General features: G+C 38.1%; 1 protein-coding gene across 3 annotated transcripts; it reads right to left on the bottom strand.

Annotated features, from left to right (window-relative positions):
• Positions 1-40041: 40041 nt before the first annotated feature.
• Positions 40042-131873, bottom strand: LOC145993963 (methionine-R-sulfoxide reductase B1-like). 3 transcript variants are annotated; one of them, XM_083129965.1, is made up of 5 exons: positions 131729-131873; positions 72194-72291; positions 61261-61354; positions 56971-57143; positions 40042-44868 (listed from the first exon to the last, which is right to left on the bottom strand). In XM_083129965.1, exons 3-5 carry the CDS (start codon positions 61350-61352, stop codon positions 44618-44620), a joined length of 516 nt encoding a protein of 171 aa, XP_082986091.1. In that variant the 5' UTR covers positions 61353-61354; positions 72194-72291; positions 131729-131873; the 3' UTR covers positions 40042-44617. The 3 variants fall into 3 exon arrangements, with proteins under 3 accessions (XP_082986091.1, XP_082986090.1, XP_082986089.1); XM_083129964.1 differs by lacking the exons at positions 72194-72291; positions 131729-131873 and adding an exon at positions 66811-67145 and having other exon boundaries at positions 40042-44832; XM_083129963.1 differs by lacking the exons at positions 72194-72291; positions 131729-131873 and adding an exon at positions 66811-67144.
• Positions 131874-132302: the final 429 nt, after the last annotated feature.

The following is a 132302-nucleotide window of genomic DNA, read 5'->3' as shown; positions in this document are numbered from 1 at the left end:
AGGTGCAAGACCGTACTTGAAGCGAGCATCCTCCGAGTATGGTCTTGGAGTGCGGTCTTCAAGTCGTGGACTGGAAGTGTTGTCTTTCGAATTGCACTTCGACTGCAGCGCCAAATACGATCAGGAAATAAAACTGAGTACTCGTTGTTCTCCTCGCCATTTAAACACTTGCTTTTCACAATAGTCCGTGTTAAAAATGTAAACATAAACATTAATGAGGTCTTGCCCGGTCCCCCCGGAACTTCCGGTTTAGGCCAGTCCCCGTTGTTACCAATGCAGATTCACCGGTATACGAAGTAAGATATGGGCGCTTGTTTTCATCAGTTGTGCGACGATAATCAAGAAAGGTATTTGCTAAAGTTCTACTATGAAGGAGTGGACGTCTACAATCCGTCGGATGATCAACTGCAGAGCAGATTATTAAAATATGACGTGTCTTTCTGGCCGCCAGTTGTATAGCATACATACAAGTATCTCATGATACACACACGACGAACTCAAAACGTACGAAAGTTTAGATATATTCAATTATTTTGTAAATGGAAAACTGAGGGAAAGATAATTCTATAAAACTAGTGATATTATTATATTATAAAGTATGCTTAAGTGAATCTTTGCCAACAAATCTGCAGAACAAATGAAATGACACATAACAAATGCTAGTAACTATATGTGCTTTCAACGTCGCCTTTCCGCCTGAGGGATTTAAGGAAAACCTATGATATGGCATGCCACTTTCACTTGCACGAATTTACTTCAAACAACAAGGGAGTTTTCAGATTGAAGCGACAAGCGATATCGAGATTTCGCACAGAAGCATTCAATCTAAAGCAAACCATTCACCAGTCACGCTTGCGCAAATAACAGGCCGGAGCAACACAATGCACGGTATTGATAAAACGGCTCAGTCCGAGCCACTAGCGACTCCTGCAATTTGTCGTGTCTCTTTAATTCGGAAGGTGTTGTTTATTTTTGAATGTTGGTTTCCAAGAGACACGTATCTTTGCAGTCTAAAAGCTTCCATTCAAACCAATTCATCGCTAGAAAATGCACGTGTCGCTTGGACTGGACTGTTGTTTTCTCAGTACAATGCATCGTGTCGCCTCAGTCTGTTGTACTCGTATGCAAGGCGAATTGTTTCCTTTAGAGTAAAGGGGCTGTTGATTGTCGCTTGGGGGTGTAATCTCCGTGCCACTTAAAAGTGAATCCTCAGTGATCAATGAAATTTTTTAACCGAAGCGACACGACAAGCTGCACGTATCGCTCAGATTTCCAATGGCGTGTATTGTGCCGCTTGAGACTTGATTTCCCATGAGCTGTAAATTCTTATTTATAGACTAAATGGGCCTGTGTCGCTTGTCACTTCGGTACGAACCACTGCTGTCGCGTGTCGCTTCGGTTTGAAACCTCACTAAGAGGTGTGCTTTTCACCTCAACACAATACGCAGATAAACCATCAACATGCTTGTAACAAAATGCAAGTCGTACAAATCCTTCCGGGTACCAATCCTTTCTTCGTTCTGCTTGTATCAACAGGTTTTGTCTCTCTACGTCCTTCGGAAACCTACGAAGTGATACGTGACTCAATAAATTTGTTCCCGATCGAACTGTGCAACCATATGCTACACAGTTGACACCATATTTCCTTGTAAAAGAATCTCCACTTTGCCCTTTCATATTAACGTCCATAGCACCGTAAGCGTAACCGGATGTTCGAGGGGGACCTGACGAGTGCGCATGTTCCGCAGTAGCTCCGCCTTTAACACCGTCTATAGAAATCACATAGCATTTTCAAATGCTCGTACACATACATTTCCACACATTAGAAGAACTATAACCAACAACTCGCTTTCTACCTCCGTGATTTAGAAAACAAATGAAAAACGAGTGTGGAAACCACGTGACCTAGTCACGAACCATCTGTACTGCACGCTGTGTACTTGCGTCCTTCCGTTCTTGGCGCTTTCGAACTGAACTAGGTGACGTCACTTTCGCCAAGACCATACTTCCAGTCTGCACTTTGTACCTTTCGGACAGAACCTAAACTTGACGTCATTTAATTCGTCTCTAGCTGCCATGGGACGAAAATACAAAATTTTAAATTTTTACACTATGCTTTGCTTTTTTCTGGTTGCGAGCGTGTAATTCAACGGCGGATAGAAATCGAAGACACACCCAAAATTATAAAGAAAAATGTATAAAGTGCGTAAACGCATGATATTATTTATTATACACTGAGTGACATTATGCCCTATCCGATAATTTAATATTAACGTATATTTTCATTGCAGTGACGTGCACTGAGGAGTAGTTAGTCTAGCAGAGATAGATCAATCAATCTCACATCTCGAATAATATTCAAATCACAATATGTATTGCAGTGGCGTAGCGTTATAGTACGCCCGTACGCCCGGCGTTCCCCGATTTAAAATTTAAAAAATGCGTAAATGCTGTAAATATAAAGTAAAACTTGACTAATTTCATATATGTTTGACCTTCATGGCATTATAATAGCTATTTTTCGCGATCCGCTTGAAACGCTCCTCTAACAACACTCGTTCTAGCATTTTTTTCAATCCCTTTCCTGGACGGACGCCGGCCGGGCGTAAACGTCTCTATATGCCTTGCTGCCCTTCTGGAGGGAAAGCTTGTATCTCTACAGCACGCGCGCAAATGCTCTCTCGTACGCCAGCGTACGGAGCAGAGGGCTACGCTACGTGATTGGTTCATGTGACCCTTCCTGTCTTCTGAAGCAGACGACAGCGGTAGAATTAATATTAGGTTCTTCGCGCTCGTGCCACTCGTGCTATGTGATGCTACAAAACGCAATATTGACTGACGTAACTTTACCAAACTCAAATATACCACTTCTTAATGGCCACTGCATTGTATAATTTATCGCACGAACAGCGATGTGCATTAAAAACTAAAAGATCAACACAGTTTTGGTCAAATAAGTTGGTGAAGTCCTCGTGGTAGAAGTTCAGCCTGTGCCTGCTCTACCACTTAACCCGCAAAACCATTATTTTTTAATTATTATTATTATTTCGTTATTATCTAACTGCTTAATATTGTGTCAATAGAAATGTTCAGCATTCATTTGAAATCTCTTAACATCGAATGATCTCTGGACAATATTATTTTAAAATGTTGATCAACATTCTCAAGATGTAATAAACAGTGGTCTGAATTACTAATCGGCACTGTTACGTCAGTAGAGTGTACGATAATTGGATCATCCGCCCACATCCGTGTCAGAGTGTTTTGCACAGCGCGCCAAGACGACAGAGGCCCCTGATTCGAATTCCGGTGTGAGCACGGGTGTTCTTTGTGAGTGTCCCTTCATCAATATCATCAATCATATTCATATTCGCGATTAACCAAAAGTGGTAAAAAGCGAAGTAAAATAAACCAAATCAATCAGTAGCTAGTTGGATCATCCACAACAATGACGTCTACTGTTGTACAGGCGCTTGTGATTCAGGTAGGTTTTATAATGATTTGCGTCATACCGAAAGGTTTAAAACACCAGAGTTCAAAACATTTGTTGCAAAGTGAGGCATCTTATTTTCTAGCTAAAACATGCATGGATGATGTTTTATTGAAAACCCAGCTGACTTCAGGCAAATAAACAATACCTGTGACGACTAATACCATAAGTAAATTATTAAGCAAAAAAGGGCTGACCCTTCCTTCGGACTTGGCGTTCCCACCCGAAATGCCCATGCTACGCCACTGATGTATTGTCTTGTTAAAGCCACAGTTCATATGCAACACTTTCTTTTCCAAGCGCTTCTCGTCCATGGGTGCGATCCGCGGGCAAAGCTGGCTGGATACCCTAGCTCGCTCTTCTTCCGCCTGACCAGTTTCCAGGTAGAAACGGCCGCTTTCTGCAGTGCTTATGTTCTCTGTATTTACACAACCTTTTACACGTTGTACAATATGTATGTATAATATGGGATCTGGTTTTATTATTTATGAAATGGGAACGTGTTATGTGCAGACAATAATGTTATGCTTTCTTTTCTTTTTTTTCAAATATGGAATATATAATGATTAAATTACAAATATGTGATCAGGCTCTCTCTCACTCTCGTTTTAGTAGTGTTTTATTTAAATATACTACTCTTGGCCTCTAACAGTCATAAATACGGATGTATTTATTTGGGCAAGAGAACGCATGTTCATATTGTTGTTGGTTTGATTTATTTTACTTCGCTTTTCTGCCAAATTTTGGTTATCGCGAAAATGAGGATGAGTGATGATATGATGAAATTGATGAAGGGACCTCATATGAACAATCCAGGCCAGGATTCGAACCCGTGATGAGTGCGCATTCTTGTCCTATTTGTTGTACTCTGCAGTTTATAATGAAATAATTTGTAATGAAAAATGTATCTCAGAACTCAAAAAAACCAAATGAATATTATTGAAGAAACTACAAAAAAGTGTGTTTCTGTGCATAAAGTGTACTTAAAACACCAAATCAACCAACCGTGGGGGAATGGTTGTCACAGCGCACTACGACACCAGCAGGTCGGTAGCTAGAGGGGGAGGAGGGACTGCCCCTCCTGTGAACACAATCTTATCTGGAATTCTCACTATTCTTATATCCTGTATTGCTCTAGCAACACAACAAAGACGGTGTGTTTGATTCCGTACTGTCATACCAGAATTGGGGAAAATATTCCTTTCCAGATTTCTGAAAATGATTTCCACATTTTCAGTGTCTAGAACAGTTGGGAAATTCTGAATGGTCTTGTATTATTAAAGGTGCGTAATGTGTTTCCTTGGATTACTCTGAAGTTTGAAATGCTCATTTCTTTTTGTTTGCGTGTGATAGAGAGAGGGGGAGAGAGAGTGCATATTTGATTTTTGTTAGTTAACGTTGCTTTTCTGCCACTTCTAGCTAATCGCGACAATGATAACGAGTGATGACATGAAATTGATTTAGGGACACACAAACAACACCCATGCCCAGGCTGGGGTTTGCACAGCGACCTCTGTCGTCTCAGTGCGTTGTGTAACCACTCCACCACGGAGGTCGGCTAGTGAAAAATGTAGGACAGATTACTGGGCCATTTATCAAACATGATTAAAATGTGATAGTGTTTCTCATTTATTATTTCTGTTAGAAAGCAATGAAAATTGTGGTGTGATACGGGTTGCACTAGGCATCTTTTGGAGTGTAAATAGAAAAGGTACTAGGAAAGTTTGGCAATACACCTTTCATTTTCACTGTCTTACAATATAATTTCCACCACACGTTTCTTCATCCTTCGAAATCAGGCATCGAACCTGCTCTTCCATATTTCCTCAGGGAGCTGGGCACACTCGTCATCCCACGCCCTTAAAAGGGCCTCTTCGTTGGAAAACCTATTAATTTTAGCCTGTTCTTGACATGAGGGAATAGTGCAAAGTCGCATGGACCGAGGTCTTTACTCTAGGAAGGATGCTCTAGTACTTTCAGCCCAGTATGTACAAGTGCTTGGTGCAAACTTTGTAGCAGTAAGCCAGAAGCGTTGTCATGGTGCAAAAACTAAATGTCTACCCTTAAGCATGGAAGAACGTTTTTGAGAGCTAGAACTACTGGACAGGCACTCCTCAGTGCAGTGGCGTACGTAAGGGGAGGTTACGGGGGTTTAACCCCCCTTGAGCTTTTGAAATATTATTAAACAGTCAAAGATCTGCGACAATACTACTACTACTACTAATAATAATAATAATAATTCCATGCAACATAGAGAAAAGCGCAGCATTCCAAACACACGCGTCTTTCAGAGTGAATGCCTTGAAAATAAAATATGAGGGTACGTATGATTTAAAAGAGAAAATAAGTTGTTTTGTATCTCAGCTGCATCAATGTTCAATGTTTTTTTTTGTGTGTGAGCAATGAGCATTAACTAAAGAAAGTTATTGGTTCGTTGTAAACGCGTAATGTATAGAGTATAGACAAAAGCTAGGCGGACAAGAAAACACAGCCACCAGTGCGCCTTCCCATTGTTTACACCGGTACGTTTGAATTTCTGAATTCAAACTACAATAAGCTTAACTATTGTAAAATGGTTTGTTGGCAAGAACATCGAGACAATCCAGATATAAATTATCGGGGGCATTTATGCGGGGACAAGAGCTGAAAAATTCCAACCAATTCCGGGAATCGAACCGCGTGGTTGTGAGACGCCCTACAGACCAGACCACCGCAGCTCCTTGGATGAGTTCCATACTTTGATTATTTCAATTTTTTAAAATATATTTTTCTTCACACTTAAAACGTCTCACCTCGTTGAGTAGACAATTATTTCGTAGCAAAGAAAAAAAATGCTCCTAGAATTTGTGAAAATCGAATGACTAGAAAGTAATTTCGTTCTATTGCTGTGTAGATCTCTACTACTTAATAGTATTAGTGGTATTATATGTATTATTAGTAGTAATTCAACTAATTAAATTATAAGTATTATTAATTGATTATTATTATTATTATTTAATTAAAGTATAATAAAACAATGGTAATGTGAATTTGGAGAAATGTGAATAACCCCCCCTTGATGAAATCCTGCGTACGCTACTGCCTCAAGTACCACTTCGCGCTGTCTTCTGTGTTTCCAGCACCACGCGCTCCACAGTCCACAACTCGCCTCACAGTAAAGAAGCCAATCGGGATTTTGGCACAGACACGGGCGTGTTTTCATCTTCGGACACCCAGACCTTTTTGTGGGCTTTCGTGGGCATGCCATAATAGTAAAGCCAGGTTTCATAATCTGTTAAGATGCTGTTGACGTAGCGAGGTGTTCCATTTTACTCAACATGCTTCAACTTGTCACAACGTGACATAACTTTTTTTCTTTACTTCAACTGCATCTACAGATTCTGTTGACATTTTCGGCTGATTCATGTGACAAAATTTATGTGTGGAACGAGGATTTCTAAATAGGATAAGCCACTCATTACCAATTGAATAATTCTATAACTTTTTCTATATATAACTGATTTATTAAAATTTATTCACTTCGGTATTATTGTAGTGATTGTTGTGATTCATTTTTATTAGTAGAACGAATATAAAGTTGATATTTCGTATACCATATTGATATTTGAAGATGACAGGTAAATAAAAATTGTAATGAAAAAAAGGGGGCACTTCTGGAATTTCAATGCAGAGCTAATTAAAATTATATTATACTCTATAGCAGGCATGTCCAACTTCAATGAAGCAGTGATCTACATTTTATTGTCACAACAGGCAGTGAGCTACTATTAATCGTTCATCTTTGCAAAAATTTGTACCTACTCAGCCATTTTGAATTCAAATAACGTATATTCTTATAATAACAATAGATAACTGCGATCGACCAACAAACGCCCCGCGATCGACGTGTTGGACATGCCTGCCCTATAGCATACTTAAACCCGAAGGTTTATGGCTGCAGCAACACAAGCCTTCCATATGTCCCTATCCTGGGCAAGATCAATCCAATCTTTCCCATCCTTACCGATTTATTTTAGTTCCATCTCAACGTTATCCCTCCATCCTCGTCTTAGCTTTCCTACTGGTCTCTTACCATCAGGTTTCCCAACAAGAATCCTGCAAACTATTCTTTCCTCTGCCATTCGTGTCACATGGCCTGCCCATCTAAGTCTTCTTGATTAAATTATTCTAATATTAATTAAAAAGTCGAAATAATTTATTGTGTTGCTGGAGGAAGTAACACTAAGATGATGTTTAGATTTGTTTATTTGGAGATTATTTTAACCATAGCCAGGCCGGAATATATATATACGTAGTGGAGGCCCGGAGCTGCAGTCCTCAAGTTCACCCTCAATTCTGATCTAATCTTGATCATATCCTGCATAATTTTGAGCCTCCTAAGCCTACCAGCTACTTTTAAACATGGAAGTATTCATTTGATCACAGTTTTTGTTTCAACAATGACAAAAGTGGCGTTTTATGGGTTGATAATATGTGAACATTTCCAGCATAGATAATATTCACAAGTAAAATATACATGTTATGAACACCAGGTTACACTTAAATATTTAATCATTCAAATATCCCCGAGTGTATGTACTTATTGAATTTGATTGGGTGGGCAATAGGGTGGGCACAGGAATTTTTGGGTGGGCGCTTGCCCACCCGTGCTCACCCCTGTCGCCGTCCCGATTAGCCTTACTGTGCACAAAGTGGACTTAAAACACTAACTCAATCAATCAATCCAGATGCCAAAGCATCGCTAGTCTGCCAAAAACAGTCCAGGATGCATTAATAGATAAAGCAGATCTAATTCTCTTTTTAAATAGTTACAGCTTCAGTTTTCATCTAGGAGTTTTCATTAAATAAATATTTATTTTCTTAATTACGAATTTCCAACTTTACCTAAGTAGGGATCGATTAAATAAACGTTAAGAAAAACGGAAAAAGTCTAGAAGAGTCCAGAAAATGTCAAGAATTCTGGATGTGTTATTTTGGTAGACACCCTGTTATTGAACTAAAAACTACCCAAGATGAAACCATTTTAAATTACAGTAATTGCTGAATATTTGTTTGCCGTTACAGGTCATAATTCAAATGTTGAGAGAGTACTTTCATTACCATCAGCACAACAGACTCACAAGAGAAATGCTTTCTTTCATAAAGTCTGTAAAACGTTTGGTACTGCTCGAGCTGGGCATGACTGTTCCTTTGTGTATGTCCTTTCACTGAAGTGGAAGTTGTTTGGTGGAGGAGGGGAGGGGGTTGCTCGAGACTTTGGGGACAGTAGGCCTAAGGGGATACTTCTATTGTTAACATTAGTGTTGCTCACGAGACGAGACATTTCCCGTCTCATCTCATAAAAGGAGACGGGAAAAGCGAATGTTTCGAAATGAGACGGGACAGACCAAAGTTTCGTCTCGTCTTGTGCTGGTTGGTGTTGGTGGCAGTGGGGGTGGGGGAGTTTCTCCTGTACTCCGACTTCGAAGACTGCTCGTAGTCATTGTCGCGATTACCCAAAAGTGGGAAGAAATGTGACATTAGAGAATATACATACTAACCATTAAACAATATGACGGAAAAGCGACGTAAAAGTAGGATAAATACATAAATTTGCCATATATATTTAGCTGAAGAAAACTGTCGTTTACTGCAGGAAATGTAAAAAATCCGCGTACTTTTTTTGTTTTTGTTTTTTTACCATATCACCTCTTATATTGAAGAAATTGGCGTGTAAACCCGAGTGTTCTAAACGCAGGGTGCGAAATCCAGGGGGAATTTCCCCCCACCAATGATCTTGTCCTGAAATTTCCGCCAACCAATCTTTTCCGGGAGGAGAGTTTTTGTTTTAACAAGAAACATAAACAATTAATTTGGAATTCGAATATATGTGACTGGAATAATATCGAAAACGTACAAGAAGAAAGGACAACAAAGAACCTCATCTCTAAGGACACTGAACACAGCTATCCCCAGAACACAGAAATAAGATCGACTTGTTATTTCTACTCCATTTCTCATCGGATTTCGTTAGCAACCGCGAAGTATATAAATATATTAATGAAACACGTATTAGCATTTATATGTGGATTTTATACAGGAAACTATTATCTTCTCTTAATGTCTTTTAATTTTTGTCCCTCCCTCCTTAGGCAAATCATTGTTCATAGCGTCAGTAGTAGCTACATTAAAATCTTCAATTTGCAATTATATTTTGAATGAAGAACTTTCGATATAATATATTGTATATTTTATAATTTAATTTCCTTATTTAATAATTGACACATATTTAATTACATTATATATACGTGTGTGTGTATATATATACCTAGGTATATAGTTTGTGTGTGTGTGTGACTGTCTGCTGCTTCCCCCCACCAATCTGCAGTGATTTCGCACCCTGTCTAAACGTATTGTTATTTTAAAAATTGCGAAGAAAATATAACGAAAATAATTTTAATTCCAGAAAATACATTTTTGTAACAATAATTTCTTGCCAGTCAGAACCTATGTATTGGCAATGAACAAAGCTGTTCACGTGTTCAGCCATTGACTGTTACCATGTTACCTTACCAGTAAGGCTTTGTCAGCCTAATGAAAACCCTCTACCGAGTGGCTGAATTATAGTAAATACTGTTATACTGTTAAGGCATAATCCATATCCAAGAAATGGAGCACACATTATTTTTCCACTGGAAGTTATAACAAGATACTTGTTTTACGCAGTAAGAAATGACTGTTTACGGGACGAGCAGAAGACCTGCCTGCACGCATTTCTGAAGGATGACGTCAGGCCTGTCTAGTCTGTGCAGAGGACGTTTTCAAATCTGTGACGTAGGAGGTGAATTTCAGCAGTGTTTGAAGGCGTGTATCTCGAGAACCAAAACAAATATCGCCGAGATATTTTGCACATTTCAGTTTGGTGTCATTATCAGCAAAATGAATAGATTTAAAACGTTTTTCATGTCATAGTGAAAATGTCCATTGGCCGTCAAGTAGCCGAGCGATCACGTTGCTCGCTGAGCACTCAGATACTTCCCACACAGATCAAACAAATTACAGAAACTCACAAGAAACTGAAAGCAATTAAACAGTATTTAACAGATATACCTCTATATAATCTCAATGATTTTCAATAGTTAAACTGGATTAGTAAATTGAAGCATTTAAATTCTCTTGATATTGTATGTCTCCTATATTTGGATTTTCTCTTTTACAAGTTTAGTATGTGACACTTATAACTGTTTATGTTTAACCCATATGATTTATTTGTATTTTTGTGTTTGCATTTTGTTCTTTTCATTGTAATCCTACTCTATATGTAATATTTAGTATTGTATGACGTTTTCCGCATCCATGGATATGGGTCTACGGAAATAAAGAATTTATTATTATTATTATTGACGCGCCCCAGGGCTCAACCATCACCCCCTGAAACTAGTTCCAGGGGGTGATCGCTCAACCAGCCTCAAATCAATGGGTGCCAGGGAGTAAAGAGTAGATATAAGTATATGTTCTGGAACATTTATTTTGTATTTATTCATCTTACCCCGATTTCAGCTAATTTTCCAAGAGGAAAATATCCAAAAAATCCAAATTTTACCATTTTTATAGCATAAAAAATAATTGTTTTTTTATCAAAGTTCAATCACTCATTTCTATAGGGCAAAATTCACCCCTCGAGCCTAAATCAGTATATTTTTAAGTATACATTTACAATTATCCAAAATTTGCTTCATACAAAAGTTTAACATTCAATTTTTATAGAGTAAAATCGCAAGATTTAGATAAATTCCCCTTATTTTTTAAAATTTCGCTTTAATTATTAAAAAGCGAAATTTATTTGTTTTTCTAAGTGTAAAAAAATAATTGAACCCAAGTTTATTTTAAAATTTTTTTGCAAAATACCCCAGTATCAATTCTGTCCATTTATCTGAACCGAAGATACTGCACTTGCATATTTCTATATTACCATATGTACTAATTAATCTTTTACACTGTTTGTGCTTGAAACTAATCAGTAACATAATGGCGGTATGAGAAATATACAAATAGAAAGGTATTTTAGCAATATGCGACGTCTAGCAATTAGCTATGTCAACTCAAGAGCGCTCTGTCATATGTCTTCTGCTAATCGTATTGCTACCCGAAGATATATAAAAGCATTGAGTAATGAATATTATCCCAACAAGTACATTTCTTTGCAACTAAATGGCAGCATCTAGTGATACTTACTGCTTTCATGTTCTCCAAATACATTTATTTGCAACTAGATGGCAGTGGGGATATATATAGCACTGTGTAGGAAGTATCTTCGGGAACCTAACTTGCGTGACATGCAAAGAGTTCGAAGATAACTCGGAACATGGGGAATATGTAAACATGAAAAGATTATTATCTGCTCTTGCATGCTACGAAGAGAAGCATTATTCGTTGGATTGCCGTATCTTCTTTTTTGATCTTTTAAATTATTAAAACACTTATATCTCGAGAACCAAGTAACGTAGAAAGGTGCTGTTTTTTGCATTGGTTTTGTTTTGATGTTCTCTATAATTAGATACCAAACTCGATAGATAAATAACCAAAAAGAAATAATGCCAATGAATGTGTTTGATTTCAAAAAGCATATTCAACAAATAGAGAGAATTCCAGTAAACATGGATATCATTAGGGATATTCATCGTAAACTAAGAGGTCTGGTTATCATTCATCTAAATAGTATCTGGTACCAAGTTGATGAGGATACGGGTAAACAATTACATGTATTCAATAATAACCAACCATCATATAAAATTCCTGTTAGTGGAAAAATTCAAATAAGTATCTCTCCATCGAATGCAGCAGTTGTACACATAGGTCGAAATTTGTATAGAATTAAACACAATAATATGATTCCCAACACAATATACGAGGTGGAAGCAGGTGATTTCCTCTATGCTGAAATAATTGGGGAGTATGATAAGTTAATTCCTCTCTTTATCGAAATAAGAATAATCTATCCTCTCATGAATATATAAAAATACCAAACAACAAAAAATATAAAATAAATAAATAAAATAATAGATATATTTGGAAATAGAAGGCGACAAGAGATACCAGATAATTCCAGCGACATTGCTAGATTAGACGAGCGTCTTAAAAAAACCAAAAGCTGATTTATTAATTTTACAAAATTCACTAAATTTAATTATACATGCTGAGATTACAATTCTCCAAACTGAATTAATTAATTCCATAGTGAAAATTGATGGCGAACTTAAATCCCTACTCCAAAAATATACCAATTTAGCTTCAATAGACAATGTTCAAAATTTGGAAGAGAGCATAGCTAAGTTGAAAAATGAACATAATAAATGCCGACAAATTCAATCAAGCACTTCGGAGCAATTAAAACAAGAATTAAACAATGAAGCAAATACTATTCGTACCGAACTGCTTTCTATTATTCAAAATATCAAGACGCAAGAGCAATAAGAACAGGTGAATGCTAGTATTCTCGAATTACGAGAGCACTTTCTATCTTTCGAAATTCCTACACTAGAAAATATTAAAACTGAACTGCAAACAGATAAGTTACACAGGGCCATAACAGAAGTTCAAGATATACTCCAAATGTTGGAAGATTTTATCAATAATTTACCTTCATCTTCCGAATTAAATTCCATCGCACGCAGTGTTGCCAGTTGCCATGTTAATACGTCACGACTTAGGGAGAGCTCGTTTGTCGTCTGCTTCGAGCGTCCAGTTTACTGCGGGTAACCCATGGTGAGCGAACTTGTGCAGCAGTTTTACAAATCTATACAGATTTAAATAATGGAAGAAGGAGCGATAGTGGAAAGGAAAGCTATGCTTTGTAATGATCATTCTTCCATGAAATATCCCTGCTGCTCACGTGCAAGATAAATGAAAGGGCTCTGCTGCGTGTGTGTTCTCAGGTCATGCGAGAAACATTGCTTGTAAAATTGGTTGCTGACCAAACTTTCAAAAATATATACAGGGTGATTCTAAAGGTATAGTACAAACGAAAACCACAGATACCTCCCATGAAATAGAGACGAAAGTTCCCCTTCCACTTTGCCGAGAGATGCCTCCGTGAGGAGCTAGACAACGCCGAACACGTGTAAAAATGAACTTCACACCTCTGTACAGCCAGTACCAGTGAAGATAGAAAGGCGGAACAAACGAAGTCAAAAGGAACACCAAAGTCGCCCATCCGAAAAACACTAGGCGGCAGCTGCGCAACGCATGCGCATGGGGTTCCACAAAGGAAATAGGAGTGTCCCGCAAAACAAGTGAAGGGAAAGGGTAGCGATCGACAACGGTAGGGCCAAAAGAAGCAATGAAGCATGAAGTAACAATTGCACAGCGGGAAACAAACACATGCAGCGCGTGGGGAGTCCCCAAACATAGTGGGGATACACCGCAGCAAGAACAAAGCACGGTTCAACAAAAGAGAAAGAGGACCGGACGGGGAATGGTACCTGTCAAGGAGACAACAAATGCGGGACGAGGGATTCCCCGTAGCAGCACCGAGGGGATGTCACACAGAGGTCGTGCGCCAGCAGGACAAACACAGCAACTACGGGCACAGCAGGTTTATTGCCACGCAAAGGTGCACTTACAGATAGGAATAGTACGTAGTACGTAGTCGTACCCCGGACTGACGTTGTTACAAAAGTTGCTCAAATTGACGACCACCACATTCAATGCAGGCATTGCAGCGTCGCAGGAAATTCTGGCGAACCCTATCAAAAATCCCTGGCATGGTACACACCTCGGGCGATGCTGCAAGTATCCGCGCTATCAATGTTTCCTTGTCAGGCACCGGGGTCTCGTAGACGAGTGTTTTCACATGGCCCCACAAGAAGAAATCCATTGGTGTGAGGTCAGGCGAACGGGCAGGCCAGGGGACGAGGCCCTCTCTGCCGATCCAGCGCTGTGGGTAGGTATGGTGCAAAAGGGTTCGCACTGTGCCATCAAAATGTGCAGGCGCTCCATCCAATTGAAACCACATACGATGTCGCACGTTGAGGGGTACATCTTCTAGCAGCTCTGGAAGGACTGATGCAAGAAAGGTGCGATAGAGGCGGCCATTTAAACGTGGTGGCAGCAGGTATGGACCGATAATCTGTTCATCGATGATACCTGCCCAGATATTCACTGCAAACTGGGTCTGATGGTGCACCTCGACTGCTGCATGTGGATTTTCATAATCCCACACATGGCTGTTTTGGCAATTGAAGATGCCCTCACGGGTGAATGTTGCCTCGTCCGTGAAAAGCACATGGCGCAAAAACCGGGGATCGTCGGTACAAAACTGCAACAGTCGTTGACAGAATTCCACACGTCGTGGGTAATCCCCAGCCTGCAACGCGTGGATTCGCTGTGGATGATAGGGATACAGCAGATCATCATGAAGGACACGCCACACTGTCGACTGTGATACTCCCACTGCACGTGCAATGCTACGGGTGCTAGTGGACGGTGTGTCGTCCACGCGAGCAAGTACGTCCTCCTCGACCGCCGCGGTGCGCACATGTCTTGGGTGACCGACATGATGGCCTGCACGTAACACACCCGATTCACCAAGGGTACGGTGCACGTTCGAAAACAACCTGCTGACGGGTTGTCGCCTCTCCGGATACCGTCCGCGATAAAGGCGTGCAGCTGCTCGGCCATTGCCATCTGCAAGGCCGTAGACAAAATGCATGTCCCTCAGTTCTACAAATATGTAGCGTTCCATAATACGGTGAGGATAGTGCCAATTATGGAATACTGTACTGCAGTGCACAGGTGGCACACACACACACACTGGTCACAATGGCTTCGAAACAACGTACTCAATTGTCGTACGTCCAGCACACCACCACCGCACCGGCTCTTTCACTGACACGCTCCCTGACGCTGCACTTCCAATCAGCCCACACGTCCGCACGGCGCTGTGGTACAATCAGCTGACGTTCCTGAGCCACCCGTGCCTGTGCTCTTCACTACCTGACCACTGCCGTCAGGTGGGGCCATGTACTCTGGGGCCTTGTCATCGTGGAACACATGTAGCGTCCTTCATCCTTGCCCCATTCACCCACAACACGTACTTCGTCCGTCTTGCTCGAGCCGACGGGGAGCACTACGTACGATCGTGTGGTGTTTGTGTACACCAATGTGGGGTAACCCAGCAGTTGAACAGACGTGCATACCCCCACGTAGCTTCATTACACGATTGTCCCACGCAGTTTATCTGTCCAGCCTTACTCGGCCCGGTCTCACACCCACGCGGCAGTGTGCGGCTACGGTGGTGTGAGGCCACGCTTGGTTTCGGAGCGGAAGGCTGCGGCCGAGGAGGGACTCGAGTTGTTCGGCTGGGGTTGCGCTCGGAAGCAAGCAGCCGCGTCAGGTCTGGGAACGGTGGACCTGGTGATCGGGATGGAAACATTCCGACCTCGTCCATTAGTGTCGTCCACCGTACGGAGTGGTTGGGTCCGTACGACACTCCAGCAGCCTTTCGCCCGCTCCCACCCAGCGATGTGCCTCCGGCTTCATTTCTAAGAGGATGATTGGGCCCCATCACGACGTTTGTTACAACGTCAGTACGGGGTACGTGGTCCTATCTGTATGTGCACCTTTCAATAACCTCCTGTACCCGTAGTTGCTGTGTTTGTCCTACTGGCGCACGACCTCTGTGTGACATCCCCTCGGTGCTGCTACGGGGAATCCCTCGTCCCGCATTTGTTGTCTCCTTGGCAGGTACCATTCCCCGTCCGGTCCTCTTTCTCTTTTGTTGCACCGTGCTTTGTTCTTGCTGCGGTGTCTCCCCACTGTGTTTGGGGACTCCCCTTGCGCTGCACCGCCAGCGCCGCCATTTCTGCCCCGAACCATGTACGCGTCTGTTGCCTGTCGAGTGTCACGGACCACTTTGCTTGCATTCTCGGTGTGTTTTTACATCCTACGTCGTCCTCCCGTGGTTCTGCAACCCCGCACTACTTTTCTCGACTGCACTGCTTCAGTCATGGTGTTTGTTTCCCGCTGTGCAATTGTTACTTCATGCTTCATTGCTTCTTTTGGCCCTACCGTTGTCGATCGCTACCCTTTCCCTTCACTTGTCTTGCGGGACACTCCTATTTCCTTTGTGGAACCCCATGCGCATGCGTTGCGCAGCTGCCGCCTAGTGTTTTTCGGATGGGCGACTTTGGTGTTCCTTTTGACTTCGTTTGTTCCGCCTTCTATCTTCACTGGTACTGGCTGTACAGAGGTGTGAAGTTCATTTTCACACGTTTTCGGCGTTGTCTAGCTCCTCACGGAGGCATCTCTCGGCAAAGTGGAAGGGGAACTTTCGTCTCTATTTCATGGGAGGTATCTGTGGTTTTCGTTTGTACTATACCTTTAGAATCACCCTGTATATTTTAAACTTATATTTATCGAAATTTACCGGAACCTATGTAGTGCAAAATAAGAATTTTCACATTCTTCACTTTATTTATAAAGCCTATTTTACTTTATTTTCCATAAAGTAATTTCAGTTTAAGTTTCATTTCTGTTGCGCAAGTTATGATCAAATATTTTTGGGAAATTAAGAGAAAATACACTGAGAAGATTACATCAGTTGCACAGTACATGTTAATACTTAGTTTATGTATAACTAATACAAGGAAACAATGAGTATAACCAAGGGCGTATTTAAGGGGCCTTTCAACGAATTCCCCCTTCTTTGGTTCAATAAAATTACCAGAGATACCTGTTCATCCGCTTGTTCATAAAAGTTTCTTCGGACTTATTTTATTCTCTTAAATTAGAGACGTAGGACGGAATACGGATGGGAAGGAAACTATGTAATTCCACACACCAGATGACTGCAGACCAAATGTCTGCAATTTCCCGATAGTTTCGGAATTTCTGCGATAAGAAACTGCATTAAGACTGTCAAATCAGTTATTTTTCCCCCTTGAGTCATCTTATAGATATTTGGTTTTTTAAAACGCAGTGACACAAGATGAACAGAAAACTATCAATTCTAGCGTAACTTCGTGACTACGTACACACAACTTTGTCGGTTCAGCACCCCCTGCTCCCCAACAAGTTTCCGGCCAACAGTGTCCTGGATTTTCACTTACGAAATAAAGCAACCCTAATCATACCAAAAGTTGATCCACCCCCCACCCCCTACGTGAACTATATATACGCCCATGTGTATAACAATATCCCATAGTGAAATGATACGATATATTTTGAATTTTGTACTGCGAAAAAAGCCGCCTCATCTCGTTACCCCGAACGCATTAATTGGTCGGTTCACAACTTCACCACTAAGGATCCTATCGAGACGAGACATGGCAGCCTTGGTCTCGTTCTCGTTGAGAGTTGTAAAAGTCTGTCTCGTGTTTATTTGTAAATGTCTTATTGACAGTCTCGTATCTATTTATAAACATCCGTCTCGGTTTGGGAGGGCAATTCTCGTTTTCGTCTCAAGTCTCGAAAAATATAGAATTAACAACGTGTGCAAAGGCTTATCATTATGTATAAAAAAAACCCACATCTTTCTTAATATTTTTTTTGACTCCTCGTTTCGACGGTACGAGCCCTCGAAAACTGAATATTATCCTGCTTATATATACAAACCAAACCGCAGATTCAGAATTACCAGGAATGAACTGGCGATATAATTATTATACGCAAAATTCATGATTTATCTGCGGAAGTCGCATGTTCCAGGTTTGACTCTCAACCTGGGCATTACTGTTTCCTTGTGAGTGACATTTCATTGAACTCGAAATTGTTACATGGGAGGATGTTTGCTCGAGACTTTGGGGACAGCTAGGGGGATGCTTCTATTGTTAATGTTAGTATTGATCACGAAACGAGACATTTTGCGTCTCGTCTCATAAAAGGAGATGGGACAAGTGAATGTTTTCAAAATGAAATGGGACAGAAGAAAAAGTTCGTCTCGTATCGTAGCAGGTTGGGTGATACTTAGATTGTGCTTGTTGGTAGTGTGTGTGTGGGGGGGGAGGGTGTTCTCCTGCACCCCGACTTCGAATACTGCTTGTAGTTATTCATCTTCGTTGTAGCGATTAGCCAAAAGTTGGAAGAAATGTGATGTTAGAGAAGATACATACTAAATTAACCATGCGTTCTCATCGTTGCGGCAGTAGCGGCTCGTGCCTAAAATAACAGGTGAAGAAGTATATTTATAGGCAATGAAAACAAATAGTAAGTGCCAGTGCCCCCCCCCCCAATTTAAAACGTCTTTTTTGTCTTCATCCGTCCATCTGGAAAATGGTGTCTGCAACAAATTACACACTAAGTCATTTACTGGGTTCATTGTAGAAACCACAGCTCAACACATGAACACAACACACGATAGGAAACGCGAAACACACACGCGGAACAAGATCTCGCGAGAACGCGAAGATTTTGCCACAAGCACTGGATGCGATGTTTTCTCCGACGAGAGAACTGATTCACGTAGAGGGCGACACCATGTTCAAGGCCAACGCTAGGTGACGTCACCGTTGCCATGACAACCGGCTAAGTCTTCCGCACCCTGGCGAGGTTTGCTCTTCGACGAACTCACGTGCGTAGAGCAGAGCGGCGTAATTTGAGTATTATCGCGTACGTTCTGCTGAGAAATAGTTTAATTTAACAAGCAAATGAAAAATGTCAATATTAATTTGAAAATTAGGTGAAAACATCTGCACTTGTTGCACTTGGCCAGCCGCCACTGCGTTGCGGTTAAACAAAGTGACGAAAAAGCGACGTAAAAGTAGGCTAAATACAAAAATTTGCAATATATATATATATATATATTAACTGAAGAAAACTGTCATTTACTGCAGGAAATTTAAAAACTCCCCGTACCTTTTTATACTGTATCACCTCTTATATTGCAGAAATTGGTGTGTAAACCAGTGTTCTAAACGTATTATCTTATAATTTGAGAAGAAAATATTAGGACGAAAATAATTGTAATTCCAGAAAAGTAATTCGTATAACATCAAGTTCTTGCCAGTCAGAACCAACCTATGTATTCGCATTGAACAAGGCTATTCACGTGTTCAGCCATTGACTGTTACAAGTTTTGGTTTGTCACCCTAATGGGAAAACCCTATACCGAGTTGCTGAATTATAGTAAGTACTGCTATACTGCTAGGGCATAATTCATATCCAAGAAATGGACCACAGATTTTTGCACTGAAAGTTACAAGATACTTGTTTTACACAGTAACAAGTGAATTTTCTGTCGCTTCCGCGGCTCATGCTAAGTTGACGGGACGAGCAAAAGCCTTGCCTGCACGCATTTCTATGTGATGACGTCAGAGAACCTCCCCAGATAACACAAAAACTTGGGGCAAGCTTGCGATAGCTTCCTTTTAGCTTGTCAAAGCAAGCTTGACATGGCAAACTAGACGTAAGCCTGATGCATGTGATAAGGATGCATTAAAAAAAAATAAAAACAATATACACACCCCTTTAATATAACAATAGAGATACCTATTAAACATAGACAATAGTGACAAAATGAAATAAAACTGAAATACAGTGGAATGACTTCCTGTGTGAATAAAGCACCAAAGCTCTTATTTCATGCGGCATACACTAGATGGCAGTGCAACTCAAATGTAAAAATAAACATAAATATGGATAACTTTGATTGTAATTAGTGAGAAAATGTGTTTTATTATCCTTCGAAAGATGTGTGAATATTGAAGTTGCAGCGAAAATCAGAAAATAAAATGTGGTGAATAAAAGTGAAACTTCCATGATAAATATTTTTATCCCACACTATATAATCAGAAGCTTAGTACTGAAAAGAAAAATAAATTACCAGTGTTTAGTTAGAGATTGATTAGTTCGTCGAACTCTTCAGCCTAACTATTGCCTATTTTGGGGAGCACGATAAGTTTTTATAAGCTGCAAAGAGAAACTGTGATGTTACAAACATGGGTGTTTGTTAATAATAACCCCCAATTGTTTCTAGTTTTGCTGTTATGCATATATATGTATACAATGTACATTACAGCCATGTTTATATAGAGATATATCTAATTTAGCTTAAAGATACACATTATGGTTTACTTCGAGCATTGCATTCTGTAAGCTTACAGCTAGTTATGAAAAGCTTGATGCAAGCATACCTTGGCAAGCTTGCTGCAACTTCCACTTCTGGTAACTAGATTGCTTAATGCAAGCTTGCATCCAGCTAATAGCTTGCCATGGCAAGCTTGCTGCTAGCTACTAAGTTTGCCATGGTAAGCTTTCTTCATGCTTGCACCAAGCTGTCTGTGCTATCTGGGTCGTGTCTGTGGAAAGGACGTTTTCAAATCCGTGACGTAGGAGGTGAATTTCAGCGGTGTTTGAAGGCGTGTTTCTCGAGAACCAAAACAAATATCGCCGAGATATTTTGCACATTTCATGTTTGTGTCATTATCTGTAAAATGAATGGATTTAAAACGTTTTTCAAGTCAAAGTGGAAATGTCGATTATTTGAAGTTATATGAAGCATATAGTGCATTTAAACGAGTAACTGAAGGAAATATCAATATGTATTATAATCCAGACGAGTTTATAATTCACAGACCAATGTTTTTAATAAATGCATCAAAAAGAAAATTGGTAGTTATTAAAGATCGAACAAATATTAAGTTAATATGTGAGTTTCATGAAACTTTACCTGAAAATACAATATGCAATGCAATTTTAATTGTAGAAAAGTCGTACATATATGATGTAAAGAATGAAAGAGTGATAGAACAATTTTAATTTTTATGCCATTTATTACTAATATATATTTTTAATAGATAATAGAACAATTTTTTAATACTATTTATTACTATTTAATATAATATAATAAAAATAGAACAATTTTAAAAAATAATTTTTAAGTCATTAACATTTATTACATTGTTTACTTGTATTATAGTATCCATATTCTCTAGTATGGACATTGCAATTAAATATTTGCAATTTATTATCATTGCTATCAAGAGCTACTTTATTTTTTTCTGTAGTATAGACACCATCCAAATTGCTAGTCAGTTGACATGCAGACATCTTTATTGTTTTCTTTTCAAATAAACATTCTTTAAAATCTTTCATTTTAAGTTTTCTTGTACATGCTCGATTTACACTCTTAGCTTTTTAAATTTCTTCTTTGCCTTTAATATTTAGACAATACATTTTTGGTCTTAGACCAGCAAATTCTGTTATTATAGACCCTGCTGCCTCATCTTTTATTTTCCCACGGACCATGTGGTTTTTGACATTGTGTAATCGATATTTTTTGGATAATTACTAAAATGAAAATATTCTTTCATAGAAAGCAAATCACTGTATAAATCAGGTGTTTCTATTACATATATAAAACTATCAGTATCCATGTATGCTATTTCAATTTTATCTTTGTATCTAAGTTTCATAATATAATTATATTTATACATTTCTAATTTAGCCAATTCAAGAATTGCATTACCCACAACTATCGGCATATTAAACTTTACATTAGTGTTTCTTCTTTCAATAAGAGCTAGATTGCTATTAGAGACCTGCACAAGACCCGGAAAAAACCCGTCTGCGAGGAGGCGCGCCTACAATATTATGCAACACGCACGTCAAGCCCAGGTGTTCGATATCGTGCAAGCGAGCTTCACGTCACAGTTGTGCACAGGCCTCGATGCCTGCCAGGCTTTTCTATTACCCGGGTCTTAAGAAGACCCGTGAGACTCGATGTAGTTCTTGCAAGTAGACGCAAGCACTGCTGTCAGTGTTGCCAACGGCCATTATATTTCACTACGCATGGAAATATTTGAATTTCTGCTAGGCGCAGGTGCCTTGAGGTTGTATAACCATTGGCGTAGCAAGGGGTGGGTGAAGTGGCGACCACCCTGGGCCTCGCGCATGTAGGGGCCTCGCCTCCCATGAGGTTGATACGAAAAACGTAATAAATGGAAGTGAGAAAGATAGAAAAGGCTAATTTTTGTGGGCAATAAAATTAAAACTTTTTTTATCTGGCTTTATATTCTAGTTTAACGTTATAATTTGAATGAATACGTCAAATCAGAGGCGGGCGGGAGCTCTAAGCCTAAGGGGCCCCAAAAAGTCAAAACAATTCTCATTTCTCGTGTGAAACATTAACGCAAAAATTGCTTGGACAATTTTATCGAATTATTATTTTCTTGAATAGAAAGCGCTTTGTTTTGGCTTTTCTTCTGTCTCGTGACCTTGCATAGCCTACACGATTTTAATATGTTAATGATAAAGCACCTCAAACTGCCACGGAGCAAAGTATGGGGCATTTAAATGCTTCCGTTGTGTTAAACTGAAGAAGGGCGTGGATAATATTAGCAGTTCTTCCTTCGTTCCTACAACTTCAGATGCAGCTATTGCCCTCTGTAACGGGCACGAAGATGATTTATCTTCAGAATGTCCTGATAAAGTTTTACGTTTCAGGAATGTGCTTAAATCTGAAATCAAGTGCTTTGGCAAAGTTTCTTCTCCTTGATAGCTCTACACTAGCTTCCAGTGTTCTCTGAATCCTGTACTGCTTTCTGTTTGTTTCCTACTCTTCAAGTAACAACCACGAAAAAAGAACTATCTTTCTCAAAATTGAAACTTAGGAGAAACTTCTGGAAGGTAGTGTCGAATGGTATGATTCAGCAAAAATTTACCGGACTCAGTAATCTCACTCTTTAACGAGAAAGGGCAAGATCTAATGTAAAAGTGTCATTCACTGCCCAGAAGCCAGCTTTCTGTTAAGCAAGGTGGTTTGATTTAAATCAAAATTTAAATTGGGGAATTCTATTTTAAAAAATCACTTATTGAAATCACTTTAAATAAAATTACAGAATAATGTACACAAGAAATTTGTAGATATCAGAATCAGTTTTTGTGAAAGTATATTAATCTCGTATTAATTTAATGGTGTTTATTATGCTCTAAGAAAGGAAATAAAGGAAACAAAATATATGTCCTGATGGGGTGAAGCTCATACGAAAATAAATGTAATATGTCATCTTAAAAAAAAAAAACACCTAAATTTCCCTTGATTTAAAATTCAATAATTTTTATAAGCAAAAATAGCACATTTGTTAAATAGAATAATATACAAAATACTAATCATGTTAAACCGTAAATAGTGTCATTTTCATTAAACTGTAAATAAATATGGCAGCTGATATTTGGCTAACTATCATTAAAACCTCAAAATTCGGCTACAAACACTGTAAATATTATTTTAAGTTAAAATTATAAAGTACATCCAGAATTTATATTTGCACTGTAAGAAACATTACTGAAATGATAATAGTTTCATTAACAAACTTAACAAACATTTTCATATTAGGTTCATTATGTTCAGTTCCAGAAACAGAGAAATGCATATTTACATGTAATTTGTTACTTTCTTTAATCAAACTGTTCAAATATTTTACAGGGCCGTTTATCAGAAAAAGCCTTTCTATTTAAAAAAAATATGTCTATGTGTACGATGCCATAGAAAAGATCGATTTAAATAAAAATATTAAAAAATAATAAAAAAAACATTATGTTTATCCACCCAGCTGTTAAGAGGGGCGGGGAAGGGGATAAGTAAGTATTTGTATTTTCTTCTTTTGAATACATAAATATCAAAGAAAGATATGTTGTAATATGTGAAAATTCAGAGATAGAGCATCGATTTGTATAATTATTAATGTAAGTGTAGCCACAACCAGCCATTCTAAGTAATTACATACATTTCCTGGAAGAATCTGACTGTACTTGAGGGACCCAAATTTGTTTCTTGCGGACGCGTACTTTACGATTTTGTTACGCCACTGCGTCAAATATTTAATATTACAAGAACATTAAGACGTAACAACAAAATGAGATTCACAATTATTATTATCATCTAAGCCCTAAAATTCAAAGTAAACTGGTACAATTAATGTGCAACAAAGGCAAAATTGCTAATTAAAAAAGTCAAATTAGCTGTATCAATTGATTACACCAAAGATTTTACACTTATGGTGCAAATGACTATCGTTTTAAGATTTGTTGATGTTGAAACCGATTGTGTCGAAGACCTTAAAGACCTTTGGTCCCCTAGACAGGATTGTGGTTTAGCGCAGCCCCTCCCCCCCGCTCTATCAAGCACAGACATTTTATGAAAAACTAAATATGCTGACCAAGGCAGTAATTTATTTTATTAAAAACATAAACTAAACGTAACGTTTCAACCTTCTAGCAAGGTCTTCTTCAGACTCTTTATCAAGTACAAAAGTAACAAGATACAAAAACAGGGCATTATATATACACAAACATTACTCCCTCCAGACTATTTAGAAAGTTGTTTGGAACTTTCTAGCAGGTGACTTTCACATGCCAACTTTACTTTCACCTAAAAGGCTAAACACAATTACTTCCATATAGAATGTGGTTGGACTTTTAATCTCACGCTCTTTTCCCTTCATTTTTCTTCCTTCTCCTCTCCTCTTTCTCTCTTGTCCTTTCCACTCTTTCTAACATCTTCTTCCATTCTTTGTTTAACTTCAGTCCCCCATTCCAGTTCATTGTGTCTTCTTCACCTTTCTTCTCTATTTCCTTGGCTTCCTTCCATTTTCTCACTAGCATTCTCTTCTCCCTTCCTATCTGCTTAGCCTCATCCCACTCTATGTCATGTCTTGTTTCTCTCGTGTGTTTAAATATTGCATTTCTCTCTCTCTCTTAAGTCGTACATAATCCCTATGTTGTTTCAACCTGTCTTTCAGCCTTTTTTTCGTTTCTCCTATGTACACACTCTGACATTCTTTGCATTTCACTTCGTAGATAATCCCTTCCTCTTCCTCTTCCTCTTCTCTGTTTTCCTTGTTAGCATTCCTCGCTATTCCTAAGATGCTTCTCCCTCCCTTCCTGTAAGTTTTAATTCCCGCTTTCCTAAGCACTTTGCATATCTTTTCTGTGGTCTTCCCCATACTCCTTATTCCAAACCTTCTCTCTTTTTCTTTCTCTTCCTCTTTTTCTTTCTCTTCCAATTCTTCCCTGCCCGTTTTCTTCCTTCTTCTGTTTATGTCCAGTCTATCCTGCTTCTCATAGCCATTCTTTTCCAGCTGTTTCCATAGGCTATTTATTTTGCCTTCTTTTTCACATTCTTTCATGCATATTTTCTTGATTCTGTCCTCGATATTCTTTATAAAATTTCTTTTTGTCACCTCACTTACATCACTTCTTTTGTGGCAGAATACCCCTGCACATTTTATATGCGCCCTTCGATATTTTCTACTTAAGCCATGATTTGTGACATTTACATCCTACAAATTTTGAAATGAGGAAACAAAGAACGACTCATTAAATAATATATAGGTTATATTTAAAGGTTCTTATTTAAGGATATTTCAGTTGTCTTACTGTCTAAAGAACATCTTAAAAACGTACTATTACTACTGCCTTGGTTAATGAAAATTCCAGAAGCGTGTTAATGTAGCTCTGCCAAGTGTAAATTTCTCTGTCGCGTACTATTAAATATAATTTTCGTCAGAAATTAATTATTATTATTATAGGCTATTATATAAATATAATAATTTTCTGACGTTTCCTTGATGACTGTATATCGATTCACATTGATATTTCAAACTTAAAGAACGGATGGAGCCTTGCATTCTAATCTCGCCCAGGGCCTCGCGATATGTTGCTACGCCACTGTACCTAAGATTTTTGAAACTTCTCAAATTAGTTTCATTATTATGTCAAACCAACTAACACACATTTTCCAAATTTGTTTCGAAGGTCTTCAAATTGGTTTGTGTGTCTTGTTCATTTTATGTCACTTTTCTGGTCTTGAAATCGTAAATCTTCTCTCGGTTTCATTTTTACGTTGTTCGTTTGTTGGAATGTGTCAGTAGCATTGCCTGCTATTTGCACCCATATGAAGATACAAGCTAACAATAATTATATTTTGCATCGTATTTATTATCAATGCGGTCTGTAGAACTAGATAACGAGCAACAACATTTTTTTTTGTACTGGGTACAGAGTCTGAAGAAAACCTTGCTAGAAGGTTGAAACGTTACGTTTAGTTTATGTTTTAAAATAAAATAAATTTCTGCGTTGGTCAGCATATTGAGTTTTTCATTTCATGGAAACAAGGCTAACTGGTGTTACAACAACATGAGCGAACGACGATTTGTTGAAAGAGATGACAATATTCAAAAACCTTTTATCATGCAAATTCTGATTTCATGTTCCATTTTATGGACCATCGTGCCTTAGTGTTCAGGGGGGAGGATCTTGAGCAACTAATTCGGATATTGAATTGGCAAAATTACACCAGATAGAAAATCTGTTTGGTTGATTGATTCATTTATTTGGTCAATTTATGCACAATAAGGCTAATCGGGACTGGACTATAGTTTAAAGTGGGATCCGAACCACCATGAGCCTCCACCGCATATCGAACCCGGTACCCCTTGATTACAAGGCGACGACACTACCACTGCGCCATAGGGGAGCACCCCCCAGAAAAGTGACATAAAATGAACAAGACACACAAACCAATTTGAAGACCTTCGAAACAAATTTGGAAAATGTGTGTTAGTTGGTTTGACATAATAATGAAACTAATTTGAGAAGTTTCAAAAATCTTAGGTACAGTGGCGTAGCAACATATCGCGAGGCCCTGGGCGAGATTAGAATGCAAGGCTCCATCCGTTCTTTAAGTTTGAAATATCAATGTGAATCGATATACAGTCATCAAGGAAACGTCAGAAAATTATTATATTTATATAATAGCCTATAATAATAATAATTAATTTCTGACGAAAATTATATTTAATAGTACGCGACAGAGAAATTTACACTTGGCAGAGCTACATTAACACGCTTCTGGAATTTTCATTAACCAAGGCAGTAGTAATAGTACGTTTTTAAGATGTTCTTTAGACAGTAAGACAACTGAAATATCCTTAAATAAGAACCTTTAAATATAACCTATATATTATTTAATGAGTCGTTCTTTGTTTCCTCATTTCAAAATTTGTAGGATGTAAATGTCACAAATCATGGCTTAAGTAGAAAATATCGAAGGGCGCATATAAAATGTGCAGGGGTATTCTGCCACAAAAGAAGTGATGTAAGTGAGGTGACAAAAAGAAATTTTATAAAGAATATCGAGGACAGAATCAAGAAAATATGCATGAAAGAATGTGAAAAAGAAGGCAAAATAAATAGCCTATGGAAACAGCTGGAAAAGAATGGCTATGAGAAGCAGGATAGACTGGACATAAACAGAAGAAGGAAGAAAACGGGCAGGGAAGAATTGGAAGAGAAAGAAAAAGAGGAAGAGAAAGAAAAAGAGAGAAGGTTTGGAATAAGGAGTATGGGGAAGACCACAGAAAAGATATGCAAAGTGCTTAGGAAAGCGGGAATTAAAACTTACAGGAAGGGAGGGAGAAGCATCTTAGGAATAGCGAGGAATGCTAACAAGGAAAACAGAGAAGAGGAAGAGGAAGAGGAAGGGATTATCTACGAAGTGAAATGCAAAGAATGTCAGAGTGTGTACATAGGAGAAACGAAAAAAAGGCTGAAAGACAGGTTGAAACAACATAGGGATTATGTACGACTTAAGAGAGAGAGAGAAATGCAATATTTAAACACACGAGAGAAACAAGACATGACATAGAGTGGGATGAGGCTAAGCAGATAGGAAGGGAGAAGAGAATGCTAGTGAGAAAATGGAAGGAAGCCAAGGAAATAGAGAAGAAAGGTGAAGAAGACACAATGAACTGGAATGGGGGACTGAAGTTAAACAAAGAATGGAAGAAGATGTTAGAAAGAGTGGAAAGGACAAGAGAGAAAGAGGAGAGGAGAAGGAAGAAAAATGAAGGGAAAAGAGCGTGAGATTAAAAGTCCAACCACATTCTATATGGAAGTAATTGTGTTTAGCCTTTTAGGTGAAAGTAAAGTTGGCATGTGAAAGTCACCTGCTAGAAAGTTCCAAACAACTTTCTAAATAGTCTGGAGGGAGTAATGTTTGTGTATATATAATGCCCTGTTTTTGTATCTTGTTACTTTTGTACTTGATAAAGAGTCTGAAGAAGACCTTGCTAGAAGGTTGAAACGTTACGTTTAGTTTATGTTTTTAATAAAATAAATTACTGCCTTGGTCAGCATATTTAGTTTTTCATAAAATGTCTGTGCTTGATAGAGCGGGGGGGAGGGGCTGCGCTAAACCACAATCCTGTCTAGGGGACCAAAGGTCTTCAAGGTCTTCGACACAATCGGTTTCAACATCAACAAATCTTAAAACGATAGTCATTTGCACCATAAGTGTAAAATCTTTGGTGTAATCAATTGATACAGCTAATTTGACTTTTTTAATTAGCAATTTTGCCTTTGTTGCACATTAATTGTACCAGTTTACTTTGAATTTTAGGGCTTAGATGATAATAATAATTGTGAATCTCATTTTGTTGTTACGTCTTAATGTTCTTGTAATATTAAATATTTGACGCAGTGGCGTAACAAAATCGTAAAGTACGCGTCCGCAAGAAACAAATTTGGGTCCCTCAAGTACAGTCAGATTCTTCCAGGAAATGTATGTAATTACTTAGAATGGCTGGTTGTGGCTACACTTACATTAATAATTATACAAATCGATGCTCTATCTCTGAATTTTCACATATTACAACATATCTTTCTTTGATATTTATGTATTCAAAAGAAGAAAATACAAATACTTACTTATCCCCTTCCCCGCCCCTCTTAACAGCTGGGTGGATAAACATAATGTTTTTTTTATTATTTTTTAATATTTTTATTTAAATCGATCTTTTCTATGGCATCGTACACATAGACATATTTTTTTTAAAATAGAAAGGCTTTTTCTGATAAACGGCCCTGTAAAATATTTGAACAGTTTGATTAAAGAAAGTAACAAATTACATGTAAATATGCATTTCTCTGTTTCTGGAACTGAACATAATGAACCTAATATGAAAATGTTTGTTAAGTTTGTTAATGAAACTATTATCATTTCAGTAATGTTTCTTACAGTGCAAATATAAATTCTGGATGTACTTTATAATTTTAACTTAAAATAATATTTACAGTCTTTGTAGCCGAATTTTGAGGTTTTAATGATAGTTAGCCAAATATCAGCTGCCATATTTATTTACAGTTTAATGAAAATGACACTATTTACGGTTTAACATGATTAGTATTTTGTATATTATTCTATTTAACAAATGTGCTATTTTTGCTTATAAAAATTATTGAATTTTAAATCAAGGGAAATTTAGGTGTTTTTTTTTTTAAGATGACATATTACATTTATTTTCGTATGAGCTTCACCCCATCAGGACATATATTTTGTTTCCTTTATTTCCTTTCTTAGAGCATAATAAACACCATTAAATTAATACGAGATTAATATACTTTCACAAAAACTGATTCTGATATCTACAAATTTCTTGTGTACATTATTCTGTAATTTTATTTAAAGTGATTTCAATAAGTGATTTTTTAAAATAGAATTCCCCAATTTAAATTTTGATTTAAATCAAACCACCTTGCTTAACAGAAAGCTGGCTTCTGGGCAGTGAATGACACTTTTACATTAGATCTTGCCCTTTCTCGTTAAAGAGTGAGATTACTGAGTCCGGTAAATTTTTGCTGAATCATACCATTCGACACTACCTTCCAGAAGTTTCTCCTAAGTTTCAATTTTGAGAAAGATAGTTCTTTTTTCGTGGTTGTTACTTGAAGAGTAGGAAACAAACAGAAAGCAGTACAGGATTCAGAGAACACTGGAAGCTAGTGTAGAGCTATCAAGGAGAAGAAACTTTGCCAAAGCACTTGATTTCAGATTTAAGCACATTCCTGAAACGTAAAACTTTATCAGGACATTCTGAAGATAAATCATCTTCGTGCCCGTTACAGAGGGCAATAGCTGCATCTGAAGTTGTAAGAACGAAGGAAGAACTGCTAATATTATCCACGCCCTTCTTCAGTTTAAAACAACGGAAGCATTTAAATGCCCCATACTTTGCTCCGTGGCAGTTTGAGGTGCTTTATCATTAACATATTAAAATCGTGTAGGCTATGCAAGGTCACGAGACAGAAGAAAAGCCAAAACAAAGCGCTTTCTATTCAAGAAAATAATAATTCGATAAAATTGTCCAAGCAATTTTTGCGTTAATGTTTCACATGAGAAATGAGAATTGTTTTGACTTTTTGGGGCCCCTTAGGCTTAGAGCTCCCGCCCGCCTCTGATTTGACGTATTCATTCAAATTATAACGTTAAACTAGAATATAAAGCCAGATAAAAAAAGTTTTAATTTTATTGCCCACAAAAATTAGCCTTTTCTATCTTTCTCACTTCCATTTATTACGTTTTTCGTATCAACCTCATGGGAGGCGAGGCCCCTACATGCGCGAGGCCCAGGGTGGTCGCCACTTCACCCACCCCTTGCTACGCCAATGGTTATACAACCTCAAGGCACCTGCGCCTAGCAGAAATTCAAATATTTCCATGCGTAGTGAAATATAATGGCCGTTGGCAACACTGACAGCAGTGCTTGCGTCTACTTGCAAGAACTACATCGAGTCTCACGGGTCTTCTTAAGACCCGGGTAATAGAAAAGCCTGGCAGGCATCGAGGCCTGTGCACAACTGTGACGTGAAGCTCGCTTGCACGATATCGAACACCTGGGCTTGACGTGCGTGTTGCATATTATTGTAGGCGCGCCTCCTCGCAGACGGGTTTTTTCCGGGTCTTGTGCAGGTCTCTAACTACACCCGATGAGGTGAAGGATCTATTGTCGTCTCTTTCAGTTCACCGTGCCCTAGGACCGGACGATATCAACACCATGTTCCTCAGGAAAACTGTGCAATCCCTGTGCTATCCCCTCTCCATTCTCTTGAACAGATGTTTTTCGGAAGGCATCTTTCCTCACGCTTGGAAACAAGCTAACATCACACCGATTCACAAAAGTGGTAACAAAAATTTTGTTTCATCTTACAGATCAATCTCCTTACTCTCTCCTCTGTCCATCATCTGTGAAAAAGTAATCAAAGACAGACTGTACAAATTTGTTTCTCCGTACTTAAGCTCTAAGCAACATGGTTTTCTTCCTGGTAGCTCCTGTCTTACAAACCTGTCTGTTTTACTCTCACATGCTATGAAATGCATTTCAAATCATTCACAATTAGATGTAATATACTTTGATCTGGCCAAAGCCTTTGATACTGTTAGTCATCGTCTTCTGATTCACAAATTATGCAATAGATTCAACATTCATGGCAAATGTCTCACCCTTCTCACAGATTACCTTAGCGATCGCCAACAACGTGTCGTTCTTCCTGGAACTGTTTCTAACTTTCTTCCTGTCCTGTCTGGAGTTCCACAGGGTAGTGTTCTAGGACCTCTCTTGTTCATATTATTCGTCGATGACCTTGCCGACCATCTCACAGCTCCCTCTAGCAATTACCTTCTTTTCGCAGATGACTGTAAAATTTTCAGGGAAATCTCCACTTCCGACGATACTCATCTTCTTCAGAATGACATAGCAACATTTACTTCCTGGTGCCTGACATGGGACCTTACATTACATCCTGACAAGTGTACTACTCTCACTATCTCTCTCAAGAATAATCCGTTAAAGTCATCTTACTCCATCTCTGGCAATAACATCAAAGCAGTATCCTTTCACAAAGACCTAGGCATTGTTTTCGACCAAAAGCTCACATTTGAGGAACATATTTTATGCACCACAAAAAAGGCCATGCGTCTCTTAGGTTTACTCTACCGTTTCACTGAAATTAGTGACATCTCAGCCCTCACTTTGTACTTCAAATCATTCATCTCCCCAATAATAGAATACTGCTCTTCCGTCTGGTCCATGGCATGTCCCACTCACCTCTCCAGAATCGATTCAGTCTTTCACTTCTTCCTAGCTATAGTCCGTCACAGGGTTCCCTCATTACGCAATTTTTCATCTCCGCATCTCTTGTCTTTTCTAAACTTACAAACTGCTTATCAGCGACGTTTGCAGAATGATTTCAGTTACTTATACAAAATTGTGAATGGCAAAATCCGCTGCAACACACTCCTTGAGGAGTTCCACTTTAGAGTACCTATGCGCACAACTCGCAATACAAGGCTATTTTATACAAAAAAACCTAGACTAGAAATTCGAAAAAGATCTCTCTTTTATAGACTTGCAGCACAATACAATGATCTCCCCTCAAGTATTGATATATTTTCCTCCGAGTTTGCCTTTCGGTCTTCTATCAGAAGAAATACTTGTAATTAATATCACATAGTGCCATCTCTTACTTATTTTTTTGTTCATTTGCTATTCACTTTTATGTTGTTTTGTTACTCTTAATTATTTCTTATTTATTTTTATTTATTTTATTTTATTTTTTTATTTTTATGCTTATTACAATTATTGCTTTCTCATTGTTGACAATTTCAGTGTAAAATGGCCACCTGTGCTGTATCTGAAATTTTCTCAAATAAATAAATAAATAAATATAAGTTGTTCATATCGACGTAAAATATGTATTTAGATGCTTGACAAGAATTATAGCTAGGTAAATACATATTGTTAGCTATAGCAGATCTTAAAGGACACTGGACTATACCACCACGTTTAGCAGATTCAACAAACATGATCTGGTCGATATCATTAATAAGACCAATTTCAACTTTTGTATTTAAAAGCATAGCCTGCCAGGATAAACCGGGTGTTGTGTACATAAATACAGGATCTACTTCATATAATTTAAAACAACGTTCTCAAAAAATCTCGAACACATCAGCCAACTGGAGAGTATCTAAAATCAAGTACTTATTATGATAATCCCCTATTGTTTTGCAATTTAGTGTTTTCCAGATTCTCTGTGCATATTGATAATCTTCATCACTACATTCTTCATCCTGAAGTTTGTTATAAAATTTATCTCTCAATGGTAACTGTCTCTCTTTGAATTTTTCAAAATCATCCATGTAATCATATGGGTAAACCCATTTTCTTTTCAGCAATTCTATCTTATCCTCAGCAAAATATTCTTTTGTATGAACAAATTCGTTGATGGTTAATTGACTCACCAGAGTAGCTAAACTGCTGGAAAGAAACTGATATGAATCCAGGAATCTAAGAACAACTTTTTTTCCATTTTCTAATTTGATAGTTTTCTCTATGGCAATATATTTATTTTTACTGTGTGGTATAATATTAATATTCTCTGCATCATATGCCAAATTTTTGACAAATAAATGTGCATCAAAATTTTGTGAATTGTGAATGAATACTGGAATGAAGTTAGGTTTTTGTATTTGCAAGTTACATGAATTACAAATTGTAAGGATATATTCTTCATTAAAATGGTTGTGGTGCATCCTTTTTTCACTATTAGAAATAAAATATCTATTACAGTATTTGCAACTTAAAGTATTATCATGTTCCTGTTGTTATTCTGGTGTAAGATCCTTCATCGGTATTTCTTTATGTAATTTTTAATTTTGGACCATAAGTTTTCACCCACTCTTGAAGTTTTTGAATAAATTTTTCGGCTGCATCTTCACCTCGATAAATATATAGTTCTGACTTATTTTTTTCATAAGTATTTACTAATTTTAGTGCAAAGCCACATGCTTTATGTTCAGCTGTATGTGTTGTACTTGATACATTCGAATCTGGGATACATGTTGCTATTGGTTCTTGTATTGTTTCGAAATCTGCATAAATTACAAATGGATTTTGTACTAATGATTTATAATTACTAAATTTTACACTTTTGCATGAAGTATCATAAGTCACAGAAGGGTAAAGATAACAATTTTTAATATGTTCCTCTAATTTCTCTTCACATGTTTTCCCACCTTTTCCATCAAATTTTGACAAGCATCTATCACATATTGTTATTCTAGCTGTGTATGATGTTTTATTGTTTTCTCACCAATCGTGGTAGATTCTGTATGAGACAATAATGTTTTTTGTTTCCTTTTATAACATATAATAATCTAATAATGTCTGCACCATCTGCTGGTGGATTGTGACGCAGCACATAAATTTCATCTTTTTTATTAATACCATAAACATGCACAGCTATTGCTCGATTGTAGTATTCTTCATATTGTTTTTCAAATTGATTGATATCTTTCCAGATATCTACTGGATATTTTATGCCTGACATAGGTTTTTTAAACTCTGTTATATATTCAGAATAATTGTAATTAGAAATACGATGTTTATTGCCAGTTACTGGATGAAAATAGGCTATGAGACACCATAAAAAACATTTATTGTCATTATTTTGAATATTCAATACAGCTTTTTTGTTTTTAATCTGGTCGGGTAATTCAGTATAACTAAATCCACCCCCAACAGGCTCATATTTTGCTATTTTTAATTCAAGTTTATGGTTTGTATCACACAATCGCCATCCTGATCCTCTCCCTTGGAACTGTTCTTGTTTTAACTTAAGTTCTTCCCAAATTTTATCATAAATATCATACAAAGAATTAATATCATTATTGTGTAAAATTAACACACGAGTAAGATGATTGTATTGTTCTTTTTCACTATGAGAATTTATATACATAGATAATAGATTAAAATATATTTTGAGAGAAGATCTTTCAAGTTTATTTTGAATTGCATCTATAATTTTTTATTTTAGTTTAGCTAGAAAATTTGGAATATCTGAGGCTTCATCATTTATGTCTGATGTGGTATATTTTGTTGTATACAATTTTTTTTGTTTTTGATTTTTGTTATTCATTTTTTATAATTTGTGTATATATATAATTATATAATTTTTTTTAAAAAAAATTAGGTTTTATATATTTAATTTTTTTTAAAAAATGTTAGGTTTTATATATTCATTTTTTATCGAGTTTGGTATCAAATTATAGAGAACATCAAAACAAAACCAATGCAAAAAAAAACACCTTTCTACATTACTTGGTTCTCGAGATATAAGTGTTTAATTTAAAAGATCAAAAAACAAGATACGGCAATCTATCGCATACTGCTTCTCTTCATAGCATGCAAGAGCAGATAATAATCTTTTCATGTTTACATAGTAAGGTGAAGGAGACCCGTCCTATAGTTGAGGAGGATACAAAATTTCCCTCTATGCAACATAATATTAAGGCCGAGTCTGCTGCCACGTGCGTGTCAGCAGTAAAAATATGCATCAAATTTGCTCCTGCTACGTAATTCGTCTGCTAAGAGGATGTTACAAATCTTAAGAACAGATGAAGACGAGAAGTTTATGACTAGTGGGAATGAATGCACAGTTAATTTAGAACCTTTTTTTTTTTTTTGAAGCATTTAGCAATATTATTTTTATGCTAGCAGAACCTAAACTAACTACGAGAGCATTTAGGTTTATTTTCTGGGGGGTACAAGGGGGCTGAGGTCAGTTTCGGGGGGCTTCAGCCCCCTAGGCCCCCTGTAGTGCCGTCCCTGGTGGGGACGCAACAGGGCTGCTGCCACCTGGTCAATATGATATGCCCATCTTAACTATTTTACTGGAGATACTCTTAAGCCCCTATCACACGGAACTGGATTTCTAGTAGGAATGCCCTAGTTGGCGCTGAACTAACTTTCTAGGTAGCAATCATGGCCGCCTGGCTGACTGCTTGACTGGTTTGGAGGAATAGGACATGTTCTTGCTTTCCTCGACTGGATTCTGTGGAACAGCCAATCGGAGCAAAGTTTCGCCATGTGAAGATAATCTGTGAATGTGCAAAAGAGCGCTTTTGTCTGTTGTATCAGAGTGTTACTCCAGCAATGTATAACATATACAACATGAAAGGCGCATTGAGTTAGGCCGCGTCCGAATCGGCAGCAGATGTCACCTAGAGCACCGTTCCATCTGGGGATTCAGCCAACCTCCGTTGTCCGAATTCGCGGCAGACGTGCAGTCTAAGGGAAGAGCAGAGAGGCAGATGCACGCTTGAACTCGCTGTGACGCTGCGCTTGGCAGCCATATTCTAACTTTCACTTTGTACAGACAACATTTACTGATTAGAGGATGTAAAACTCAGTTATACTTTAACATTTTATCATTAATACTGAATGTAGAAAAATTGTAAATGATGAAATAGCGTGTTACATTTTTAATATGAGTAGTAACCAGGTGGAAATCATTGTCATGTTTGTTTGGCGTCTGCCTTCTGCTTCCGTGTGGTGCGCCTGCGCCTCAGAGCGTGGTGGGTGAAGTTCGGGATGACACCTTGCGGGAAAAGTGACAACCGTACTACAAGGGGACATGTAGATTCGGACGACTTGGACGTGACTTGGACGGCACGCGAGAGCAACGGGAGAGAACGGGACGGAGCGCTTGCCAATCCGGACACGGCCTTACACCATCTATGCTGAGTGCACTGTGTTTACATTTGAAACAACTAAAATATTCTTCCATACGTGTACAGTAAATGTTGTAAAGTATGTATTTAAGCAGCACCATTGTTTTGTACCTAATAACGTTTTATACGAAATGCTATTCCTCTCGGTTGAATAGTTATCGGCTTATAAAAATGTTAAGTGATGTTTACATCTAACGTGGCCGCCATTACAATTCCCTTGTATTGGAACAAAAGTCTATCGACAAGTACGCTGATAAGTATCGTGTGAGGCGAAAACTGGCAAATTGGTGCGTATACTGTGGTATGTATTTCCTCTAATGGGAAGATTGTATAATTTTTGGAGAGATCCAGGAAAATAGCACAGGGTATCTCATTATCTTCTAATGCATTCACAATTATCTCAATAAATTGAGAAGTAGCTGTACTTGTCGATTTACCCTTTTGGAAACTATGTTCGAGTGGACTAATTATGTCATATTTGGCACAGAAATCGTATATTTTATTACAAATGATTTTCTCTAACAGTTTATAGAAAGATGATGTGATCGTTATTGGTCTATAGTTTTTAATTTCAGTCTCCAGTCCTTTTTTGAGTATTGGTTTGATTATACTTTTCTTCAGTACTTTTGGGAAAATTCCACTATTGATAGAGGCATTTATAGTATACTGTAGTGGTAATATGATGTATTGAGAACATTTTTTAATTAGATGATTTGACCAACTATCTGGACCTGCTGATTTATTATTATTTAAATTTTTTATAGTAGTTTCTAGTTCATTTGAGGTTATTTCATCTAAATAAATGGAGTTCAGTACAGTGTTTGATTCAATTGATTCGCTTGACCCTACCAGCTCCAGCTACTCTCCCTTCTACTAGTCCAATGTAAACCAGGCTCCTTAATATTTCCCTAAGAAACTTTTAAACCAATCGTATGGACCTGGAGACAAAAATACAGTCCGTTTGCCATGTGCGTTCGGTTTTATCCTTTTCAAAGTTTGCAAAAACTCAGCTCAACCTTCTCAACACCAAGCTCTGTAGAAACCTCTGTGTGCCCAATTGTTGCTGGAGCCAAGCGACAACCAACCACCACTGTAACCATTTATATTCTGTGAAATCGTGCTTACTTTTTTGAGTAAAGCCCCTATCACACGGAACTGGATTTCTAGTTGGAATGCCCCAGTTGGCGCTGGACTTGATTTCAATTTGGTAGTTTTCACCTCACACGATACTTATCAGCGTACTTGTCGATAGACTTTTGTTCACATACGAGGGAACTTGTAATGGCGGCCGCATGAGAAGTAAACAATGTATCACTTCACATTTTTAAAAGCCGATAACTATTCAACCGAGAGGAATAACGTTTCGTATAAAACGTTATTAGGTACAAAACAATGGCACTGCTTAAATACATACTTTACAACATTTACTGTACACGCGCGGAAGCATATTTTAGTTGTTTCAAATGTAAACACCGTGCACTCGCCATAGATGGTATAACTCAACACGCCTTTCATGCTGTATACGTTATACATTGCTGGAGTAACACTCGGAAACCACAGACAAACACGCTCCTTTGCACACTCACAGATTATCTTCACAAGGCGAAACTTTGCTCTGATTGGCTGTTCCACAGAATCCAGTCGAGGAAAGCAAGTAGCAATTAGAACATGTCCTATTCCTCCAAACCAGTAAAGCAGTCAGCCATGATTGCTACCTAGAAAGTTAGTTCAGCACCAACTAGGGCATTCTAACTAGAAATCCAGTTCCTTGTGATTAACAAACTAAGAAAAGCAACTGTTACTTGTAACAAAATAGGACTGAATGCCAAAACAGTGAACTTCAAAGTCAAGCAAGAAGGTGGTTGTGCAACATATATCCAAAATGAAAGTTGCAGGAACTTTTCTGCTTTACATTCTGTGCCTTTTGATAGGTTTTATTAATAGTGTTTGGAAAGTTGCTGTTAAAAGTAACTAATTTACAGTTGCTTTGCCTAAAAGGTAACTCAATTATAGTTGGTTACTCCTTTGAGAGAGTAACTCTGTTACTGTTACTTTGCTTTTACAGTTACTTTGTTCTAGATATGATGTAACATGTTTCTCGAATAGGACGTTCTTTCTTTTGTTATGATCATGACAAAATTAGAATATATTTTAATTAAATTATAATTAACATAATGTATTATACATTTAAAAACATAGCAGTAATAAAATTCAAAGAAACCCCTTCACTTGAGAATCAAGCATATTTTTTTTAAACCGTAATTTTGTTAATTATTGTTGAACCAGGAGGTGATCTAAAATAAAACATTGGGGCGTACATATTTGGTGATAAAAATTATAAACAAGGCTGAACCGATACAGATACTTGAAAACTGCAATATTTCAAAATTGTTCAAAAGATTGATGAATATTAGTGTGTGTAAGTATTCTACCCCAATTATATATTTATATATTTTGCTTTAAAATATTTAAGAATTACATCAGAATATTAAAATCCATGTTATGTGATCACAAAATCCATCTTTTCTTGCAAAACTGTTGCAAAATTTTTAAAAAGTTCGAATTTTGCATAGTTTTCAGGATAATTAGTCTCCATGAAAGTATTGCGTGGCATTTTTGCATACCCCTTGAAAGACAAAAATGCCGGAAAAGTATCTGTTGGTATCGGCAAATAAATTCCAACCAATACATCGGTATCAGCTCAGCCCTAATTATAAAAGGTAAAAAGGTAAAGTGTTCCCCTGTGCTTAGCACCACGCCATGAAGGCGTATAGGGGGTGTGGGGGTAACGCCCCACACTTTCTTGATCCGGTCGTGAGTGGGGGTGATGTGATCAGCATCACGCCCCTGACCGCCTTTACCCCCCAGGGTTTCCCCAAGGTACCCATATTATTCGACGCTGGGTGGGCGCCGGGGCCGCTTCTATCGTTAGAAAAGCTCCCGGATTTGAACCCTAATTATAAATATTTGAATAATCAATTCACCCATACTTTGGTTCAAGATAGTGCAATAATTTGCTGAAGGGAAATTCTTTCAGTGAGAAAATATAAAGGAAGTAACTAACTGTAGAAGCAAAACACTCGTTACTTGAAAAGTAACAATTACTAATTTATGAAAGTAACTAGTTATAGTTACTGTTCAGTCTAAAAAGCACCTGTTACTTGTAACTGATAACTTCCATGGATTGGGTTTAGAAAGTACACTCTCAGAAGGATTAACATACACATTTTATCACAATAATTAATTTATTTAGTATTATTTCTTTTCATTACAGATCGCACTTTATAACAATTCTACAATAAGACAGTTAAAGCTTAAACAAAAGAAAAAAAACAATATTTAGTAGGCAATAAATTAAGAGAAAATATGTCAAGAAATAGTACAACTCCTTTCAAATAAAATGCAACAGAAAAACTCAACTATAGTACATAAACTTATTTACATGTTTAGTTATAAACACAGGAAAAACAATGACAGAATATATATTAATTAATCCATAGTTACATATATGGTAAGCAGCAACTATGTGCTTACTTTCAACACCCAACCTATGCTCAGCGATACATCATCACACTAGTTATTACAAGATTCACTTGAAAGTAAACTGACTTTATAAAGAATATATTATCTTCAGATGGAATTTATTACATTCACGATATAAAAAGTACAAAAATAACAGAGAGCATTCATTCACAACCACTATATGACTGGCAAAAATTGCAAAAGAAACTGAACATCTTAGCATCTTCATGTGTGCCTAATAACTTGTGAAACAGCAATACCACTACCACTCCATGTACTCAGTGGTAGGCCACCGAAGTGTCTTCTAGCTTCTGGTACCCCTCTCTCACATGTAGTGTTCACCACTGTTGTATTATTTAATCTTGTTAAGACAATTATGAAATTTTAACATATATAATCAGTAATTTTTTTCTGGAAACAAAAAAGAGTGAATATTGTCACTACATAAACAAATCTGGGTTTATTTTCCACAAACTTTTTCGTGGCTCCTCAGACACAAAAATCATATTAAAATATACAATGAAAAATTCTGCTGTCAAGTTTGTACAGAAACCTACAATTTGAATCTTAATAAGTTTACCATGTGAAATAAAGAAAACATGTTTGTAGTATTTAATTATAATATAAATATGAACCACGGTAGCTCAGTCTCATTAGGGCATCTCACTACCATGCGAGAGACCTGGGTTCGATCCCCGGCAGGGGAGAACTTGTTTTTTTGCCCACCTGTTCAAGTGGCTCCAGTGCCCACCCAGCGTCGTATAAAGATGGTACCTGGAGGAAACTCTGGGGGGTAAAGGCAGACAGGGGCATGGTGCTGATCACATCACCATCTTCGACCGTGATCAAGGAAGTGTGGGGCCCTAACTTCACACCCCCTATATGCCTTCACAGCATTGTGCAAATCACAGGGGAACACTTTACTTTTTTTTACTTTTACTATATGAAAATAACTTCTAAGCGTGTTGGTCAATATCGGTAAAGCACCTTCATTTGATTCTGTGCTGAATAATTTAAGTCTAGAATTTTGTAAAAGGATGGAAAATAAGACTATTAAGTAGTGTGTGTGTGTGTGTTTTTTAAAGAAAGTTCTGGCAAAGAGAAAACAAGATTAGTTTAAGCTCATTTTATCAATTCGTGGTCCATTTTTGAAGTTGGTCCTTGTCCAGTAGTTTAGAAAAACTGAGTTTGGAACACATTAAAATTTGCATTTTTCTTATTTTGCATTGCCAGTTCTGGCTAATCATAACAATGAAGACGAATGATGATTAGATAAAGGAACATTAACAAAGGGGCACCCAGGCAAGGACTGAGCCCCAGAACCTTTGATGGTGAGATCGTGAATCTGCTACACCAATACCATGCAACACAGGCACACAGAAATAAAAAAAAAAGCAGATGACAATGTGTCACATTTCAAAATGTACAAGAATGACATGTGCCAAAACATTCACAAATTTTCTTGAACTAAAAGCACGAAAAAGGCAAGAAAAGAAAGATTCAGCAAATTATCAAGATATTTTATCCCCATCGACAGAACAAAGGAGTAAGATAAAAAAAAATACATGAATGTTAAAACAATAACTTGAATTGCAGTAATATGAGACATACAGTATTTACTTCTTGAGAAAGTCAAAGAAAATGCTACTGCATTCGTATTGCAAAAGAGTTCACGTTAGTTCCAAATCATAGCATACAATCTACGAAAGAAACTACAAGCATGCATGGTCATAATAGATACTCCTGTATGTAGATCAAATCTAAATACAATGCATTTTGATTGATTTTTTTGTTCAACATTGTTAAAGCATTATGTTCCACTAAAATGCATAAAATTGCTATTTAATTTCTATTACATGGCCAGTTCCAGCCAAAGATTGAGTGTTGAAAGATCTTAAGTAGCATATTTCAAATTTTTGTCAAGTTGTATATGCCTTAAAGATGTTCAGAGCAATCGGAATGAGGAAAATAACATTGTATTAAAATGGATTTCACTTATTTTTTAAAAGCCACAATGGTTATTATTATTAAACAGTATAACAGATTTCCATCATTATTTACTTTTTGCTACTAAAATTATGCCTTCAGTGCAATGGTATCAAATTGGCATAAAATGTTTTAACAACCTTTTCAAGTGGGGAAGTATAATACTTCCCAAATTTCAAAATTTATTGAATAAAAATATTTATTGCATAAATAAGGAAGGAATCTGTGGAGATTTGCACCTCATTCACTTCTCACAGAACTAAATATCCAACTCACTGTGTCATCTTACATCTAAAAATTTAGAGCCATGTTACTGTAGACCAAAAATTACATTTAAATTCATATGATTCTGAAACAATGTTTCTATCTAGCACATATTTGCAAGTAGAAAAGGCACACATGAAAGATGTAATACATTGCCAAGTAAAAAAAAATACTAGTTAAGTACTATTACTACACAGGTTATAGGTTCTTGTTTAGTTTATAAGGCAGATCAATCACATTTCACAATTTTTAAAATAAATTTACCCAGATACCATGAATTCAACAACAAAAAGATATTGTTTTTTAAATATTTCAAAACAAAAGAACTTCAACAACACAATTCCAGACTAACAGATAAAATGCTCCAACATGAAGCCATAGTTTATTAAACAGTCAACTCTTGACTAGTATATTATATTAATAAACAAATTATTGAAATCTGTTGAAGACACAAATAGCTAGTGTGGACAATAGAGCAGGCATGAATAAGCATTCAAAATAACTAGGTTTCATATAGTTTCATAGAGGCGAAATTTGCAAACATCTCAAAAATAGTGGAAGCATTAATCGATTTCAGATACAAAATATCCTCCCTTGTAAATCAAGTTAGCAATGCTGAATAAATACAAAAGTTTCTTTTTTAAATATGCATTATATTTATATTCAATTTTTTTTGTTTTGTTAAAAACTGGGTGGTGTAAATTTATTTAGCACAATTAAAGTCTAAGATCAGTCGCATTTTCAAAAGGCTTAAAACACTATGGAAGTCCATTAATTGGGTCATTTATTTTTATATATATTTATTAATTAGTGTTAATTAGACCAGCCAGTTATTGGTGTAAGTGCTTATATATAAAATCTGTTTGGGGACATGAAAGATTAAACTGCCTATTGGGATAGCATGGTTTGTAACCAAGGACCACCACTACATTGACAAGTGGGGCAGAGAAATTAGCTGCAAATTAAAATAACCCTCTCAGTTACATGAGCAAAGAAATCTCAATTAAAGCTGTAAATCTGGAATCCAAATGTCAAGACGAATAAGTAGTAAACGGGGAAACAAAAGGAACCCTACTGATCAAAGACCCACACATTTTATTTAAATGATTTGAAAAATATTCTTTGAGAACATGTCTGCATATCATGTAATGAAAATTACGGATTCTTGTTTGCAAGTCGCATGTGTACTAGTTGGTCAACCTTTTGAAGAGATGAGGGAAGTTACATCTGCATTTTGAGCTGGCAGCTGGAATGGGACAAATCTGTGGTCATTTCAACTGTGTTTAGCTAACATGATTAATTTTCATGTCCAAAAATGCCGAACACCACACACGGCACCAAATAAACAAGATTTGGAGATGCCGCATGTTACCAAACCAACTGTAAGTGACTAAGCTATTTTTGAAATTTCCCCTCCTTTTGAAAAACCACTACAGTGGAACCCTGATTTTACACTTTCCCTCATTATACATTCATGTTCATGGTCCCAACAGAGCAAAATGCTATAAAATTTTCCGGGATTTTACATTTTCCCACATTTTAAGTTCTTTCAACTTTGTCCCCTGAAAAACGTAAAATCGAGGTTCTACTGTATGATATTTCAAAATCTGAAAAATTACATTTGCTTAGAATTACTTCTAGAGGATTCATGTGAATCTTTAGTAGATGTAATTTTGTAGAGAGAAACTCAATAACTGGACTGGCAATATTTATTGAGCCCCTATGGGACCATCAAGCTCAATAATCAAAACTAGTGAGAAAAGTTAAACCAAACAAAATGGTAAGTAGCCATGGTTGAGAATCTGAAAAGCCAGAAGTCCACGGTACAAACCAAAAACGTTCCTTAACAAATGTTTAGCTAATACTGTCCACGGAAAATCCACAAACAACTTTTCATTACAACACAACCACATATACCACACATCGGATACAATATTTACTAGCTATGAAAGGAAAGCACATCTGTTAGAAGCACATGTCTCTTCAGTTTCGTACAGTTTTGAGTCAGCCTTAGATTCAACGTCATCCGCCTACCGTGCCCCGTTCAAGTTGTTTATATTAGCCTCTTGACGCTCGTTTTCTGCGTGTCCGTTGGTACATTCCGACTGCTCCATCAGATTGGGTTGAAAGTCTAGAGCAGCACTGTTAATGCAGAACCGCTTTCCCGTGGGACGTGGTCCGTCACTGAACACATGACCCAAATGAGCCCCACACTGAGAACAGCTCACTTCTGTTCGAACCAGTCCTGGATTGTTGATAAGAAGAAGAAGGTTGGGACCCACTGGTAATTTCCAACAGGAAACAAGAAGCAATAAAAGAAGGGGGGGGGGAAGGAAAAGAGAAAAGTACTGTTAGCTTCCTCAGAGCAGACAGAAATAATACTCGAAAAATTCACCTGAACTGACATCTACAAAAATAGATGAACACCCATTTGAGGTTTGTAGCTTATAAGTAACAGTGATTAAGTGCCATGTGCCTCACAGTAGTGGTACCAATTGTGGGCTTGGAAATTTACGAAATGGGAAAGTCATCTTTTAACATGAAATTCACTTAAATATCTTTTTTACATCACCTGTTGGACAGAACATACCCTTATCTGTCACAGAATAATTTTATTTTTATTTAGCACTAGCTGACTACCCGGCATTGCCCGGTTATTTATTTATCCTAATCTTCTATTAGACAGGAAAATGTAAATGAATAAAGCTATTTTGGATTAAATGTCATCGTGAATGTCACCAATTAGCTTAGCGACTGAAAACTATGGATTCGACACTAATGTAGGTCATTTTTGTCATTTTATTTTTCACCCCCTATCATCCCCCATGCTGATAGGTGATGAACTTGGGAGTGAAAGACATTGGGAGTGTCACTATTCATCTTAGCGAGCCCGAAAACTATGGATTCAACACTAATATTGGCCGTTTTACATATCACTCGATTCCCAGCCCTAGGGGTGCCAGGGGTGTCTTTTATTCAAATATCTCCACAATGTCCTCACGATGCTGGGTCAATGCTGAAATTTTGAGAGCACCCACCAGGAATCGAACCCCGGGACCGCTTGCACCAAATGCTTAAGTGCTAACCACTTGGCTACACGGGAGCCCTAAAGTACAAGTAACATATGGAAAAATTGTTTTTCATACACCATCCTGAAAAACATTGACCGATTGCATTTAAAGGCAACATCAGACCAATCCTCGGAGGCAGTGGCGTATGCAATGTGGGTTACCAGGTTTAACTCCCCCACGTGTGAGCTTTTGAAATATTATGGAAAATGCTGTGGAAAAAATTAAAAAGGGTCAATTTATCACAGTCAGAGAACTGAGACAATAATAATAATAATTTGAATTATTATTCCCGTGCAGCATGGAGAAAAGCACAGCATTCCAAACACACGCGCCTTTAGGACTGAATGCCTTGAAAATAAACACAAACTCTTGAAAATAAAATATGAGGGAAACTGATTTAAAAGAAAGAAACCCTCTTATGTGATCAGCACCATGCTCTGGCAGCCTTCACCCCTAAAGGGTTACTCTCAGGTACCCATTGATATGAGGAGGCATGGTGAGCCTCTGTGCCACTTCATGCGGGAACAAAGCCAGAAATATTCCAACCTTAGATCATCCACCCCAGGAATCAAACCCGGATCTCCCGCATTGTTGTCAGATGCCCTACCGACTAGACCAACGTGGCTCGTCGGATGAGTACCATATTTTGATTATTTCAATATATTTCAATATATTTGCTTGTTCGTATGGATTTTCTTTACACTTAAAATGTCTTACCTATCATATAAAAATAACTGTTGACTAGATTATTTCGTAACAAAGTTGACATACTCCTAGAATCTGTTAAAAATGGAATAACTAGAAAGTAATTTCGCTCTTTTGCTTTCATAAATATATTTATGTAGACAATGTACAAATTAAGCTTTTTGCTTTGGGGGGGGGGGGATGCCCAGTCAGTGGCGTAATTGTGATTTTATTTTGGGAGGTAGTTTTTCTTTTCGGGGGGGGGGTATGCAAATTTGTATATATTACCAGTCAGTTATTGCTTGGTGGTTGGTTCTAACCTAGCCCACTAAATTTTATAACATTTCAACATAATTTAGAAACACTTAGAACATATATATACATTCTATGAAAACCAAAACTCATGCACAAAAATATCTATTGAACTAGTAACACCGAAGACATGACCAAATTACTATTGCCAACCTACCTACAAGTTTCTTGTGAACTTTAATACATGCAAAACATCATAACTATGCCATCAAAACTTCAGTGGAAAATAGCCTGCTGTTGGCTCGGTGAGTTGTTCAGTTGCAAAATTATGTTGTTTTTTAATTCACAATTCTTTGAGGTGGATAAAAACATCTCTGGCAAGGATATAAATAATTGTCTTCTGCCAGGAATAAAATTCTTTGTGGGTGGAAAATCCCCAGTAACCCCCCCCCCCCTTTAATTCGGACACTGTATGTAGATCTCGACTACTTAATAATAGTAATACTATTAGTAGTAACAGCAGCTGCATTAGTAGTTGTGTTAGTAGTAATTAAACTAATTAAGTCTGACTACCATGCTCAAGGTCCCAGGTTCGATCCCCGGCCGGTTCAAATCCGGGAACTTTTCTAAGGTTGGAAGCGGCCCCGGTGCCCACCCAGCATCGAATGACATGGGTACCTGGGGGAAACCCTGGGGGGTAAAGGCAGTCAGGGGCATGATGCTGATCACATCACCCCACTCACGACCGGATCAAGAAAGTGTGGGGCGTTACCCAAACACCCCCTATATGCCTTCATGGCATGGTGCTAAGCACAGGGGAGCACTTTTTTATTAATTAATTAAAGTATAATAAAACACTGGTAATGTGAATTTGGAGAAAGTTTTAGAAATACCTCCCCACCCCACCCCTTGATGAAATCCTGCATACGCTACTGCTCAAAGGTGTACATTGGTTATAAAAATATTTATGACAATTATCACAGTCACAAAATTTGTGGACTTGGGGGGGGGGGAGGCACATGGATATGGAAATATTTTATAAAAATTTAGTGCAAAACCACTCTCTATTAGTTAACTTTCAGAATATTGTTCATAAGTTATCCAGTAAGCAAAATAAAGGGATGTGGGTAACATAAAAGTATTAAGTTTCACTGGATTATAAATCTCCAAGCCGGTACCACTTTGAAAGATTTTCATACAAATATTTTCATATAAAGAAACAACAGTTGGTTCAATATTTTAGAAATTGCACGAAATCTATTGTTGACACTTACAGTTGTGTTTTGTATCAGTCAGTACAGGTGATTTTTCTTTATCTGTCTTCCAATAAAATTCTATCATTAATTTCTCAGCAGAACATCACAATATAAAACCATTTAACTTACAGCTTAAACTAAGTACTAATTCATATAATTTACTAGGAACAATTAGCAAAATGCCACAAATTATGCACGCATACTTGAGCTTCAGACCATAGTTCACTGTGCTGTTTGAGGCAAACACATTCTTCTTCTAGTTACAAGATGACCTAAAGGATGGATATTTAGTAAGAGTTTGGTCATGGTATGAATTTATAGCTACTGAATAATTAAATCAATATTTTCAATCCTTTTCACTGTATCATGTACAGTAATGTTCACTGCCTTGCTTGTATAAAATTACATGTGGAAAACAGAATGACATTAAACATAGCTGTCAATGTTTCAGTAAGATAATAATAAATAATAAACTCTTTATTTCTGTTGACCCAAACCCATGGGTATGGAAATTGTCACACCATCCCCAGAAGCCATGTCAAACTTGAAGCCCACAGCATGCCTTAATGCAGCCTGCCTTGGTTCTATGCACATTGCATGCATATTTTCCCTTTCGCATGATTTGAGCCTCATCTCATCCAACGTCACCAGATTGAGCTATTTTCCCTACACACGTACGTACATTCTGGCATTCCATTATGGGGTAGATATGGTGTTGACTAAGCTGGTTGACAGGTTAGTTCTGAAGTAGAAACTGTGTATACGTTCTATCGCCAATCAAGTCAGTTCTAGATTGTGAAGGGTTTGCCTTGAAGGAAAGTCTATTTCTGGTAATGTTTCATACAACAATATCACCGCCTAAACCTTGCAGTAGTAAGAAAAAGACTACAGAAGTGGAATATAGAATTTTTCAAGTGAAATGGGAGATTGCCTATATTTGTTGCAAAGTGAATAGTGAAAAGCATGGAAATTCTGTGCCCCGATAAAGTGAACTAATTCAGAAACATTTCTTTGCCACAAAATAAAGTTGCGGAGAGGATTGATGACTTAGCAGGCGATATCATGTGAAAATTGTGGGCTCTGTTGAATTTTAGTTTGCAATACATGAAAATATGGAAATCTCTGGGGTAATTCAATTAGCTGTATTCATTAGTGGATATGATTCTCACCTCCATATGACAGAAGAACTGCTTGACATGATTCCTCTCCATGACACAACAATAGAAGATATTTTAGTGGCGTACATTTTGCAAAGGTACAGTCTTCCTTTATCTAAGTTAGTTGGAAAGTATCAGTTGGATTTTATTTACCAATACTAGCAGATACTTTTCAATCATTTTGATCTTTCATGGGGTCCGCAAAATGCCACATGACATTCTGGAGGAGTAATTATCCTGGAAATTAGCAAAATTTGATATTTCCATTTATTTTGTGAATACATAAGAGGTATTTTAATATTCCGATTTAATTCTTGAACTTTGAATATTTGGAACAACTTTTAACTGTTACAATTTTCAAGCAGTAGTGGTGTTGGTATGGGAATTGGTACAAGCTCCACTATTGATAAGGGTATTGGTTGAAAGTAGTATCAGTCAAGACTTAGTTTTAAGATGAATTACTAACTTGTAGCAAACCCATAGGTTCGATGTTTCTTTCTTTCTCTTTACAGTTGACATCAAAATTTATTGTTTATAGTTTAGTGCCTTGTCTATAAACTGCCGGCACACAATAACTAAAGCTAGGCAACTTAATAAATATTTGAATTGTAACAAATTCTTATGTAATAGTAGAAAATTAATAACATTTTAAAATTCAGCATGTTCTATACATCATAAATATTGGTGCTATCAAATATTTATGTTAGCAGCAGGTGAGCTTTAGGGAAGTGCAAGTGGTGCCATCCTACTGGGCTACATGGCTGTGGGAGCATGAAACTAAAAATGTCATATTTGTTCATTTTCATATTCCTTTATTGATCATTGTAGATTTCTGTTGCAAGTAACAATATGTAAATTTATAGGTATTACTGCAATTCCCCTTGAGTTGCACAGGAAAGAAAATCGCATTTTGTTTGTTTTTCATTAGAGTGAGTTCCATATTAATCAGTAAGCCGAGTGTGTTGCAGAGTAAGGTACAAGATTTCTACGGGGTGCAAAATCATGTGTGTTGTGAGAAAATTAGTTCAAACAAAAAAACAGTTAGTGATATGAATGCAAAATTATTCTGCACCAGAATGCAGCAACTGTTTTTGCTTTGACTACATGGAAGGAAAATTTCCTTGTTGTAATCATTTCTTGAACCATCAAAGGGTTTTGATGTCTTGATTTAGGATGGTCCATTAACTTTGTCAACTTCCAAAGTCAGATTTGTGAAATGACACTTATTATTCCTACCCGCACCCCCTACTGAAGAAATGTTATTTTGAAAACATTTCAAGAAGTGAGAATAGGTTTTTCCAGTCGTAAAAATTATAGTTAGTTTAGTTTCAATTTTTTTTGCAATGTTACTTATTTTTACCCTTTTGATTAAAAAATTTGACACGTTTACATTTTATGCTTATTTACAATTCCACATTAACTTACATTAGTCATAATTACCCAAATTTGGTTTCAAAAAGCTTTAAAATAATTCAAATTTTCAATTGAGTATTTAGTTCCCTGCCTAGGGCCAAATTTTGGAACACACTAATCTATCAGTACCCCACACAAGCTGGCAGTATAATAGGTAACTGTTGGACTTATATACATTACAACAGCTGCATTTTAATGTAAACTCTAGTAACTTTAAAATTAGTTTCTCTATTCCAACTGAATTTACTATGAAAATAATGGAGATTTCATTTAAAAATATAAGTAAAATCATTAGACAATCCTGGCAAAATAGTGGTACCTTTTTCATGAAGTTATAAAGACTGGCCTCTTTTGACCCGCAAGAGTACTAAGTGAATTAGATATATGCTTTCTTTTAATTTGATGGTGAAGTATTTTTACTATTGTATTTTACATAAAATACTAATAACAACCCCTGGCACAGTCCATAAGGGCCAGGGCCTACCTACCGACTGCCGGCCTTGTTCCCACTTACTGAGGTGGGAGACCATCCAACCAGTTACGGGGTGACGTATGGTTAGCACGACAGACCCCCAGTCATTGTAGGTTTCCACGACTGGGTTGGACTACTCATTCGTGGCTCCCCAATTTCCTCACGATGGTGGGTGGCCACTGGTCCCATACACAGGCCGAAATCTCTTAAGAAAAGTTTTTACATTTCCCCCAGGAGACACAAACCTGCATGCGTCCCGTAGCCAGAGCCCAAAACATGGCCATGGTGTGGGACTTACACAAAATTAGGAATCCCAATTAAGGACTGTAGTGTGTAGCAGGATGGACCAAGTAACCTAATAGGAGTGGACCTGCACTTTTAGGTAGGACTGGAACCACTGTGGAATGCCTTTGGTTATGATTGATTGATTGATTGATTTGTTGTTTCAAGTCCACTTTATGCACAGAAAGGCTAATCGGGACTGGACCTACAGTTTAAAGTGGGATCCGAACCACTATGTGCCTCCACCTTGTTTACAAGGCAACAGCGCTACCACTGTACCATCGAGGAGGCCCTACCTTTGGTTATGAGGCAACCTGGCTAAACAACAAGCTTTCCCTCAATGTTAATAAAACAGTTCTAATAAATTTTAATCCAGTAAAACAAACAAAAAAACTTAAAACAATGAAGTCGTCAAAGAAAGCAATACAATAAAATTCTTAGGAGTATGGATATACACACACGTCTTGGGACATGCAAATTACTATTTTAACTCAAAAGTTAATCAGACCCTGCTACATGACGAGAATTCTGAGAAATGTTTTATCTTTAAATGATTTAAGGACAGTATATTTTGGACAGATTCAACCTGTGCTACATATGGTATCTCTTTCTGGGGAAGTTCACCCAAAATGCAGAAAATTTTTATTTGGCAAAAACGGATATTAAAAATTATGAAAAATGTATCCCTCGCAAGCCCAACGAAACAAATTTTCAATGAATTTCAAATATTACCTCTTCCATGTTTGTACATATTAGAAAGATTGTACTTTATTCATACAAATTCTGAAATCTTCTCAAAAAATCTAGACATACACAAATACGGCACTCGTATGCATAACTCCCTTCACCTTTCTACTGTCCGCACATCCAAAACACATAATTGAAGGGCCAGGGGGAAAAACGATGAATGTCGATTTTTCGCCCATTTTGAGATCGCAACGCCATCTGATAGTTCAGAAGCTGTACTATAAGAATGAGAACGGCCTTGGTTGGGAAACGCTGAGAAGTGCCTGAAAAACGCATTATTATTTTGGCATATATTAACGTTCTTATGGAAAGAAATACTTTGTTTTTCATTTCCTGGCATATTGTCTCGAATGAACATTCATCGTTTTTCCCCCTGGCCCTTCAATTATCTATGATTTCAAGGTGTAAAACTTTATAACAAACTGCCAGAGGAATTCAAGAATCATAATCCAACTAAATTTAAAATCACAGTACAGAGCTTGCTAATGAAGTATTTGTTTTATAGCACAAAGGAGTACTTAGATCATATTTTCATTAATAGACATAACCTTTGATTTTTCTTCTCATTAATAAACATAACCTTTGATTTTTTCTTCTATTTTTCATGTTATTTTATACTTTTTAATATGCATAAAGTATGTGTTAATTCTTTTGTACTCAAAATTATACATGTAATTGACCTATCCCGTATCATAGTGCTATATGTACTTATATGATCAAGTGGATGGAAATAAATATATTACTAAATAAATATATTAATATATTACAGCATTACTACTTCGGGGAGGTAGATCATCCCCAATGAAGAAAGTGAATCGCAAATACACAGTTTGTCAGTCTGCAATTGAATCCAACTCAATCTCCAGCTACAGCAAAAAAGATGAACAATTATGATCACTAAGTGCATAAGATGATCAATCTGTACATCATACTGATCTACCTTGAGGAAAACTGTCTGACCACTCATATCTCACAAAAACGTGTGAAATATAACTCTCTAGTTTCCAAATAATTTCTTGCAGATGATAAATTTTCACATATTAACAAAAAGAAAAATACCCTGCATAGGAAACATGTCCTGGAGAATAAGGCAGATATTTTCTCCCCAACATATACTATTTTCACATTGTTACACCCAAGTGCATGTGCGACTGTGCCTAGAGACAAACATATATATATAAAAGCCATGCATGTTAACTCTGCTGAGAGGTAAATAAAACTACACCACTCTGAGGAAGCTACCAAAGCAATAAAAAATATATAATATAAAGGGCTCGGATGTAAAACATGGAAAGTGACATTTTTGTCATTTTTTAGTTACAAAGTAAAATGTGCCATACTTCAATTTTTAAGTGAAATTGCCATGTCATACAATTTGCATTGGACTCTGTGAAGCCTTCTGAAATTGATAAACACAATATGGAAACAATTTATCTACAGTATAGTTTCTAATATCCTTTTTTCTTAATGACCAAAATGTCACCATGTTTTACATCCTTCATATAACAAAATATGCATCAAACAAGCATAATAAACACGTAGAGAGAACAAACAGTGCAATAAAAAAATAAGACATTCAAATATAACAATTCAACAAAACATGTGTAAACTTGCAAAAAAAAAAAAAACATATGCAAATAAAACATGCAATAGCAACTAAGTGAAAATTTGTTGAATATGAGGGGTTGTCATTTACATATATATAGAATTTTAACTAATTTCTGAGTATGCATTTTGTTTCAAAATATTATTGTCAAAAACAAACAGATAAGTTACTAAATTTTCAGAAACATTATATTTGTAGTGATCTAGTAGCTTGTTTGTATACTTCATGCCAGCTAGACCATGCAGTACAAAGCTGTAAATTTAAATTCCATTGTTTATTTTCTAATTCCAAATTTAAATTTCCGGGATAAAATATATAAACTAAAAAAGTATGATCCTGGAATGGAGATAAAGAGAGACATTTTTGGTATTTTTGCAAGAGAAATATGCGAAATTTGCAAAATATCAGTCTGCTAATAATCCGACAAAAAATGGGAAATCACATGCACACTCTTTTGAAATCTCACATTTTAATATACTCCCTCAATTGTGCAATTCTGGTATGAACTTCACTAAACATATGCTAAAACAGAAGTGAAACTGTGTTCTGTTGGTTGTGAATATGTACAAATGCAATAAACAGTGCGATTGTAATGTGAGTAAAATTGGGCACTTTGCATGTTCTATCTGGTGCCAATGCATGTTCTATCTGGTGCCAATGTTGCAAAATATATCGTCGTTCGTAAAGTAAGTTCCACTGATGAATACCGTGGTGCTGCAAGCGGGGCAGTGTGAATGCGCATGCGCCTTGTGTAGCCACAACCTTGATGAAGTGCAGACGTCAGTCTGAGGCAAGTTGGTCAGGAGAGTAGTGCGTAGTGCATCGTTGTTATGTTTTGGACAATCCAAAGTCCCGCCACGTGTGAGGTGCGGTCCGTGATCCGTTTTCTGGATGCATGTAATGAGGTGTATGGAGAAGGAATAATGAGTGCTTCAATGGTAAGAAGATGGGTGAGACAGTTTCGTGGTGGATGGGTTAGTGTTCATGATGAAGAATGAAGTGGTCGACCATCTGTTGTCAATCCCAATTTTCTTTGTTTAGTGGAAGAGCAGATTAGGGTGAACAGATGAGTCACTTTGTCTGAGCTGTCATTAGAGTTTCCACAAATCTCTAGAACTGTGCTGTATGAAATTGTAACAGTGAATTTGAAATTTCGCAAATTCTCCTCCACGACAATGCTCGTCCGCATGTGGCAAATGCAACTCAGGAACTACTGACGACCTTCCATTGGGAAAAACTACCACACCCCCTCTTACAGTCCTGATCTTGCCCCATCTGATTTTCATTTGTTCCTCCACCTTAAGGCATTCCTTGCTGGAAAACATTATGGTACTGACGAAGAACTGAAACGTGCAGTTTCCAACTGGTTCTCCATCCAGGCGGAAACATTCTATGATAGGGGTATAACGAACTTGGTATCTCGCTGTGATGCGTTCTTCAATTCTTATGGCGATTATGTGTGAATGTTGTACCATGTATATATTCTCACCCCTATAAAGGTCATGATATTACTATTTATATTTTTCATTTTATTGCATGATGGAACTTACTTTCCGAACGACGTAATATTTTGTGATCAATAACATAGACAATTGCAGAAATTGTAAAATATAAACACACAGCTTATGTGTGTGTGTGTGTGTGTGTGTGTGTGTGTGTGCATGTGAATGAGTGCTATTTGAATACATCAGACAGTTGTTTTTTTATCTTGTTTGACAGACTTAAATCGCTGATAGGTTTGATTGATTGATTTACTTTATTTTACTTTGCTTTTGTGCCACTTTTGGCTAATTTGCAAAGATGGGTATGAGTGATAATATGATGAAATCACAAACATCCATGCCCAGGCTTAACATCGAACCCAACCTCTGGTGTCATAGCACGATGTGCTAACCACTCTGCCACAGGGGGCAGCTAAATCGCTGATAGGGCTCCAAAATAGAAAACAACATTATTCTCAAAGCAGATGTAGAATGGATGGTCACCCAAAATATGTCATTAAAATTTACTTTCATGAAGGCTGTTTCTAGTTTAGCACGTGAGGAACATAACACAAAAATACACTGAGGTATTGGTGCTTCAGAAAGAAAAATATTTCGAAAGTAACCTTAATATGAAATCAAGAAATCTTATCCTTATAAAAACTAGGAAAATCCTAGATGTAAAAAGATTGATTGATTTGATTGATTTTACTTTGCTTTTCTACCCAATTTTGGCTAATCTCAACGATTAGGATGAATGAATGGTGATAACATTAAATTGATGAAAGGACAATCATAAACACACATGCAAAGTTTGCAAATTTCAAATAATACCTCAGCTAAAAACTCTAAAGAAAACGAAAACAATTCAATTTGAATTTATAATTTTTAATATAAAATATTCCAGAATGCTCAATAATTGAAAAACAAGTGTCATTCACGTATTACTATGTAGAAAACAGCATTCAAGCAAAACACAATTTCCAAGCTTCATACCAATCTTTACTTGCCATGCAATAGTTATATTAGGGTAGCTCATATCTAAAGAAAACTCAGATGAGTATTGTCGACGTAAAAGCAAATGCACACAAAGATGTATTTATGTTATTTCACTCTCAGTGAGCTACTTTAAGCTACAACATACCATGTGAAAACAGGCTATGCCATGGATTTATATTCGTAAACAGCTTATTCTTTGTTTCCTACTGACATATAAGGCCAGCTGCACACTGGATCCGACAACAAAACACGATGAGTCACAATGCGACATGACACGATGCAGCAAGATGAGTCTATTTGTTGGCTAAAATCTGATAGCAGATTTCGTCCAAGTATGCAGTAGCTCTAGGTCTGTCTTTTGTAATTTGGTAAGCGGGTAACGATGCATTATAAATATAACACATTACGGCAGAATCAGTGTATCAATGTGTACGTACAATGATGTATCAGTACATATGTAGTGAATTCAATATATTTCTAGCAAATACTTGGTTAGAAAATACAATATTAACTATTTAATGTAATATTCAATGACTACATTTAATTACTGGCTTCAAGTTTCCTCCTTTTCCAGTTTGTGATTAGATGTCTGTGACTGGAGTGAATGGGCTGGTGCATGCGCAAATTATTTTGTTGCAAGCTGCTCTACTGAGACCAAATTCTCCAGACCTTTGTTGTTTTGTCGTAAACCATCGCAATGTGACCCGAGGTGATTTGAGTCAAATGTTTCGTCCAGTGTATGTCTGCCCATAAGAGAATAACGTCAAACCTTTCTTGAGATGGTTTGCGTCAAGAAAGACTCATCGTGTCGTGTTTGATCCAGTGTGAGGCTCGCCTAACAAAAATAATAATAATCTAAAAGTGAAAATTTCCTACAGATTGGCAATATGAAATGTGGCTCTGTTGGGAGTATGTGCCTATGTGTAAACACTGTATATATAGCCTTCAACATCCCCAACTCACCATGAGATGTGTCTTTGGTAAGTTTGACTTTTCCCTGCTCAAGGACGTCATTGAAGGCTGGCCATCCGCATCCTGAGTCGTACTTCGTCTCCGAAGAAAACAACTCCTCCCTGCAAACCACACATTTGTACACACCAGCCTCTTTCATCTTGTAATATTTTCCTGTGAAAGCCCTGTAGAGATATGAAAATTAATCAACTCAAATAATAAAGCAATGCTTACGGAAATAAATTAATTTAAAAATATAGATTTTATAGGAATACTTACTAGCAAAAATGGACAAAAATGTACATCATTCATGATGGGTGCATAAACACAGTTTTAATATTGCACAAGTAATGTTTTGTGTACAAAAAATATTTGTAGTTATTAGTTTAGAATAATTACTATGGTTATTACTATTTTAATAATAATAATATTCAAATTTACATCAACGGCCAACATCGCCTACAAAAATTTCTGGTAATGCCCATGGAATGTAGTACAGTGCTCGAAGTGAAGAGGATCCAGGGAGTTGGCATCCCCCCAGCTAGCATTTTTTTTGCAAAGCTTCCCCCGGTTGTCTCATTGTCACCATGTTAAACCTCCCGCTAACACCAACACTCAACCAAACAACCCCCCCAGCTAACATTTTCAGGCGGTGATGGTAGTACTAGTTGTTATATACAGGGGAATGTACTACAATAACTGAACCTTACTTATTGATCCTCCCTTACGTACTAATGTTGTAGTTTATTCCTTGCTAGTTCATTCTAAAAAGCATCACAGGCATGATTGATTTTTCTTCAAGTCTTTCCTATTTCTTCAACACCTTGCTTTTTTGTTTCCAGTTTTATTTTTGGTCTCTCCTCATATTTCCCTATAACCCCACCCATATCAACATTCCCCTCTCCCTTTATTTCCAACCCAATCTCCCTCACTCGTTGACACTGTCTGGATTCTCATCAATCTTCCTTGATGTTTCTCCATCGAAAAGCATTCCTTTTCTTAATACAAAGGTACGCCATTTTTCACTGCCTTTCTGTAATCTGTATTGCTGTTGATTCGTTTTGGGTAGATTTCAAGAACTCTTGATTTTAAAATAGTTCTGGTTACGAAACTTCAAGAATTATTTTCAGACATCTATTAATAAACATCTTACGGCTTTTTGTAGTTCTCTGGAAGCTTTCCAGGTTTAACAATCAGAGAATTGATGTCACATTGATTACCGGACTATTTCAAGTTGTTTTTTTCTTCTGAGCTCCCACATAGCCTCAAGGTAAACACTCTCGTCTTTGTTGCAAGTGGTCCCAGGTTCGATCACAGTGGGAGCTATAACTTTGTGGTTCTGGTCCAGCATCCTGAGGAGAATTGGGGAGCTACTTGAAAAGTAGTAGTAGCACATGCTCCAGTCTTGAAAGCCAGAAAACAGTGGTGATGGAAACACGATGTGCTAACCATTGCATCACCCAATGTAAAGTCACATGGCAGGCCTTGGCCGTTCAAGGGCTATTGTGCCACTGAGTTTACAGATTCTCCCCCTCCCCCCCTAATTTCTCTGGTTTATCAAATCCTATACAGCTCAGTAAAGTGGCATGCATACATGGACTTTATGCATAAAAATTGCCCTACGTTCTTGATTTTTGTCGATGTTATTTAGTTTATGTTATTTTACAAGGATGAGTGATAGGCTTACCATATTATCTTTGGTTCAGCCCAGGATATATTCGCGATCAACTCATTACTGCTGAATTTCAGGGTTTTATACAAAAATAAATTGAAATTACTTAAAAGACTTAACATTTTATTGGAACATTATTAATATTATTAATTATTATTATTATTGTTTCTCCACAACTCTAAGTATTGGATACTAGAATTATGAAAATTGTCTACGCTTAAAATGAATTTTTGTTCCTGAACATCATTATTTTCTTTTAGAGTGCATAGCAATTCTTTGGCAGAACATGGTATAAATTTATGGGTTTTTCTTTCCTGAAGTTTACAGATTAATTGAGAATATGTCTCAAATGCTTCTGTTGCTGTGATAGAATTAGCTTCCAATTTCAAAACTACATTATTAAATAACTGTAGAAAACCATGCAAAAATTTCAAATACAATTCACTTTCTGGATTTTCAAAAAATCAAATAATTTTGGGCGTTTGTCACAAGAGAGGAAGTATGAGTTTAACAAGAATTCTTTCTATTGCAAGCAACAAACTAAGGAACCTTGTGCTGCTATGGGATAATACTTTTTTGTTAACATTAAATGCACACTTTCTTTTGCCCATTTCCAAATGCAAAGCCCTTGTAAATACTTATAATTATCAAAAACGTGTAGACGAGTTACTTCACATGCTAACAAGACCACCAAGATGCTCACGGAAGTGCAGAAACGGAACAGCTGGGAATTAGATATCTTGAAGAAAGAAAATGTATAATCGATCCTTGCCGGTCATAAATTCTGGTCATGAATATTCAATACCGGTAGCTATTTTCATGTTCAGATTCTCAAAACCCCGGACATTTTGCAATCCCGGACAACATTAAAAAACCAGGACTGTCCGGGCTAATCCCGGATGTATGGTAAGCCTAATGAGTGATGATTAAAGGCATGCATATTTCATATATGACAAAAAACACTAATAACGCACTGTAATTTTCATATTTCATGTTCTTGAAAGGTCTGAGGTGCTTTTTCCCAACATGTTTTGTCACAAAATGATATGAAATGAACTGCAAAATGCAAATAAACTCAAACATGAAATTTAGAGTTTATTTATTGATGCAACACTTTCTGGAGTTTGAATTATCCTGCATGTTATGCAAATCATGGACAATTAATAAATTCTGCTATAAATATTTGAGAAACAAAAATGGACTCATTTACACAGGAATAAACTTAATACTCTGAAAAACTACATGAATGTGCTATTAGAATGGAAATGTTTATTTTGTCATGTATTAAGTGTAGTTTTTAAATCCAATTTAAGGTTTTATTCACCATTATAACACCGAAATGCCATTTAATATACAGCTTTTGATATCGAAATGTGCTTAGTTTTGTTCTAAAACCTTGATCTTTTATTCACCATAAATATGTGGTCTTAGTGATGATATGATGAAATTGATGAAGAATGTCCAGGCCAGGATTTGAAGCCAGAACCCTTGGGAAGTGCCTTACATATCTGATAAAAATTTTTTACAAGAATCCTACCTGTTAATATACAACTGTTCAAGTGGACATATTTGTATAGAAATTAATTTAAGTCATTTTTCGAGATTTTTCAGGTTATCTGAGCTCTGATAACAATAAACCTAATAAAATATTGTGACTTGTTTTGGGTTACACACTTATTTTTCTTTGTTCAGAGTCCCTAATTCATACACATAGATGTTAATCAGCCCTTTAGTTCATATGAAACCATAACAATATTCCAGCGTGAAATATCTATAACCCGACGTTATAAAGGGACACGGAAAGTTTTCAACTGCAGTCAATGAGTGAAAAGCAAATGAGATGAGAGCAGTGCTTCAAGTGAAAAATGTTAGCTGAGGGAAGTTTTGTTGAGCCTTGCGGTTAGTGGGGGTAATGCTCCTGTTCATATGGTTTAACATAGTGAGAATGCTTTGCAAAAATGTTGCTACCTGGAGGGACCTCACTTCGAGCACTGAGTGAGAGTCATGACAAACTTTTACTTTAATTTTCCAGTGTAAGAATTCTGAAATGATGCAGGATTATTTCAAATAATAACTTCCAAAAGTTAGTTTTCCTATATGCCTACAGAGTGCTCAATATTCACCATAATTTAACCCACATTTCACCAATTGTGATTATTTTGTATTTGCACATGCCTGCAGGCCTAGATTTAGGGGGGAAGGGACTTAGAGGGACTAACAATCCTGGGCCTTTACTAGGGGTTTAGATTCGAAAAATAGCCAAAAGTGGAAAAAAAATGAGGTATTTTAAATCTGGTAAAATATAAAAATTATAAGCATCTGATGTAACCTTGTCTAAAAGACATTGTATGTACAGGGGAAAGGTGCCTCATGATAATTACACACCTGTGTTTCCACATGTATAAATCCGGTTCTCTAAATCTGAATAGATTATTATAGCTCATAATGTAAATAAAGATGATGCTTCTGCAGTTCACATCATGAACATCAAATACAAAATGGGAAATACATATAAAATTTAATATACATTTTGTATCAATAACTGATCAATTTAGTCCTCAACAAGGATATTAAATACACTTGACAACAATAATTTTAAAGAAATCAATATTTCACTGAAGTTAACTTACCGTTCTGTTCCTTTTTCTTGTGTTACGTGATACTGCATTGCAGTAAGTCTTTTCTTCAATTCGGCTTTGTTGATTTTCTCACTTTCAGCCATTGCTGCAAGATTTTAAAGGCAAGAATCAAATTACGTTCACATTAAAATACAACTTAAACAATACATTCAAATCATCACAAAATTATTCCTCTACGAATTTCATAAACAGGGCATACGATCGTAGTAGGCAACTGCTACATTTTACCATCCATTCACATTCAACCTCTTTATCTATGCTTACAAAAACTGGATCAGTGAATATATTTAACCCTAACCACTGGCCAAAGGCAGTTGTTTATACAGAATTTTCCATTTGGGGGAGTGGGGGTGTAGCCCAAATTTAGGTAAGATGTAAGGGTACATTTTGAGCCGAAATAACCATAAATTGGGCCATTGTGAAATGTTTTAAGGGGTGTTGAGGAAATTGTTGGGGGTGTGTGGATAAATCACTGAAACGACGTCTGACTGACATGTGGGAGACCCGGGTGAGTTATATAAGGTTAGGTTTTACCGGCCTTGACCCTGCATAAAGCGGCTCTGGGGTTTACCCAGCCTGAAATGGGTACCGGGGGTAAAAGCAACCGGAGCATGATGCTGGTCACATCACCTCCAAAAAAAAATGGCCGAGATCGAGAATGTGTGGGGCCCCATCTCCTCATTCCCACCCCCTGTGTGTCTTAATGGCACGCTGCAATGTGCACGGAGAATTTGACCTTTTTACTGGTTAAAGGGACAATGGTTATCATTCGGGGAAAATGATTTAAAAATCATAGCAACTGGCAGAGACAACCCCAAATAGAATCACTCGCTCACATAAGTTTTTCAAATTACCATACAACCTACAATACAACGATACAAGAACCAAAGCTTTCCATAAATCAATTTACATAAATTAGATTTTCAAAAGTAGTATTTATTTTATTCAGTTATAACATATTAAATAGACTAAAGTTGTCCCGAATTTTTCTGAATACACGAAATCATGAAAAAAAACAACAATACTTGAACCCCGATCTAGAGATTTGTCCGCACGCTTTCAACCCCAGAAACTATTTTTACAAACAATCAATTTTTTGTCACTTTGGCTAAATGTACTCCCCCTCTTCATGGGAAACATTTTGGATAAACCTTTCCCCAAATTCTCCAGAGGCGAGATCGTAACACGAAAATAATTTATGCAAAGAATTTAGCGCAAAGGGAAGATCGATGTGCTATCATTTGTGGGGGGAGGAGGGTGCGTTACTAACTTCGGAGAAGGGGACAGACACCTATGGCAGCGACCGTTTATGAAGTGTTGTATTCTGTTGGTGTGCTTCTGAACCTCATGGCTGAAGTGTTGTTTTTACGAAGTGTTTCTTTTCCGATCTGAGTTATAAGTAGACCTCGGATTTTTAGGCTCTAAAAAGTGTGCTTTTAGGTTCCTAAAATAGGCTCTAAAAATCCTAAAATAGGTTCTAAAAATCCTAAAATAGGTTCTAAAAATCCTAAAATAGGTTCTAAAAATCCTAAAATAGGTTCTAAAAATCCTAAAATAGGCTCTAAAAATCCTAAAATAGGTTCTAAAAATCCTAAAATAGGCTCTAAAAATCCTAAAATAGGTTCTAAAAATCCTAAAATAGGTTCTAAAAATCTTAAAATAGGTTCTAAAAATCTTAAAATAGGCTCTAAAAATCCGAAAATAGGTTCTAAACACCTTCAATTAGGCTCGGAAAATCCTGAAAGAGGTTGCAAAAAGACTTAATTTGGTACAAAATTCCTGAAAAATACTGATTAGATACAATCGTTAAAAACAAAATTTCAGAAGAACCGTAATAACCAAATATTAATATTCTAAACAAATTTTCATTTCTTTATATCATTTTCAAAATTATCTACAAATTATTATAATACTGCACTTGTGCTGTTAGAAAAAGTTACTTGTTGATATGAAAAATGAATGACGTATGTATAATTTGCTGCACAATATCAGGGTGGCTTCTCACTTGGAATTCCTTGAATTCCGGGAATAAACGTGAATTATTGGCACCGGAAATTATGCGTGAATTATTGGATCCGGAAATTATTCATGAATTTTGGCAAGATATGAAAAAAGGTACAAGGGGATGTTTTCTCTATTCCATTTTTTTCTCCGTAGACGTGAAAAATTGCAACTTTTATTAATCCATATCCCATTAAATTTAAACATGTTTATAAATGCCCTGAGGAAAGTTTCTCTCAGTTTAGCTTTTATTTCATTCATTTTTTTGAAGATGAAAAAGAAAGCTACACAGAAAATAAAACAAAATTTTCTCAATCCGTTTACTTTGTTAGTGTCCTTTACAGAACAATCTATCTGACAAACGGAAGATCGTTACAAAATAATATATCTTGAAGTTGATTCTGTAATTTTTTTGGTACATTGGAATCATATAAACCCTTTATGTTGTCAAATTTTTTGTGTATGGAAGAGAGGGTGAGAGTCGGTAATACGTAAGGTTGGAATAGAGAAAACACATACTTGTATCCTTGAATTTTTGGAAAGTTCACCTTGAAAACCAGGAATTATACTTTAATTTTATCATGGTCCTAGTGATCACCATTATCTTTTTGCGTTATCCACACTCAAACTCCACGTTTTGTCTGCGAGGATCATTTCATGTGCTGAAAATTATCTTTCAACAGAAACATAGTCAGTGGTGCTAATTTGAATGCTGAAATATTACTTCGCAAGGCGTGAATGACAAAAAGGACCAAACTGACGCGAAAGTGAGCAAGGTCACACAGATCAGAAGTTTGCACTTGGGACTGTGCAGGCAGTAGAGACGATTGGTTGCCAAAACTGAGAATGGGGAGGAGGGGGGAGGGGGGCAAGGATAGTTTATCTTAGTAGGCAAGGCTTAGCATTAAGAGTCTATAGTGCAGGGGTAATAAGTAGGGGAGAACTGTCCCCTTTCGCTGTCACTGTCTGCAGGTAACAGTGACGTCAGACATTTTCGTTTTGTTTAAAGCTTTGATAAACATCATATACTTGGAGGGAGGGAAATCGACAGAAAACATTTTCAAACACGCCAGTCATTGAATCATTTCGCCACCAAACCTAGAAAATACCTCTGTGAGATATAAAAATCCTGTAAAATCTAAAGAAAATATAACAACATAAAAAAAAGGTTTAATTTAGGCGCATAAACCTAAAATAGGTTCTAACAAGCAAAACAGGTTATTTTAGGCAATATAAAACTTAGTCAGTTGTTTCGTTTTTTATGAAACGCCGATATAACTTGTTATTCCTTATTTACCTGCAAAGGTAAAAAACAAATCCGACGTCTAGTTATAACACAACGGTTAAATACGTGTTGACTGATTTGGTTTATTTTACTTCGCTTTGCTGGTACTTTTGTCTAATCGCGAAGATGAAGTTAAGGGATGAAATTGATGAAGGGACACTCACATAGAACACCATACACAGGCCGGGATTCGAACTCGGGACCCCTGACATCGTAGCGCGCTGTACTAACCACTCTGCCAGAGTGGTCGGCTGGATAAATACGTAATAGAAATCAAACGTCCTTGTGACAAGGATCTTCGTATAAATGTAAAGAAGCACTACTTTCCGATTCTTCTCCATTTGAAGGCAATTTAGTGATTTATATATGGATAATTCTAGTACGAAGGTATTGAAGTGCACAGGTTCATAAAACGGTGATTCAAATTCATAGCCGGGTATGCAGGTGACAAAGAAATTGAACAAACAAGGTAGGACCTAGTTGGAAGAATATTGCTTTAGTTTGGAATGCGCATCCTACAAATAGCTGCACGTAGTTAGTGACATTACGGGCTGCATGGTTATTTTGTTACGTAAAAAATTTAGTAACAAAAATTAACATGGGATTTGCTATTCGAAAATCCTAAAATTGGAAGAAGGCGACAGACAATTTTAAGCTCATGAAAAGTATTCAGCTCATGTGCTTCAGTTTCGTTCCGACGAATTAGCCAGTAGAACCACAATTGCCAGCAATGAAAGCGACTTAGCTTTTAGAGGGCATTTAAACACCGAAAAAAATCTCGTGAAAATGTTCAAGATAACACAAGTCAAATTTTGTCCCGTTTTACCATGATGAGGTACAGAACGATCCATTCAAGTATATACCGCCGCGTCGGTGTTTGCGCTATCGGCAAGCGAGGCGCTCGCGGCCGTATGCCGGCACTGTAGACCTGTCTGAAACAAGCACGCAAGTTTCCGTAACTAGTTTAAAGAATGGTTTATTTACTTACCAATTTACGAGGAAAAAAAAGTGCTGAAACTGGCCGCCTTCGTTGTCCACACATTTTTGACACCTCTTGAAGGTGAAGTTGCCCATAACTCGCTTCAGTTTCCTTTGATTAATGTTGGTAATTTCTTTGCGGATCTTACGTTCCAGTTCTTCCAGGGTGTGTGGATTTAACTTGTATACAGCTTTTTTTAATCTAACCCAGAGATAAAGATCACAATATGTAGCAAGCACCCTTTCACTTCAAGTCGCCAGACTAATAAACAGGCCATACAATACAAAACGAAGACCCTTATCACTTCACAGTCTCGTGTCTACTTTCAGGACCTCCGTAAAAACAGGTCTCTACCCCCCCCCCCCACATCAGCTTACGTTAGTGGGTGTCTTAATAAAGATGCATCAAATATATATATGCGCATCTAAGGCGACTAGTTTGAACACCTCCTTTTATAAATCTGGTAAAATAACTTTTGAAAATAATTACGGAAACTTGTGCGCTTACTTCATCGACATTCTACGATGCTAACAAACGGCCGCGAGTGCCTCGCTTGCCGATAGCACACACACCGACGCAGCGGTCTACACTTGAATGTATCGCTTTGTAGAATCAACGAGTAAAATTAATGTGTGTATTTTTTTAAAATTTGCAAGCGTTATTAATACAGAGCATGCAATTAGTGGAAGTGAAGTACTAATGTACCATGATAACAAAACTATTAATAATAATAATAATAATAATAATAATGACGACAGAGCCCAAAACAAGGGATAGCCTAGGGGTCCAAATTCCATAATTCCTCTCTGACTATAGGTATATTATAGTGGTGGTGACAATGAAAATGAAGCCATAAAAATTAGATTAACAAGAGGATGTTTTTATTTCATATTACATAAACGAGTGCTTGATTTACACCCCTAGAAACCCGAAGACATCGGCGCCTATGATTCACCCTCCCCCCTTCCCAATAATTTTACGCTAGTGACCCCTGCGTCAATATGCACTCTATTATTTTCCTTCGCTGGAAGAGACCGTCATGTCACTCACCAACAAGGGTTGACAAGTTGAAGAGACAGTCGAGCAACTCGCCTCCAGTTATTGTCTTCTTACGAGCAAAACGCTACAGCCTTGGTTACCAAGAAAAGTTGTGCATCTTGATGTCATGTATGCGCTGTGAAAGTGCGGCGACACCATATGCAAAATTGCAGTCGTGAAATGGCCTAACAATGAATTAAATGACGAATTACCACCTTTACATCCAAACTTTACTTACGACTGTTGTCTTCACGCAAGGCGTCACTTATTTCCGCTTGGCAACACGAAAAGGAAGGCATTATGATGGCACACAGAGACAAGCAGGCGAAAAAATTGATACCCAGCAGCTCCAATTGCACCATATTAGACGTGACGCAAAGTCAATATTTTGGTATTCTTCGGGTTCACACTAGATTCCTACTGCTTTAAACACAATAATGTTCAATTTTATCCACAACTGAACCCGCAGGACACAATCGTTCACTTTGTGTAGTTCTTAGATGAAACTTCAACTCATATTACGCATATTATCTCCAGATGTGCAATTGCTCAACTTCATATTTTATCCACTCACGAACCACATGCAAAAGTCCACAGTCTAAATGCACTGTGCGGACTAAACTGTCTTCACAACGATTCTTCAACACGAGGCAACGTTCTGTGACGATAGACCTACTACCTGAAACGGTGCACTGTTTCACGCTAAATTCCTTCCATCCATGTGTTCCGTTAAAAACAACATTTACAACAGATTCGTGCTTTGCAGGTTGCTGCTAATCTTTTAGATCGCATTCAGTGACGCCTCACACAAAACATGAAACTTTCTTTTTGTTCCTTGCTATCAGCAAAACGTCTCGGCTGTCTTGTGCAATTAGGAGTTACAAGAAGCTTTCTTGCTACGTTAGGTATGAATGGGCTAACTGAGAACTCCACAGTCACGTAAACTCAATGAGGGTGCCCTTCACATTTCTGAAAATACTTCATATAATTCAAATTTTGAAATTCTAGCGTGAAAACATGGACGAGGGGCTACAATGAAAGACAACAGATTATATGCCTGTGCAAATTATTCTAGTGCTGGGGATGCTTTATAAGAATCTCTTAACTGGGGTAAAATTGTGTAATAAACAGAGCATTCCCTGACATTCGCTACGAGACTCGGCGGCAAGCGGCCCGGCATCAGCGCTAGTCTTTCCCGGTGAACGGGTCCGCGACAGTCGGCTATTAAAATTACAGTTTTCATATTGTGTACTAACCTTGACTACTCACGGATGGTGTGCGGATTGTCTTTCAACTTTTATTCGGAACTGACCCTGTTACTATAAACTTTTTACGAGGTTTAATATAGTGGTCCTATGTGGAACGGGAACACCAGGAAATTTCGTTGCAAAATGTCGTCGCACTTCTCCACAATTCCTCTTTCCGAACTAACACTCGACAAGATAAATCCTTTGCTGTAATGTAAACTTTTGTGGTGCCATATTAAGCCACAATCTTCAACGCACGGACACGACACAACACAACTTCCGAGGGAGGATTATACTGGCGTCAGTCTGCAACGTCAACAGAAAGGGAGAGAGAGCGAAAAAAACAGACTCGTGCGACTGTCGCGGACCCCGTTCATCGGGAAAGACAAGCGCTGATGCCGGGCCGCTTTCCGCCGAGTCTCGTAGCGAATGTCAGGGAATGCTCAAATATAGTATTTACTTCTTTTTTCTCTAAACTCAATAAGCATTAAAATTACATATTAAGTAAGGCAGTTACTTTAAGTTGGATACAAATACTTCCAACAATAAACAGAATTAAAGATAATACTGAAATATTTTATATTATTTAATAAATAGATTCTACTTATTGAACATAAAAACAAAAATATAATAAACATTTTTTTAGCTCACTGTTAGAATAACATAGCTAGCCTTTCCCCTACTTTCAGCACTGCTGCAACCCCCCCCCCCCCGAGAAAAAATCATGTGGGCGGCCTTGTAAGGGACATTCGCCTATCAACACTCACCATGACCAGTGGCGTCACCAGGGTATTTCGTGTGGAGTGGGCTCAAGAAGAACTGAATGCTTTTTAGGTGGGCTCTGACGAGTGGAGTTGAGTTAGGTTGAGTCTTTGTTTTAAGTCCACTTTATGCACAGACAGGCCAATCTGGACAGGGCCTACAGTTTAAAGCGGGATCCGGACAACTATGACGAGTGGAGAGTGCTGTGGTAACAAGGCTGTACTGCCGTGTGCGAATTATCTGTGCGCTTTGGGCGGGGAAATCTACGTTTTGTTGAATTCAGGGCTAAACAGGAAGCATATACTGTATTTCTAAGACATCCAATGTCTTTCTTGGTGGGGAGAGATATTCACATTTAATAGAAAAACATTACAATATAAAAGTACATAATGAATCATTCATTTCCCAAGCATGGAGTGTTTCACAGCTGACTACTGAATTTCCACTTTTGTATTCCTACAAAATCACCCTTATCGTTTAATCCCTTTACGAAAATGCTGGACACCCTACTGGCAATAATATTTAATATTATATTGAGTTTAAGTTTAATGAAAAGTTCTAAGAAAGAAAATACTCCTGAGTGACCTCCGCCTTTGTTACAACCTGTCCCGCTTCCCGCGCTAGCTGATCGCTGGCTTTTCTAGCAGAAACCACGCGGCGTTGCCGCTGCAGACCGCGTGAACTCCGTGCTGGGGAAAGCCGAAGCCAGGCTGTGAATAAAATACGCGGAAATGCACAAATATACACAATTCCCCTTCCTGAATGTTCCAGCTAAGATGACACTAAACACAAAAAGGACACAAACAAATATAACCAGAATAAATTCCATCCTGGATACTTTAAAACTCACACTAATCAGCACCACGCTCACAAAACAAGCTTCTTCAACAAGACACAAACAAAACACGTGAGTTAGACCGCAACGTGGCAACAGCGTTTACGTAAGCGCCTCTCTTCTGCCTTACATTCGCTCCTTGCTCCCCAGCAGACGACTTTTTCCTCGTTTCTCATTGGCACCAAAACTGTCGAGCCATCGCTAGCGCGGGAAACGGGACAGATTCTAACAAACGCGGTATAGATCCTGAAATGCTCGTTTCCCTACAATGGCGTTGTGTGTGTTGCCTAGCTCTAAGGCGAAAAGTGGATTTTAATAGGAAACTTTCAATGGCAACTTCTACCACCGCCGTAGAGTTAGGCAACACACATAACGCCTTACAGGGAAGAGAGTATTTCAGGACCTACTATCAGATTAAAAATTATAGATTCTCGAGTTTGGACTCCAATTAAGAATTAACCAGTAGACCTACATAAAAACGAGTTACATCAAAATTTAGCTGATTCAATTTCTCATTAATCTATGCTAGCCAATTTTTTTATCAAGTATGCCTTCTATATTTTATCGTCGTGAGAACAAAAAAGGGCCGGTTTTTTAAAGTTTTGCAAACGATCGCTATCTTTGAAATTCTGTAAATCAAAAGCGAGTTGTACGATCGTTATGAAATTTTAGTAGGGTGCAGGCAGAAAGGTTTTAAACACAATCATTAATTTTCAGGTTTTCAAAATTTCTAAAAAAAAAACCTGTTATTTTCAATTTTGCCAAACAACTTCTTCTTGGTATTGGGTAGCCCTACAAATACAATATTGGTCTTGTTTTGAAGCTCTTTGCATCTGTTTTTGAAAGGCATTATCGTTGTCAATTCACATTGCGAAACCGATTTTATACAGATTTTTATTGATTGAAGCTGTTCATGGAACGTGGCAACACTGCAGACAGCAATGTCCGTTGAACCGCTGAAACTGCTTTTCGGGCGCTGGGATTCAATGCATGCGATCGTACAACTACTGTAGTTTTTGATTTACAGAATTTCAAAGATAGCGATCGTTTGCAAAACTTTAAAAAACCGGCCCTTTTTTTGTTCTCACGACGATAAAAAAGAAGGCATACTCGAAAAAAAATGGCTAGCACAGATTAATGCAGAATTGAATAAGCTAAATGTAACTCGTTTTTATGTAGATCTACTGGTTAATTTTTAATTGGAGTCAAAACTCTAGTATCTATAATTTTTAATCCGATAGTAGGTACCCATCTTTATTGCCGGTGACTGTGCATTATAAATTATGATGTGTTGACACCGGGTATAATATATACATAACTGAAATATTATCTTTTTTGCAATAATTACTAACCAATGATACAAGATGAATGTAAAAGTGTACAAATAACATTTTAATATTTAGTTTATTATCCTAAAATGCATTTTATTTTAAATAAATTAAAATTTGTTGGGCCTGTACGTATCAATTCCAAGAAAACGTTGATCGATTCTCTTATGAAAGGATATGATGAAATGGCAAGCCTGACATTGTTGTACATTACATTGAAATACTTATATTGTCGATAATTTCTTGGTTCCAAATTGGGTAGATCATCGATTGTACTCTTGTACGAAACGATTATTGCTTCATGAACAATTTTACATTTTATGCTACAAACATCAATATTATATATGGGGGTGGGGTAGCAGGATGATAATTTACTTATGTAGTCAAGGATACCTGAGTCTAATAGGGGATCTCTGGAAACCCATGTTAAATTGCACCCTCCAAACCACAGGGTGATCCGTAAGTATAGAAACACCCATTTAAAACAGACCCATGGATGGTGAAACACGAATTAAACCTATCGACAGACGAAACAGGGAAGGGGTGTTTGTATGCTGGGCACTGCCAGATCCAAATACATTTTGCACACATCAACAAATTTTGAAACAATTTTATCTATTCTCTTTCATCCCCTTCTTACAAGTTATTATTCTATACTTTCACTCAAAACAGATTAAATTCTCCTACGGGAGAAAATCTGAAGGCAATATTTCCACTGAGGACAGAAGAACATCACGCTTGTCTTATTTATGCATTTGTGATCAAGAAAAGAAATGAGAATAAATGCCACAAAAAGCAGAAATTGGAAACACAATTGTCAAAGAAGTGGAAAAATGTCTATATCTTCGAGCAATAATAACCAAAAATTGAGGAGCAGAAGAAAATATAGCATTCATTCAACTGTATTTAATATGGAAATTGGATTAAAAACAAAGCTCAGGATATTTCAAAAAAATGTTAAGTCAGTTTTACTATATGGCTGTGAAACTTGGAAGCAAACAAATAAAATAGGACACCAACTACAAACATTTGTGAATAGGTGCTTAAGGAGGATCATGAATATAAAGTGGGCTGATAAAATTACAAATGAGAAACTTTGGGATATCACAAATCAGAAATCAATCATACAACAAATAAAGAAGAGGAAATGGCAATGGATCGGGCACACCCTGAGAAAACCGGATGGCTCAATAGAAAAGGATGCTTTGGATTGGAACCCCCAGGGAGCACGAAGGAGAAGCCAATCGAGGAGGAGCTGCTGCAACAAGAGAAGACGTAGTTGGACATCAAGAGCTTGGCAAACAATCGGACAAGATTCAAATGCTTCACGGAGGCTCCGTGCTCCACTAGGAGCGTCAGGAAATAAGTCAAGTAAGTCAATCAAGAAAACAAGGAATGTAATAAACATAATATGAAAATAAAATCGCACCCAACCCTGTGTGAACTTACCTAGGCAAGTTTGTCCAGGCACGGGGGGGAGCAACTACGGCCGAATGTCGTTCTGGATCACAGCTTTCGATCACCTCATTTTCCACGATGAAAACAAACTGAAAAAATAAAAGATAAAACGAAAGTAAGGAAGATGATTATTTTAGCATGCAATTGACGGCAAATCAAATGACAAATAGTCTACACTGGTATTTACATTCGCTTTTATTTAACACTACCTGATTACCCGGCGTTGCCCGGGTGTTTAATAAATTCTAACTGTAGCGTAAAATGTAACTAATTTTATTTACAGGTATTTAAAATTATAAGTACAGTATACAAATTATAAAGTAATATGTTATACAAATTCACTATAATATAAATTTAACAACAATTTACGAACAACATTTTTAGTTCCACCTCCAAGAGCAAGAATAAATAAATTAAACGGCATTGGGAGTGTCACTATTCATCTTAGCGACCCAGAAAAGTATGAATTCCGCACTGATATCGGTCGTTTTACATGTCACCCCCTCTCCTAGGGTTGCTAGAGGTGCCTTGGAGTTGAACGGCATTGGGAGTGTCCCTATTCATCTTATCGACCCCGAAAACTATGGATTCCACACTAATGTCGGTCGTTTTCGATTATTTTTACATTTCACCCCCTTCCCAGCCCCACCCCTAGGGGTTCCAAAGGTGTCTTGGAGTTGAACGGCATTGGGAGTGTCACTATTCATCTTATCGACCCCGAAAACTATGGATTCCACACTAATATCGGTCGTTTTAAATGTCACCCCCTTCCCACCCCCACCCCTAGGGGTGCCAGGGATGTCTTGGAGTTGAACGGCATTGGGAGTGTTCCTATTCATCTTATCGACCCCGAAAACTATGGATTCCACACTAATATCGGTCGTTTTCGATTATTTTTACATGTCACCCCTTCCCACCCCCACGGGTGCCAGGGGTGTCTTACCCCACAGTATTTCTTTTCAGATTGTAAGTCATATGTGTACCAAGTTTGGTTATCGTGAATGTCACCGATTAGCTTAGAGACTCCTAAAACTATGGATTCGACACTAATCTTGGTCATTTTTTACATTTTAATTTTCACCCCCTCTCACCCCCCATCCAGATAGGTGATGAACTTGAAGTGGAACGGCATTAGGAGTGTCACTACTCATCTTAGAGACCCCGGAGACTATGGATTCCATACTAATATCGGTAGTTTTCGATTATTTTTATATGTCACCCTCCTCCCAGGGGTGTCTTCCCACAGTACTTCTTTCGAGATTGCAAGTGATATATGTTCCAAGTTTGGTTGAAATCGCTCCAGGCGTTCGAGAGTTATGATGCAACAAACATACACACATACATCCATTTTTATATATGAGAAGAATGAGGTACACATTTATTACAATTTCTAATACGCTCACGACTATTACAAGAGACAGAACATTGATTTCTAGCTTATGATAGATCGATAGATAAAGTGGTATCCGAACCACTATGTGCCTCCACCGGGTACCGAACCCGGAACCCCTTGCTTACAAGGCAACGGTACCACTGCGCCATCAGGCCCTTCTAGCTTATGAATTTCTCCTCACGTTGCAGGTGTAAGTAAGTAGATATTGAAGTCTATTGTTAAGCTATTTATAGCTAACATGATTTTCTCTTACAAATTGTGTTTTTATGAACGAAATTACACCGATGCCGGTACAGAGGTTGTCAATTGCTTCATTGATGTTTTGTTATTTATTAAATTATTTGTAATTCTTGAACACTGAGTTTCTAAAAACATAGTGAATGGACATTGCGATCGACAATTAACCTGGTTTCACTTGTATACTCAGTATTTCTAATACAAATAAGAACACACTCGTAACCTTGTCTACAAAAGCACAATTCTAGTATCCGTAATATTTTGCGAACTGTGCACATACTTATTTAAATTGCCTGGCAACACTGTCCTTCAAAAGTTTATTTCAAACTTGCTTTTCAAGTTCAGATGGCAAGTTAAGTACTTGAAGTATATAATCTTAAAAAAAAAAAAAAATAGCAAGCTTTTCTACGATTTCCAACAATTTATAACGATAAATTCACTATCGTAGCTTTCCTCACAGGACCGTAGGCAAAATTTTATTTCGGGGGGGGGGGGCTCATCCATTATTAGCAGTCACCATTTAAATGCGAAAATGTTGAGGGGTAGAAGCCTTGAAGATGAATTTCTCAGTAAATTACAACTTCCTATACAAGATGTTTAATCATGTTAAGGAAGTACAATTAATTACTACTGTACACTATTTAAATTAGATATTTGTAAGATTTCTGAGGGCTTCAGCCCCCATGCCTACGTGCCAGTTTCCCTACATTCTACTTCCCAACAGAAAATAGAAAATAATTAGGTGTGACAACGATGGCGAGCAAATCATTCGAAGCAAAGAAGTTGTCGCTGCACTATTTCGCGAATCATTAAGAGAAGTGACTATTTCTCACGGAAATCGACCGTCGTGTTTCGCGCCATTGTGCGTTGCAACAAATCGTGCGTCTTCATCAGACAAGGAAGAAAAGAAAGTGATTTCATGCATGGCTCGATTCTTGTTGTGCTTCGGCACCCAAGTGAAGCACACGCTCACTCCATGCCGCGTCGAAAGTTGCTGTAGTGCTGGAATATCTCAACAGATGGCTCCGAATACTGTATGAAGGTCCAAGTATTACACATATAGGGGCTATCCATGAGTAAACAAAAACATATCGAACGGCACAATCGATTGTGGAACTGTAGCACAACAACTTCCGGTTCACGGCGGCCGGGTAATTCAAGCGCGCACTTGTGCCCTTTCTTCTCGTTTTGTATATCGGTTGGAATGGATCATATAAAAGCACTTGACGACGAGGAGATGAAGAGATATCAGGGCAAAGTAGAGGCCTTTGCATATCAATTGGATGAGCAACTAGGAAGTAATACGGCATTATTCCAGGATGAGATCCATTTGCTGACCGTCGTTGCATTTGACGATATTTGTCTACATATTTAATAGAAAGTAATTTTCCTACACAGCGAGAGCGCTTAAAGCATGTAAATATTTGGATGCATACATTTATGTTTTAAGTCAAAAAGTGCAAGATGTACGGACATATAAAAAATGGAAAAAGGAGCTTTTTTAATTCTTTCTTCAGTCAGGGCGAGTCAGAGGGATGCGGTAATGCACACTTGCAGGTTTCGTTCCCGTTTGAACGCATAAATACAAAACGCCCATTGTTATTTTAAGTCAGTTTTCTGCTATTTGTGTTAAACATGACGATGAAGATGAATAATAAACTGGAAAAATTAATGATGGGACAAATACAATGACACACCATTGCCTGACCATAGTGTGCAAACCTCCATTACAAAAGACGAAAATTAATAATAATAATACCCGCACTTAATTTTCTGGTTACAGAAAAAAATATTTCCTCTGGTTACACACACACACACAAAAAATCGGGTTATACAAAAATTTAATACAGTTCGTGTGTACTTCAAGAACGTAACGTGTAACCATAGAATAGGTGTAACCTATCTGACAATGATCGAGGATCTTTCGAAAGGAAAAGTAATATTTTTGCTCATATCACTAAAATAGAGACAAAATCGAGATTTGAATGATCTCTCTTCTACCTTTAATGAAGTGCATGGGGTGCGGGACGCATTTTGGTTGGGAAGGAAACAGGACGGGGTATTTTTGAAGTCCTGACGATCAAAACGGTAAAAATAATGTTATTTCCCGACTAAATTGCGAGATTATAGGGGCGGAAAATATTCAACATTACTAAAAAAAATGTTATACACACAATTTCACCCTCGGGTGATGATTTATTTTGCATTTCTGGAATAAAAACTGCTAATTTCAATGAATTTCGTACATTTAGTACAAAAAAAAAAAGATGTAGGGAATAAACTACTTTTAAACTCTATCATTTTTTCCGAAGTCTGGATCGGAACGGGATTTTTTTTTTTCAGGTCCAGACTTTTTGGGTTCCTGCACATCCGTTGTCATTACTGCGGAGTCTACTCCTGCTAATGGGCTTCCAATTTTCACGCCTGACAGCTTGAATGCAATAATTTTGGCGCCTAGATCTCAAGGAAATGGATGAAGAGATGTTTGTGAAAGATTTTTTAGCCCTGATCGTAGTTTACATCCTCCTCGTACACACCCATTCGTTCCTTTCATACATGACACAATCTCAGCTCCCTTTAGCGCATGTTGTGAGCCTACGAACCGGAAGTTGTTGTGCTACAAGTATGGCGTCCGCGCGAAGGTACTTCCTTCCGGTGGATAGCCCCTATAGGTGGGTCAATTGCAGTATTCGACGTGTATTGGCTGAGGAGAAATGACGTCATTAAAGAACAACCATGCTTTTCATGGAATTCGGTTCAGGTTCTTGTTAAGAAAAAGGAACATTACAATATTTATTAACTAATTTAGGTCCCATACAGATATATAATATAAAATATGTAGGCTAATTGAATTACTATCGTTGTTTTCTGCGTTTGTTAATAGGGGAGGGGGAGGGAGAGTAAACCTTATGAAGGTTTTTGAACTGAAAAAAAGCGTCAATACGCAAGAAAATCCCTTCGTTATTATGAAGAGCAAATTAGAGAACTATACACATCAATGAATAAGTAAGTTCGTGAATATCAAATTTAAACCGAAATTCGAAATTCATGTCAATCCTCAGAGAAACGAATATATATATATATATATATATATATATATATATATATATATATATATATATATATAGTGGCAAAAACCCTCAAATTTGACCATCAATCCCACATCCAATAAGAGGTTTATGTATTTACGCACCGTTAAACAATGCAAAAAGAAAAAATAAAGCTGTCAAGAGAGGCTCCAGAACTCCTCTCACCCTCCCCCCATCCTTCCTTTGGTTGTCGTGGTTCACTGGTGGAAGACATGACATTTAGTCGAGCCGAACATTGTCCCCCAGGCACGAAAAGGGCAAAAGCCTGATCAGCGAGAATACACACAGTGAGATAAGTTGACAAAGACAGGACGAAACCACACAAAACCATTGGCGGATTAACGACCTTCTCTCGCAAGGGAGGTTTGAGAATTTGATATGTTTCCAACTTCCACCCGCAAAGTTCGTTGATGGTTTATTGTTTGTGAGGTGTTTTTTTTTTTAGGTGGGTGCGGGGCCTGGGGCATACAATATACGCGGGCCTATAACCAAAATTCTTCAGAGAAATGACAAAATCTAATTTTTCCTCCTTAGTCAGAAGTGCAGTATAAACATTATTACAATTAATATACAATTTTTACATATAAGTTACTAAACTATTGTTTTTTTTTCACTGCCGATGTACCACTGTTGCCTACGGCTGAACCTCGCCCGCTAAATAAAGGAATTATTATTATTATATTTAATTACAAAAATTCTCTATCATAATTTTCTTTTGTTTTCTTTTAATTCAATTTTGACTACAATGAATGTACATTGTTTCATACAAAATAATATTTTCCCTTCACGATTTCATTATATAATTAAACGAATAGTGAATATTAACTATGCACTGGCTCTGGTTTTAGTAGTAGCTTGTGAGAGATGTTACCCAATTTTAGAGACAAAAGGAGGCATGTCGCCTAATTTGACAGATAAATGTAAGCAGGCCGCCTAATTTTACAGGCCAGCGTCAGGAGATCGCCTCTTTAGACGCGATACTTTTTCTTCAGTGGCAATTTATATTTAGTTCATGCGTCTCGGGGTGATCGGAAACTTGCACAATGTAGTTCTCGCAAGGAAGAACAATGTCAACTTCTAAATTATATTGTATCAATGTTTGGCCTAAAATATTACCATTACAATCTCATTTCTAACACAGGGTCCTCATTAGCGGTGCCTAAGCTAGCGCGGATAAAGAGGAAGAGAGAAATTAAAACAAAGCGAAAGCGGTAATTTGAAATACGGAGACAGAGGAATAAATAAAGTGGAAAGAGATACTTAGAGGAAGAAAAGAAGAAGAGTACATAAGAAAGTGGGCAAGACACGGAAATGGCAAAGAAAGATAAAGTGGCAAGCAAGCAAAGAAAGTTGCAAGCAAGCAAGCAAAGAAAGTGGCAGGCAAGCAAGCAAAGAAAGTTGCAAGCAAGCAAGCAAAGAAAGTTGCAAGCAAGCAAGCAAAGAAAGTGGCAGGCAAGCAAGCAAAGAAAGTGGCAGGCAAGGAAGCAAAGAAAGTGGCAGGCAAGCAAGCAAAGAAAGTGGCAGGCATGCAAGCGAAGAAAGTGGAAAGCAAGCAAAGAAAGTGGAAAGCAAGCAAAGAAAGTGGCAGGCAAGCAAGCAAAGAAAGTGGCAGGCATGCAAGCAAAGAAAGTGGAAAGCAAGCAAAAGAGTGCGGAGAGCAAGAAAACAAAGTGGCAAACAAAATGTGAAGAAAGAAAGAGAGTGGGGAAAGAAACGAGAGGAAGAAATTTATTATAGAAACAGAGAAAGAATATTGGTGCCCATGGCCACCGAAGCAGTGTCACAGAGTATTTCGTTCACCTATCCAATCAAATAACATTAATAATAAAGTATGCGCTACACTGCATTACTAACCTCGCACATGCTACAAAATAGACACAATTCGTTCATAATCTACCTGGAAGAAGGGATAAGCGCTTGTCAGGGATAGATGATCGCGAGCTACCTCCGCACCCATCTCAGGTGATTTGTTGTAACGCCAACACGCAAAGGAGTGGCCCTTAGAAGGAGTGGCCTCTTCCTCCCCCACAAGTCGCAACATTCTCACGACAAGCAAAGGCTTTTCACCAAATTTAGGGAAATTGTAGGAGGGGGTCATACTTGGCAGACCTGGCAACAATGCGGGGGTGAATGTACCCTTGGGTTGCGAGGTCACGTGACCAACCGTAGACGTTTCACCAATCGATACTACACGCACGTGCCACGGGCTCGTGTCACTCGAAACGAAACCACCTCCCTTGACAATGAAAGGTATAGAAACGATTTTCCTGTTCCTTGAGTCAACTTCTTCTTCTATATTTCTTTCCAATTTTCCCAGCCAGAGTTGTATGTAGTCCTGTGTGTTTGGGAAGGGCGAATTTGGAGAATATATACGAGGACGTAAAGATTAATCAAGTCTAAAATTAAATAAACCAAATACATGTTACTGTTGAAGTTGATTTATTTCCGCAAAACTTGCACAGAGGTGAGGATTAGATTGTGAATATACAGCTTTGCGTTAACAGTGCCTACGGTCATGCACTTCACTTTTTATTCAGCTGGACCTAACAACCTTTTATGTTATTCAATAAATTACCATTCATTTTTTTACATTAATTTTCTTGATAGGACAGCTATTTTTATACAAATGCTAGTGATCTTAACTATACGTAAGCCAGATAATGAATACATGCTTCTTTTTTATCTATTCATGCAATAATAACAATCATTAATTTACCTATTTTAATATTATTTTGATCTTATTAACCTACATGTGAAACACTTCGTTCGGACTGCCCGAAATATAGTTCTAGCAGTGACGTATACTGAGTCCAAGATCTGGGCTATCTCACTATGTCACGTGGTCCTAGACTATGAATAGAAAATTTACCAACTCTTAAGAAATCAAGTTGCCAACTCCTAAGAAATCAGGTTGCCAACTCATACCAAATCAGGTTGCCAACTCATACCAAATCAGGTTGCCAACTCATAGGAAATCAGGTTGCCAACTCATAGGAAATCAGGTTGCCAACTCATAGCAAATCAGGTTGCCAACTCATAAGAATTCAGGTTGCCAACTCATAAGAATTCAGGTTGCCAACTCACAAGAATTCAGGTTGCCAACTCACAAGAAATCAGGTTGCCAACTCATAAGAAATCAGGCTGCCAACTCATAAGAAATCAGGCTGCCAACTCCAGAATCAGCATCATCATTCCACTGATATGAATGATAAAACTGTTTTTTAGCTGAAACAAAAAAAACACGTATTTCTTCCATTGGGCCCCACTATACACCTGCCAAGTATCATGGAAATCGGAGGGGGACACAGGGGTCAGATCCTCACTTCAATTTGTCTTCATCTTGACATTTGAGGGGTTTTTGCCCCCTAAAACCGTTTTTTAGCTGAAACAAAAAAAAACAGGTAATTCTTCCTTTGGGCCCCACTATACTGCCAAGTTTCATGGAAATCGGATGGAGATACTTAGATAACCTCCCTTGTTAGTCTTACACTTTGTAATTATTTAACACTGCATATATTATGTTTTATTTTAATTTGTAGAACTGTAACTGTAGAACAATTGTATAATTTTTGTGTAACATTTCGATCTTGTTATATGTGTTAAAGGTTTCATCCTGGAATGGAATGTCTCACATTTATGTTTGTTTTCATTTCCAATACATTCGAATGAATACATATTCGTTTCAATGGCATTTACAAAATCACCTCTGACATGTGTGCACGAGTGTGTTAGCCGATGTGTAGCAAAGTACTTTAGGAACAACACTTGAAAAAAATTCTTGTAGGACTAACGAAAAATTTCTTTGTAATCGAAGATCATAATACCTTTTAAGGTGTAGTAATATTATAATGAGTTTGAGATACGAAACTCTCGGATCCGGATCCAGAACCGGAAATCTCGGATCCGGATCCAGATCAGGAACTTTCGGATCCGGATCCAGATCCGAAACTTTCAGACCCGGATCCGGAACTCTCGGATCCGGATCCAGATCCGAAACTTTTAGACCCGGATCCGGATCCAGATACGAAACTTTCAGACCCGGATCCGGAATTTTCGGATCCGGATCCAGATCCGTAACTTTTGGATCCGGATCCGGATCCGTTTGGCCATCCCTAGTTGGAAGGAGTTCTTTGTTAGAACCACGAGTTGTGGATATTTGTTCGAATCCTTAATCCCAGTGAGTGAGCTTGCACTTGATTACATATATTACTCTTCCGTGCATCTGCCACTTCGCTCCTGTCCCAGTGTAGCGTCCTCCTCAACCAGTGACGTGCCCAAGAGGGGTTGGTGGGGGCATAACCCTCATTTGACCCATTATTCTTAAGAACAGAACGTCAAAGGCAGGGGATGATGGCTAAACGAAGGCTGACTATTAAAAAGTACACGTAACCCTCCTCCTTTCGAAAATCCTGGGCACGCCACTGTCCTGACCAATTTCGAACACTTTCAAAATTCTTTCACATATTAATGTTCAACTGTCCTATCGATACTATAAACAGTACTATTAAAGTAATTGTTTACTACAGGAGTGGCTTAAGGGGCGGGTGACTGCCCAGGGCGCCAAACCGGTTAGCGTCAAAACTTTATTTCTCATTACATGAGCGTGACTACCCGTTTACTTTTTTTACTTCATTTTTAAGTCCACTGTATGCACAAAGTATAATCGGGACTGGACCTACAGTTTAAAGTGGGATCCGAGCCATGTAGCTCCACCGGGCGCATAACTATTTGTTTTTAAAAGAGTTGAATTTATTGTTGACAAGAATTAATTGAAGCTACTGCTGAATAACATAAGTATATTGCAAAATCATGTGGCAATTTAAGGTAAGAGATTAGGCTACTGTTATTTTAATGTCATTATGTAGGTATTAAATAAACTCATACCTACAATGAACGAGTTCTTTAACAGTAACATTAGTATTTTTAAAATAAAGCTTTTATTTTTCATCATTAAAACCGTACATGGTAATTTTTATTAGAGGGAGGTGGGAAGTATAGGAGGACCAGATAGGGGGGAGCAGTGGAAAGTAGGGCGGAGCCAAATATCCACCTCGCCGGGGCGAAAATTTTATCTTGAGCCGCTCCTGGTTTACTAAAGTAATTATACAAGGGCATGTCCTGTCATAAGCGCATTCCTAATTCATAAAACTTTCCAGCTCCTCTTGGGAAAATATGCAATGAGGCTCTGCTAACAGAAAAATAACAATAAACTGTTGAAGGCTATATCAGCATTCTCAATCCACATTGCCTCAAGCAAGACCTCACCGTTGTTGATGTGTATCTTAGTATCCTGAGTATAGCATGTGAAGCTTCTCTAAACAAAACAGGTTGGGTATCACTTCCCATGCGTGGTCACGTTTGTCGTTTTCACACAGTTTCTGTTACAATATTTTCTTTTCCGCCTTTGGAACAATGTTGTAATTATGTATATGGAAAACTAAAAAAACAACAACAATGGATCCGCTTCCAAAACTTTTAGGAAACGACCCACAATCCCTTCTCACGGTCAAACATGAGGCAACAACTTTGGCCGATAAGGGAAGCACAGAATTTTTTTCTTTCTTTCGTGTTTGCATGACATGTACGAGGGGTGCTTGAAAAGTTTTGAGCCTGACGACGTAGGGATGGGAGGGTGATGAAATTTGGTATAGCCTATACTATTAATCTTCATACGAATATGCAGTAAACCGTATGTCCACCAGTTGACTTCTCTTTAGTAGATGATACTACCCTTAGTGCCAAACAATAGACCCTTTAATTAACAATAGCGTCACCCCTCGATAAGGAATAAAAAAGCCATTACTGTCAATTAAAGGGTCTATTGTTTGGCAGTAAGGGTAGTATCATCTACTTTCTTTGCTCTCAATAGGAGCCCCCCCCCCCTCAGGGTGCGAAATCATTGAAGACTGTTGGGGGAGAAAGATCTTAATCTACAAACCCCCTCTCCACACAAACATATGTATAAATTATACGATAAACATATTTATAATGTTATTAAAAGTAAAAAATACTTAATTAAAATATATTATTATTATTAATTATAAATAAAGAAATGTATTTTTTACATTTATATATATCAGATATCATAAACTGGCAAACTAATTCCTTTACTAACTGGTTAAGCACGTTAATAAATAATGAAATAGTTGAAGGGGATTTATTATATATAAGTTTTTAATTAGTTTTTGCTTTATGTTAATGCACGTCAATTAGATTTCATAATTATTACTGTCTTGCATTCTTGTTTTACTTTTATTGTGCATATTGATTAGATCTCTTGAGAGAGAGAAGGATTGGACACACAACCACACTAATTTCTGAGTTTTTTCGATATTATTCTTAGTAAAGTATATTTGAAATTAAAAGTAATTTCCGATTTTTTGTTGTAACAAAAACTCCCCCCCCCCCCAGAAATTTTCGGAGGGGGGGATTTTTGAGGCCAAGATTGTTGGTGGGGGAAATCCCCCTTCCCCCAAGGATTTCGCACCCTGCCCCCTCCCCCCATACCCACCAACTTCCTCGCCTTTGGAGCAGTCATCTATCGGTCGTAACCACTGGCGAACGCAGGATTTTTTTTTTCGGAAGGGGCTGAAATTATAAAGGTGGGATAGTACATAGCTGCTTTTCTATTGTCGTTTTCACGTTCAGAAGAGACAACGGGGCTTATGGAGTAACCGCACAGTGTTGCCAATACAGCGCTAGCTCATGTCGCCGGAAAATGATGACCTTCCTTCACAATGAAGGTGTTACATATTTTGTACATATAATGATAATTATATGTAATTATTAACATCAATATATTATACTGTGAACGTTACAGTTACCCTTTTTACTATGATCCATTGCGATCACTACACACGCGAGTGTAATGCACGAATATGACACTTCAGAAATCACTTAAAAAAGTAAAAATCACTGAGCGCTCACACAACTGAAAACACTTTTTCGAGAGAGGAAAAAAGTCTAAACAGACCAAAGCAGATCTCTCACTCAAGTAAGGGGACCCTGGCACATGGGTTAGATTCAAGTTGCAACCCAAACAAACAAATGAGTTATGGCCCACGTGAACTGATAAGACGCGAATGACTCAAGCAAGGCATGTCATATTTCTATCTTGAAGCCCCATATTTTGTCACGTGTTGGAAAGCCTTTCAAAGGTTAATATGGTGTCTATGAATTTATGTGTACGTTGGAAACTGAAAGGTGATCTTCATTTCAGCATTAATGTCGACAGTAATGTAAACGAAAACAACGTGTATTTGCGACAGCACTAATGTTGCTCACAACAGCAGCATTGGAAATAATTGTCAATTATTAAATTTAAGTAATTTCAATTCTATTATAACAAACTGCATGAAGTTCATATTTTTACTGAATGGAAATAAAATAACAACTGGAAAACTTGGTGGTGATAGCCGAAATGCTGCGGTGAGTCGACTCAAGATGGCCAGACAACGTCTCCTTACTTCGCGCGCGGTTCGGGTTAAAAAGAAACTCCAAATGCATGGCAGTAATATTTCTGGGAACCTTTGAGTGGTTATAAAAAATAATTTCATTATTTTCTCCACAACTTTGTCGCTGGAAGTTTTTACTTGGAATTACAGAACAAAAAATGGCCAGCGACGACATTTTCTACTGCACGAATATAAAAAATCTCCACATACTTTATTTGAATATTTTTTAATGCGAATATGCTTTAAAGTATTGATAAATTCTGAGTACCACCGTCACCTATGACAATTAAAAAACAGTGTCAATTTTTTTCATAATGAAAGCTTCAATTTTACGGCATGTTTCAACGTAAGGAATGAAAACAACGTAAAAATTGTGTTTTCACAGAAAATTTGCGTTTTTAATTTATCTAAAATTATGTAAGCAAGATACCAGATTTTTGTGTTCACCATCGTATTCTCTACAAAATTTCCTGCAAAACTGCAGGTACCGATTTTACTTAAGCTAAATTTGTAAATCCAGAAATTTGACAACAGCGCGCTCGTATTTCCCATAAGAAAAGCATTGCCCATAAGAGCCCATTGTGTCTTCTGAACGTGAAAACGACTCTAGGGGGTTTGAATTTGCCACTCTCGTTTGTCCAGAGTTCTTCACTGCGTTTATTTGAAAATGTTGATTTTCACAAAATTTCGGAGGGTGCTGTAGCCCCCATCAGCGGTCTCTTTTATACGGGCTCCCTGGCTCGTTTATAATAACCTGCCTCCAAATATTGATATATTCTTGCGAGAGCAATTTCAGAAAATTGTTGACAATGTATGTGTAATTATTTTTTTTTCTGTGTCATCGTGAACTCTATTGTTTTGTTGTTATTACTAGTTCCTGCTTTTACTGTTTCAGTATAAAATGGTCATTCTGTATTGTAACTGAAACTTTAGGTATTTTTTTTAAAAAAAAATAATAAACTAAGTGAATGCACATGGCGATGGACATTTTACCTGATCATACGTTTGCATCCAACTCTACAGTCTCGTCGGACGTGCACCAAAGAAAAAATATCGAATGCATCATCTCTCTGCCCTTCCTTGGAAGTCTCTGTTTTCAGAAATATGGCAACATTGCTCAAATTTCCCTTCACACCACTACCGTGCCCTCGCTGGCAATATTCCTACTGGGTCAAGTCTAGACGGGGAGATATCGATTTGTTTCTGCAGCGTGGTTGCACCGGGACCCTAGTCACAGAACTCGAGCGCTGACAGGTGAACTCCGATGTAACAAAATTGCATTTACTGTTTCTGGGAAAATGTAGCTTTTCCTACTCGTTGGTTCAATATTCCACGATCATTTCAATCTTTAACGAGTTTGACACTATCAGATAACACATTAACATTGGCCTGGAGCAAAATTTGTGTTAAAAAACAGTGTTTTTTTGTTTTAAACATAATATTTTTATCTTAAATCTCAAGCTGTTCAAGAAGCTTCAACGAATCCACAGTTGCCAGGCCCCCCACTTAGTCCACGTGGTAGCTACTCTGTTTTTTCGAAAAACATTTTATAGTGAATGCAACTAAATATTGACATTAACAACCATGTGCAGCATGTTACGTGAGAAACAAAACGGTTTCATCCATATAGTATTCAATTTTCAAAATGTTTTAAACACTTGTAAAAAAAACAGCCAGGTGTTATAAACGTGGCGCAATGCACAAGAAACAAAATTACACTGAATGAATTTTTAAGACAAAGTTACAAAACACGCAAATAACCACACACTATCCAACATCAAGTATCAAAATGTGTTTTAAACAAGTAAAAAAAACATTTCTAACACACTGTTTTAAACTTTTAAACATTTGCAAAAAACAACGCTGTGCCTTTTAAACGTTTAAAACAAGTTGTTAGGCCTCCCTGATGGCGCAGTGGTAGCGTCGTCGCCTTGTAATAAAGGGGTCCCGGTTCGATACCCGGTGGCGGCACATAGTGGTTTGGATCCCACTTTAAACTGTAGGTCCAGTCCCGATTATCCTTACTGTGCATAAGGACTTAAAACACCAACTCAACCAATCAAAACAAGTTGTTTTAAATACTTTTCTTTTAAACATGCCAACCATTGTTCCCCTCATCATACTCAATCTAGGAAGCCTCGTATACTAGCGTCAAGATGTCTGAAACCTAGGAAAATCAAGCTTCCTCGTGACTTAAACGGGTCTTATGCGGGACACACGCAGCTTGCAACAAATACCAAACCTAAATGCTAATAACAGCTATAAACCTGACTCTCCTAACTCCATATGCATTATTAAACCTAAGCGGAATTGTTAGGTTTTGAGTTTTTAGATTTACTTTTGGCGTTTGTTGCAAGCTGGGTGTGCCTCGCACCAGACCCTGACAAACTAGTGACACCAATGCCATGGTTTCAAATGTGGTGGTGAATCTCTATGCTGTGGAGACAAATGATTTTTGTTACTACTTTTAAGCATCATCACAAACTCATGATAGTGAATTTATTTATCAGCATTATAAAACACGCTTCCAAAAGTTAAGCACGCGATGGTAAAATCAACAAATATGGAAAAGTAAAGCTTTGATTAACACAAAATTGCACATGAAGGTAGTAAATGTGTTTATGCATTAATGAAAACAAGCATTGTGTACAAAGATGAAAAAAAATATTTACTTTTCGTAAGATATATGATGATGTCACATTTGGGTCATAACATAATGATGTTTAAAGGCAAACAAACAAAAAAAAAACTTATAGTAATATGGTATGTGTCCAAAACAAAACTTACATTAATATGGTTTGTGACCACCCTGGACCTTCGCACAAACTTTACAACGATTTTCCATACTTTCAATGAAGTGATCAACCATCGCAGATGCGAGAAATGGCCATTCCTCCATTAGGGCAGTTTCCAACTCTCTGAGACTGGCTGGAGGAGGTAAACGTGCAGAGACAGCACGCCCGAGGGCATCCGAAAGGTTTTCAATGGGATTAAGGTCGGGGAAATACGCCGGCCACTCCATACGAGAAATGCCCTCACTTTCTATGTACTCGTCAACGATGTTGGCTCGATGGAGACGGGCATTATCGTCCATTAGGAGGAAATCAGGACCAACTGCTGCAGCGTAGTGTCTCACAATGTGGTCCAGGACTTCATTCCGATATCGCGCAGCCGTCACAGAACCGCCTTTAAAGATGTGCAGCTCGGTGCGATATTCCATTGAAATTCCAGCCCACACCATGACGCTGCCATCTCTGAGTGCGTGATGTTCCATGATGTTTTTACCCTGATTGCGTGCGCCTCGTTCTCTCCAGATCCTTACACGCTTATCATCTGATTCCAGGGCAAATCTAGACTCCTCCGTGAACAGGACGTTGCACCAATCTGAGACAGTCCAATTGACATGTTGACGACACCACTTTAATCTTGCCTCTATGGCTTGAACGGTAAGTGCAACACAAACACGTGGTACTCAGGCGTATAATCCCTTCATGTGGAGCCTTCGGCGCACAGTACTCGTAGATATTGTCTTACCAAGTGCTGCTGCAACCATGGATGTAACAGTTGTGGAGGTCGCTCGTCCATTCAGCTCGGCTACTACAGGAATATATCGATCATCAGAGGGGGCGGTAACCCTTGGACGACCGGGCACAGGTCTCGGGACAACTGTTTGACTTGTTTGGAATTGTTTCCATAATCGAGAAATTGCCGAATGATCAACGCCAAAGAAAATAGCGACATCTTTGATTGACCAGCGCTCACTATCTGTTATTCGTCTTCTTTCAGCCATAGAAACATGAATATTATCAAAAATAATCCTACAAAAGTTATAAACACTTCGTATCAGCTTTTAAATGCACCTCAAACCCTTCAGAATGCTGGCGTCTTCAACGAAAGTGTGATGATGATTCTTGCACGAAATCCTCGCTTTTATGCTATTTCAAGAGCACAGATTAAACACCTAGGTACAGATGATTCACTCACTACTTACAAAAAGGAAGCTACACATAACATCTACATCCGAAGCGATTTTCAGCCACTCAAATTCACATACGCTTTCGACAATTTGCATTACGTGCTTAACTTTTGGAAGGCAGTGTATTTTCACTTCAACTGTTTATGGTCATTATTAGATACGTAGCTACATATAAAAGAAACAATATATACGAGTACTTAAAATCACAAGCAACCAGCAAAAGATCGTAAAATGGGTTGAGTCAAAATTATTTACAAAAAATTAAAAAGAAATAACGTGTTAATTGAACTTGAAAGAAAATAGTTCAGAGAGCAGGGGTACCCAGTTCTGAAAGTGTGTGGGGGTGTGGGAGGTTGGGGACAAAAACAACAACGTCGATAATATAAGCGATTCAAAAATATATTGTTTTACATGTCAACATCTACAACTTGTGTTATCTTCGGATACTGATAAGTTCGGGGACTGACTGATTGATTTTTTATTAAAGAGAAAAGTAAAGGTTTCCCGTGGATGGATGGGCACCTGTCTGAACGTGTGGCCATCTAATTTGTTATTAAAATCAGCCGCACACAAATATGTGTTGCATTAGTATGGATTAATGTTCATTTTTAGATTTACACTAAAGAAACATATACTAAAATTAAGCCAAATTAAGCTTAACAAACTTACTGTTTATATTATGGTACAGCAAAGCAAAAATACGTATGTTGCACCTGAGAACCAGTATAACAAAACTTGTACTAGTTACGGGATAAGGACAACAGAAACGAGTTTAACAGAACTCTGCAACCAGCTCACCTCCAACAAGGATCAAGTTATTTCCAGTCGATGCCACATAATAATCAGGTTCGTCTAATTCCACGTCTGAAAGCGAAGGTGGGCAGCAGTAAAAATGCCCAGGGTCAGTGATGCCAGATTACTTTCCCAGAAATTCCCTAACGTTTGACTATGATATCCCCTTTTTGGTTTGTGTCTCAAACGTTTCAGACAAACACACATCAAGAAAGATCAAAGTGAACGTAAAAAATATGAGAACGGTTGCAGAAAGACCAAAGGCAAAATCCTGCAGGTGGATTAATCGTAAGTGCAAAACGAGAATGATGGATATTGAATAATATATTAAACGCTGTTGATCCAACATTAAAATGACTTTGTACAGTCTGACAAAAACATCCTACCCTACAATGTTAGTCTTCCTTCAGGTGGTACAAAAGTTTTAAACACCACCAATGCGTCACTGATGCATCTAATCACGAAATAAATAATGTCCCCTTGTTGCTTGGAACTTTCATCGGCTTATAAATGCTTCGTCTTCTTTTTACGAGTGCACATAGTATTGTTCATTAACGGCGATAAAATACCTTTTCGCTGAATCTCTAAATGAAAATATTACGGGACACAGTTTGATCCAAGAGCAAGTTTGACTCAAGGTCATAGTGATCCAATGCTTGGATTTCTTTGCGAATAAATGACCAAATGACAACCCACTCACCTTCACGCTTGTAATTTATGCTATCATGTACATTTTTCACTCTCCACGAGCCATGTACATGAAAGCGAGACACATGGTTGAAAACTACAGAATAAATCAGGAAGGCAGGAAAGTTCGTCGTCCCTTGGACACGTTCATTCGCTTGATAACATGCAAATGCATGCTGAAATAATGTTCACTCAATGCGATAACCCAGAAAAGAAACACGTCTAAGATTACATTTAATAGTTAATTTTCTCTCTTCTTGGAACATTCGTGGCATGTTTGTTTTCCTTGTTTTTCAAATTGGCAGTCCTCTTCTAATCACACCTTTGTTTGGAACTGAAATATTTCGGTATACATTACGTGCTAAATTGTCAAATATATACATTTTGCTTGTGATTGATTGAACATCTTTGAATACGTCAGCACTTGGGCTATTTGAACGAGTCACCTTACCATAACTAAGGGAGATTTCACACCCAAGCAACACGCGAGTAATATTCGGATTATGAGAATATCTGAATTATCCTGACATTCGGATATCAGGAGTATCCGTTGCGTCCGAAACGAATCGGATGATTTGAAATCCTGATATCCACTATTCGGATCTTGCGGACATCCTCAATTGCATACTTTTCAGAGTGTAGTTACTTTTTACAATCTTTTCACTTTCTTTTCTATTCCGGCAAGATCATCCGTAGTTTAGGCACGATCTGTAGCAAAATCATAGTAGAAACCGTCCTGGATTGTTGGGCCGATAGTAATCTGAGTAATTAGGAAATAACTCTTTACTGCCTGCGCCATTATATGAGCGCGGCACCATGCCTTATTATATCCAAACCCGCTTCGTTACTTAGTTCTATTACCTCCATCTTTGCGTCAGATTCAATTTCCCTTGAGAGATTATATAACTCACCATTTACCTTAAGAGCAACTGCTTCTTTCAAAGCATCCGGTTGTAATATGTTAAAACCAGTGACTCTACCACTGTATTCCTTTACTTCTTGTTCGGTTCAAAAATTAATCCTAATCATGAATAGACCTATACGGATATGTAGCTTGAAGGCGGTTTGCTAGAAGTTCCAAACATTAGTAATACGGCCTAGAAATTAATACAAATAACTTGATTATATAAAAAAAGTTTTATATATAATACAGTATTTAATTGATATTAAAGGAAGATATAGTGAATCTTTATGAATTTACTTTTATAGCACAACAAAGCTTATTGCAGCAAGAAGTAGAAGAAATGGTTCAAGAATTGGCTATTTCGTTGAAAAACATTAAAGCAGATGTTACTTTTCAAGAGGTTAAAAGTCTTATAGAAAGAGAACATGGCACAGTTACAAAACATCAGTTAGAGACACGTACTGAAAACATTAAAGAAAGTCTGATTGTTTACTCTGGTTTCTTGGAAGATCTTACAAAAATTGTATGGGTGGGGGATTTGGTGATAATTGAGTAGAAGGTAAAATGTTAGCAATAAACTATGTCCGTACAAATAATATTCAGCTTCTGGGAATATGTCTTGGTATGCAGCTTGTAGTTATTGAATTCGCTCGCAACGTTATTAAGCTTGAAGATGTACACTCTGAAGAATTTTGTACCTGTAAACATCCTATTATTAAGCTAGCTAGCGATATGAACATTGGTTTTGGTGGAACTATGAGGCTTGGAACATACAAGTGTAATATAAGCCCAAGTTCCAAAGTGGCAAATGCGTATAGTAGTATCACTATTTCAGAAAGGCTACGGGACTGTAATAAGGTGAATTCATGTGCACAAATCAGGGTGCGAAATCCTGGGGGAATCTTGGCCTCAAAAATCCCCCCCTCCACCAAAAATTTCCGGGGGGGAGAGTTTTTGTTATAACAAACAAAAGATAAGCATACTTTACTAAGAATACGGAAAACACACACAAATTAGTGTAGTTGTGAGAATTGAATGCTTTCTCTATCAAGAGATCATTTACATTGGTTCATTGATTTAGTGTTTTAAGTCCACTTTATGCACAGTAAGGCTAATCGGGACTGGACCTACAGTTTAAAGTGGCATCCGTACCACTATGTGCTTCCACCGGGTATCGAACCCGGGACCCCTTGATTACAAGGCGACCGCGAGAGATCATTAACAAATCTACATCAATACGCACAACAAAAGTAAGACAAGAATGAAAGAAAATAATTACTATGAAATCTAATTGATTTATCATGGAGCACAAACTAAACAAAAACTTGCACATATTAAAACCACTTGAACTATTTCATAATTTAGTAACATCTTTAACCAGTTAGTGAAGGAATTAACTAGCTGCTTTGCAATATCTGATAGCTATGTATATAGTAACAAAATAATTTCCTTTATGTAATTAATAATAATAGTAATAATAATATATTTTTAATTGAGTATTTAATTTTTACTTTTAATAACATTACAAATATGTATCGTATAATTTACACATGTGTTTGTGCAACCATTTTTCAATGATTTCGCACCTTAGCACAAATGATCCAGAACACATGTATTCCACTGCCCTAAACTGTATTTTGCGGACTAACAAGGCCCTAGCGTCTGGACTCTCAACCAGTAAAAACCTCGTGTTCTGTCGTCCATGGTCCCTTCGCCCATCTCAGTCATAATATCACCATTCGTCGTGATTAGCCAAAACTGGCAGAAAAGCGACGTAAAATAATCAATCCTTCACTACTTCTTGCCTCCAATTGTAGACTTTAGTTTAATAACTAGAAAGGTAGACAGCGGCAATAATAAAAATGGGACACCAGGATCCTGCAAAAGCTTGCATCCTGCAAGGCGTTGTGCGTGTTGCCTAACTATACGGCGATAAGTGGATTTTAATGGCAATTTCAATGGGAACTTCTAACGCTCCCAGGTTATGTGCCTCCACCGAGTATCGAAAAGTTGGGGGGAGGGGGGCGAGCCGGTCGGTCGACCGCCCCCCCCCACCCGCCTGGAAATTGGCATCGTTCATTTCAAGTTACAAAAAAGGAGAAAGTTTGTTATTTTTATTGTTAACAACAGAAATAAAGTTCATGTAATTAGTATGCGAACAGAATAACCAAAGTAAAAAAATGAATTACAAAATATTGGGTTAATAATAAGTAAACCAGGTTACATATTTAAATATTCTAACATTTAATCCAAAGAACAGATGGTAAAATTACAAAAAAATATAGTTTAGGTGAATAAATTTTCCTTTAGCTTTTAACGTCTTTTCTTGACCAAGGCGCGTAAAAGTTAATAACAAAATACATTGCAATAACTGTGAATTTCAATCGTCTGGTGGATCTCACCATTAAATAATAATAAATTTCGAATAAAATGTGCTTATTTTTATTAGTTTATATTTAGTATTGTATAACAACATTTTTAACAGTAGTAATAATTATTATTGTTTCCACTGTTCAACTTTTATCAATGGCCTGATCCCGTGCAAACATTTCTGCCGACGCTCAAGTCTGTGAGGGAACATACACCATCACTAGTTTGAGTTTGAAACGAACGGAACCAACTTAGCACAATGAAAGAAAATTGAGGCATTTTCAAAACAATGAAACGTAGAAATCTCTTCCCTGCGCTCTGATCAACATGTAAAAGTGGCCAAAGGAAGACATTACAATAAAAATAATAAACGTGAATGGTGAGGCAACCAGAACGCTAGTGACCCAGAAAACAAGTGACGAGCTGATGACGTGATCAGCATGCCGAGCCAAGCCGAGCCGGGTCGCGCGCTCCAAATTTGGGAACACCGAACGCCTTCTGCCTCTCCACAGATAAGCCAGGCGAACCATACAAAGCTACGAAGGTCTGGCAGGTTTTTCCCTTCGATGCAAATACGTCGACGTTGTTCGGCAACCAATGCGAAACGAAATCGAAAGGCATACGCAACTGAAAGAATAGTGTGTGTTTGTGTGTGCAAATCTATCTCGCTTCCATTTTAAAGCAATGGAGATTTCCTTACCAACAGTTATTGCACTTTTCAAGAAAACGGGGTTCTATCTGTGTGAGTTTTTGCTTTAAGTCCGCTTTATGCACAGTAAGGCTAAACGGGACTGGACCTACAGTTTAAAGTGGATTCGGAACCACCATGTGCCTCCACCGGGTATCGAACCCGGGACCTCTTGATCACAAGGCTACGATGTTACTACTACGCCACCGCGGAGGCAACAGGCTCTGTCACCACCACGTATTATATGTACGAAGAAGTGCTACATATGTATCTGTTAGTTATTTTAATGAAAATATGGAATTAATATGGATTTAGAATTGTGACAAATGGCATTAATATGGACTTACAATTCTGAAAATTGGCAATAATACGGACTTACAATTCTGAAAATTGGCAATAATACGGACTTACAATTCTGAAAATTGGCAATAATACGGACTTACAATTCTGAAAATTGGCAATAATACGGACTTACAATTCTGAAAATTGGCAATAATACGGACTTACAATTGTGAAAAATGGCATTAATACGGACTTACAATTGTGAAAATTGGAATTAATACGTACTTACAATTGTGAAAAATGGCATTAATACGTACTTACAATTGTGAAAAATGGCATTAATATAGACTTACAATTGTGAAAAATGGCATTAATATAGACTTACAATTGTGAAAAATGGCATTAATATAGACTTACAATTGTGAAAAATGGCATTAATATAGACTTACAATTGTGAAAAATGGCATTAATATGGACTTACAAATGTGAAAAATGGCAATTTTCATTAAGCAAGTGACTCACCTACTTAAATCAAATGCATTAGGCCTGCATGATATTAATAATATTAATTGCAATGCCAAATTCAGAAACAAAATATGCTTTTTTTTCTTCTTTTTTTTGTTACAAGATCAATGCATTACCGAAGTTTCTGTAAGTGTTGTCCCTAAAGACCGATTTATATTGACTGAAACTGCGTTCAATAAAAGTAATAGGAGTAGGCTATATTTAAAATATGCAATAGATTTCACCGCAAAAGATTGAGCTTGCATTCTGCATTGCTGACTATTCGAAGTCGAGTGCCGCAAATCAAAATGAATTTGTTTTTTCCGGTTGAGAGAGGTCCCAGGTTCAGTTCTTGCGGGGGTGATAGCTCCATAATCTCCCTCAGGATGCAGGGCCAATTGAAAAGAAGTAGCGGATTCCGGTGTTATCTGCCCCTCTTAAAGCCGCAGCCTATATACAGTTTAATAGTTTCTAAATTACAGTAACCAGCACACAAGATTGGTGACTGGATCTGCAATTGAAAGTTGCCCAAATCATGGGCCTCCACCTGATACCGAATCCGAGTACTTATGTATATTATGATGCCATTGTGTCATGCCCACGTATTTTCGGGTGATTCCCGGTTGAAGGTACACTTGTTGACAACGTTTTACATTGCCCTAAAAATGCCTATTTTGGTTGTTTAATGTATGGAAATAGTATAGGCTATATATTTTAGTATTTTTTTTTAAAAAAAACATCTATTAAATTTAATAATGTTATAAATAATTTTCTTCCAAGTTCAAAACGCGTTCAAAGGTAAATGTCTGCACACAACTTTGAGATTACAGATGCATTGTATGGCAAATGAAGTACAAATCATTTGCTGCTTCATCGTATCTAAAGTACGTCTCCATTTTACAGTTATTAATACATTATTTTTAAAAACATAAATGAGGATAAGCACTATTAAATAATGATGTTATTGTGAAACATGTACGTACGTGAAATTGTGAACGTACACAGCATACTTTAGAAGTGCGTTCGTTTCAAATCACTTTCCTATTTTGTGCATGAACGGGTGAAAGTCAACTCTACATCTATAATGTGAGCTTCTGATTGCAAGCCATAATTCTGTAATAAGCAACAAAAAAATACGTTCTTACACGCTCCTGACTGCTATAAAACACCATAACGATAGTACAACGCGTGACGTCGCCAGAAAAATATCTTTAGGTGGGCAGAAGGGTGAACGAAATAACTATTAGATGGGATATGGTTGGATGGTAATTGTTGCTATATGAGCCTTTGTGGTTTATTTATGCAGCAACAATGGTAAAGCTGGCTGCATAAGAGAAGATAATTACCCATCTTTATTTACTTATTTGGCGCTGGTGCAGAAGTTGTGAACTCTTTCGTTGGTGTTTTGTTTATATTCTTGACTTCTCATTGGGGTAAGCATGGTGAATGTACAGTCACGGAAACTTCTTGGTTGTAACAATTACATTAACTTTCAATGTGATCGTTACAACCCAGACGTGTCCATGACTGTACATGGCGATAATACGAGATAATGAAGCAAGTGTGGGTGCTATATTGTAGAGTGGAATGAGTGAATAGTACGAGGCAAATTGTTAACGGCCACTTCATCCAATCATTATCATTGTCACCAACCGTACCAGGTCGAAAAGCAACTCTGAATAACAAAAATGCATTCAAATATGTCCTTGGTGTGCAAATAACTTATGCCAAATTTTCTAACATGAGGATAGCATCCTCCAGTACTTCTTGGTGTTTAAAAAAAGTGAAAAAGAAGTTTACGTTGCTTTCAGGAAGGTAGCCAACAGCTTAACCACAGAAAAATGTCGCTCTATGAAAAAAACATAACTACCTTTCCACAAAAGTTTAAAGGGTAGGGCCACAGATTAGAAAACTGTTACTCGATTTACACTTCGATGAGGTGTAAGTCCCCGTTGGGCACATGCGCCGGCACTTTGGAATACCCTAAAATGGATTTTTTGGGGGAGTTAGCCACCAGTGTATTTGGCCCCTCCTCTTTAGCCAGTGAATATGTGAACCATTATTTGCGGGCACTCACATTTTATCTTGGCGGAAAGGAAGGTCACATGACCCACTTTCCATTTAGTTTTAACTTTGCAACAACAGTAATTCATATGGCATTAATATACTACTTCCTTGCTGCTGAAAGATGTTTGTAACGCGGTTCACATGCTACCTACTAGTTCAAACATGATTGATTGAATTGGTGTTTTAAGTCCACTTTGTGCACAATAAGGCTAATCGGGACCGGACCTAGAGTTTAAAGTGGGATTCAAGCAACTATGTTCCTCCACCGGGTATCGAACCCGGGATTATGTACAAGGCGACGACGCTACCACTGCGCCATCGGGAGGCCCTAGTTGAAACATGTTCCTCACATGTTGAAACCATTGTGCAGCAACCATTTATGTTGAAATGCCAGAAGCGTTCCATGATTTTTTTGTTCTCTCAGGACACGTAAAACATCACGTGAGTTCTATTTCTGCACGATTCCTCCACTCGGTCAAGGTTTCGCTAAGAATAAAAGGAACACACAATTTGTCACGCTATGGTCCATAATGAAGCAGCATTTCGTTATTGTTTGTATGATTCTGTTTCAAGTCCACTTCTATGCACATATAGGCTAATCGGGACTTCGAGTTGCAGTTTGAAATGGAATCCGAACCACTACGTGCCTCCACCGGGTATCGAACCCGGGACCCCTCATTAACAAGGCGACGACGTTACCACAGCAGGGAGGTCCTAGGCATTTCGTTATTTCAAGTAAAAGTTGGAGAGGTAACAGCCACAGAGATTCGCAAGCTGTTCGTTGATTTACAATAAGGTCTTCTTGGTGCTGAGTTAGAAGCTTCAGTTGCTTTCACGAAGGTAGTCAACAACTTTCCTGGAAACCACGACGCTGAAAATTATACAAAGAACTAGTGTTGACGAGCTGTATTTTTGCGGGTGAACCTTGACCAAACCCGGTTGCGCAGTAGCAAGGGGAGGAGCTTAGTCGCTGCGCGTCATTCTCCTTGAGTTCTATCCTTGCTGTCGACCAATCAAACGCGAGTAGGTGGCAACTACGGATATCTCTCTCTCTCTCTGAGCATAATAGCATACTATGAAAGAAAGAATTAAATATGATCTTGAAAATTGATATTTTTGCATACTTATTTTACTTTCCCCCAGATAGTTGTGTTCCTTCAGTGACTAGCGTAGGGAATGTTTCCATCAAACAATCGCAAGAATACAGAAATGTTACTATAAGGACAATGAAGCCCAACAATGTGAGCAGATATCTGTTGGAATGTCACCCGAGAAACAACTCAAGATTCGTGCACACGAGAGCAATGTTTAGATTACAGACTGATAATTTTAATGTAAAACAATTGTGTACATTTTATGTGTGTATTGTTATGGACAAAAAACGGCATAAAAACTGTTAGGTTCCAAATAAAGGAATGAATGAAAATGAATGTTTACAGTATTGTGTTTGATCTGTACATTTCAAATGTAGTGACTAGAGAATATAGTCACGGTGACTCTTTTAAAGTTGCCTACATTACAACACACAGGCCTACATGTAGAGTGTACTTTTATCTTATTTATCTTGGTTATCTGAACAAAAAGTTGAATTTTACAGATCAATGTCATTTATAGATATCATCGATTTTGCTTATCAAGGCTGCAAAGTTATTCATTATTGGCAGCGTGATTGAATTTCATTCATGACAAAATGAAGCTTTTTAAGACTACGTGGCACCGAAGAGAGGGTTCCACAAAACGATTATTATATGGCCTATATACGCTGTGAAAGTTCGTGCCGTGTACATTGTTTACCATATACTTGAAGAATCCAGACGAGGCCGAGGCGCGTGTTTACGAATCCAGACGAGGCCGAGGAGGGTGTTTACGAATCCAGACGAGGCCGAGGAGGGTGTTTACGAATCCAGACGAGGCCGAGGAGGGTGTTTACGAATCCAGACGAGGCCGAGGAGGGTGTTTACGAATCCAGACGAGGCCGAGGAGGGTGTTTACGAATCCAGACGAGGCCGAGGAGGGTGTTTACGAATCCAGACGAGGCCGAGGAGGGTGTTTACGAATCCAGACGAGGCCGAGGAGGGTGTTTACGAATCCAGACGAGGCCGAGGAGGATGTTTACGAATCCAGACGAGGTCGAGGCGGGTGTTTACGAATCCAGACGAGGTCGAGGCGGGTGTTTACGAATCCAGACGAGGTCGAGGCGGGTGTTTACGAATCCAGACGAGGAAGAGGCGTGTGTTTACGAATCCAGACGAGGCCGAGGCGTGTGTTTACGAATCCAGACGAGGCCGAGGAGGGTGTTTACGAATCCAGACGAGGCCGAGGCGTGTGTTTAAGAATCCAGAAGAAGCCGAGGCGTGTTTTTACGAATCCAGACGAGGCCGAGGCGGATGTTTACGAATCCAGGCGAGGTCGAGGCGGATGTTTACGAATCCAGACGAGGTCGAGGCGGATGTTTACGAATCCAGACGAGGTCGAGGCGGATGTTTACGAATCCAGACGAGGTCGAGGCGGATGTTTACGAATCCAGACGAGGCCGAGGAGGGTGTTTACGAATCCAGACGAGACCGAGGAGGGTGTTTACGAATCCAGATGAGGCCGAGGCGGATGTTTACGAATCCAGACGAGGCCGAGGCGGGTGTGTTTACGAATCCATACGAGGTCGAGACTGGTGTTTACGAATCCATACGAGGTCGAGACTGGTGTTTACGAATCCATACGAGGTCGAGACTGGTGTTTACGAATCCTTACGAGGTCGAGACTGGTGTTTACGAATCCTTACGAGGTCGAGACTGGTGTTTACGAATCCATACGAGGTCGAGACTGGTGTTTACGAATCCATACGAGGTCGAGACTGGTGTTTACGAATCCATACGAGGTCGAGACTGGTGTTTACGAATCCATACGAGGTCGAGACTGGTGTTTACGAATCCATACGAGGTCGAGACTGGTGTTTACGATTCGAGAACAGAACGAGACTTCCAAGTTAAGTTTTGTCGATACCATCCCCATGGAGGAGGTTGCTTTTCTTTTAATATAAAAAGAGGACAAATTCGAGAATGTGTTAATGAACAGTTTCACAAAATTCGCATCAATTAATCAAAATGCCAACAACAGGAAGAATCAACCGAGATAGGAAATTATTCTTGTCACGGCCTTCGCACGGAACGGAATCATCCTTACTGCCGCTGCGTGCTTATACGCCGGAAATGCAGTTTTTTGTCGTGAGTCGAGGCACAACCTTGCGAACATTCTATCTAAACAGGATGAACAATTGCTAATGAGACCTGTCGCGTATGTCATGCTCAATTCGAGTCCATTAGGAGCTTTCACTTCTGTCCCAGCTATCCGTGGTAGATTGTTATGTAGGGTGATTTCCAGTTGAAAGCACTCAACCCAACAACATTTCCACGGCTGTTCATTCTTTTATACAGTGTGTTTCATCCAGAAGAGTGATATGCTTACATACTGCCGGGCAAATTGTCCCACTACTAGACTACCGTAAAATAGGTTTAAACAAGAAATCTATTGTCCCACTATACTAGACTACCGTAAAATAGGTTTAAACACGAAATCTATTGTCCCACTACTAGACTACCGTAAAAAGGGTTTAAACAAGAAATCTATTGTCCCACTACTAGACTACCGTAAAATAGGTTTAAACAAGAAATCTTCTAAATCAAAAAGCATGCAGAGTACCAAATCACTGGTTTCGGGGGGGGGGTTCCCCTCACCAACAATATTGTCCTAATAATTCCCCCTAGCCAAAAAAATGCAGGGGGAGGAGAGTTTTTGTTAGAACAACAAAGATAAGTAATTAGTTTTGACTTCAAATATACTTTACTAAGGATAAGATCGAAAAACACACATAAAGAAAAGGATAATGTGTGTGTGTGAGTGTTACATGCTTTCTCTCTCTCAAGACCATCAACAGATCTACACCAATAAGCATGCGAGGCAAATGTAAGTATGAAATCTCATTTATTTATATTAAGAGAAAGAAGAAACTTAACAAAAAATTACATACAGAGTGATCACAAAGTCCCATTACCCCCTATGTATTACATTGATGTTAATGAATTGTTGTTTCCTATTGTTGTAGGATCTACAACAATGCATTTACTACCATCACGCCACCAATGTTGAGGAGAATTTCGCCCATACATGGCGAACAATCATACTCTGTTATGAAAACGATGGTGTACACACAGACACTCTGTACTAAATCATAACGAATAGTCACACTACCTCCGAGTTGTCCTCTGCCATGATCTCACATTAATACAATGCGACCATCTATGACGATGTGGACACGCGATAGGGGGTAATGGGACTTTGTGGTCACTCTGTACAATAACACCATTTCAGCTATTTTGTAATTTGACATTTTTAACTAGTTAGCAAAGGAATTATTTTTCTACTTTATACATATCTCATGTATCAAAATACAGCATACGAAGCAGATTTGACAACAATTTACATTTCTCGCGTCCATAACACACAAATACGCGAAAGGGGGTAGAAGAGGGAAGGGGCGGGTCAAGATAAAATATTCACCCGGGATTTTTGGCGGCTCTTACTTTCCACCCTCCACTTTCTACCCTGGTCCTTCTACTTTCCACCTTCCGCCAATAAAAAATGACCATGTTATATATTTACGGTTTTAATAACTTCATTACAAAACACTTTAAATTAAGCGTTACTGTTAAAGAACACGTTTATTGTAGGTATGTATTTAGTTCCTGCATAGTGACATCACATATTGGTTCGGATCCCACTTTTAAACTGTTGGTACAGTCCCGATAAACCTTTCTGTGCATAAAGTGGACTTAGAAATAAAATAAACTCAAACAAACAAAACAGCCACGCTTATGTAATCAGAAATAAGGTGGCCAAAAATATCCGGAATCCGGATTGCAGAAAATTTAAAATCTAGATATGGCCATTATTTTAAATGGTACGCTCTAATACGATTGATTGATTGATTTAATTTATTTTACTTCGCGTTTTGTGCCTCTTGGCTAATTTGCGAAGATGGGGATGAGTGATGAAATTGATGAATGGACATTCACAAACATCCAAGCCCGACCGGGATTCGAACCCGGGACCCTTGGCGTCGAAGCGCGATGTGCTAACCACTCGGCCACAGGGTCGGGGCGGGTTTAATACGAACAATTGTATATCTGACAAATTAAAAAACACCAATTCGCACTGCATCCTCTACACTAAATCAAATGAAGAGTAACTTCAAACAAACACTGATATTCGTGAATGATTAAATCGATAACAAAACATTCGTGTATACAGAAAGAAAACACAGCTGTTTGTTTGCATGATTCAACGAGGCAATATGCAGCGTGGAATGCCTATAAATTCGATAACGACTTAGCAACACTGTTCGCAATGACTCCCTTTAACTACTGTGACGTAACAGTCGATAGCCTTGTCGCAGAGCAGCTAAGCGACCTTGACTTTGACACCGCAGCACACGAAATGCGCGCCGACTGCGGAAAAAGTACCCGGCCACTTCGGTGCTGTTTCTTTTCCGGTGGCCACACTGCAAACACGCGAGCTTCCTCATTTTCGCCTGCGATTGCGAACATTCTTCTTCGAAAATATGAAGCACCGTAAGAAAAAGGTATTGCCTGGAGTTCAATATAATAACAGACGTCTAACTATGGAAACCTGAATGATCATTCAAGGGTGAAATGTGTTCATTGAAAATTAAAATGTAAAAGAGCATTGTTTCGACACAGGTTTATTGAAGGAATTAGGTACGTCACTTTTCTGCCACTTTGGCTAATCGTGACGACGAGGATTAATGGTGATACGAGGGGATGGATAAAAGGACAATAGCAAACACACACGGGCGCCAAAAAACAAGTTCTGTGGAGGATTATCTTAACTACAGGCGCCAGAGCCTCGTTAGTCCGCATGATGCAGTCCGGGGTGTATTAGGTGGAAGAGAGGTTGGCATCTGGGTGCCTTACAACCCAATATTTTATTTTGAAATGTGAAAGAACAATGCGCGTATTTTACCCGATTAATACGTAAATAGAATCCTAGGAATTCGCTTAAAAATGCGCGAAAATAAATGAGAATGAAAAATAGTTGTGAATATTACTGCAAGTGTAATATTCCACCGCCATTTTCATTGGCTTCGATTTACGCAATGTGAGGTTCAAGAATTAAAACAAAACAACAACGATGCTGTTGATAAAACATTTACAATTCTCATTCATTACAAACACGTATGTTAAACCGTCCATACACAATCAAATGTTTGGCGAACAACGCGTTGGATTTTACGCGAAAAGGAAGCGACATCAGAACTTTTTCTATTCTCGCATTCAAAGTTAACGTTCAAGAATTCTTATTTAGGGCCGGCTATAAATAAACATTTCAAGACAACTGTCCACCAATCAGAACACGTGCTATTGGATTAGATTATAGGGGGGGGGAGCATCGAGGTACAGAATGCTATTTCTTTCTATCAGAGATGAAGAGACGGTGACGCTGAAAGTGTAAACACTGCTCATGACAAAAGGAAAGGGGAAACGTTTCAACATTCTTGTTGGCATTTATTAAAAAAATTTAAAAAACCACAAACGTATCTGTGGAATTAATATTTATGGTATCTTCTATGTAACTACTCTGCGACATTATGATCATACAGTTTCTGTAGTTTCAGATTACATTTATAATACCCAGAAAATACATCATACTTCTACAAAGCTTATGTTTTACGGTATAATACATCGTCCTCTAAACAAAATTTTAAAAAATACCATTCTTTTGCCGCCAATTTATTTCTCTTCCATGCACTGCCATCTTTCGGTAAAATGTAAAATGGTTGCCACATTTTCTTTGATCGAGTACGACTTCAAATTCTGACCTTGGTCTTGAACGCTCTGTTTCAATTTCAGTTGAATCGTGTAAGGACAGCTTAAGAGAAAATGAATGAAAATACTGGACAATTTGCCTGGTAATACTTAGTGCCCCATAATAAATTATTTTCATGTGGCAATAAATATATTAAATATAATCTTTCATACAATTACATTTTACGCAGCATCGAAATATACAGCAGAAACTTTTAATTTGGGGCGAAGGGAGTACGGCTTTATTCATGATACATTTTTTTAAACGGAACTTCTGAAATAAGAAGCCTGGTCTGTATTTGCAGGGCAGCAACTATAATGACCACCTCTTCGTCCATATTAGTCGGAGAACACACCGAACAATTGGCGCGCTTGAAGGAATGCGACCACTACAAAGTTTTCAAAGCGCGTTCACAAATTGAGTTCGTGACTGCATTTGCATTCCTCTGGGCAGATTCAAGCCATGCAATTAGGGTCACTTGGCTCATATCAAGTCTCTGTCGTCACCAAAAGCAATTGAAGGGTGGCCAACTTCACTTCAAGCTCATGCTCACTCACGATGGTGTGATATATTGATTCTCGGGGTCAGGGCCGGCCCTAGGTGGGTGCGGGCCACATAGCCTAAATTTTTCAGAAGTCTGAGAAAATCAGATTTTTGTTCCTTGGTCTGAAGTGCAGATGGGTAATTCCATGTCAAATCAACCAAGACAAAATAAATTTTGTAATTTGATGTCATGGATTTGACTAATTTTTGGTATACGCAATTTTTATTTTTTATTTTTCATGTTGCCGGTTTTTGAGTTATTGGATTTTGAAAATTGACAAAATTGCCCCTAAACCGCTCACCGCTGAAACTTTATATACAATTTGCAAGAGACCTGTTTCAACTACAATGCTGGGCATGGTCTCAGTTTAAAGCTTATGCAGAGAATTTCATTTGATATACAACATGCTGGTTTTTTTGCGAAAAACAATTTTTGAAAATTGTTTCAAAATTTTATTTTACAATTTCCAAAAAACGAAATTTTCATAAGTTATACACATCTACTGAAGGTTCAGTCAAAATTTCAAGGTTTTGGGGCAATTTTGCCAATTTTCAAATTTCAATAACTCACAAACCCGCAACATGAAAAATAAAAAATAAATATTTTCTATATCTCAGATGATGAGAAACATGTATACCAAAATTTAACCAAATCCATGACACAAAAGGTTTATGCACTGGTTGATTTGACATGGAATTGCCCAGATGTCCTACATACTCACAATGTAAACATTATTACACTCCTCACAAAAAGTTTGGAATATTGTTACGTTAGACAATAGGTGATAGACACGGCCTTGGAATGCCTGGTGGACGTTCTCGTCTTTTCGCCGACCTATGCCACCATGCCAATCATCAAGTGGCGTGCCCAGGATTTTCGAAAGGAGGGGGTTACGCATACATTTTTTTAGTAGTCAGCCCTAATTTTGCCATCATTTTATGCCTTTAATGTTTTTTCTTTTAGAAATACTGGGCCAAAGGGGGGTTATGACCCCCACCAACCCCCCTTGGGCACGCCACTGCAATCACCTATTGCCTAACATAACAATATTCCAACCTTTTTGTGAAGAGTGTATAGCCTAAGTAATAAACAAATAATTTATATTTCGTATTATAATACCTAAAAGCAATAAGCAGAACACGTTGAAAGTTAAAACCAAATAAAAGACTAATAAAAGTCTCAAGTGTAGTTTCTTATAATTTCTGATGCTCCACTTGTGCGACGTCTATTGTATTTACAAAACTTGATCAAACTCTTGTTTTCGTATAAAAGTGGAACATTTTTAATCATATCCAATATCCTAACAGTCTATATCACAATTATTTTTTGTTTACTTGTCATTGCATTCTGACGCTGTTGTGAATCTACAAGTTAAAAAAAAATCGCTGCATGATAGTGCACATTAAGTATTTTTGAACATGTTTAGAATATAAGTTCAGTGGTTTTGGATATTTTTAAGTGCGTCAAAACAATCCATGAAATCAGAAAGATCAGACTAGTTGCTTAAATGTTAGCACCAGCGTCCCTATAATCGCAATAAACCGTACACAAATAGAATACAAAAAGGTACAGACGGGCTAAAACAACATTTATTCATTCGATTTAGCTCGTAAAGCGAAACTAGGCCGAATTCACCTTCAATACCAAGGGTGGAATGAAGAAACACAATGGAATAGGCAGGACCGGATTAAGACGAAATTGGGCCTGATGCTTGAAATCTTCGGTGAACAATAAACACAACGACGTTATAGTTACGTCACATCTCGAAGAATAATAGTAACTGTATAATAAGTAACGCTGTGTCTAGGCGTCCGAAATTGGGGCTCCAAATTTCATTCTAAGATTTATTTTCAGGTTAATATAGCAAAAGAAAACTGTTGAGCTTCCGGAAAATTCTGTTATCACCTGGGCCTATTTCAGGAATGGGCCTAATGCTGCAGCATCAATAGCACCCACCTTAATCCGGCCCTGGGAATAGTCGAATTTAGAACATTTAGCGAGATCACGTGTCGAAAATTCAATATGCTCGCAGCCAATAAAGCAACAAGTAATCTTAACATGTGTCTACATTGACTTTTTAAGTTTTTACCTTCGAAATGATAAAACTGCACCTCGAACGTGTCTGTGCTATTTTAACTTCTCGCACGAGATTTTTTTTTTGGCCAATGCCCGTTCAGTGTTGGTTATGGACCTACCGTTATTCATTCACCTTAAACCTAACGCAAAAAAAGGCTCAATAAAGAAGCAAAGAAATCCCCTGTCTTGCGTCCGTCCTACAATTACAGTGCATTGCCCAGGGGAATATTTTATGACCAACTTAACATCACTTCGTGATTCAAATGCACAAGAACCATCAAAGAAAAAATGCCAGCACACTTTTTCGAGTGGCATCGTGCTTGATTCTTACAAATAACACGTTGGAGCATGCTGAAATTTCCATCCAGACTAAACAATGTACACATGAGTCATTGAAGACACGAAACTCGCATACTTAAAGGCTACTTAACGGACAGCCAATACAGAAATACTTCAAAGATAGGACGCACGTCTCAACGTGCTATCGGTTATCTGTGCTGCGAAACAGTGTAGCCAACTAGTTTCCAGGAAATGAACTATGCCTTGAACGTCTAGGTGCCCTGCAACCAAAAAAGGAAGATTGAAGGATTGATTTGGTTTATTTTACTTCGCTTATCTGCCATGCGAAGTTGAGGATGAGAGATGATATGATAAAATTGATGAAGGGGCACTCACAAGAACACCCAAGCCCTGGCCGGGATTCAAACACGAACACCCAAGGATTTATTTGTAATTATATGAACGTTAACCAATTGGTTTTCTCATATAAGGCTCATCCTTCTTAAGTGTTCTAAACTATTGTTAAAGAGGAGGATCCATTTTGAAATTTGGATCAACATGGATTTATGGATTAAAAAAAAAAACATTGGGCTTAGTGATATATACTTTCGGTTGGAAACATTTGCTCCGTAACCAAGACGTGAGGTGCAAGGGCTACATAAGGCATTGTCCGTGCTTCGGAAAAGGACAGAGACGTATATTTTGTGGACATCGTCATGTCCTTTTGAGGAACAGAGTTGTAAAGCAGGACACAGGCTATTTGTCCCCATATCTCATTGGTTCTCATAGAGCACTGCAGCGTCTTCCTTTCCGAAGCACATCCTGTTGAGACAGCTACAGCTTTCATTATTTCTTACCGCCGGCGTGCGTCCATGTTAAATATTCAAAACGCCTATAAAAATTACGGGTCCTTGACACTTTGAGAGTGGTAGGAAAACTTGTTTCCAGTATGCAACTTGGCGCTGAATACGTGGCGATATCAGTGTGACCTGTTCACATTTCCTCAAAGGCACCGGGCATATACGAGGGTCGGTGTGAAATTAATGACCCGACACTTCCCCCTCAGGAAATTATTTCCAAATCTGCGTTTTATAAACACTAAACAGTTTCTACACGAATGAAAAACACTTGTACTTTATATGTAAAAGTGGTGTTCTCCTCAGTTCTTAGGAAAAAATATGGATCATTAAATAATTGAGTAATTATTACCACATACACAATTCCGAATTAACTATCGAACGTCTTATAATTTTGCTGTAGATTCCACTTGTCACTCTGTACGGTGTAAGGGAAGACCCTTTCTGAAGATAAAAAACTCTTTCCCGTATTACACCCTGGACTACATTAAGCAAACTAACGAGACTCTGGTACACCCAACGGCGAAAAAAACAGGCGAATTGTCCACCACCATTTTCATTCGGTCTGAATTACACAATGTGATGACAATGAATTGAAATAAAGACGTCAATAAGCAGAGAACAATATCTGCTTCGAACCAACATAGTTTCATTCCTTAAAGCAACACAGGATGTAGAATAAAAAGGTAAGGAAAATAGCGGTGAACAATTTGCCTATCATTATCTTTGCCGTTGACTGTACAGTGGGATCCATGAGTATTACCGTGCAAATTGTCCATGACTATTTTCATTAATTTTTCTCTTACGCTCTGTGTGTTTTTAAGCGATGGACATTTATGTATGCTGGTGCAGAAGTTGTCAACAGCTAGTTTTGAGTTTTCTTTTAATTCTTGAAGCTCTTATTGGGTCAAATAAAGTGCACGAACATGGTGATGGACAATTTGGACGGTAATACTCATGGATCCCACTGTACCTGGACATGCAGCCAGGATAATCCTCTGCATGACCATGTGTTGCACCTTCCAGGTGTGTGATTGCCCCTTCATCCATTCATCCTAGAACCATCCATCCTCATTGTTACGATTAGCCGAAAGTGGCAGAAAAGCGACGTAAAATGACCTAATTCAATCAATTTCCCACTCTCTATGTAATGTACAGTGGAGGTCAATAAAAACATGACACCTACAGTCACGCCGCTCTTATGTCCGACGCGGGAACCGCCTTTATGGCAGTGACCATCTGTTGGCGCATTTACCTACGAAGGAACTTGCGGTCAAACAGCCAATTAGACCCACCGCTGCCCCCTCATTGGGCAACAAGCGGCAACATTTGAAACCCTTCTCCCCGATGCAACCAGCAAGGAAACAGGATTTTGTCAAAATAGCCGTTCTGCGCTGTGATTGGACACTGGGAGATATAACGGCAGGAGAATAGATCCTGAAATAATCGCTTCTCTGCAAGGTGTCATGAGTGTTGCTTACATCTACGGCGACAAGTGTACTTTACTATAGCTCCACCAAGGCAGCCCAGCGTAACGTAGAAGTGTAAAACATTCTCAGGACCGTATGACATTTCAAGGGATGCACATTACCGAGTCTTCTATGGGAGTTCATTGAACTATTATATCGGGCAAGAGGCTGACATTTTCAGAAGCGTTCGATACTGCTGCATTTAGCGGGAATTTTGTCGAGACAATTTTCCAAGTACTAAATCGATCTGCCAGAAGTTTAAACTTCCGAGTTTGGGTCTGTTAAATACGTCGGGTATACCACATACCATCGACCGAATGAAGTATTTCACTGAACTTCACTCCACGAATTGATTGCAATTTATTGAAGATACTCCTACCTTATATACCTTCGTTATGCTTAGTTGGAAAAAATGCACGTTTCATTCAGCACAAGCTACATTCTTGCGTTGTATAGTGGAGGAAGTTCGGGCATTACGGAATAGTAGGGCAATATGAAATATTGATCGGCATATTCGAATGTACCGAATTTACTTTCATAAGACAAACTGATGCAGTTACTCGTTTCGGAAAGTAAAACCAGATGCAGTTGCTAGTTCCGGAAAGTAGAACCACGTGCAGTTACTAGTTTCAGAACGTAAAACCAGATGCAGTTACTAGTTCCGGAATGTATAACCAGATGCAGTTACTAGTTCCGGGAAGTAAAACCAGATGCAGTTACTCGTTTCGGAAAGTAAAACCAGATGCAGTTAATCGTTTCGGAAAGTAAAACCAGATGCAGTTAATAGTTTCGGAAAGTAAAAGCAGATGCAGTTAATAGTTTCGGAAAGTAAAAGCAGATGCAGTTAATAGTTTCGGAAAGTAAAAGCAGATGCAGTTAATCTTTTAGGAAAGTAAAACGAGATGCAGTTACTCGTTCCAGAAAGTAAAACCAGATGCAGTTACTCGTTTCGGAAAGTAATGCAAATACAGTTTCTTCCGCAGTTGCTTCGTTCTAGAAAATACATCTCGTATGTTTCATTTATGAGCTGCAAAGCGGGCTGTTCTGATTTCAAGGATGACCATACAAAATTAAATTATACTGTAATTAACCTCGCGTGGTTTCTTAAATATTAAAATATAGCAAAAAGAAAATTTGCAGTGATATCACGGAAATAAAATACGGACCACGGAACATTTCTTCCATACACTCACACATAATAATAATATAATAATAATCCTTTGCGCAACAGCACTGAAGGGCCTTGGCTTACCTACCGACTGCCGATCTCCCTCCCACGCTTTCCTTCGTCACCTCTAAGCGTGGAGATCTGCAACCAGTATTAGAATAGTCGGGGGGTCAGCCCGACGTATCCCCAGCCGTTATAGTTGGTTTCCTGGGCCGGATTACGCTCACTCATTCGAAGCTCCCCAATTTCCTCACGATGGTGGATTGCCACCGGCCCTATACGTAGGCCGAATAAATTCCGACCAGAGCCGGATTCGAATCTACGCCGTCCCGCAGCGAACGATCTCAAGACGAGTGAACGCCTTAACCCGCTCGGCTACGGAGGAAACTCACACATAAGGGAGCACATTTTTAACAAAATGATTTTTTTTTACTGTCAAGTGAAAAATTGATAGCTTAGACAACAGAACATCCTCCTGTAGGAAAGAATGTAGGACGATAAATTTTCAATTTGGTTATTCGTTAATTTTTTTTTAAAAAAAAGTGTCCTAGTTACAATTTAAACTACTCCATGTTCAAAAAGTAACCGAGTTACAGGTACTGCTACTCAAGAAAGTAACCGCCAGAAATTTTCCTGGGAGGGGGGGGGGTCAAATCGAAGATGTCGAGGACAACCCCTCCCCTAGAAAATATTGTGATACAGACCAGTGGCATATGCAGAAGTTTGTCAAAGAGGGGTTCATTTTTAAAATTATTGCATTATCGGTATTTTAAATTCTGTTGTTATCATTATTATTATTATTATTACTACTACTACTAGTAGTAGTAGTAGTAGTAGCAGCAGCAGTAGCAGTTTTAGTTTAGTTTATTTTAGCATCCAATAAGTTTATTATACTCGTATGAATAATATAGTACTTGTTACAACCAAGATTACATAATAGTTACTTCTAACATTAGTAACAGTAGCCAAACGCAGTAGTATAAGAAGCTTCAAAACGTGTCGAAGTTACAAATTAACAGAGTTTCAGTGTTGCAAATTATGAAAGTTTCGTACCAAATTCGATATCTCAAGACCATTTTTAAACAATGATGCAAAATGAGCTGAAATAAAGAGCTTCGTTTATAAATTGCCATTAATTGAAAAAGGAAGAGTGGCAGTGACTGCTTTACTTCGTTTTATGTTCTCTGGGCAGCCCTGGTTGCTGTGCGCATCAGGCCATGGCGACACACTTTCAGTGGAAAACAAAGAAAACTCCTCGGCACTTGATATTCGTTTGTTGGTCACCGCAGGAGAAATTACTCCCAAAGGAAATTATAACCGTGGACCTAGCCTCAAGGTCAAGTGGCCTACATTTCTCCTCCGGATGGACTGAAAATCCAAACCTTCCGATCTGTTTCCATCCCATTTGTTTTGAGGAAAGCGAGAATCTACCAGCCGCCAGCGTTGCCAACTCTCGCACGAAGAAAGTAATCACATGTTTTCCGAATATGTATTCACGTGCCACTGTACCCGACGCTACGACGTTACCAGCAAAAACTTACCCATCCACTGAAACAGGACATGATAGGGCGATCACCCACTCACAAACATTTCAATTCCTATGTATCATCCAAACATGAGGTTAGGTGAAAGTTGTTTCGTTTTCATTCTATTTCAGTAATATTTTCTACCTGTCTTTGGTGAATCCTAAGGGTGAGAAAGAATAATGAAATGGATAATGGAACAAACACAATGATACATCCATGCCGTACTAGGTCTCGAACCTGGGACCTCTGGCTTCGTAGCTCGTTACGCGGACCACTGCTACGGAACCACTTTTTTTTTTTAAAAAACTTATAAAATAAATGGAATGGGAATGGTCCTGAATATAATTAAAATAAGAAAATTTAGGAAAGAAGAAAGATGTATTGAAGTTCTACACACCATTGGCAGCAGGGCGTTCTGACTGCAGCGCGGGAGATCCGATTGCCAAGGTGGGTGATCTAAGGTCGGTATTGTCCTTGCATAAGCGGCTCTGGGGTTCATCCAGCCTCAAATAAATGGGTATCTGTGGGTAAAGGCGACCAGAGCGTGACGTTGATCACATCACTTGCAAAATGGCAGAGATCGAGAATGTGTGGTGCCCTACCTCCGCATCCCCTAAATGCGCCTTCATGGCACGGTGCAATATGCACGGCGAACTTTACCTTTACCTTATGCTCAGATAGGCTAACTGGAAATGATCCTAAAGTTAAAGTGAGTTCTCACTGACAAAAATAATTTGCTTCTTGAAAGATATTCCGTTTAACTACTCGTTTCGATGCTACGATTGTTTTGTTATTGATTTGTTGTTTTAAGTCCACTTTATGCACAGTAAGGCTAATCGGGACTGGACCTACAGTTTAAAGTAGGATCCGAACCACTGTGCTAAGTGTCTCCACCGGGTATCGAACCCGGGACCGCTTGATTACAAGGCGACAACCCTACCACTGCGCCATCGGGGAGGCCCTCGATGCTACGAGTCCTCGAAATTTTATCCTCTGTGCAATAACGCAGCACAGTGCACGATTGGCCACTAATGGATTGATTTTCCAATCCTTATAAACAAAATATATAAAATTATGTAATCTATTTTAAAAAAATCAGGTACACATTCGCTTGGTATGTCTAAAAAAAACCGCGGAGTAAATATCCTTCAGGTAATTTTTCTTGAACATTAAGTCTCGTACTCGTCTCGATTTTAAAGACGTTTGTCTCGTTCTCGCCCTCGTCTCGGTAAGTCTCGAAAAGGACCTGGTCTCGTCCTCGTCTCGATTTTACAAAGCCGTCCAGATTTTGTCCCTTAGTTCGGAAGTAAAGCATCAAGAAAGGAAAATCTTACGATAGAGTTGGTACCACTGCCTTGCGCCGCTCAGTGAGCACAACAACTGTTGGTAAAACAGAAAACTACTTATGCAAATAAAGAATTCGCACGACATGAAATACAGAAAATATTGGCGAGAGAAATTGTATTTGTGAAAACGTGCTGATAAGTAGGCCTAACTGCCGTTGGTCAATTTCATAAATTGTGACCAAAAGTGAAACTTTAAAATGAAGCTTAACTCAACAAATGTTTTCACAGTCTTGTAAAGCAAACTGAATACATGCAGGTAGGACTCATGCAAGGTACTAAACGGGCATTGGTTAACACAAATGACGTCATGGGTGTTCATGAGAAACATTAATCCAACCATACACTGAATATTTCATGATTTTCTGTACAGAGGCTCCCGTTGGCAACCCCGATGATAGCTAGAAAGACGAATTCATGAATTCGCACCCAGAAGAATCCTATAACTGTTACTAATTTATTACAGAGTGTTTCAAAAGTCGCGCAACCCAAATCTTGATCGCTCGTAACATGAAAACCCTACGAGATATTTATAACGGCTTTTCTGCATTGTAAAGCCTCATTAATTTATATTTTTCAATGCCTAACATTATTAGTTTACTCCAAACAGAAAATGCTATAAATTAATAACTGTGGAAAGTCACTGTTATTTTTTTTTTACACAATGCCACTTTTCGGTGGGAAAAGATAAAAGCAATTTTCTAACGGTCATAATTAGATGTATGATGACTGATAACATGTTAATCTGCCAATTGCAATCAACATGTGTCATGTGCAGCATTCGATGGGTTTAGGACTGACGAGTATATGGGTTATGCACAAAAGTGCCATTTTAGGGGCATATTACATTAGCTGGCAACACTAGCAGGTCGAAATTTATTTTGTCAACAGACGCAATCATGTGCCTAAATATTGGCCATCAGAAAAAAAAAATCATATTTCGAATGCAACTATGAGTGCATGTGCGCTCATGGTGAACTGGAGCAGCAACCTTGAATTTTTCTTGAACCGAGGAGTTACAAAACATTTTACGAGCTGTACAAAACTTGTACATTATGCTAAGCACTTTTTTGCGCGTTATGCACGCTCATGTTGCACTTTAAGAACTTTTGATTATCTTGAACCGAGGCGTTATTAAACATTTCGATGGTTGTATTAAAGTTGTACAAAACTTTCATATACATTACATTTAATTTTTGTTCTTGCCGCACTCAAGAGTTGAAGGACCTGACAAATCATTAACAATTAAAAAGCGAAATATCACACATGGACATCCAGAAGAGGTGGGGGGAGGGGCCAGGGCCCACCTTTGAAACGTATGTCAACTTGAAATTATACGTATATTGCACACACAATTTCATTTCAGTAAATTTATATTAATTATTATAACATTGTAGGAACATGAAAACTTCAAAGTGTATGTTTTAAGGGATAAAGCTAATATGGGGGAAAGTACACCTCATTTACCACTTTCTGAAAAAAAATATCCCGCGGACATTCATGCACAGCAGACACACATACAGGTCCGTAGCCAGGGGAGGGGGCATGGGGGCCATGCTCCCCCCTCGAACTCTGAAATATGAGAACCTATAAAAACCTACGAAAATGACATTGGCAATTTTTTTGGTTGTTTAAGAATTTCGATTTTTTTTTGCATAAATGAATGCGTTGTATGTGGAGAGAGACAGGCTCCAGATGTCTCCAGTCTGCAACATTGAGGAATTTTAGATTTATAACCAACGGGATTGAGGGGGGAATCTATCGATGACTGTTTTTTCCCGTTACTTTGGACCATAAGATTGCAATCTACAATTGTTCAGCCAACGGCAAAGATAAGGCAAATTGATAGATTTTGGTGTTTTTAAGTCCATTTTATGCACAGTAAGGCTAATCGGGACTGAACCTACAGTTTAAAGTGGGATCCGAACCACTATGTGCCTCCATCGGGTATCGAACCCGGGCCCCTTGATTACAAGGCAACGACGCTACCACTGCGCCATCGGGGAGGCCCCGATAAGACAAATCGTCCATGACTATTTTCAATATTTTTTTTTTTACTCTACATCTTGTGTTGATACGAAACAGATATCTGCTTAGTGGTGTTTTTATTTCATTCCATGATCATCACATTGTGGAAAACGCACAGAATGAAAATAGTAATGGATAATTCGCCTACTATTATTTTTGCCGTTGAGTGTACGCTTAGCTCTAGCTGCAATACTACCATAACATTGGTAGTCACATTTAATATTCAACAGCATTTCGCCGACCATCGTGGCGGAGTGGTTAGCACGCCGCGCTACGACGCCATGGGTCTCGGGTTCGAATCCCGACCTGGGCATTGGTGAATGTTCCTTCATCAATTTCATCTAAAAAAAATAAAGAAAAAACAGGGAAACGACCCAACTCAATTAATACAACGCATTTCGAATCTTCTCCTTGTTCCACATTTTCTGATCTTGCCGCTACCTAAAAAAAAACCTGATTGCGGGCCTGACCATAGACGTTCTTAGGAGCAGCTCTTTCGTGAGGGCACTGATGGGCATTTCTCCGCAGCATTACGTAAATGTGACCCACATGAACAAGTGAGCAGAGAGAGAGAGAACCCCGCAGGCGGCAGCTATTTCTGTCTCCATGTGGGACGACTATCACCCACATGGCTCCGTCTCAACGCTGAAAAGGCCCTTCACTTGGAGAGCAAAGCGAGAGGGCTTGGCAAACGACCAGCTACATCTGACCGAAGTACAATTGATTCACAATGCGACAATGAGAAACGCTGCCTGAAACTTGGACTTTTCTGTTTCCACTATGGATGAAAGGTAAAGACAAGTATTAAAATTAAGTAATGAATTTATACTTGTTCAGTATTTGTTCTATAATCGCGGATCCGCCGAATTGACCAACAGGCAAGATTAGATTGAGATCGTACGGTTTTTGAATGACAGTACCAAAGAAAATATATGCATACTACTATTTATTATAAAATGGATAGCATATTAATCAGGAACTTCTTTTTGTCAGCTAGTTCTAACATCCTTTTCTGTAGCGTCGTTGCATTGTAATCAAGGGGTCCCGAGTTCGATACCCAGTGGAGGCACATAGTGGTTCGGATTCCACTTTAAACTGTAGGTCCAGTCCCGATTAGCCTTACTGTGCATAAAGTGGACTTAAAAACACCAAATCAATCCAATCAATCAATCCATCCTTTTCTGTTATTCAATAAATTAAATTCTTTATCTTTTTAATATTAATTTCCTTGCCAGGACCTTAATTACACGTATAATGAATATTTATTCTTATTCAGTATTTTTACCTATTCATGTAATTACAATATAATATTAATTAATATACAAAATATTTTAATTTTATTATAATATAATTTAAATTTAATTATAACAATTTAAATTTAACCTTTATATTATTAGTTCTGATACATTGGTTCGGACTGCAATCCCTGGGAATATATTTCTAGATGGATGGGGTCCCGGGTTCGAATCTCGGCATGGGTGTTCTTTGTGAGTGTCCCTTCATCAATTTCATCATATTATTATTACTCATCCTCGTCTCCGTGATTAGCCAAAAATGGCAGAAAAGTCAAATAAAATAAGCAAATCAACCATGGATCAATTGGAAGTATGGTTCGTTCACCTGCCAACTTTTTCCGAACACAAGTCGACGAAATTTAACGCACTCGTGAAAAATAACAAAATCTGTCGAAATTTTAATACACCTATTCTTCAGAACCAAGAGTCCTTACATGTAAATCATGTAATAGTATCGTTGAATATCCCTGACCGACGTCTGCGTAAAGTATTTATAACGGTTGTGGTTCATCAACCATTATAAATGTATATATATAAATATATGTATACTTCAAATATTTTTACTATAATATGCAAGGCATTATTATACTTCAGAAATTTCGTAATTAGGTCCTTTAGGCTAAATAGAGTGTATTGACTGGGAGTACACTTCTGAACTTCAGCTGATTTAAATATTCCAGATAGATAACGTAATTTTTTGGTTTTCTTCATTCAGCATGGTACTTGCGGTAAAAGCATGGTACTTGCGGTAAAATCAATAGTAACAGAAAAGCACTAATAATTTTTTACCCGGTTTTTGTGCTCAGTTGTATACGTACACAAATTTCATATGATTCATGATCATTTTCATGCAATATTAAGTAGTTTCAAAGCCAAAACTGTATAGAAAGGCGCAATTTAATGTTAGAAGCGCCTTAAACAGTAATCCCATTTACGTGTAGAAAATAATTATTGCAATCTTGTATAGAGGGAAAACCCTCCAATAGAGAGAAAAAATATCTCGTAAAAGAAAATCCCTTTTTCCCACAAAATATAAACTTTTAAACTTAACATTTTAAATAATAAAAAAAAAAAGGTAAGGTATAATGAAACACAAAAGTATATCTAATATTGTAATTTATTGTGCAATCTTTGTATTACAAGCACTATTTAACAACAAATATGTATAAATATGTTTGTTCTCAGTAGTGAATACTTTCCGATTCGATAGTCTGTGAAATGGGTATAATTGGAAGGTTTTGGTAACACTGTCAGCTATAAGAAAAAAATGGACGAATGTGAATTGAGATAATATGAATCTATTTTTATGCTGATTTCATCGGGTTTAGAACTGGATAACTATGACAAAAAGTACCTGATACTAAAAGTGTAAGGTTCAAAGTGCATTAATAATGAATTATTACCTGCAAAAGTAAGTCAGGGTGAAAACGATATAAAATTTAAAAGACGTTACTTGAAGCGGTCACATAAGGAAAATAGGACGAATGGATACTTACTTATTGAGATAAGCATAAGTTTACTAATATTTTGGTAACAGTAGTATAAGCCGGAGACACATAAAACTCTGTTGTTTTCAAATAAAAATCATTGCTACTTACCTCATATGCATAGCGGAAGATTTTTCAAGCTGGCCATAACTTTTTTTCCAAGAAAAACACGTTACTTTTAACATTATAATCATTTATTGGTCGTTGCTAATTCGGCGGGCAAATCTTGACTCACGTTGTCTATCGTCAGCTGATATGCAATATCGTCAGCTGATGTGCAGTGTTTCCAAACTTATGAACCGATAAATGCCGCTCAAACTATTCACAAAAGGTTTTTAAGCGAAAATTGAGGCTAGACTCTTCTTTATGTCCTTATCTGCATGGTGATTGCTTCTTTGCATTCGCGGTGCGCGATCGTGGTGTGGCACCCGGCATCTCTTTGGGTAAGTACCTTTTTCTTTTTACACTTTCTGTTCACGATAGCCCCACTATCCATTCACGGGGTCGAGGTATGCCTACGAGGTTAGGTTAGGCCTGTTAGGTTAGGTTCCATTAGCACTCATTTCAGCCCTAAATATGTGCTTCAGCATCTAAAAAATACCTCAGTACGTTCAATTGCGCATATCCGGACAACATCGGTTTTTCTCGATATGAAATTTTTGCTCGCTTTGGGATTTACGTTGTCGAATTCCTTATAAAATAAGCTTTCCAACGATATATGACATGTATTCCTTAGGAAAAGGATGTAAACTAGAGTCTTACCTTTTATTGGAAAAAAAAAACCCGCTCACACATCATCTTGTCAAACTTCCGCGTGGTTGCTACACTGTGAGGGGGTTACATAACCAAACGCACGGAACATTTGATTCATGTAGTCGACGGTAATGGCGGCACGAGCTATCGCACAAGGGAGATGCATGATTGACCTTATTTACAGGCAAAATACGTAGCACAATTATATAAAAAAATATCTCCGGCTTCAGAAAGTCCTCAAGAACACAATTCCGTAAGTACTTTCTCGTCTTTTCTCCTGTAAATTTTAAGAAATCCGTCTCCGACTTATACTACTGTTACCAATATTTTAAACTTATTAACTCTAACAACAAGCTTCATTCAATTTCAAAGTATATTAAAGTGATTATAGTGAACTTTGTGCAAACTTAGATGCTAAAAATGAAGGAAGATTACTTAAAGTAATGTCACCAGAATCTGTTACAAATGAAAACATAGGATTCAACATTCGACGAGATATTCTTCAAATGTTATAATTTCTGTTATCGCGTATCTTATGGAAATTTGATTAATAGACATGTAAATATTAATTTGTTATTTGTACGGTTTAGACTGCATTGTTTAGCATGTTGTAACTTATTTATGACTGAGTCTTCTTGATGTATTTAATACACAATATACTTCAGTGTGATTGTATATTAACATGTTATAATTTCTTAATCAACATAACATGTGCCTTAATGGTATTTTCATCAAGTAAAAAATATTCTTGAGCAAACTATGCACAAGTAAATGTGTTCAAGGAAAGTTTGTCACAATATATTTTACACCTTGAATATTGAGTAGACTAAAGCGCTGCGGTGTTATTTGCAAAATTCTGATTCTATTTAATACAAGTATTTTGTTAACCATTGAGTATGTTACCCTCTGTTCTGTCGAAGGTTAAAAGTTGGTGTTTGACGTTAGTTGATAAATACATACACTACTATACGCGTGGTATATCCTTCGAAAACTACATTGTAAAACAGAAATTAAGCTCCACTATGTTTATTCATGAACATTCTCGTAATGCAATCCCATTAAAGGAGTACGCAAATGAGAGTAACCTGAGATTTATGATCCTCGAAGTTATATTTTAAACCATGGTTTCTGAACAGCCAAAATTACGAAACTTTCTTGATATGAAACAATTTCATTTCAGGACTCTTCTCCAAGTTCCACGGCATAAAAAAGCAATATTTAGTCACACTCGAACGATACCAAAATGGAAGTTTATGTAGGTATTTCACAGTATATCTTATTTTGTACGTTTTTAATACTTACTTTTTCAGGTCTCATGTGAGATTTGATTATCCCAGATTTTGGCCACCATTTAAATACAGTGTCAAATTTTAAATAAAAAATTAAATTGCAAGAAACAAAAAAATATATAAACACAGCCAGGTTGTACACAAATAAGCAAAAGTTGTTTGTACAAGAAAAAAACGATGTTATGGAATCATTAAAACACACTAAAATATCTAATAATTTATGTTCCTTATGTTGTGATTGTCATCACATTGTGTAATACAGATCGAATGAAAATGGTGGTGGAAAATTCGCCTAATGTTTCTTTCGCTGTTGGGTGTACCTCCTACCCCATCCCCACTCAATTATTCAAAAAGGTTGGCAAATTTTCGTTCCCTAAAACATCTATTCTATTAGTAGCAGGGCCGGCGGAAAGGGGGGGGGGGGTGGCGAACCATGCCACCGCCCAGAGTGGAAAATTTTGAGGGTGGCAAAATTTGAAGGTAAAGGTAAAAAAAAGGTAAAGTGCTCCCCTGTGCTTTGCACCACGCCATGAAGGCATATAGGGGGTGTGGGGTTAGGACCCCACACTTTCTAGATCTCAGCCGAACTGGGGGTGATGTGATCAGCACCACGTCCCTGACCGCCTTTACCCCACAGTTTCCTTCAGGTACCCACTTTATACGACGCTGGGTGGGCGCCGAAGCAGCTTGAACAGGTTGAAAAAGTTCAGGTTCTCCTCCGCCGGGGATCGAACCCGGGTCTCTCGCATGGTATGAAGAGAAGAAAAAAATAAGCCTATTGAAAACTTGAAAGTTATAATCTTCTATATACAGGGTGTCCCAGAAATAGGTGGCATAACTTCAGGAGTGTGTTCCTTACATGTTAACAATGAAAAAAGTTTATATGAACATAGGTCCGGAAATGTTTGGTTTCCGAGTTATAGGCTGTCATAACATGTGCTCACTGGAATTTGTCTATCTTCCACAGGTGGTTTCCTGTAACACAACCAGCTATTTGATGAGTGGTACATGCTGAGTGGGCCTTGTTGAGACCATGTACACCAATCAGGAACGAACAGATATGCACTTCATGTATGGTTTGGCAGATGGCAATGATGTAGCAAGTGGCGAGTGGCGAACAACAAAGTTGTTTTTTTTTTAAAAAAAAAAAATTAAGGCTAATAAAAATACTATCTTCGGTCAATCATATCTCAATCATGTCTGAAACGCGCTTGTTTACATTTTATGCAAAATTGCATTAGACCTATACGAAAAATAATATTATATGTAAAGGTAAAGTTCCCTGTGCATATAGCACCATGTCATGAAGGCACATTTAGGGGATGTGGGGGTAGGGCAACACACATTCTCGATCTCGGCCATTTTGGATCAGCACTATTCTCCGGCCGCCTTTACCTCCCAGGGTTGCCCCCCAGGTACCCATTAATTTGAGGCTGGGTGAACCCCAGACGCGCTTCATGCGGGGACAACGCAGGAAAGAATTCAGACCTTGGATCACCCACGAGGAAGATCATGGAATATTACATGTACGTACCTATTTCTTTTAAAAATCCAATCATATATCACAGACCTACAACGGTAAACGTATGAAGTCAAGGCTTCATTTCTTTCCTAATATTTGTTACATTTTATTTTTAAGAGAGAGAGTGAGTTTTCATAAAATATAATAAAATAAAATTAGTGCTTAATTTTGTGCTTAATAGTATTGAAATAGCGTAGCAAACCTCATTATTTTATAGTTTGATATTTTACTTAGGAATAAATTTATTTTCAATTTCCCATTGTTGCGTAATGACCGGGGGGAGGGCGTTCGAAATGACTAGCACCGGCCCTGACTAGTAGACAAACTCTTCGTTTACGCTTCTATTCAACAGTTGCGAAAGATTGATTCAAATAGAATAATGCAACGGTTAGGTAATTTTAAGGCCATTAGACAGACAACTGGTATTACTTTTATTGCTGGTATCTGGAAAGTGCCACCATCCGCGCGCCCCGCAGCCATCTTGAAGCACAAACTAATTGCAGCACCCACCGCGATAGAAGATATCCAAATGTGCCGTAACACTTTTTCGGCCAGGCTGGGGGCTAGCGAAAGTAGGGTAAGCACCGCCATAAAACTTCCCGATTATGTAGGCGGGTTAAACAGGCCACACACTTCTTCATAAAAATCAAGGCGAAGTTCTTGTTTCTCCCTTTACGAAGGAAACAATCATTCGAAACTGAAAGCGGCGTTGAGAAGGCAATTAAACTTAGCACATGGGCGGATTTTTTAAAGGGAAGGATGGAGGATAGCAGGCACGTATCTCGAATTAAATTTCAAGGAGGGGGGAGGGTTCCAAAACAATTCTCCCACTTGCAGTAATAAGAATAATTTAATTTTTGATCTGATTTTGTTTTTTAAGTCCACTTTATACACAGTAAGGCTAATCGGGACTGAACCTACAATTTTAACAATTTAAAGTGAGATGTGAACCACTATATGTCTCCATCGGGTATCGAACTCGGGACCCCTTGATAAAAAGGCGACGACGTTGCCACTACGCCATCGGGGAGGCCCCAAGAATGAGAATAAGAATAAAGTAATAAGAATAATAACGTTTGTAATCAATAGATTAGGAAAATTATTATAATAATATTTAACTAGGTATATTAATAATACTAATAACTTTATTATTAGTGCATGAACATGAATTTTGGACTTGGTGAGTCTTTAGAGAGGGTGTCCGGACCCTCTGGATCCCCCCGTAAATACGTACTTGGAGGATGCGTTTATACAAAACCTAGGCGCTGGGGATATGGCCATGGACAACAGCAGCATGTTTGTTACACAACTCAACGGTCCGTCAGATACGTCTACTGCTACTTACAGCGCGGCAAGTCGGTTTCACGACTGTTACTAGAGTCCGAGTGCATTCGGAACATCTCCAGCTGACTGCGCGTGTCTAGCCAGCGAGCCTACGAGCAGTGGACAGCGTGAGCAATAGAGTAAGCTATAGGCGCAGAGTAGAAATGACGTCAGCGTTTCACTTCTTGATTGGAGGCGTCGGGAGTTGTGACTCGCTCCCAAGGTGCAAGCGCAGAACGTCCAGAGCTGTTACGAAAATAATCTCACTCCATCAAATTATTATTGATGAGAGAAAAATTACGAACAGCATCAAACGTAAAAAACACTTGTCTTTTTTCTAACTCCATCACACTTAACATGCCTAACAAAGAAAATACAATATGCGAGGCCGTACTTCGACAAGTAAGTGCATTGTGTAATCTACATACAGTGGAATGCGTAAGTATTACCATGCAAATTGTACACTATTTTCATTCATTCTTATGAAATTTGTCCTGATGCTGGTGCAGAATAGATCATGCTTTTAGTCAGTGCCGGATCTACAAGCCGCAAAACCCCGCAGTGGGGGGGGGGGGGGGCGGAGACAAGTAAGCCTTTAGGGGGCCCTCAGCCATTGGCATAATAGAGGGTTTGTGTATGCGTATGTGAAGAATAAACTTTGTTACTCAGGAGTACAGAAACGAATACAATGTATACAGGTAAAGGTAAAGTTCAAGTTCCCTGTGCATCGTGCCATGAAAGCCTATTTAGGGTATGTGGGCCCCACATAATTTCGATGTCGGCTATCTTGGAAGTGATGTAATCAGAACCACGCTGCGGCCGCCTTTACCCACACACGGGCACAATTTGATCTGAGGCTGGGTGGGCCCTAGGGCAGCTTTATGCGGGACAAAGCCAGAAGTGGCAGTTAGACAAGAATCAAATAATGCTAGAATTTCACGAGAAATGCAGTGGTGAAGGTTTCTTCAGCCTATCTTTAATCAGGAAAAAGTTACGACTGCATGATTGTAACAAATTAGTTGATTGATTGATTTGGTGTTTTAAATCCACTTTTTGTACAGTGGCTAATTGGGACTTCAATCCGAACCACTATGTGCCTCCACCGGGTATCGAACCCGGGACCCCCTTCATTACAAGGCGATGAGGGCAAGACTGCGACATCGGGGAGGCCCCGATTTTAACAAATGTATCGTTTTCCAGGTGTGAGAAAACAATGTCATATATACGAATACATCACCCACTTCCAATTTTAAAAAAATTGAGATCAATTCAATATGGCGGACTTCCGCTTGGAACACACCAATGTGGTTCCCCCTAAGTCTAACCTGTTTCCATCATGCAATTGTACCCAGCATAACTCGTTTACTTTTCTCTATAGGGGCACTTTTGAATCACCCTCGAGGCCCTTATATGTGACTTTGTCAACATGAGATCAAGAATTACACCCACACTCGTACATTATATATGTGTATGTATCCATGTGTCAGTTTGTTGTTTGTGTGTGTGCATGTGTTGTATGTGTGTGTGTGTGTGTGTGTATATATATATATATATATATATATATAAATATATATATATATAAAGGTGGGAGTAGAGGGGGCCTTTGGTAAGATTTTGCGGGGGGGGGGCAAGATAGATTTGTAGATCCGGCACTGATTTTGGTGAAGGTTTATTTTCATTCTTGAACATTGCATTGCGGGAAACAAAGTGAATAAACATGGAGATAAAAATTTTGCCTGCTAATACTTTTGCATCCCACTCTACAAGTTGATAATGCCCATTTATTTTAATGGGCCAAGGTGAATTCAATCGTATTTGTCTGTCCGGGAATTTTCGTTTGATGTAGCAAGTCATCATCTTCATACATTTGCATGAAACTGCAATTGCAGGGTATCTGTTTTACAAATAAAGCTTTCCAATAATTAAATGCAAGTTAATGGATTTAATTCCATGAAACTATTAAAAATTAATACTGTTATTCTTCAGGCCATCCTAACGTGGCATTATCACGTTAGTTATTATACTTCTTACCGGGCCAGATCACAGAGAATTATAGATATAACACCTCAGAGAACCATCCATTCCTAACCCATATCGCAAGCTGTTCAAAACATCTGCGAAGCGATTGCGTGATTCAAGCACCAACGAACAAGACATTCAATTTGAAATTCTCACACGAAAGCAACAACTAGTGGCATATGTAACAAGGACGACAGCAAGACAGCGTAAAGTTGAATGTCTTTCTCAGGATGAACGAGTTTTTCCTTTCGTTCTGTTTGCTGGCGGTTGCTATTTGCACACAGTTGCTTGGCTTCGCCGAGCTTCAAGTCTTGCGCCAGCGTAAAAAAATTTAAGCAGGCCTACGACCTCGGCCGAATGAGGTAATGGATGATAGCCCTGGTTGCCGCGTGGGTGACGGACTCAGGAAAACAATTACGCATCGCGACAAGCGTCCCACATAGTTGTCACAATCGAAAACTTACTTTCTAGAAAGTGGCTGTAAGAGATACGTATCCTATGGGAGGGGGAAATGTGAACAACTGTGCTTGTTTTCACGCTGGCCTTACTGGACTAAGGGAAATGGACTAATTTCAAGTCTGCCGATTTGAAGATGAAGTATAATATTCATTTCACCTGGCCGGTGTAATTTTTTTCCGTCGCAACCGAATTGCGCAAACTTTAGATCCAGATTTGCGCACACTTTAGATCCAGAATTGCGCACACTTTAGATCCAGAATTGCGCACAGATTTTGATCGAACGTTGCCACTTTGATAGTCTGTGCGAAAAACTGCTTTTTTTCTTTAGACAAGAGAGAAATTAGAAATAAAATAGAAAATCTCTTAAGGATTAAATGAAAAGTATAACTTGACCTGTAAATGTAGCAAGTCAAGATACAATTTTCATACCAATTTACATAAATCAGTAAGTTACTAATGATGTTTTCAAGATACAATTTTCATACCAATTTACTCAAACTCAAAAGTTAGGTTAGGTTAGGGTAATGCACAACAAACACTTCTGTCAGTCGAAGCTCGTGACCTTCGGTATAAATACGGAGATACAACGACCATTACATTCTAGTCCACCAATCAGGTTCATCCTCTAGGCCTATCTAATGCTACCCTTCCAGCAAAAACACGTGGAAGTCCACACACAAACACACACACACAAACAAGAAGTGAGAACGGTTTGAGAACATTTTACATCTGACAACATCGCCTCACTTTTTTGTGCGCAATCCTGTACATTGTGACAGCTTGTCAACGGCTTAGCAGATACCACTGATAAAACCGGAAAAGTGTGCGCAATCCGGCTGTAACCATTTTTTTTTCTTAATTAATAACATTACTTTCTCCATTTTATCCATGTCGGGAGATCATGACGGAGTTTTAACAAATGTTTTTAGCTATTTGAGAATAGAGGACTTTTTATACACTGTATTTTTCAATGTGTTGTGTATGTACTGTGCAGGCTTCTTTATAACCTTAACCAGGGGTGTTGAAGGTCCCGAAATCCATAAATTGTATTGGTTTGATTCTGCAACAGGACCGGAATATTTTCTTGCAGAATTAAAATTCGGTCCCAAGTTGCGTATTGTTTCATTTCAATACGGAACTTGGATCGAATTTTAATTCATCCGGAAAAAAAGGTTCCTGGACCGAATTGAAATACTTTACAGATAAAAAGGGTTTTTACGGTCCAGAACCCATTTACGCTAGCTGATTTTCTCTCCTGGACCGGAATTGAATTTATTTAAAATTCCTGGACCTTTAACAACCTGCTTTTAAGTTCTCAAGGGGATCTTTACACTTTCATGCATTCATTCCTATTTCAGAATACCACCCATCAGTTTTCTCATACATGCAGATATTCATAACTACAGCAATTAAGTGTGAACGTGAGCCGCAGTGGTGCAATCAGTAGGACGTCTGACAGACAACGGGAGACCCGGGTTCGATTCCCGGAGTGAGTGATCTCACGCGCGTAATTCTGCGAAAAATGCCTCTGCTCAAAGCGGCCCTGTCGATCACGCTGCTTCTAATCGGTGTGTACAGTACTTGGAATTGAGGGATCAACCCATTGGGGCTAAAGCCGTCGGAGCATGGCGCGGATTAGGGATGGCCACAAAATCCGGCTAACGGATATGCGGATTTCAAATTATCAGATATATTTTTCCGACGCAACTGGTAATCCGAACACCCGGTTAATTCCGATAGAACATATTTCATGAAGGATCTGTAGAAAACCCTTACAGGTAATTCGAAAATTACGAATAAAAGGATACGTGGACAGTCCATAAAACGGATAAACGATAAAAATTTTCGGATAATGCACACGTTCGAATATCCGGACATTTCGGATTAGAATACCCGGATAGTTCGGATAATCCGAATATAGGACATCCGGATATCAGAATATCCGATATCCGGATTTGGCCATCCCTATACCGCGTTTGTTATAACCTATCCCGTTTCCCGCGCTAGCGATCGCTCGACAGTTTCGGTGCCAACGAGAAACGAGGAAAAAATCGTCTGCTCGGCAGCGAGGAGCGAATGGAAGCCAGAAGAGAAGCGCTTACGTAGACGCTGTTGCGACGTTGCGTATTTTAATTGGCTGCCTGGCTTTGACTTTCCCCAGCACGGAGAAAAGCCAGCGACCAGCTAGCGCGGGAACCGGGACAGGTTGTAACAAACGCGGTATAGTGCGGATCACATCACCTTCATCAAAATAAGTAGATTAATTACGATAATGAGGATAAATCGAGACAAACAATAATACTTCCAAACTTTAATCGGGATAAGCGAGACCTCTGGTTTCGTAGCACCTGACCACTTTACCACTGAGTCAGGTACAGTCACGAGCAATGAAAATGGGACACCTAAATTAGAACCTGAAATTCTCGATTCCTTGCAATGCGTTGTTTGTTGTCCAACTACTATACGTATATCCGAGACTTGATACAACGAGAAAGCGACTGTTCCGATACTCAATGATTTATCCCCCCAAAAGCCCCGAAATTTTCCCACAGTAGCCCAATTTAGGGTCATTTTGGCTCTAAATTTACCATTGCACCCCTCCACCTTGACTGAAAATTCCGGATAAACACCTGCCGATACTTTGAGTAATTGGATTAGATTATTTAACGTCGCGTTTCTGTTACTTTTGGTTGATCGCGACGATCAGTGATATTATGAGAGCCCGGGACCCGCTGTGCTAACCACTCCGGCACAGAGGTCGGCCCCTGGGTTACAGGGTCTAATTCATAGGCGTAGCTACGGGGTGTGCCGGGTATGCCTAGGCACACCCTAATGGGCTGCTTTATCAAAGAGAATTAAAGACAGATTTCAATAAGAGAGAAAATAAGAGGCAGTTTGTAAAAAGTTGAAAATGTCATTACTTGGTACAAACGTGTGCATTATCGCTGATGAAACGGGTGTCTATAGATTTTCGATTTTTTGATGTCATTGGAGAAAGAAGATATTTACTGCATTCTACTCTCTACTGGAGCGCTTTTCTTCTATACCTGTCACAAGCTGCACGTGTGAGAGAGCGCTTTCTCCAAGCTTTCCCAAGTTAAAACTAAATTAAGAGCAACTCAGAAGCAGGATAGATTGGAAGCCCTCCTCTTGCTATTTGTGGAACAGGAAAAAGCTTAGTCTATTGATGTAAATGAAGTTATTGATGAGTTTAAGAACATTGTACCTTTTGACAGACGTCTCTTGTTATAGATGACGTGTATTTTGATGTATTTGTTTGTAACATTTATGAACATTTTGTGTGTGTGTAATTTCTATGCAATTTGATTTTTTCTACTACATATATTCAGAAATTTTCAACACTGTCATTTAGTGAATTTATATTCCTTTACAAACATCAGTGCAGTTAAAGAGCCAAGTGATTGTGTTGTAAAATATGCTATTAAAAAGGTACAATACCTCATTTTTTTTCTTTGTGCACACCCAAATATAAAGTTCTAGTTACGGCTATGGTCTAATTACAAGAAACAAAAAATACTATCTGTATTTGAGGATTTATAGTAGGCTTATTACTAACACACCAGAAGGAAAAACAGATCTGTGACCGATATTTCTCCTATTTTACCCATGGCATGCGGAAATTCGTGTTGTTGGGCATTGTTCCTTGTGCTCGTGGACGGAAATCAACTTCCAGGCGGTTTGTGACCACCAATCGCACCCGGAAACGACGGCTTCCTCAAACAGGTGGCATTTACGATAATCGAACGCCGTGTAAATTCTGGTTACGTATCAAGAACACGTCCTTGCACCTACAAAAAGGCACTCAGCACTTTTTAGAGATGTAAAATTAAATGATTTATCCTCACAATGCAATCTAATTGGAAATTGAACAGGAAAAAAAATATTGTAACTGCTACTGCTACGCTACTCTTTTATTGACGAAAGTTCTCGTCAAACTGATTTTATAATAAAAATTGAAAATGTTTCCTTCAGGTCTACCTGGAATGAATTGTACTGAGGGACAGTGGCGTGTCCAGGACTTTCGAAAAGGCAGGGTTACGTATACTTGTTTGGTACTCAGTCCTCATTTTGCCATTCTTTCCATATTAACGTAATTTTTATAGTAATACCGGGCTAAAGGGGAGTTATGATCCACCAACTCACCTTGGGCATGCCATTGCTGAAAGATCCTACACGAAAACCAATAATAAGTCACCAATCAACTTAACAGTACGTGGCTTTTTATAATTTTACTTCGCTTTTTCTGTCAGTTTTGACTAATTTTGAAGGGACACCGGACACTCACAAAGAACACCCATGCTCAGTCTGGATTCGAACCCAAGACCCCTGGAGTCGTTGCACGCTGTGCTGGCCACGGAGATCGACAACAGTACGTGGCGATCGGCCTATGTCTATACAGGCGATCACCCTTGACAGCTAAAAATTAAGGGATCACCCTGGAGCCGATGTACAAAACTAACAATCAATCATTAACAAATATGGTGTGCGAAAGCCTCTCCCCTCCCAAATTTAGGCCCCCAAACCTTTCTCTTGAAGAAATATTTAATCCGCCTATGAAGTTGACAAGAATAATTCCATATAGCCTATCCCATCAATATCCATTCCCCAACAATTTAATTGTATTCGCCTTAAACACGCTCCTGGCTGAAAATTTAATATAACCCCTATCAGTGGCGTGCTCAGAAGATGGTGGTGGGGGTCATAACCCCCCCCCCTTTGGCCCAGTATTCCTAAAAAAGAACATCAAAGGCAGGAAAGAATGGCAAAATGAGGACTGACTCCTACAACAAGTGCATGTAACCCACTTTCGAAAATCCTGGGCACGACACTGACCCCTATTATATTTCGGCGTTTAACTATGTGTTTTATTTTAGTACAGTAGTAATTTAGCTACCATGGACGTCTGCAGGAATTTTCCCATGCGGAGGGGGGGGGGGGGGGCAAGGCAATTTCCCGGAAAGTTGTAATTCTGTTCCCACAATTATTAGTCCTTCATAACAAGTAACGCAAATTACTGTGACGGATGTGATTACATAATTTTTATGACTAAAAAAGTTTAAGGTGATATTCATTTTTCCTTTCACTGCAACCTAGTTTTGTTTATTTACTGTAGATCTCATTTTTTTCAAGTACCTCTGCCTTTTATTTTGTCTCCAATTAAAATGATGTGAAAATAATTTAAACCGCGATTTCAAATAACACTAAAACAGTAATTTGCCAACTATTTCTTCCCAATTTCTGTATAAAGTGAATGGCAAAAAACAAGCTGTATACTGTAAACACTGTTCGATTCTCTTTATAATAAAATAACTCGTATGTGTTCAAGCACTACTTTCACATTGTACATTTGCCGATTCGTTCCTTCACCCTAAAATTACAATGTACTGACGCGAATTGATTTTTATTATGTTTTACAGTTAAGATTTGGTGATTCACACTATTTGGAAGGGGACGGGATATAATGACATTGTTTATCTAGATTTGTCATCTAGGGGGACGGGGGTGGAAAAGTAAATAATGCACCAAATAATAATAATAATAATAATAATAATAATAATAGTCTTTATTAGAGCGGGCGTTTCGGCCTCGAGGGCCGCTCTTACAACAACAACAAATTGAGTCTTTGCTTTGTGAAAGAAATAAAAGAAGGGTTGCGAAAAATTTGGAAGGATGTTGGGAATGTATGGATGACTTATGATCACTGCCCAGATTGCCGATTTCTGATACGAACTGCCTCCGTAATTTGAACTTTCCGACGGTTAAAACAAAGCTTACATTCCGTAAAACATCAAAATACTTCGATTTTAAAAGACGAAAGCATAACTTTCGAACGGATGCATTCGGTCTTTGTTAGGTTAGACCACTGCATTGCAAGATGTTACGTCATAGAAAGATTTCGAATCAACATTCTCGGTAATTCGCGGTAATTCGAAGGTTCCATAAGTTGAAACAAAGCTTACGTTAATATACAGAAATATTTCGATTTCTACGAAAAATCGAGAGAGTACACTCAGAATCGTAGCAAGAATACTCATGTTAACTTTAATTAAATATAATATCGCCCACACATAATATACCTAATACTTTTGCAAGTTACAAGAGTAAATTACACACTAAACGGACCCTTAAAAAGAATATACGTAGCTATAATATTATTCCGAGTCTGTGCACCAAGCTTAAATTTGTATTTTAGAATGATTGTTACACAAAATTCTACGCACGTCTCACCAAGTTCATAAGAAAGTATGTTGACTAAGCAAAAGGACAAGCAGGCAGGCCCTTTAAATATTTAAAACAGCATTTGACTGGCGAACTTTTAAAAAAAATTCAGCTTCACATTCACGGAAAATGTGAGCACCCTGGCTATCATTGTCGTTTCAGGCGTAGTGGATATTTTTATGCATGCAAGGTGAATTTCTTTCTCGATTACTCGATGTAAAAGTTCATAAACATGATATTCTTTTACTGTGTTCATACAAGTGTACGTTATTTCTTAAACTGACATTTTGGTTTTAAATAAGGAGAGAGATATATAATTTTAGCACGTAAAATTATTGTTTAAAACAGTTATCTCTGCTTGTTTGCAAAACTGACTGCAGCGGAGTGGATAAATAATAATGCACAAATCACATTCCTTGCACAAAAGAAACAAATCATCTTCCCGATCAAGACAATCCTATGCTATTATCCCGCCCCGTACCATCTAGGCAAGCGGTCAATAAACTGAACACGATGTACGTACTTACCGGATCAAAGCAAGGAGTTCTGCCACAGTGAGTTTTCTAGATGACCATTTCGTGATTAGCACTGCCGCATGCACACAAAATATTCCTACAGACTATCACCTTGCTTGTCACATCACAACTGATCTGCTTTCGCAACGCACACTACCTCAAGTCCTCAAGGTCACATACTTTCTGGCTGGATGGCCGCGCACGCAGCTAGTGAGCCACGAATTGCGCAAGCGCTGGCCGGTCATCTCCAGTCTCCCCGCTCTCGCCAGCCGGTGTCAGTGTTTCCAATTCCCCACGTCAATATTAGCCTAGATTAGATTAGATTTAATTTTACTTGATTTGCGTCGCTTTTCTGCTACTTTTGGCTAGTCGCGACGGAACGGCGACTGGATGAGATGAATGAAGGAACAATCAGATCCGGCCCTAGGCAGAGACAACTAGGATATTCGTCCGAGGTCGCACTCTTCAGGGGGTCCAGTGCCATATAAAAATAATTGTTTTGTATGTATGGTTTATTGATTTATTGGCTTTATTTTAAATCGCTTTTGTGTCACTTTTGGCTAATTGCGAAGATGGGGATGAGTGA

Source organism: Lepisma saccharinum, chromosome 10 (genome assembly GCF_977018435.1).
Source record: "Lepisma saccharinum chromosome 10, izLepSacc3.1, whole genome shotgun sequence".
In the NCBI taxonomy this organism is placed as follows: Eukaryota; Metazoa; Arthropoda; class Insecta; order Zygentoma; family Lepismatidae; genus Lepisma; species Lepisma saccharinum.
This window is presented reverse-complemented; position numbering and strand designations above follow the sequence as displayed.

Excerpts from the sequence above, each read along its gene's own strand:
- LOC145993963 (XM_083129963.1), bottom strand. The coding sequence starts at position 66,934 with ATGGTGCAATTGGAGCTGCTGGGTATCAATTTTTTCGCCTGCTTGTCT. Across the intron at positions 57,144-61,260 it reads CAAGAAAAAGGAACAGAACG|GGCTTTCACAGGAAAATATT; the intron begins GTAAGTTAACTT and ends ATATCTCTACAG. Across the intron at positions 44,869-56,970 it reads TACCAAAGACACATCTCATG|TGGGTCCCAACCTTCTTCTT; the intron begins GTGAGTTGGGGA and ends GGAAATTACCAG.